Source organism: Vipera berus (assembly GCF_964194415.1).
Source record: "Vipera berus genome assembly, chromosome: 1".
Lineage (NCBI taxonomy): Eukaryota > Metazoa > Chordata > Lepidosauria > Squamata > Viperidae > Vipera > Vipera berus.
The window spans coordinates 270,565,927-270,691,855 of record NC_138202.1 but is presented as its reverse complement, the minus strand read 5'-3'; the positions used below and the strand labels follow the sequence as shown (position 1 = coordinate 270,691,855).

General features: G+C 39.8%; 2 protein-coding genes across 3 annotated transcripts; one reads left to right on the top strand and one right to left on the bottom strand.

Moving 5' to 3' along the window:
• Positions 1-36,736: 36,736 nt before the first annotated feature.
• VTA1 (vesicle trafficking 1) lies at positions 36,737-62,303 on the bottom strand. 2 transcript variants are annotated; one of them, XM_081318699.1, is made up of 8 exons: positions 62,088-62,303; positions 55,727-55,821; positions 51,616-51,743; positions 51,038-51,113; positions 47,195-47,303; positions 44,686-44,853; positions 43,213-43,293; positions 36,737-37,731 (listed from the first exon to the last, which is right to left on the bottom strand). In XM_081318699.1, the coding sequence occupies exons 1-8, from the start codon at positions 62,194-62,196 to the stop codon at positions 37,586-37,588; spliced, it is 912 nt and encodes a 303-aa protein (XP_081174825.1). In that variant the 5' UTR covers positions 62,197-62,303; the 3' UTR covers positions 36,737-37,585. The 2 variants fall into 2 exon arrangements, with proteins under 2 accessions (XP_081174825.1, XP_081174826.1); XM_081318700.1 differs by lacking the exon at positions 36,737-37,731 and adding an exon at positions 43,433-43,540 and having other exon boundaries at positions 43,215-43,293.
• Positions 62,304-76,633: 14,330 nt separating this feature from the next.
• Positions 76,634-90,906, top strand: NMBR (neuromedin B receptor; the record flags this gene model as incomplete). Its single annotated transcript, XM_081346758.1, has 3 exons — positions 76,634-77,043; positions 86,088-86,436; positions 90,505-90,906. The coding sequence occupies 3 exons, from the start codon at positions 76,634-76,636 to the stop codon at positions 90,904-90,906; spliced, it is 1,161 nt and encodes a 386-aa protein (XP_081202884.1).
• Positions 90,907-125,929: the final 35,023 nt, after the last annotated feature.

The following is a 125,929-nucleotide window of genomic DNA, read 5'->3' as shown; positions in this document are numbered from 1 at the left end:
TTATGTAATAGCATAAAATTAAAACTACAGAAACCCTTTAGCTTCTTCCTCATGCAAAGGGCTTGTAGCATAAACGCAAATGCACAATATGAGTCAACAGTTCAGAGACCTCTTTTAAACTTATTTTCCATATTGGTGTTCATAGAATAGGCACTGTATATATTGTAAATTATATTTTCTACTCCCATATTTTCTTCTAATTTTTTGAATCAAGCTAGGGCGATCAACCTTTTTTAAAAAAATGAAAGACTTTTTTTAAAAAAAAAAGATCACACAATTAAATGTATAGCTAAAAGGTTATTAGAGTCCATTTTTTGTATTGACTTTTATATTTTACATTTTCTGAACAGATGTGGAAGTTTAGAAATATGCAAGGAAGGCTAACCTCAAACTGTTTCCATCAGGGATATATTAGCTGGAAACTTCATGAGGAAAAATTTTCTCAGCTCTCTGTTTGCAGCCCAACTTAGCAGGCTTGAAAAGTTTGGAAAATCTGGAAGTTTTAAATAAACATCTTCGAATTTGGATGAAATCAAATCTACACTCTAAAATCTTTGAAGCTGATTGCTACATTTTTGTTGTATTATTTTAAAATGTTAAAAGCTTACAAGTGCTACGTAGGAAAATTTTAATTTCAGACTAATTTGAAGACATGGCATAAGACAGCTAATAATTCTGTAAAAAATGGGAAATAAAATGCCACATGATAACAAAGAAAAAGGAAGTAATGAAATTATCTGATTCATTTTGTCCTGAAGGATAAAGAAGTGGATAGTTGGTTCCTATTCATTAATTTTATACTTCCAATTTAACATATTGTTAGAAATTATTTTTTTATGAAACAAAGATAACATTGAAAATAATAATTTTTTATTTCCCATTGGTATCAGAAAATAATACTTTGCAGCCTTTGGTCATTTTATTACTATGTATCTTAACTAGGTATATTTTACTTCTGTGAATCATTATAATTATTTTAATTGGGACAATCTTGCCTGATGAACTAGACAGATGATCAATTCAAGCCCCTCCAGACGTTAATTCCAGGCTGCATGTATTCAGTAACTGCAGATCCTAGTTCATGTGGCTATCAGCATGCAGCTATATGTTGTACATTTTACATAGTATACTGATTAGATGTATGGAAACAAAACTCAGCATGGCAAAGAAAATATTTGCTAGCATACTCAAGAAGTGAATCCTGTGAATAATAATATTTGCATTGGCTGAAAAGCAGTTGAATGTGGTGACTGGATGGAAGCCATTTTCCCCTTTAGCAACATAAATATGTTCTGTGTTTCCACAGAGAGGCCACAAAATAATAAAATAATAGTAGGAAACTAACAAAGCTGATCTTATCTCAATGTATAAAACTTTGCTTATTAGGAGGTTGTTAACTGAGTTGGCCACCCATGCAAAACCTCAAGAAAGTAGGAAGTTGTGGCATAACATTTTGATTTCAATATAAAAATCATGCTGTAGTGTAACATGAGATCAAGGTTCTGAGGAAGGATAAGCTCACACATGGAGCTGTTTCTTTCTTTGTAATGTTTAATACATCTTGTCTTGAAGCATGCACTTTCTCATCTCCAGTTCACATTGCTGGCGTTACTGAATAAAAAAAGGGAAGCCTAAAAAATATCTAATAAGAAACATACATTATAATGACATTGAAGATGCACAATAAATTGTAAAACACCATTCAAAAAATGAGAATTCAGTGCAGATGTTCTGTTTTGAATACAGCTTCATGTGCATTCTGTTAGCAGGAAATATTCATCTGAGATCAAAGGACAATTACATAATGATAGATTAAGTTATAAAGAATAAATTACAAAGATAAAAGTATACATAACAGAATAATGTTACTTATTAATTTAGGTAAGTTCCAGTTATAACTTTGGTTGGTCCAAACAACATGATATTCTGAAACTCGTATTCTAAAACATAACTGCTATATTTATATAACATGCAGTGTCCAAATAAAGAGATTACAGATTAATGTATAGTCTTACTTCAGAAAACAAAAATGGCTGGTTTCCCATAATATGTCATTTATATTCACTTTGAATGTTAAGAGAACTTAACATAGGTTAGGTTAGGTTCTAATTTAGTGTGGAATTTTTAATGTTTTAATGTTTTTATATTCATGTTTTTATCATGTAAGCTGCCCAGAGTCGCTTGATAGTGAGACGAGCAGCATATGGCTGGGCAGGGGCAGGGGCCGTCAACACAAATTTAATAGGAGGCCCCTGATTACTTTTTTATCGAAATTTTTTATGGGGTTAGGGAGAGGGGTGGGAGACAGGGGTTGTCTGGCTATGGGGGGTGGCTAATCAACCATGGCTCAGGCCAGACTTGGGTCTGACCGCGTGGGGGGAGAACAGGGTGTGGTTGTCTCCGGGGCTCATGAGCGGGTCGTGGGATTACCAATTCCCACGACGGGGAATGGCAGCAGGTGGATAGACAGAGGGCCGTATCGTTACCGGGAGGGCCGTCTCCGCTCTTTGCAAGCGGTGAGGCGCTCCGACCCTCTGCCTCTTCCCCGAGGTTCCGGGAGCGAGGATGTGCAGCCTCCTGAGCTCCGGCTGGTGTACCTGAATGCCAGGTCCGTGGTTAACAAAGCTCCCCTCGTTAGGGATTTAGTTGAGGGTGAGCACGCGGACCTGGCTTGCATCACGGAGACTTGGTTGGGCCCAGAGGGTGGGGTCCCTTTGGTTGACCTTTGCCCACCAGGCTTCCGGGTGCTACACCGGCCACGAGCTCAAGGTAGAGGTGGGGGTGTGGCGGTGACTATTAGGGAGACCTTATGTCCGCGGGAGACCACCGTTCCTCAGATAGTCGGGTGTGAGTCTCTCTTTGTGAGATTTGGTTCTGGGGCGCAGTTGCGCTTGCTGCTGGTGTACATTTCGCCTAGTCGCGCAGCGGCAGCCCTGCCCGAGCTGCTCGATATCCTCTCGGGGTTGGTGGTTGAGTTCCCCAAACTTATAGTTTTGGGAGACTTCAATCTACCATCCCTGGGAGGCTCATCTGAGCTAGCTCGGGAGTTCATGGCTTCCATGACGGCCATGGACCTGACACAAGTAATTTCTGAACCAACTCATGAGGGAGGCCACACCCTTGACCTGATTTTCTTATCTGGACGGTGGTTGGATGATCTTGGTGGGGGCTCTCCATTTATTATGCCCCTGTCATGGACCGATCATCACCTCCTGCGGCTGGTCTTCCGTTTTGCCACCCCCCGCCGTGGGGGTACGGAGCCAATTAGATGGTACCGCCCCAGACGCTTAATCAATCCTGATAGATTCCAAGCGGCGCTGGGGTCCCCACCTGCCTCCATTGCTCACAACTCGGCGGATGCCTTAGTGGAAGCCTGGGAAAGGGCAGCCACTGAGGCACTTGACCGGGTTGTACCCTTGCGGCCCCTGACCCGGTGCAGATCCCAGCGAGCTCCATGGTTCTCCGCGGAGCTCCGGGAGATGAAGCGTCGGAAACGGGGCCTAGAGAGCTGCTGGAGGTCTAGCCGATCTGAATCCGACCGGTTGCGGTTAAGAACCTATATTAGGTCTTATCTCGCAGCGATGAGGGTGGCGAGGTGTAATTACTTCTCTACCCTCATCGCGTCCGCAGATAATCGCCTGGCCGCCCTGTTTAGGGTGACTCTCTCCCTTCTTAATCAGGAGGTGAGGGAGGATCCCTTGCAGGGTCGTGCCGAGGAATTTAGTCAACATCTGTCGGATAAAATCGCTTGGATTCGGACCGGTTTGGACTCCAGCTGGGCAGAGTCTGGCGATCAGGACACGGGCGGTCTTGTCAATGTTATTTGGGAGGAGTTTGATTCTGTGACCCCTGATGAAGTGGACAGGATTATGGGGAGGCTGAGCTCCACCACATGTTTATTGGATCCGTGCCCTTCCTGGCTGGTCTATGCAGCTAGGGAGAGGACACGAGGCTGGCTCCAGGCGGTTATATCTGCTTCTTTGAGTGAGGGTTATTTCCCCACCGTCTTGAAGGAGGCGGTGGTGAGACCTCTCCTCAAGAAGCCTGCCTTGGACCCAGCTGTATTGAACAACTTTCGTCCAGTCTCCAACCTTCGCTTTCTTGCGAAGGTTGTTGAGAGTGTGGTGGCGCATCAGCTCCCTCTGGTCCTGGATGAAGCGGATTATTTGGACCCTTACCAATCGGGTTTCAGGCCCGGGTACAGCACGGAGACGGCATTGGTCGCTTTGGTGAATGATCTCTGGAGGGCCCGGGATAGGGGATATTCCTTTGTCCTGGTCCTATTAGACCTCTCGGCGGCTTTCGATACCATCGACCATGGTATCTTGCTGCGGCGTCTCAGGGGATTGGGAGTGGGAGGCACGGTTCTTCAGTGGTTCTCCTCCTATCTCCTGGGACGCTCGCAGTCGGTGTTGGCAGGGGGGCAGAGATCGGCCCCTAGGTCTCTCGTTTGTGGAGTTCCTCAGGGGTTGGTTCTCTCGCCTCTCCTGTTCAACATCTACATGAAACCGCTGGGTGAGATCATTCGTGGTTTTGGAGTTGGGTATCATCGATACGCCGATGATACCCAACTTTTCATTTCAACCCCAAACCACCCCAGTGATGCCCTCGCTGTGATGTCCCGTTGCCTGGAGGCGGTTCGGGTCTGGATGGGGAGGAACAGACTTCAACTCAACCCTGACAAGACTGAGTGGCTGTACATTCCGGCATCCCGGGACATTCAAAATGTTCCATCGCTTTCTATGGGGGGTGAGCTCTTACCCCCCGTGGATAGGGCTCACAACTTGGGAGTCCTCCTAGATTCACGACTTACCCTGGAAGACCATATAGTGGCCGTGACTAGGGGGGCTTTCGCCCAGGTTCGCCTGGTGCGCCAGTTGCGGCCCTATCTGGACCGGGATGCCCTGTGTACGGTCACTCATGCGCTCGTGACCTCTCGCCTAGACTATTGTAATGCTCTCTACATGGGGCTTCCCTTGAAGACCACTCGGAGGCTCCAACTGGTACAGAATGCGGCCGTGAGAGTTGTCTTGGGAGTTTCCTGGTACTCCCATGTTACACCTTTGCTCTGCTAGCTGCATTGGTTACCAGTTGTCTTCCGGGTGAGGTTCAAGGTCTTGGTTATGATCTTTAAGTCCTTACATGGCATGGGTCCGGGATACCTCGAGGACCACCTGCTGCCGGCGTCAACTCCCCTCCGCCCTGTGCGTGCCCACAGAGAGGGCCTCCTCAGGGTGCCTCCGGTCAGGGAATGTCGACTGGTGGCCCCCAGGGGGAGGGCCTTCTCTGTGGGTGCTCTGGCATTATGGAACCAACTGCCGGTTGAGCTCCGGATGGCATCGGACATCCGATCCTTCCGTCGTGGGTTGAAGACCCACTTGTTTGAGTTAGCTGGTCTGGCCTGATGGGGAATATGGGTTTTTTAATTGGTTTTTTATTATTCTATTATTGTATTTTAATTGGTCATGGTTTAATTCTCTTTTAATTTTTGTATAGCTATTTATATATGCCCTGTGAACCGCCCTGAGTCCCTAGGGAGAAGGGCGGTATAGAAATCAAATAAATGAAAATGAAATGAAATGAAATGAAATAAATTTAATAAATAAATAAATAAGGTAAAATCTTACCATTTAAATAATAAAAAAATAATTATTTCCTTCCCCATCAATTTCATGTCCCCAGAATTCTTTTAATCCAACTGAAGATGTGCAATGAAGTTGGGAGAAAGAATAAGAGGAGGAAAAAGTTATGAATCCATCTATAATTGTCCTGTGTGTGAACTTGTTACTTTACAATATACTTTAGTCTTGGTAAATGTGAAGGCATTTCTTTATGTTATGAAAATAATAAAATACAATGAAAAGACTGGTCGTAGAAAACTATTATGCTTCAAGATAAGATAAGATAAGATAAGATAAGATAAGATAAGATAAGATCTTTATTGTCATTTTTTACTGTGGACCCAACGACACACATCAAAAATGAAATTTAGTTGCCCGCTCTCAAAAGTGAAACACATACATGACACATACCTAAAACATACTATATACAACATATGTATAGACCGACAATAAAATATTAAATACTGTCCATCTTGAATATATAATGGAAGGAGGAAGCCTGAGAGTTCATAAGGTTAATGCTGTATGGAATGAAATTATGGCTGAATCTTGATGTTCTGCTACGGATACCACGAAGCCTCCTCCCAGAAGGTAACAAGGAAAACAGGTCGTGAAGAGGATGTGTAGTGTACCAAATAATCTTACAGACCCTGCTCAAACAATACTTCTGTGCTATGTCCTGGATGGGAGGGAGGGAACAACCAATGATCTTTTCAGCCATCCTCACCAATCTCTGCACTACCTTCTTGTCTGAAGCAGTGATGCTTCCAAACCAGACTGTGATGCTGTATGACAGGATGCTCTCAATCGTCCCCCTGTAGAAAGTGGTCAGGACAGGAGAAGGAAGATGAACCCCAGTAGAACTCAATATAAAAGAATATTTATAGCTCAGAACTGAATTCTGGGATCCTTAATGTTTCTGAGCTTGGTAGTTTTCTTGCAGATGTTTCATTACCAAACTAGGTAGCATCATCAGCCCTGATAAGGTTACCTAGTTTGGTAATGAAACATCTGCAAGACAACCACCAACCTCAGAGAGCATTAAGGACTCTGCAGTCCATGTCTGTTAAAATGCTGATAAAATATATGGGTTAAATGGCCTTCTTATTTTCACATATACATTCATGTGATATCACTCCTGCAAACCTGTGAATAGCAAACCCAAATATTCTCCCCCATTTTCCATTCTCAATTAAAATAATTTTTGTCTACTCCCAAGCAGCAAAAATGCTAATTCTGTAAGCATGTATTCACTGCATTTGGTGACATTTGTGAATAAAAAAGTTTTTGCTAGTCAGTTAACTAAGGTATGTAGAAAGGGGAACTTTAATTACCCTGACATCAACTGGGAGACAAACTGCACATCAAGTGGAAGATCAAACACGTTCCTGACAAACCGAGCAGACAAGTTTGTCTCCCAAAAAGTAGAAAAGGGATCTAGGGGGTACAGCCATGTTAGACTTAATTCTCACTAACAGAGATAAAGTGATAGAAGGTGTTGAACTAAGAGGTACCTTGAGTGGGAATGATCATGCAATATTGGAATTCAACATTATGCAAGCACAAGCAATAGAACATAGTCAAACTAGAGTCTTGGACTTTAAATGAACATAGTCAAACTAGAGTCTTGGACTTTAAATGAGCTAATTTCAATAAACTTAGAGCTTGGGAAGAATTCCATGGATGAGAATCCTCAAGCAGAAAACAATTCAAGAAGCTTGGGAAATTTTGAAAAGTGAGATTATAAAAACCCAGTGTAGCACAATACCAATGAAGAAGAAAAATAACAGTTCTCAAAAGAAACCAGCATGGCTACATAAAGACCTCTCCGATAAATTGAAAGACAAAAAGGACAAGTATAAAAAAATGGAAAGAGAGGCACATAACTAAGGCAGAATATCAGTAAATAGCCCAAACTTGCAAAGATGAAGTGAGGAAAGCTACAGTAAGGCTCAAAATGAACTAAGGCTTGCAACAAAAGTAAAAAATAACAAAAAAGAGAGCTTCTTTCAACATGTAAAAAACAAGAAAAAAGTTAAGGAAATGATTGGTCTATTAGTGGGAGAAAATGACAAGAAGGTGACAAGCAACAGGGAGAAAGCAGAACTACTTAACTACTTAACTTGTTTTTTGCATCCGTCTTTACGCAAAGAGAAAAAACAGTCCAACCTATCAAAAACAGTACCGTAAAAACAGATTAGAAACACAAGTTAAGATAAGCAAGAAAATAATAAGAGAGCACCTGTCCACTCTAGATGAGTTCAAACCACCAGGACAAGATGGGTTACACCCCAAGGTTCTAAAGGAACTGGTAGATGTGATCTCAGCACCAGTGAACTATATCTTTCAAAGATCCTGCCCGCTCTGCCCCTGCCCACCCCAGGACGGGGCGGGCAGGGATGGGGTGGGAGCAGTTTTGGGGCACTTGGTTTGCCATCACTGGTTTATTTTAATAAAAAGAAGGACTAGGGGTGACATGAGAGCAGTGTTTCAATATCTCAGGGGTTGCCACAAAGAAGAGGGAGTCAAGCTATTCTCCAAAGCACCTGAAGGTAGGAGAAGAAGCAATGGATGGAAACTAATCAAGGAGAGAAGCAACCTAGAATTTCCTGATAGTTAGAACAATTAATCAGTGGAACAACCTGCCTCCAAAAGTTGTCAATGCTCCAACACTGGAAGTTTTTAAGAAGAGACTGGACAACCATAGGGTTTCCTGCCTGAGCAGGGGGTTGGACTAGAAGACTTCCAAGATCCCTTCCAACTCTGTTATTCTATTCTATTCTATTCTATTCTATTCTATTCTATTCTATTCTATTCTATTCTATTCTATTCTATTCTATTCTATTCTATTCTATTCTATTCTATTCTATTCTATTCTATTCATTATTGAATTAGAAATTAAGTGGAGGAAATACATAAAGCCATCATTCTACCCAAAGTAATATAATATAATATAAATTAACAAAAATAAGCGCTATTTATTGTATCTTTGGCTTGTTTTCACAATACGTACGTGCAGACTAGAGGCCAGGCATATATATCTGTGGAGCAAGTGCTCAATAAAATTAAGCAACTTGTGGAACTCGACAGGAAGTCATAAGGATGAAATATTTACTGGGGTGAAAATGTCACAATGTTCTAAGTGATGATGCAGAGCTTTGCATTGCATGCGGATGCTGTTTTTTTCTTTTTTTTTTGAACATGCTCTTTTGTTGAGCAAACCTTTAAAGGCTGCAGTAATAAAACATCAGGCTATATATACTGTATTACAGACAAGAATGGAGATTGGATTTTGAATTCTTCGTTTAGTGAAAACATCTTTGCCCTTATTCTTGTGCAAGAAAAAAAAGGATTTTGAATAATACAAAAATGAAGAAAAATGTATATATGGTTCCTAGAATGTCAACAATTAAGGCTCTTTTGACTGGAAGAATTTATTATCCTACCTATTTTTTTCCAGAGCTCACTCTATTATACCCCTGGTGGTTGTTTCCATTTATTAATGAAGGCTGAAATTGAAGAATTGTAACATCCTGAGTTTAGTTTTTATGTTTACTCAGAAGGTGTACTTAAAATATTTAAGAGCTGTGAATTTTATCACTTACTATTCTTATACTTACTTAGAATTATGTAATCATTTTTATTTGTCTGCCATACACTAAATAAATATTTTTTTATTTGTACATATATCACATTCATAATTTAAGGAAAAAATCTAGATGGTTTAAATGCCTGTTTGATTTTGAAATTAAATATTTCATGATGAAGTACAGAGAGGAAATAATGCTATACAGTATCATTTACCCTATCATCAGTGGTGGGATTCAGTCAGTTCTCACCACTTCTGCAGAACTGGTAGCTAATTTTTTGTTGCCAAAGGCCTATAGAACAGTGTTCCAGAAGCGGCATTCACACAGAGAACCGGTTCTTCACATATTTGAATCCCACCACTGCCTATCATGATTCAAAATTTACAAGGAGTTAAAATCTATTCTGTATACTCTTTCAAATCTCTAAGAATTTGTATTGTTAACAGTTTGCATAGTTTTTTTTGAATTCCAAACTCTGAACAAATGGCAGATTATGATTAGTAAATGTATGTATAGTACCAAAATGCAGGAATAAACAATGATCTATACAAGCACACATGAAAGAGACATTAATGTTCCATAATTAAACCTTATTATAATACTAACTAATCAACAGCATTTTGGCTTGATAAGTAAGAAGAATTTATACCTTGATTAAAGAAGAATAAGAGTAAATATGCCACTAGCAAAAAATTAGCACATTTTTTGTCCAACACATTAATAAAGAATGGGAACTTATTCAAAATTGATTTGTTTTTTGTGAATATGTTCAAAATTGGGAAGAGTTGCCCCCATACTTAACTTCACAGTCATACCCTCTTCAGCCTTTTGTATTTTGTTTTTACTTTTAGGATGAAGGTAAAATTGAACAATGTCAGAGCTGAATAATGAAAGGACTTTATTACTAAAATATCTGTATACTGGGGGCATTCCTAAAATGAAAGAAAAATTACAAATAATTTTAAGAAATGTGGATCATTCATGGTTTCAAATACATAAAATTCTGCATTTCATGGTACTTTTGTCCAGTTAGAACACAAGCAGCTGGAACCATAATTAAATTTGAAATTAAGCTAAATCAGCTCCTAATAGGAAGACAAGGAGAGTTTAAAAAATGTACCAGTTTAAAAAATGTACCGGGAAAGGGCGGTATAGAAATGTAATAAAATAAAATAAATAAAATAAATAATGCATGGGTTTGCATGTCATTTCCTAACAGGAAGGTCTGTGGCTCTTTCTATGAATGAGGCTGTGCACAGTTGAAGATGCATTTAGTAATGCAAGATTTTCCATAAAATGTTCACCATATCACTTCAAACCAGAAAAGATTAGTAACATTCCTTTCATACTTTCACTTCTGTGCATGATAAACAAATCTGATCAAGGGTAAAAGAGGAAGATGTTTGTGTAGTGTAATGCACATTGCTTCCTTAAAAGTCCCTAAGAACATTTAGTTACATTGTTTCTTGTAATTGTTTTGTCTTTTTTTTATGTGCCTTTGAATCAGTATTTCACTCCTGGCAACTGTGTGGTAAGGGTTTTCAGAAGTCATTTTCCATGGCCTTCTTCCTAGGAGTGAGGGTGACTGGTCCAAAGTCACCCAGATGGCTTTGTGCCTAAAATGGGACTAGAACGTATAGTCTCCTGGTTCCTTGCCTGGTGGCTTTAACTTTTACACCAGACTGGCTTTCTCCTTGTATCTTACTTGTCCATGATACTTTTCTCAAGTAGCACTGCTATTAGGACCAAGTAATTTGCCTAAAAGGTGGGCTCCTGGCACTAACAGCTAAATCTCCCATGCAACTAGTTGAGCTGTGTGGAATGAGCCAGGACCAATGAATTAACAATCATGCTGCTTTTCTACATAGATAAATGCAACTCGCTGATCCTATACTCTCACTATCTTCAAGGCAAGACACCAGAGAAGCGAAGTAGTTTGGAATTGAGGAGGTTAAAATAGCTAAGCCACTATTCTACCCTAAATTATTTAGGTTGGTAGAAACAAGGTGTTTATCTTAGCTGCAAATAACAAATAATTGTGTAGAGTTAAAGGTCCCACAGGTGAGATGGGCTGTGTAAAAATTTGATAAATAAAAAAAAATAGGCTTCTCCTTAATTGTTAGGGACAATCTTCCTATGTCAAGACAGGAAGAGGAGTTGGGGGGAGGCTGTGAAACCAATGTTGCAACACCATGATAAACCTCTGCCCCCCCTTTTTTTACATGTGTTGAGATATTACACACCCACATGAAAAGGATAAAAGCAGCAAGCTCCTACAAGTGCTTGTATCAATAGACAAATCTTCAAGTGACACATAAATAAAGCATAAAAGAAAAAAATGTCACTACATGACATTTGATTTATTTGTGCCTTTGCATCAGTCTGGACTCCTGGAAGGTGCCTGGAGAATTCAATGCAGTTTTAAAAATATTTTCAGAAGTGGTTTGTGATTACTACTCCTGGGGCTGAGACAGAATACATAGTCCAAAATCACCCAGCTGGCTTCATGCCCAAGGTAAAACTAAAACTCAGTTCTTAGCCCAGTCCTTTAAACATTACACCAAACTGGTGCTAATTTTACATATATAAGATGTAAACATTAACATATTTTAATAGCTTTCAATATTTTCTAAACAAAGTAATTAGAAAAAAATAAAGCAATTAGAAATAGCTTATATAGGTAGCATATTTTTGTTCATATTTAACATCAGACATTAGTAAAGGGATAATACAGTGAGCTCCATATTAGGACTTCTAATGTTGAATACATACAGTAAAATAGGCTTGCTGTTCAGTCAGACTAGAGTCTTGGACTTTAAGAGAGCTAATTCCAACAAACTTAGAGAGGGCTTGGGAAGGATTCCATGGATGAGAATCCTCAAGGGGAAAACAACTCAAGAAGCTTGGGAAATTTTGAAAAGTGAGATAATAAAAGCCCAGTCTAGCACAATACCAATGAAGAGGAAAAATAACAGCTCTCAAAAGAAACCAGCATGGCTGTCTAAAGAACTTTCTGACAAATTGAAAGATAAAAAGGACAAGTATAGAAAGTGGAAAAGGGGCACATAACTAAGTCAGAATATCAGCAAATAGCCCGAGCCTGCAAAGTTGAAGTGAGGAAAGCTAAGGCTCAAAATGAACTAAGGCTTGCGACCAAAGTCAACAATAACAAAAAAAGCTTTTTTCAACATGTAAAAAACAAGAAAAAAGTAAAGGAAATGATTGGTCCATTAGTGGGGGAAAGTGGCAAGAAGGTGACAAGCAACAGGGAGAAAGCAGAACTATTTAACTCGTTTTTTGCATCTGTCTTTATACAAAGGGAAAAAACAGACCAACCTATTAAAAATAGTGCCATAAAAAACAGAATAGAAACACAAGTTAAGATAAGCAAGAAAATGGTAAGTGAGCACCTGTCTAGTCTAGACAAGTTCAAATCACCAGGACCAGATGGATTACACCCCAAGATTCTCAAGGAACTGGTAGATGTGATCTCAGAACCACTGAACTATATTTTTCAAAGATCCTGGAGCACTGGGGAACTACCAGAGGATTGGAAAAGAGCTGATGTAGTTCCCATCTTCAAAAAAGGAAAAAAAATGGATCCAGGAAATTACAGACCTATCAGCCTGACCTCAATACCTGGGAAGATTCTGGAAAAGATAATCAAACAACAAATCAGCGAGCACCTAGAGGCAAACAAAGTCATTACTAAAAGCCAACATGGGTTTGTCAAAAAGAGATCATGCCAGACAACTCTTATTGCATTCTTTGACCAAGTGACAAAATTATGGATCAGAGGAATGCTGTGGATATAATTTACTTGGACTTCAGTAGGGCATTTGATAAAGTAGATCACAACCTTCTATTTGATAAGATAGAAAAATGCAGGTTAGACAGAATCACCACCAGATGGATTCGTAGCTGGCTGACAGGCCGTACTCAGTGTGTGGTCCTCAATTGAACTGCATCTACATGGAGGGAAGTGTGTAGTGGGGTGTCCCAGGGCTCTTTTCTGGGCCCAGTGCTCTTCAACATCTTCATCAACGATTTGGACAAAGAGATAAATGGGGAACTCATCAAATTTGCAGACGACACCAAGCTGGCAGGAATAGCCACACTCCAGAAGATAGGCTTAAGATACAGGAGGATCTGGACAGACTTGAACACTGGGTGCTATATAACAAAATGAAATTCAAAGGTGAAAAAAGTAAGGTTCTACATTTAGGCAAGAAAAAGCAAATGTACAGGTATAGTATAGTTGGTACCTTGCTCAATAGTAGTAACTGTGAGAGGGATCTCAGAGTTCTAGTGGACAATCACTTAAATATGAGCCAGCAGTGTGCTGCAGCTGCCCAAAAAGCCAACACAGTGCTAGGCTGCATAAACAGAGGGATAGAATCAAGATCACGTGAAGTATTAATACCATTTTACAATGCCTTGGTAAGTCCACATTTGGAATACTGCATCCAGTTTTGGTCACCACGATGTAAAAAAGATGTTGAGACTCTAGAAAGAGTACAGAGAAGAGCAACAAAGATGATTAGGGGACTAGAGACTAAAACATATAAGGAACGGTTGCTGGAATTGGGTATGTCTAGTTTAATGAAATAAGGGATGAGGTGGCTCAGTGGGTTAGGATGCTGAGCTTGTAAATCAAATGGTCAGCAGTTTGGCGGGTCGAATCCTGAGTGCCACATAACAGAGTGAGTGCCTGTTACTCATCCCAGCTTCTGTCAACCTAGCAATTCGAAAGCATGTAAAAAATGCAAGTAGAAAAATAGGGACCACTACGGTGGGAAGGTAACAGCATTCCGTGCACCTTTGGTGTCTAGTCATGCCGGCCACATGACCACAGAGACGTCCTCGGACAAGCGCTGGCTCTTCGGCTTTGAAACAGAGATGAGCACTGGCCCCTAGAGTTGGAAACAACTAGTACACATGTGCGGGGGAACCTTTACCTTTACCTTTAGTTTAATGAAGAGAAGGACGAGGGGGGACATGATAGCAGTGTTCCAATATCTCAGGGGCTGCCACAAAGAGGAGGGACTCAAGCTATTCTCCAAAACGCCCAAAGGCAGGACAAGAAGCAATGGATGGAAACTAATCAAGGAAAGAAGCAACCTAGAACTAAGGAGAAACTTCCTGACAGTTAGAACAATTAATCAGTGGAACAACCTGCCTCCAGAAGCTGTGAATGCTCCAACACTGGAAGTTTTTAGGAAGAGACTGGACAGCCATTTGTCCGAAATGGTATAGGGTTTCCTACCTGAGCAGGGGGTTGGACTAGATGACCTCCAAGGTCCCTTCCAACATTATAATTATAATTATAATTATAATTATAATTATTATTATTATTATTATTATTATTATTATTATTATTATTATTATTATTATTATTATTATTATTATTATTATTACATCCGCTGAAGATTAGAGGAAGCATTTAACATATTTTATAATCCATCTAATGTGGTGAAGTAAGTGTGACCTATGAGTCATTGCAGAGGAAACAATTATATTCTGGGTGTCAAATTTTGCTCCAAATGTAACTTTTAAATGTTTTTCATTGGGTAGTCCCACAGAGAACTTACTACCTACTAGGCAAAGTTACAGACATGATCTATTTCACTAAGCAAGGAGTATAGGAAATGAACAAGCATGTACTTGTAAAAACCCTGTTACTAACCATCTGTACATCCTGGAGCAAGGGTGGGACCACTATAATTTCCAAATATCAGTTCTGATCTTTCCTTTCAAGGAAAAATCTCATCCAGAAGCAGTTGTAACTCCACTGAACTGAACTCTGTTCTTCCACTGAACAACAGTGCTACTGTATTTCTTATTCATACCTCAGTTTATTAACCCATGCCTAGTTTTTCATTGAACTCAGAGACCAATTTGAAGCCTGCACAACTTTCTCAGCCATCAGATGAAAGATGGAAGAAAAATTGGGTACTACTGATAAACTAAACGCTTTCTGGTGTTCTTATCACTCCCAGTAATTCAGATAGACGTTAAGATACATGGACACAGAACTGAATTCTTAGGAACTCTAAGTAGTCAAATAATACTGAGAAAACATAAGGAAAATGCCACCACAACAAATAATATTGGAAAGGTCAAGCATGACAATACAGGCAATAAGCTCTTCAAGTTTATTTGGGAGTATAAATAGATAGATATATCATATTAATTTAATCTTCAAATCATTGGGGGCTGATCTCTGCCTTGAAGAAAAAAACCTGAAATACAGTATAAAATAGCGTAGGGAAAAAAAGCTTGTGTTATTTTACAGGTTACATTTATTTGATAATTAGGGTTCGGTTATGATTCCAAGAATATAAGACACCATCAAAAGTTACAGCTCTGTAAACATTATCTGAATTCAAGTGCAAGATAATAGTAGCTCAGGAGCAAAGTTTGCTATCTCATTGGAATTGTCTTAAAGTGTGTGTGTGTGTGTGTGTGTGTGTGTGTGGTGTGTGGTGTGTGTGTGTATGTGTATGTGTACCCTCTTTGGTGAATATGGAGAAACCAATATTCGAAATGGTTACAGTCACAATAAGGCTTTCATTCACTGGGATTCTGAGTACATTTAAGAAATTTAAATCAAGTCCTTTCCTCCACCTTAGGCTATGCTAAAAAGGAAAAAAAAACATTTGGTTCATTAGTGTTATTGAACAATATTATATCAGTTGAATTTTAAAATGCTTTTTATAAGGCTGGCCATCTACACTAAGGGTTTATGGGGCAGCTCCAGAGATTTATTTTATTCCCAGGAATGTGAGACAAAGATTCCTTAACTTCAGAAACACTGAGTGCTTATTATCATTTACTTCTCCTCCAGATCATCTGGAAATGGAACATTAAACCAACATCTAGAGGTCTATTATAAAAATAGAGAAGTAAAATGTACCCCATCTTCTAACTGAACTGTAAATGCAGCCATTTTTAAACCAATCAGATGTTAAATAGTAATTTCTAATGGAATAATTGGGGCCTCTCATAAGAGAGGATTTGACAGTTTACTCTCCTGAACAAGCCAAGAGCAATATTTGCCATTTTTTACAGGGGCGTAAAATACATCTCTTGGTGATGGAAGTTAGCACAGTAACCATTAAAGTCTTGTGTCAGAACTTGAAGTTCAAAAGAGCTGGTGAAAACATCACATTTTCTGCACCTGTGGATGCCTGATTTTAATTCTCTTCCTCTCCCTCCCCTTTTTCCTAAGATAGGACTGGTTTTGGCAACACAGAGAAAACTCACATTGCTTTTCTATTTGTTGTGAAGAAAGAAGAAAGTACAGAGAAGGTTGGTCAGCTCAAAAGGTCCCTCTCCGTGGAAACATCAACTAATGGGAAGCATCCTTGTAGAAAATGTCACCATCCACATCACAAGATCTTGAGAAACCTCCAACTCTCAACTTTCCATCTGGGCTGGAACACTGAAAGATTTGTGAAAGTTCACAGAGGTATAGCACTGCAGGGCTGGGAATGAAATAGGTTATCATTGTTGTTGAAATATAAAACTGTGTTTGTTTCAATTTTTTTTTAAAAAAATCATTGGGGAATGAATGTATATAATTTATGTGAATAAAAATGTGTTCACATATTTCAACCACAGAGTTTGTGGTATGTATAAGGGAGAAAAGGGCACTGACTCTAGGAAATTTTGAGTGCAAATTATGTGGTGTTTTAGAAGATCCGGGTTCAGGCCCTTGAAAGTTGGTGCTGGATATACAATATCAATGAAATTAATTAATTGCCTGCTTGTTATCTTTCACATCATGAAACTCTACACAAGAAGTCCTTGACGTACGGTCACAATTGAGCCCAAAATTTCTGTTGCTAAGTGAGACATTTGTTAAGTGAGTTTTACCCCATTTTTCTTGCCACAATTGTTAAGTGAACCATTGCAGTTAAGTTAGTAACATGGTTGTTAAGTGAATCTGGCTTTCGCATTGACTTTGCTTGTTGGACGGTTGCAAAAAGTGATCATAGGCAGTGGTGGGATTCAAATATGTGAACATATTTGTGTGGATGCTGCTTCCAGAGGTCCATTCTGGGTCTGGGCAACAAAAAATTAGCTACTGGTTCTGCTGAACTGGTGCGAACTGGCTGAATTCCACCACTGATCACATGACCTCAGGACATTGCAACTGTCATAAATATGAACCAGTTGCCAAGCATCTGAATTTTGATCACGGGGATGATGCAACATTTGTAAGTATGAAAAATGGTCATAAGTCCCTTTTTCAGTGCCATTGTAACTATGAACACTCACTAAACAAACGGTTGTAAGTGGAGGACTAGCTGTATCGGGGTGGACAACAAGCAACCTGTATAAGTCGGAAGGAGTTGAAAAGTGAAAGGAACTGATTTTGGGTTTTTTTAAAAAACCAACCAACTAAAATACCAAGCCAGGTTTTTCTTAGTAACTTTTTTTCATGCCACCATTTTAATTTGTGGCCAGGTTTTTTATTTCTTTCTACTCCTTATATCAAAAGAAATTTGCACAGCTTAAAGACATCACTAACTTGGGGATTGGAACAAGGTGATTATGGTACCCTCTTTTGTTATGGGCAATTTATAGCTGGCTCTTAATAAGTATTACTGATTGCCTGAACCAATTTGCATTTGGGGTGCATTTTCTTGACTGCATGGTATCTAGAATATGATGAAGATGGAAGACCCATTTTTTGTTCTCAGCTAGATAAAAACAGTTAGCTAGATTTCCACATTGCACTATTCTGGTTTTTTACTTTCCCAATCTTGTTTTGCTGACTTAATTCACATATTTAGTGTGAATTAGTGTACAAACTACAGGGTCTGGGTTCACAAACTGCCCTTAAACCCACACCAAATAAGTTGCATTAGAACTTATGGTAGCAACTTCAGCAGATGGCAACATCTAGCTAGCCTTAGCTGATCTTGGAAACAGTACTTAACAACAGATTAATACTTGGATGAGGGACTGCCTGGGAATTCCAAGGTTATTGGCTAGAGTGAGAAATTGAAAGGCAACAAAGAAGTAAGCAGTGCCAAGCTATGTAGCTCAGCTCACTCGTCTGCATTAAATAGTTGAACACTGACTAGGATTTCAGATGGATTTTTTATCTTATCCTCTTCTATTCAGTTTGCTTTGAAAACATTTGCTGAGTCGACACATTTTAATGTCTAATGTTGTTTTGATTATATTTTGAAAACTTCATGTCTTCACTCGCAAAGTTGGAGATGTCTTATTAGATTGTATTTCCTTCTGCATTCTTTCTTTCTTTCTTCTTCTTCTTCTTAAAGCAAGTTTTAGCAAACAGAAAAAACTTGAAGTTAATGGAAAATGCTTGGAAAGGCTTTTGTTTTAATGAGAAACTAGAAGTGCTCTCTCCAGGCAGATGATTTCTCATATCACCAGTCCAAAAACACATTATTTGAGACAGTCTGTTCTAGTGGTTAAGGCACCAGTCTAAAAACCAGGGAGACCGTGAGTTCTAGCCCCACGTTAGAGGTATGAAAACAGGCTAGGTGACTTTGAGCTATTCTCAGTCCAATTCACAGGTTTGTTGGTGTGAGGAAAATATGAGGAGGAAGGAATATTAGGTATGTTTGCCACTTTGTCATTTGTCATTTATAAAAAATAATAAAGACAACATAATAAATTCCTAAATAAATTTAAGAATTTTAAATATTTAATATTTAATAATATTTAATGATAGATCATAAACAATAGAGTAGTGTGAAACCCAAGTTACAGCTAGAAGATTATTTTCATCTTACATGTAATATTTACTTAATGAAACATAGCAATTATAATATAAAAGTGTTGTCTGGAAACACCTTGAAAATGAAATCTCATGAAACTTTATTTGATTGAATTCGTTGAAGATAAAGGACATACTTCTTGTAACCATACAGAGAATGAACCATTTAAGCTTCTAGTAATATTGAAGGACTTATGTTTTAACTATCCCAAATGAACTAGCTATTAATTTTGGCAAAGAAAAAGGAAACAACGACAGTAAAATGATTCATTCAGATTTAGAACTATCTCTTCCAAAATTATGAATCAGCTCCATTTGCCTCCTGCAAACGGAGTCACAACTTCATAGGCTTTTGACTCCATTTTTTAAAAAAGGGGGGAAGGGGGTTATTCGCAATCCTTCCTGGCATGGATTTGCATTTTCATTTTACAATTTTAGCTTGCATTTTCCCCAGACTGCCCAAGTCAATATGTGGGATTTCTACATTTTCTAATCACAACAGCTGTCCTGAAAAATAAACTGGATTATGAATTAGTAGAGAACCAGTGTGGTATAGCAATTAAGGCATCAGAGTAGAAACCAGGAAACCATGAACTCTCATTCTGTCTTGAGCACAAAGCTAGTTGGGTGACCTTTGGAAGCCCCCCTCTCTTAGCCTTAAGAAGGAGGCAAAGGAAAACCATTAAAAAAAACTTGCCAAGAAAACTGTAAGGACTAGTACAAGCTGCCACTAGGAGTCGGCACCGACACAAAGGCATAAACAAAATGAATTAGTAACCAACCCAGGTTCATCAAATGAACTTCATGATCAAGAGGAAGTATTGATTCTGGTCTTATGTGCAATTCATTTGTACTGCTGACCTCTATAGATCCTAGCCTTGCTTCATGTATTCATCTCTAGTGAAATGTACAATTCTTTCCATGACTGTTTATGGTGGAGCACTCAATGGGGCTTATCTAGAGCCCTGGTGGCTCAGTGGTTAGAGTGCAGTACTGCAGGCTACTTCTGCTGACTGCCAGCTGCCAGCAGTTTGGCAGTTTGATTCTCACCGGCTCAAGGTTGACTCAGGGTCAGTAAAATGAGGACCCAGATTGTTGGGGGCAATATGCTGACTCTATAAACCACTTAGAGAGGGCTGTAAAGCATTGTGAAGCAGTATATAAGTCTAAGTGCTATTGCTAAGTGCTATCTATGAACAAGTGTGGTAAAACTTGGGTGAAAATGTGCATGTTGAGAAAACTGTATCCAGAAATATATGCTCTTTTCTTAAAAAAAAAATTACTATGCTTTTTAATGTACAAAAGTGATAAAATGGACTGTTAATATAGCAAAACCTAGAAATAAATTAAATAATTAATTTAATAATTAATTAAATAAATTAAATTAGAATGGGCAAGTGCCATTGATGCAGTAAGTCAGATGAAATGTAGAAGGGGGACTGCCTGGACTGTCCTCTCATGACAATTAAACAGTTCTCTGAATAAAATTGAAGCCCACTTTTTCTATAAGACAGGCGTCCCCAACCCCCGGTCCATGGACTGGCACTGGGCTGTGCAAACAAGCAAAGCTCCATCCGCGGGTTGCAAGCAGCACATGAAACCAGGCACCCGCCAGCCCGTGGAAAAGCCTCTCTCCATGAAACCAGTCCCAGGTGCCCAAAAGGTTGGGGGCTGCTGCTGTAAGAGGTAGAACTGATTGCTCACTAAATCTAAAAAAAGTGTAGACATCATTAAGCAACTAAAATATTATTTTAAAATACCAAAGTTTGCAGAAACCAACAGTGTCCCTCCCAATGTTTTAAATTATGAGTCCCCACCAATATGACTGACAAAACCTGGTAAGATCCCCTGAGATAGATGTCTGTCAAGGAAATGAGGAATCAAAACCTTAATAGAATGATTAATTCAGCATGCAGGATAAAATCAGCAGGATGGCAGATGCAACACTGCAGTGTAAAACCCATCCCATTTGAACATGTATGCAGTGTCCTAGTACAGGGGTCCTTAGCCCTTGGTCCAGGGACCAGCAGCGATCCACAGCATGCCAGCAACTGGGCCGTGCAAACAAGTGAAGCCCCATCCGTGGGATGCAGGCAGCGTGTAAAACCATGCCGCCTTTGGTTCACGGAAAAACCATTCTCCACAGAACTGGTTCCTGGTGCCCCAAAGGTTGATGGCCGCTGTCCTAGTGGGTAAGAAGGATGGGCTTTCTTCAAAACTCTCCCATCTGCTGATTTTTAACCCCTGCCCACAGACACTATTGATAATTACTGAGATTCCCTAAGATTGTGAACTAGGAGTTGTAGCCCTTTACCCAATTGAGGCAAGTTGGGATCAGTCTCCAATTACTTGTAGGAAGTCCTCTTATAAAAGAGGCTTCTGTGATTAGTTGCCCCTTCTTCTATTCAAGCCTCCCTGTTTCCCCTCTCCCTGGTTCTTTTTACAACTCCTTCTTTGCTACATATCTGACAGCCCATTTGGTTTAACACTCCAAGATCAACTAGATTCTGTTTCTTGAAAGCATTGGTATGGGAGGCATTACTTTCCTAAATGTAGAGATGTCAGGCTCCTACCTATACATTTAATATCTGCATATTATAATTTTAGTATGGTACCATACAACTGGGGTATAATGGACCGCGAGTAAATTATAGCTGGGAGAGTGGGAAAATGTACCCTCTTCTCCAGCCTAAAGAAAACAGAGTTCGTGGGTGATATGGATCCATCTTCTATTATGAGTGAATGAGATGATACTTAATTATTTGCTGGATTTATAAACTGTGTTTCTCCATTATCCTTTTCAAAAAGCTACGTATATTCTCCAAAGTGTTTTATAAGACATCTTGGTTTAATATTCATCTTTGATAGGAAATAATGGTTTGCCATTTGTTCTCTTCTCTCCATGGTATTTTAAATCAAAGCTTTCATTCTGAGAAAAAAATAAAAGGTTGTGAATTAATTACAAAGCCAAAGAGGTTGTGGAACACTTTTATAAATCCTAATATGGAAGTGTCCATATGTCTGAGAATAAGTGGTTATATGTCTTTGTGTGTATGCATGTATATGTTTGTATTTGTACTGATGTGTTATTCAAAGAATGGAAGGAAGAATATAGAAGGCAACTCCTATTAGTCCAGTTCCTATATATCTGCACCACTGATGATCCTGGCCACATGTTTAATAACAGAAATTTCCTCTGTAAATATTGTGCCTATTATAGGTCACTGCTGCTTCTCTATTCTTAGATCCATTTGATTCATAGTTGTCCCTTGCCAGCACACATAGAGCTGGCCACTCCTCTGTCCCAAGAATAAGAATGTCTGGTTGCAATTTATTCTGTTATTAATTTTTCTTGTAGAATTTCAAATGTTCCATCCTATTGGCAAGAGTTTTATTATAGAATTTGAATGCTTTAATTATATTCAGAGCAAAATTACATTCTTTCAGTCCATTGTAACTTAGGAGCAGAAAGCCATTACAACTCTCTGGGACAAACTTTTCCATAAATACAGTTAGGGCTGGGAAGCAATTTCTATTGTTCTCAATTGTAGAACATGTACAAAACTGACTCCAGTTCAGTTCAGATTCGGCAGTTCTATCTATGGAGTGATGTCCCTTTGTTGATTTTTAGGCCAGATTTGGAACACAACACTTTCCATTTCTTTTCTCTACTGGGGCTATCTATTTCTGAAAAATGTTAAGGGCAACCTTTGACCCCCAAATGGTTATCTATCTTTGCCATATGCATGTACCACACCTAAATTCTTTTGCTTTACATTGACCTTACTTCTGAATGAACAACAGTATATAACTGAATGGCAGAGCATATGGATTGCCTATAGATGTTCTTATTGAACCCATGGCATTTCCAGGAAGATGGAAAAATGTTTCCAAAAATCTGGAGAATCATTGTCAAGAATCTAGTCTGTCTGAACCAACCTGGGCCACACTGAGATGATGTTCTGATATAGAGCTATAAGACATTATACTTAGCTGGCACAGAAAGCCAGTTAGATCACCCCTAAGAGGGTAGGAAGCCCCACAGACAAATATTCCAAAGGTGATTATTCAAGAGACAGCTGGACTTTTTTTGTTTTTCTTTGAAGATGTTTTGCTTCTCATCCAAGAGTGAGAGGTACTATGTGGGGCAGGGTGAGTGCACGATGGTGTGAGGTCGAGGGACATGGTGCAGGTCATGGAGGATGCATAGGGATGCATGAAGACACCAGGCACATTGGACATGTGCATATAGGTCTGGTGTGCAAGAGATATTGAGCGAGTTGGGGAAGGTGTGCAAAGATATGAGAGGAAACACAAGAGGCACTGAATGTTCGGGAAAGTACATAGAGAGTATGGTTTGGGGAAAGGGTGTGGGGTACATGAATGGGTGGCACGACATGAGGGAGGGAGTATGCAGGTAGGGGACACTTACCCCAGCAACTAGTGATTTTCCCTGCCTGCCCCCTCACTGACTTTCTGGAGAAACTGACAGGGAAGGTTGCAAATGACAATCACATGATTGTGGGGTACTTGGCAACTGGATGTAAGTGGGAGCAGGTTATCAAGCACCCAGATTTCAGTCCCGTGATCACAGGGATGCTGGCATGGCTGGAATTCCAAGGACTGGCCATAACCACCATTCATTCATTCAGTGTTATCATAACTCTGAACAGTCTTTGACTGTTTATAGGTTATAGGCTGAGAAAAATTTGCCTTTGACATTGGGATGTAAATATGATTGACAGGAGGTAGACCAGACAGGAAATATAACCAGATGAGCTAATTCAACTTTATTGTATTAATAGAAACTTGTAAGTCTGAAAGTACTTCTTGCTTTAACATTTCCTAGGAAGGGTCTTCTGAGCCATATTCCAGCTACAGGTTGCAATCTTTTTAACTGACTGTTCCCTTTTTTGTGTATTGCTGCCCTGTCTCCCACTCTCATTTTCATATATCATTACAGAGGGATTTGGGTGGGGATGTGGCAATACCCATTTTATCATGTTTGCCTCTTTGTACCACATGTCTGTGCTAACCAGGTCATATGCAGATTGGCTTTCCGTGTACAATACTATGCAGGTAATATGTTAACTTAGGACTCTAAAAGGGACGCGGTGGCTCAGTGGGTTAGGACGCTGAGCTTGTCAATCAGATGGTCGGCAGTTTGGTGGGTTGAATCCTGAGTGCCGCATAACAGAGTGAGCGCCTGTTACTCGTCCCAACTTCTGCCAACCTAGCAGTTCGAAAGCACGTAAAAAATGCAAGTATAAAAATAGGGACCACTACGGTGGGAAGGTAACAGCGTTCCGTGTGCCTTTGGCATCTAGTCATGCTGGCCACATGACCACGGAGACATCCTCGGACAAATGCTGACTCTTTGGCTTTGAAACGGAGATGAGCACCGGCCCCTAGAGTTGGAAACGACTAGCACGCATGTGTGGGGGAAACTTTACCTTTACCTTAGGACTCTAAATACTAAAATTAAGATTATAAAAGTGTAAAATAGCTGTAAATTAAGCTGCTGTTAGGGACGTGGTGGCTCAGTGGGTTAGGACGCTGAGCTTGTCGATCAGATGGTCGGCAGTTTGGTGGGTCGAATCCTGAGTGCCGCATAACAGAGTGAGCGCCTGTTACTCGTCCCAGCTTCTGCCAACCTAGCAGTTTGAAACCATGTAAAAATGCAAGTAGAAAAATAGGGACTACTACGGTGGGAAGGTAACAGCGTTCTGTGCGCCTTTGGCATCTAGTCATACCAGCCACATGACCACGGAGACGTCCTCAGACAAGCGCTGGCTCTTCGGCTTTGAAACGGAGATGAGCACTGCCCCCTAGAGTTGGAAATGACTAGCACACATGTGCGGGGGAACCTTTACCTTTACCTTTTAAGCTGCTGTTGACCATATGTCTAAATAAAAAAAATATCAAGGTCAGTGATATAAATTGTGTATAATATTTTTAGGGTGTTGAAAGGTAAGGGATTAGGAGGTGCAAACAGTCAATGGGACATGCATACTTTACAATAGGCAAACCTCTATTTGAGGAAAAGCAGGAAATCTTGATATTATTCATCAATCTATTAGCATCTGGATAACAGACTGAGCAGGAAGAAACACAGGAACAGGAAGAGCTGAAAACACAGGAGGACAAATATGATGTCATAAGCATCACTGACTTTGGTGGGATGACACATAATTGGAATATTGTCCTGGAAGGCTCCAATTGATTTAAATGGGACAGACGCAATAGAAAGAGAAGGGATGCTGCACTGTACATAAAGCATATGCCTGCACAGATGTTAAAGAAATGGAGCATGAAAATCCTGTTGAAAGTGTTTGGGTAAGAATAAAAGAGTGTCTTTATTAAAGACTGCCAGGCTAGATTAGAAAACAGAAATGTTACTATCTCTGATGAGCAAACTTTCAAAAAGGGTTGTGATAGTGACAATAGAGGACTTAGTAGTCTTGGATGAGAATCTGACTCTTCCAGGAATCAGAGGTCCAACAAATTCTTGTACCTTTTATTGGCAATTTCATTTAACAGAAGATGGAGAAAAAAGAATAAAGAGATCTACTACCCTGGATCTAATCCCTATCAACATGGAGGAAACATTTCAAGGTGTAATTAAATAACAACAACAACAACAACAACAACTGGATGACAGATTAAGTAGATGGAAAACCAAAGCTCTGCATGGACAGCATTTTAAAAACATTGAAGGAAAATGTGATAACAACTTGACATGGGCATGGCTTAAGATGGGAACCATCAAGAAAGGAACGGAAGGCTTAATACTGGCTGCTCAAGAACAAGCACTACAAACTAATGCCATGAAAGCGAAGATTCAAAAATCCACTGACAATCCAAATTGCTGACTTTGCAACGATAAAGTTGAAACTATTTGACATCTAATATGTGAGTGCAGCAAAATCGTGCAAACTGATAACAAAGCTAGACATGATCGAGTTGCTAAACTAATCCACTGGGCATTGTGTAAAATATACAACTTGCCTGTGTCCGAAAAATCGTGGGAACATAGGGTGGAAAAAGTTGTCAAGAATGAGAGGGTGAAAATTTGTGGGACTTTTGAATACAGACAGATCGCCTTTTGGAACATAACATGCCAAATATCACAGTAGTACAGAACCAAAGCATACAGCTCATTGATATCACTGTACCAGGAGATGCCAGAGTCGAAGAAAAAGAACTGAAAAAAATTATGAAATATCATGACCTGGCCATCGAAACTGCGCGATTATGGATGAAACATGTAACAGTGATACCTATTGTCATCGGGGCACTGGGAACTATGTCCCAAAACTTTGCAAAATACATCAAGAAACTACAGCTTCCTGCAATAACTCCAGCAATGCTACAAAAAACTGCATTACTCGGAACATCTTACATTTTAAGGAGGGACCTGGTTGATACCTAGGATGCTGGCAGCAACCTGTGTCAACCATCAGCGCCAGTCAATTTGAATGTTCAGTTGACTGAGGTTCATGTTTAATGAAATAATAATAATAATAATAATAATAATAATAATAATAATAATAATAATAATAATAATAATAATAATTAGTAGTAGTAGTAGTAGTAGTTGGAAGGTCATCTAGTCCAACCCCCTGCTCAGCCAGGAAACCCTATACCATTTCAGAAAAATGGTTGTCTAGTCTCTTCTTAAAAACTTCCAGTGTTGGAGCATTCACAGCTTCTGGAGGCAGGTTGTTCCACCGATTAATTGTTCTAACTGTCAGGAAATTTCTCCTTAGTTGCTTCTCTTTTTGGTTAGTTTCTACCCATTGCTTCTTATCCTGCCTTCAGGTACTTTGGAGAATAGCTTGACTCCCTCTTTGTGGCAAACCCTGAGATACTGGTACACTGCTATCACGTCACCCCTAGTCCTTCTCTTCATTAAACTAGATGTACCCAATTCCAGCAACTGTTCCTTATATGTTTTAGCCTCCAGTCCCCTAATCATCCTTGTTGCTCTTCTCTGTACTTTTTCTAGAGTCTCAACATCTTTTTTACATTGTGGTGACCAAAACTGGATGCAGTATTCCAAATGTGGACTTACCAAGGCATTGTAAAGTGGTATTAATACTTCATGTGATCTTGATTCTATCCCTCTGTTTATGCAGCCTAGCACTGTGTTGGCTTTTTGGGCAGCTGCAGCACACTGCTGGCTCATATTTAAGTGATTGTCCACTAGGACTCTGAGATCCCTCTCACAGTTAGTGCTATAGAGCAAGGCACCCCTTATACTGTACCTGTGCATTTGATTTTTCTTGCCTAAATGTAGAACCTTGCTTTTTTCACCATTGAATTTCATTTTGTTATGGGTAGAAATGGTGTGTAATCCATCTATTAAGAGGGAACATTCTGAAAAATGAGATACTGAAAACACGATTGCAAACAATTTCTATTTGAAGGAAAACCAGAAGTCCATATGTGGAAGAATAAAAAATAAAAATAAAATAAAAAGATCCTTACTGGAATCAAACTGATCAGTTTGCAGCATAGTGTTATTTAATGTTGGCTTTGCATCATAGGTGAATCTGGGCACTCTGTGCCTTAGTCCGTGGTGCAACCCTATTAAAATAAACCCAAATTAGGTACTTATTTGTTTTAACTAAGAACAATTGATAAATAGTTGAAACAGGGACCGATGGTTCAGAAATTGCAAAGTTCAACCTCCACCATTCTTCCTTTTTTCTACTTCCCGAAGCTGCTGAGAATTGTAGTTTGATAGCATCTGCATGATTAATTGTAGTTTGATAGCATCTGCATGATTAATCTGCATGATTAAGCCTTATTTAAGACAATTGTTCTAAGAGATCCTCAAGATGAAACGAGCAAAGCTCTACTAGAACAATTGCTCTAGGGTTAGAACATTTCTGCTTCCCATACAGGATCAAGGCAGCTAAACCATTAGTGAGTTACTTAAGAAAGCAGGATTGCAGCTTCATCCAGTGGAAAATGGGATTCCTGTGATAGAAGATGCAGAAGGTAGGTTGGGATAACATCTTCCTGCTGTGTTCTTAAGTTGGTTGATTCTCCCTCTCAGTATTATAAATACAAAGCTAATTATAGCAACATATGGACACAAAATTAAGGGTTGGTTTTTTTTGAATTCATAAAATATAAATTAGTTCCAGTTATTACCATTACTAAATCCAATGGTTTTTACTCCAGATGAGGCAAGCAATGGAGGAAACAATTTGGTAGAAAGAATATGGATTAACCTTTTGAGTCTTTCCCCTACTTGTCCTCTTCATGTTAATGAGCACTGCCTGTGTATTTTTATGGAAAAGCTCCCCTACTGCTTGGTATCCCTCATCTTAACCGGTTCTAAAGAAGCCAACAACATTTCAGAGTCATGTCTCAAATGTATTTGGCTTTTAATTATCTGTCTATCAAGCCCCCTCCTTCATGTCATTTTTCATGTTGACTTTTCAAAGGGGAGAGCCTCTGTTTCCTATTACTTCCAGTGAGTCAGTACATTGAGGGGAACTGTAATTTAGCTGACACTTAAACAATGACAGTACATCTTCATCTTATTACAGCATTCACATGGCAGAAAATAAATAGAGCATCCCAGAGCAACCAGTAAACAAGGAATAAGCAAGATCCTGTTTTTTTAGAAGAGTCACAACATGTAGTAGGTAGGAGAAATCTGAATTACAGAGCTGGGATCTCTTTTGGTGATTACTCCTCTTTGTTTGGAGAAATTCTGGACATTATTTATGGGACAAAGAACATTTTCACTGTAAATTATATGCTTCAGGTAGCCATAAAATGTAATGTTATTGTATCAACAATGTCAGCAGAGCACACAAGGAAATGTAGTTTGGAGCGTTCAAGATTTTAACCAGCCAGTTGCACTCTTTTCCTGGACTTTTAAAGTCTTATGATACCATATTCACCCTAAAGGAAGTTCATATTAATTAAAGCAACCAGCCATCTTCACAGAAGATTATAAACAAAAATAAAACCCATTTATTGCATTGGCCTAGCTTCAATGAAAAAAAAAGGGAATGCCTTCTATTTCGGTGCCTACGGGGCCCCGGAGCGGGGTGTGGGATTGCCTATGGGTCCATGGGTCCGGATTACATACGGCAATACCTGCGGCCAGCGTCAACTTCCCTCTGTCCAGTGCGCTCCCACAGAGAGGGCCTCCTCAGGGTGCCTCCGATCAAAGAATGTCGACTGGTGGCCCCCAGGGGGAGAGCGTTCTCTGTGGGCGCGCCAGACCTGTGGAACCGCTTGCTGGTTGAGCTCCGGATGGTCCCCGACCTTCGCTCCTTCCGGCGGGATCTAAAAACTTATTTATTTGAGCAATCTGGCCTGGTTTGATGGGTTTGGGGTTGGGGTTTAAACATGGTTTTTAATTATTGTATATATCGGGCATAACATTTAATTGTTTTTTAACTTTTGTATTTTGTCTTTTAATACTTATTGCCTTGTACACCGCCCTGAGTCCTTCGGGAGAAAGGCGGTATAAAAATGTAATTAATAAATAAATAAATAAATAAATTTTGAAGGTGAATTATTTGAGAGGGGGAAAAATCCCCTAGTCTTACTTTCAAGTTAACTTCTAATGCACAGATGGTGCCTTTTGGCTGCCTAGTATTTGTATTTATAGAACTGTATTCTATATACTGCTAGTGCTTAGGATATTTTTTTGAAATGGCAGAAATTCATAATTTTCCTATGCTGAATCTTTAGTGATAACAATGAAATATGATGGCTTTAATTATTCTAGCCCTTCCTAGTTCAGCTCATGAATTGGGGTTTTTGAAATTTGTCAACTAGCAATAGCACTTAGACTTATATATCATTCCCTAGTGCTTTACAGCCCTCTCTAAGTGGTTTACAGGGTCGGCATATTGCCCCCAACCAACCGGGTCCTCATTTTACCAACCTCGGAAGGATGGAAGGCTTGAGCCCCATCAGGATCAAACTCCTGGAGTGAGCAGTGAATTAGCCTGCTGTGCTGCATTCTAACCACTGCATCACCATGGCTCTAGAGTTGATATATCATCATACATGACAAGAAAGCTACTTCTCAAAGTTTACACTTGCTGATTGTGTATACAGTCCATGAAATACGTATCAAAGAATGAATCCAGTTGGATCATCTAAGAGGGTTCCTTCTCATGCCAATTTTTATATGTAATACAGGACAAGAAACCTGCACAGAGAGAAGTATTCTCTACTGGGAAATCCTAAACTCTGAAGAGCAAATGATTGAGGATAAAGTAGGAATGGATGCACAAGCTATCCATACCTGAGGTGTATCCTTGGGGCTTAATCCAAAAAAAATCTAGGACAAAGAAGTGGGGCTGGCACATACACTTTGTCGAGCCCCGCCGGCCTCCCGTCTGCTCGGGCCTCGACAATGCGTGTGCCGCCGCAGCCGCAGCCGCGCCGAGCAACCGGCCGGTCCCCGGCTGATCGGCGCGCCCGAGCGGCACCCCCCTCCTTCCCTGGAGGGCGTGGCCTCGTCCTCCGCCGCATCGAGCCGCCGCAGCCCCGCCGAGCAGCTGGCCGGTCCCCAGCTGATCGGCGCGCCCGGGCGGCACCTTTCCCGGACCTCGGACGCTTGCTTGGAGGGCGTGGCTTCGCCCGGGCTTCGCGGAGCGCGCTGCCGCGATTCCGCCGAGCAACTGCCCGGCGCTCAGCTGTTTGGCGCGCCCGCCCCCGGACGGTCGGCAGGCGCGCGTTCGCCTCGTCACCGGGGACGACGCCGGGCGCCCACCGGTCCGGCGCCAACGTTTGCTACTCGGCGGCTGGACCCTGGACTGTGGATGGCGCCCGGGCGGCAACGGGCTGCACCCAGCGAACAGTTGGACTCGCCCCAGCAGTTGGACACGCCCCAGCTAACTGTGGAGGGGGGTGCGGCTGTGCCTGTTTTGCCACGCTCTGTTACTGGACTTGGGGGAAGCTTAACGTCCGCAACGCCAGCACGGACTGGGGCTCGCGAGGGAGCGGAAGGACAATACTTACCTGGGAGGGGGCTTGACAGGCTGCAGCAGTGCACACGGTGGGTGGTGGCTATGCACGGTGATGGGTGGGGTCTTTATGGGGAGGCGGGCGGATGCCGGTTTGCTTTGAAGGGGTGGGGTTAGGGTGTGGTAACATGATAAAAGAGCGTTGAGGCTAGGTGCCTCAACGCTGACTTTACCGCGGTTTGCTTTGGAGAAGAAATAAACCTGGTCACCCGTTCCTTTTGGAGTGCTTTTGTTTCCTGGCAGAGGACGTCGTGACACACTTAATTTCATTTAATTTATTATTTAAATATTATTTTTCATATTGTTAATTAATTTCTTCTCCTGACAACCACATTTACTATTCACCATTAACTTTTGGAGGGTCTGTTGCCAAAATGTTTCAGGATCATCCTTATAAAAATCTAAAATGACGCTCTCCTTGGGGGGAAAGATGGGGTACAATTAAAAGAATTAAAGTATATCTGAAAGACTTTCTCTCTCTTATAAACCTGTCTATAAAATGTGATCATCTTTGCAAGTTTTGTTTTATGTTTCCCAATCAAATCATACTTGTCTCAATAGAAAATTACTTTTCAGTGACAGTACCCATTATCGACTACTGTCCCCCACCCCAAACATTAGTCTACCCTTGAGGTCTTTCAGAGTAAATAAATAAATTAAATTATTCTACTTTTAATAGTTTCAAACTGAAATGGAGATTTTAGCTAACTGGTTATAAGGCTTTAGGACCTGCTGAATCAATTCCCCCATCTTGGCCAGCCCTCAAATGGCTGGGCTCAAGCTGCTAAAGCTCTGTCCACATTCTCAGTCTTCAAAATTGAAAACCCTGCAAGATCCCACTTATCCCATTGATTCTACCATATGATGTTTAATTCCAAGCAAATATTCTTTTGCTTCCTCAGCAAAATATCTTATTAAACTATTTGTTCAAAGGGAGGTCCATCAACCTGTGAGGGTCACCTTTAACAAGGTTTCTGGATGGCATTCCACTGATGCCACGTGGATGGAGAAATACTGGTATTTCATTGTCCCGATTGCCAAAGGGTAGGACTGTATTTGATTATATTCAGTTTTGTTTTGTTCTTTGCTTTCCACCAGAAGTACTTCAAACATCTTTTTCTTGCTTTATTTCCTGGTTTACCAAGGACCTACCAGAATTTGTAGTCAAGAAGGCCCCACAAAGATACTATGCTGTTTAATACTATGCTGTTGTAAAAGTAAAGGCAAAGGTTTCCCTGGCCAGTTATGTCTGACTCTAGGTGAAGATGCTCATCTCTATAACTTAGCTGAGGGAGCCAGCATTGTCCGAAGAACTTTCTGTGGTCATGCAGCCAGCATGACAATATGCCAAGGTGCGTGAAATGCTGTTACCTGCCTATCAAAGTGGTACCTATTTATCTACTTGCATCTGCATGCTTTCAAACTGCAAGGTGAGCAGGAGCTGGGGCAGGAATGGGAACTCATCCCCATTGTGCAGCGCTCAGGGCTCAAACTCGGGCTGTCAGCTTTCCAGCTGACAAGCTCAGCATCTTTAACCACTGAGCCATCATACCCCAAATATACTTGTAGTCTCCCTATTCTGGAGGCTAATCAGGTTTGTGAAAGGACTCCTCATCATATTGCAATGAAATTCCCCAAGCATCTGTTGAAAGTTGAGCAGATCACCATTCATTCATACACACACTTGCAGACAACATAGGGAAGCTCTGAAAGCAGTCACACCAAATCTTCCGGAGGCTACTGTAGCCTCAGTGTTTTGAGGAGGAGCTTTTTGTATAAGCCTACTTGTTAAACGTCACATCCATTTTGATGGTAGAAAGTAAAATTAGAAGACTAGAGGGTACTGATTTCATCAGAGCTGTTTCATGATCAGCCAATGAATGCTGTGGTTGAGTTAAATATTCTCCTAGTTACATGGATAAATGGCTTCCATATGGTAGAAAGTCTAAAAGGCAACATTGTGCTCTCATGATACAAAGCCATTACTCTTTTGGAAACTCTGAAGGAAGATCTAAACTACTATGCATTGTCAGCACATGTTCCAGCAGTGGAAATACTAGAAGTTCAGGTATGTTTTAGTAAGTGTAGAACTAGTTACAGATTGGAATTTCCATCTTGGAAGCTTTAGGAAAATACTGCTTCAGGTATACAGTAAATTAGTTTTTCATAGTCTGCCAAAGAAAATGTGGGAGTGTTAAAAACAAACCCCTGACATGGCTTAAAAGAGAAACACCTTCTGTAAATGCAACTGTTTGTGAGTAGGAGCTTCTACAAAGGGAACAAACGTTTAGGACCCACATTGTAGCCTTCAGTATTCCCAAATAAGAGCTTCTATTTCTTTCTTGTGAAATAGTTGAATCACTGGATGAAAAAAAATAAAACACTCTACTTTCTACCAATGCCAGGAAAATTTGGAGAATGCAGTAATTTTAATTTTTGGAATTTGCAAATACTCCCAAGATTTATTTGGATGAAAGATACTATATAGATTTCTCCTGGCTTTGCAAAGCTAAGCAAACTGAAACCCGCATTTATGAATACAGTGGAGAATTCTAAAATGAGAACTTGGAAAGTAGCAAGGGGCAAAACATTTAAACCTGATACAGTATTATCTTGAAACTCATTTTGAGGAGGAAAGAAGATGTATTTTGACTTTGGAGTGTTTTGCTGTTTGGTTTCAAGCATGAAACAAACATTGGCTGGTATCAGTTGTTCTGGGCGCTGTGATTGGGAGTGTTGTTTTTTTGGCTTGCGAGTCAGTGCCTTCTTCAAACTTTTTCCCAGGCTATACAATGCATGTCTTTGCTGCTAATATTTTAATCTAACCAAGGGGATGGCTGAAAGGAATGTAAAAGACATGAAACAGTTAGGCATGTGCTAAAACAGAAGAAAACGACTAACATCTTGTACTTGCTATCTTTTAAACATTTTTTTTTTCTTCTGAAGAATTGAAGTGGAATGTATTGGTAAGTTTGCATCAAGTGTTCGCTCGTTTGATACTGCAAGTAAGTACAGTAGAGCAAATAAAACATTACCGCCGTTCATGTATAAAGGGTACTAATTATGCTCAAATGTAAATACAAAGACTAGTGGTGCGGGGTTGAGGTGCAAACTCTGTTGATGTTAGTCCTTTTTATTTGGGGTAGTTTGCGGAGTACAGCATTTTGTGCACTCTATATGTATTTTCTTATTGTGAATATATTAATTATCCAATGAAGCAGCATTGGCAATTTTTTTTTTGCAACTGGCAGCCCCTATCTCCCCCTCCCCACTGCCAAAATATGATACATTGTAATAAGGAACAGGCCCCACGGCGGAAAAATCCCTTCTCCGAAGTGACCAGGGCCTCTATTGAGTAGTGATTGAAAAAAATAGGCCCTTTGCTGCAACCACCATCTCTTCATTACAAAACAGTTTCTTCCTTTTGCTACAGCTCTCTGAGGAACCAGGAAAGGGTTGAAGGGGAAATCCCCTTCCTGCCCCAGGGTTTGGGCTGAAGTACAGGAAGGGAAACCAAACAAAACTTTTGGAAGTCTGTACCTCAGCCAAGCTAAGGCGGGTCTTAAAAGGCCACCGGTCAACTCCAAGATTTAAACAAAAATCAACTGTATGAAAGCTGCCAAAAGAAGATAAGGTTTTACATACCCAGCATATGGTTGAAAAGAGGTAAAACACAAAAAACCCAACACAATTCTAGTTACAGCCAAGCAACTCATTTTCAGCCTTCTTCTTCCAGAATTCAAGGCAACTATCTCAAAACCCCAAATTTCTCCTGCATCCAAATCTGATCTAACTCCCTTCATTTTGTTTATTGGTTCTCAGGGGTCAGGTGACCCCTGCTGGAGGAATCAGCTGGGTTATGATTTAAAAAGCCAGTTGCTCCCCAATACACACTTTTATTGTATAAGTGGAATATTATTCTCTACAGGAAAATTGGCCAAAATAATCTATTGTTTTAGTAAGGAAATCTCATAACTGTATCGAATTGATGTAAGTGATAAAAGGATTACAGGGAGAAAAAAAAGAACAGCTAATCTCTTGGCTGACAAACCAGGGTGTTTATTTGAAGAAACTGATACAAATGGCTTTCCCCTGTTGAAAAGCAGGAGAGGGAACATTTTAATAGCAGATCCTAAACCAACCAGAATTTTCAATAATGGCAGCCCAGCTTATTTCCATTGTATCCTATTTAGGTTTTAAAATTTTCATCTTGAACCAGTTCAAAACAAAATGTATTTCACGCATACTACTTGAAAGCTGTTTATACTATCCAGGCAAAGCAAAACAAGAAAAAGTGTAAGGCACGTCTTAGAAACATTCATTTTTGCTGTAGTCACACTGCAACAAAATCAATAATATAGCTTGAAGGAATATGCTATTTTATGAAATGAATGCCTTAAAGATTAATTAGGCAATGCCTGCTGAAAATCTTGCTGAATGAATAGAAAATTGTCCAGCTTCCATAAGGGGAGTCATTGACTTTCCTTATCCACAGCTCTCTGCTTCTAAAGCTGCTCTGAAATGCTTCATGGTTTTAGGGAGATGGGGTGGGAGAAAGCTGCACAAATACTGGAGGGCAACTCAGTATTTGTTTGTTTCTATTCACATACAATTGTGCATCTTGCTTGTGCATGGTACTGGTGACCCAACTAGTCTCAGTAGAACTGGAAAGTTTAACTGAAGTACCTGAATACAAGCAGACTAACATGGGGGAACCTTACTATTGCCCCTTTCCAAAGTTCATGTTCAGATGTTTATAATACACGACTTACAATAGAATCCATTAAGCTTTTAAAGTGAGGTAAAAAAAAAGTTCTGTTAAAATCATGAAGATCAATAAAGGCAGGTAAATCCTCAAATCCATATTCACAATATTTTAAAATGACTTAAGAGCAGCAAACTTGAAATGTCCTGCTATTGATTTCCAATAATTTTGAATCCCATTGCAAATAACAGAAGCACCAGTTTTTAAGAATGCTTTTTTAAAAAAATCTCTGAAAAGCAAGAATTCATAGAAGCCCCGCAGTGAGAAATACATTTAAGGTAGCCCTTGAACAATATAGTAACATAAAACCAAAAGATTTTTGGTTTTTTTGGTATTTTTATTGCTATTACAAGGGTTTTTCTTTTTTAATGTGCAAGTGTGTACTTCTGTACTAGGCAGTTTGGTAGCAAAGGAAAAGATCACAGTATTTGCATTTAGCATGTAGTGTGAAAATTCAAAAGGAGTGCGCAAAGTGTTCACTGAACAAAAGAGTTCAGTGAAGAAAAGAGTTTTTTTGCCAAACGTAGCACCTGGAATGGTAGAAATGAGAGTTTTGTTTTAAGCTTAGTATAAACCTAACTTTTGGATTTGGACAACATTGCCCAAAGATAGGTTTTATTCTGAACTCAAAACAGCAGAATGTGTTCCTCATTCCATTAATTTATACAGGAAAAGTTAGGAAAGTCAGTGATTCAAACTTTGAAATAACCACTGTTTTTCAATCTGCCAAATTTGGGACCTAAAATAAATCTTGATATCTGAAAGACTATACCTTTATCTTAACATTGAACAACTTTTGTTACTTGTAGAACAAATGTTTTTGACATTTAAACAGTTTCTTCCACCTCCACCCAATTGAGTTGGTGGTGCACACTGTAAGGCAGAACTAAACTATTGTTTAAAAAAGAAAAGCAGAGGAAAAAAGGGAGGCATATCATATTTTGTACAAAATAACCATTTAAACTAAATCTATCAACAAAAACATATTTAATACTAAAATATTTTTATTTGTTAAAACATTTATGCATTTTAACATTAATAATTCAAACGCATACTTAAAGATTCCACAATATTTAATTAATAGTCTACAGTACAGCAGGAGTCAAACATTTTTATTTTTTTTAAATGATGGCAATAAATATCTAATTCCAGATATTTCTAATTTTGGTTATTTTATTAGTGTTAGAATGAATTGGGGGTGCTTTCAAAGTTCAAGGTATCTAGAGCTAGGCTTTACATTTCTGATGTACAGTTCCTTTATCCTCAAAACTGAAATGAAGCACGCAATAAAAAAAAAATTCACACACAAAATTACATTGCTTTAATGAGTACTGGAACCAGGAAACTTTACAATGGCTCTCCAGCAATATCATTAAAGCTAGCTATACCTTTCTAATTTAATTTGAAAGTTTCTCAGAAAATCCTTTCTGCCTTATTTGCTGCATTAGTTTTACTATATAGTGTCCCTCACCCCAATTGTCTGGACATTTCAATCGGAAGCATGTTGCATTTCAAACAATCTTCTAATAAATTCTAAAGACATATGCCATCAGAAGGCATTTCCCCCCTTTCCCTACCCCATCTTGTAAAAAGGACAGCACAGCCATGGGGGCTTTCTATAGTTCTGAGCACGGAGTGCCAGAATTGGTGTGTGCTGCATGCAAACCTGTCCCCAGATAGTTCTTATTCCTCTGTCAAAAAGAACGAGACAGACATAGAGGCTGTATTCTTATCAAAGAAATCAAAAGCTTTTGTGCAAATGCATTTTCCTGACAAGAGTTAAGAGTAACTGCCTGTTAAGTTTTTTTAGGTACAAATGATGAAGACAGCAGACAAAGGCATCATTCTCTGCCTGTCGTCAGTAACTTGAGGGCTTTCTCTAGATTCTGCACAGCAGTGCTCACATCTTCATACTGCAAAGCACTGCCAGCAAATTTGCAGTATTTCTGGGCCCTGGCAAAATCTTCGGGAGTCAAACGAATTTCCCCTATGAAAACAAAGACAAGTGACTAAGGTTCAGTTTCCATATATTACACACACATATTTATTTAACCACCTGAAATGGTTTGCTAAGATCAGTGAACAGAAAAGCTGTCTGAAGCTTAAAGTGTAACCCAATACTTTGAGAGAGATTTGCCCTTTATCTAAAGTCTTTAGAAGCTTCAGTAATCACGTTACAATCTGCACAAAAACAATCTGTATAAAAACAAAGACAATATCCTGTGTGTTAACCTTAGATTCTCCCTTTTTCCCCTCAATTCCGGAACGCAACTGAGGCCATTCATTGATTCTGCCTCTGTATAATTTGTTGAGATATGGGATCATCTCGTTACAAATTAATACCCATTCCCTAGTGGAAGAATCGAGCACTGTGACATTATATTTTTCCTGTCAGGTGAAAGAAAGGGCCAAACATGCATAAGATACCAATGCACTAGGAACTTAAAAACAGTAACTTTTAAAAACCCACATTTTGACTAAAATAGAATGAATAATGTCCTCATTTGTAATAAAACTATACAAGAGTATAGTTGTTAACCGTTATTTCAAATTTAATATACTCATACTATAGAAGTTAAAACAAATGATAGAAAAGTTCACGTTAAGTCTTTTTTACATGGCAATTCAATGGAAAGTACTGTCTGTATAATATTAATGAAATGAATAGTGCAGTTTCTGTTACAATCTTATTATCAACAAAAGCAAACAAATGCTGGTTACTATACAGCTAATATCGACTTCTTCATATGATCTGTTATTTTAAACACTGGGGATAGACAGAAATATGTTTACCATTCATGCTGATCAATCTGTATCTAACAAAGCCTGAGAGACATACTGTATTTATGCATTATTTAAAATAAAGTTTGTTTTGTTTTGCTATATTTCAAAGGAATGAGCCATATCATGTCAAAGTACATTATAAACACAAAAATCTAGTGTCCTATGTCAGAAGTTTTAGCTTTTTAAAATTTGAGTTTTGGTAACTCTCCAAGAAAAAGTCCATCTTCTGTTGATGGACTGACACTGCAAACAGCTCTGAACCAGGATAGCCTAGTACAGTGATAGCGAACCTTTTAGAGACTGAGTACCCCCAAACCGGCCTTGCCCCCATCCCACCCCACCTTATTCCTTTCCCCTGCCCACCCCGCCACCCGCCTGCCACAGATCGCCCAAGTAGCCTAGCATCGCCATGGCGGCCATGCCCTCTGCCTGTGCCCTGCAGCATCATCTGTGCATGACGGGGTGAGAGGGCAGAGTCTTGTCCCCACTGCCCAGCTGCTATGTCCTTGGCTGTGCTGCTCTACACGGGCCGTGCTCAGGGGTGACTCTCCTCCGGGGGGGCTGCTGGTGAGGAGTGGGCTGCGGGGGAGCCAACCGGGGTAACAGCGTGCATGCCCACAGAGAGGGCTCTGAGTGCCGCCTCTGGCACACGTGCCATAGGTTCACCACCACTGACTTAGTATTTCCATTTCAACAAAGCCTTAGGAGCCACAACACAGCATAATACATGCTTCAGAGGCAAGAATTTAATACTGTATATGGTAGGATTTTATACATATTTCTATATGCATTTATACATAATCTTTTCCTCATTTACAGTTATCATTGCAATGTTATCACAATTATGTATATGTGAAATTATATCCACTATAACATAACATTGATAAAGATAATTAATCATGTTTTTAATTTGTTTTATCTTTAACTAATTATTTCTTTTATTCATATCTCAAATTTATAACATAAAATTATCTTTTCTTTCTTTTAAATATTAGATGGTTTCCTTTAGCATCCTTTCCTTTTCCTTTCCTTTTCACACAGAGGATAAGGATAGGCTGTTTGTCACATGTCTTTTGGATGAAATTTTTAATCTAGTCCAATATTTTTTCCCCAATATTGTTAATCAATTGGCTAAATCTAATTTTAATCAATGTAGCCCTACCTAGAGGTTTTTTTTTAAAAAAAAACCTTGCAGCAAGTATCTTATTATTTATGAATTCACTTTGCATGTTCTATAAAAACACACACACTTCAAATAGATTTATTTCAACAGGAGTCAAGTGTGTATTTGCATAGAGCAGCAATTTCTTCAAAGAACATACCATGTCACAAAACTAGTTCCAATACAGTTGCTTAAATTTTCAATCTGTAACCTAACTTCCGTGACCTGATAAATGTATAAATCCACAAATAATTTTTAAGGTTTGGTAAATGGTGGCCTCCCTCTCTTTGAAAAACACAGCGTGAACATGTTACCTCAAAGACTGTCTCAAGGACATTTTGTTTTCTCATATTATGATGCCAAAAGAAACTTGAAAATCATTCTTTTAGAAAACAGCCAAGGCATCAGTCCAGTATTCAACTGATTTTCTGGAACAAAGCCTAAATTAACCAATCTAATCTTATTTTTACAGTATCTACTCTATTACATGCTCTGTTGGCAAAAAGCCTTATTTATTATTATTGAGGCCTACATCAAATATTATTAATGTGTATCAGGCAAAATTTTAGTAGTATACACTGTAGATATTTTTAATTACAACATTGGACAGAACTAAAATTCTGAAATGCCAAAAAAATTGACACACAGCCATGGCTTATGCTGCCTACAAGAAGCCGGACCTTTTTCAAGTAGAAAAATAATATTCATATAATGTTTATATTCATTTTAGTCAAGCTTTTATCAAATACACCTTTGTAATTAATGTTAAGTCACTTAACATTAAATAAATTTGTCTACAGAGCCATAAAATTGAAGTACCTTTGAAGTTCTATGTGAAATTTATTTGAAATTCTATGTAAAATTCTGTGTAGAAAGCATTTGCTTTGGTATCAATTTCCAGCTTAATATAATGAGTTTAATTTGAATATGTTGCCTGAGATTGTTAAATCTTTATGGATTTTTTTAAAAGAAAGAATCACTATCCTTTCTAAATGCAAAATTAACATATGTAAAATCTTTCTCAAAACACAAAAAGTTAACATACAGTGAGGGAAAAAATTATTTGATCCCTTGCTGATTTTGTACATTTGCCCACTGACAGTATATGTCCAATGATCAGTCTATAATTTTAATGATAGGTATATTTTAATAGTGAGACGCAGAATAACAGCAAATAAAGTTATAAATTGATTTGCATTTTAATGAATGAAAGAAGTATTTGACCCTTTCGCAAAACATGACTTAGTACTTGGTGGCAAAACCCTTGTTTGCAATCACAGAGGTCAAACGTTTCTTGTACTTGGCACCAGGTTTGCATACATCTCAGGAGGGATGTATGCAAACCTGGTCATTAAAGTTTCGAGACTCACATTTGGCAGCCCGAACCTTCAGCTCCTTTCACAGATTTTCTATGGGATTAAGGTCTGAAGACTGGCTAGCCCACAAGACCTTAATGTGCTTCTTCTTGAGCCACTCGTTTGTTGCCTTGGCCGTGTGTTTTGGGCTACCGTCATGCTGGAATACCCATCCACAACCCATTTTCAATGCCCTGGCTGAGGGAAGGAGGTTTCACCCAAGATTTGATGGAACATGGCTCTGTCCATCGTCCCTTTGATGCGGTGAAGTTGTCCTGACCCCTTAACAGAAAAAACACCCCCAAAGCATAATGTTTCCACCTCCATGTTTAACGGTGGGGATGGTGTTCTTGGGGTTACAGGCAACATTCCTCCTCCTCCAAACACGGTGAGTTGAGTTGATGCCAAAGAGGTTGATTTTGGTCTCATCTGACGACAACACTTTCACCCAGTTCACCTTTGAATCATTCAGATGTTCATTGGCAAACTTCAGATGGGCCTGTACATGTGCTTTCTTGAGCAGGGGGATTTTGCAGGTGCTGCAGGATTTCAGTCCTTCCCGGAGTAGTGTGTTACCAATTGTTTTCTTGTTGACTATGGTCCCAGTTGGCTTGAGATCATTGACAAGATCCTCCTGTGTAATTCTGGGCCGATTCCTCACCGTTCTCATGATCATTGAAATTCCACAAGGTGAGATCTTGCATGGAGCCCCAGACCGAGGAAATTGACAGTTATTATGTGTTTCTTCCATCTGTGAATAATCGCACCAACTGTTGTCACCTTATAACCAAGCTGTTTGGCAATAGACTTGTAGCTCATTCCAGCCTCGTGTAGGTCTACAATCTTGTCCCTGACATCCTTGGACAGCTCTTTGGTCTTGGCCATGCTGGAAAGTTTTTGATCTGATTGCTTCTGTGGACAGGTGCCTTTTATACAGGTAACAAGCTGAGATTAGAAGCACTCTCTTTAAGACAGTGCTCCTAATCTCAGCTTGTTATCTGTATAAAAGACACCCGAGAGCCAGAAATCTTGCTGACTGATATGGGATCAAATATTTATTTCACTCATTAAAATGCAATTCAATTTATAACTTTTTTGAAATGCATTTTTTTGGTTTTTTTATGCTGTTATTCTGTCTCTCACTGTTAAAATAAACATACCATTAAAATTATAGACTGATCATTTGTCAGTGGACAAATGTATAAAATTAGCAGGGGACCAAATAATTTTTCCCCTGACTGTAATTTATAGAGAAGACCACTTAGGAATTATTGCTCCTTGACCACTCAAATATACTACAGTGAGGTCTTTCTGAATTCTAGTGCTAGTATGTAGTAATGAAAAAATGGTAGTCACCCACTTGGAATCCTAGATTATCATTCTTTGGCCTAGATGATAAGTTCCTAGGGTGATTTATAGGTTATAATAATAAATATATGAAATGTTGAGATCACAATAGTCTGTGTTATATCTGCTACATGTTTTGATACCAATTGGCACTCAAGATGGCTGACAATATATTGCCTCAACATACTAATGGAACTCTTTTTCCAGCAATTATCAATTACAATCCTCTGTTAGAGACACCCAATTTCTATATTTTCCCCTTACTTTGGAATTATTGCTTCTGCACAGGTTCATATAATGTTATTCCTTATATACAAATACAGGACTACACTTTAAGTATTGTTTTAAATAGTACCAAAAGTGTGGTTTTTCTTTGTGGTCAGTATTAGAGGTGTGCAGAACATTTCCAAAGGGAACAATTTTTACTAAAAAATATTATGTGTGTTCAGACTGGGTTATTTCAGCTATTTTGGAAGTGTTTTCTGCTTGAAACAGAATGCTGAAATGGTGGAAAAAATCTGTTTTGAACTCAAAACACTTAGAATCATTGAAACAGTCCACTTTTAATAAACCTAACCTAATATTTTAAATGCAAAATGACAGCTTTGAACTTTATATACTTCACGTTTGACATGCTTTGAATCCAAATGTCTTGTGAATTCTGAAATATGTTTCTTGAATCTATGATTGTAAACATAGGTATGTTTTTCTTGGAGTACCTCCGTGGAATTCAGCAAGGATTATTTCAAACAAATTTATGGTTGTGTGCTGTAGCCAATTCTTTTCAATGATGCAAACTGTAGCAGGAAAACAAAGTTACCTGCAGGTTGGATATTATAAAGTGAAGGATCAACCAGGGAAACATTCTGAGGTGTGGGTTGAATTGTATTACTTGTTACTCCTATAAATAATAAAAAGAGAAAAAGAAATGTGCATATTTAAAAACATCGTATGTTTACCTTAAATAGAATGGAATCTTATGATTTCAGAATAATTTTTGAGAACTTTTAAACAGAAATTGGGAAGAATGTAATACTTACAGTATATAGCATTAATGTTTCATATCCATCAGCAATTTAGTTTCTAATAGTACAAAAACATGCCTAACTTGGTGCTTAATAGAATTTTCTGGTAACTGCATGCTAATTCTATTAAGAACAAAATGAGAGAAGAAATGATCTAGTAAGCAGGGTACTTTTATTCTCCCAAGAATGTAGCATCCCTCTCTCTGTTACTTAACTATGTTGAAAAAACACAAGAAGGAAATAATCAGAATCTTTATTTGATATGGCTTATGTTGATTTTTAAGCTATATATTTTGGGTTTTTTCTGTGTAAAGTTAATGCCACAATCCAAAATATAATGGAACTACTTAATTTTTTTAATATAGTGTCTTTCACTGCTTATTTGGACAACCTAATTTTACAGTGAATAAATGAGTGAAAAATAAGCAGAGTGTTTAATAGGCAAGTGAGCAAATTGTGATTTTAGAGAGAAAGATACTTAACATAACTTAATTGAATAGTATTTTAAGTTAAAAGTATTTATACTTTGTTGGTCACAGAGTTATACACAGGTGGTTGTTTAGTAACCATTCATTTAACCTATGAGTTCAAACCTATGACAGCACTGAATGGATGGTGGTTACAATTGTAATTATTGCTGGCGCATCATCCCTGCAGTCACGTGATAACAATGTGCAACTTTCCCTTCTGGCTTCCCATAAACAAAGTCAATGGAGAAATTGGTAGGATATCAGAAATTGTGATCAGATGAAGCCTTTGCTTAGCGACCTGCACGGCCTTTATTCAACAACAGTAAATGGGACTAATAGAACTGCCATCACTAAATGTTGCAGTCATATAGGTTTTTTTTTTACCTATGAACATGTCACTTGATGATGGAGCTTCCAGTCCCAAAAAGCACCATTAAATAAGGACTACCTGTAATGGAAGTAGTAGATCTCTTAATATGAATTGCTGAGGAGCACAAATGGGCGTACTGTAGGTTACATACCTTGCCATAGATTTCATACTATTGTATTTGCTTTTGATTATTCAGTATGAGAACACAGCAATTATCCCTCTATGGGCCTTTTGGTATAATTGGGCATCATTTTTTTCTTATCTTTTTAAACCAGCATGAATTTATAATAAATATTGCGGCCCTATTTCGGGTAGCTTCCTTTCACTGAAAAAATTCTAAGGAATAGTTTTCAATGTCTTATTACATAGGTTAACAAATCTAGGAAATGACAAACATGCACTACTAAATATATATATAGATGACTCACCTGTGCTATGGGGCACCTCTGCAGGAGTATTAGCAGGGGCATGAGCACCTGGTGGGATATGTATGCCACTGTAATTGCTATTGGGAATATTACTTGATTGAAAGGTAGATGATGGTTCTGATTCTTGGCTGGTTGGTGTTGGAGAACTGGTTTGTTCATTTTCATCATCTTGCAAATAAAAAACCAGAGACATGCTAATTTAAAAAAAAAATCAAAATTCAATGCACAAATAGCCTTTGTTTAGCAACTGCTTTATTTAATGACCATTTGTAGTTACAATAGTGATGATTAAGTAACTTTATGACCAATTCTTTAATTTATCAGCTTTACAGGTTTGTAAAGCAAGGGAAAGCTGAAATAAGATCATAAGAACAGCTGTGGTTTCATTTAGCGACTGTTTTGCTTAATGAGTGATCTGATCTGTGGTTGCTAAACAAGGACTACTTATAGCATTAATATCTGTGGATTAGCGTCTTCCAGCTTCACCTATTTTGGATAAGCACTGTGACGGTAACTAAAAGCGTCTTGGAATATTAGCTATTATGCTATAAGAATGTAGTAAATGTTTAGGATAAATTAACACTAAGACATACAGGATCAATGTTCAGTAGCTGTACTGACAACATCTAAAATTGACTATGGAAGAGCAACATTTTTAGAGTCATCTCTGATGAAATGGATGGCACATAAATTTAATGAAAATAAATAAATAAATTGCTCTGTTGGCACAATAATGCTAAGATTTGAACGGAAAATGTCCATGCTCTGATTTCAGCACAAGAAAACTGCTTGTTCCTTTTACCCCTATGTGTATTCGCTTCAGAAATTACTTTTCTGCATAACAGCTTCTCCTATTATTCTCCATTATAATTCTCACGACCTTGTTACTCAATCATGAATATCAGTGGGTCTAATATTGTAAGTCTTACTGATTTTCAAGAATAATACTTTCAGAAAACACAGTGATGTCTAAAAGTTAGCTCATTCTAGTTTCTTTTTAGTTTCAAGAGAAGGAAGAAACTGAGCAAGCTGAAAGGAATGGGGGAAGTCTTCCAGTACATTTAAACAATACTGCTTTTCTTTCTGAAAAGCACAAAGCAAGAACTATGAATTCTTCAGATATTCTGGAATACAAATATTTCCATATGAAATTTGGCACGATAACACCCTAAACTTTGTGGGTCACATATCACATAAAATAGATCTTTAAGAACATAATTTAAAACCATGTACTTATTTTTAAGCTACAAAATTAGTATAGTAAATATACCATGAGCTAGATATTCATTCTACCCAATCAATAAATTTATTATGTATTATCTTATTTATTTTTTAATTATGAAATAAAGCAAATATTTTAAAATATTGGTTTCTAAGCAATGATATATGATAAACCATATTGCTATAACTGGTGATTTCTCAAATCACTACTATGCATTTAACACATAAACAGACGCACAATATGTTTTGTTGTTATTGTTGAATGTCAAATTTTATTTCAAGCCGACTCAAGCAAAGAACTCTCTCTCCCCCAAGCTCACTCACCCAGCAAAACACAGCTAGGACTAACTGGAGGAAAAAATTTATTAGCATAAAAATAATGGATGCATAAAATGCTATCCTCCTCAATGCTAACGTTGTAAAAATTACTTGTAATTGCTTTTATTCATATCAATGCCTTTATATTTATTAGCCACAATTGGAACATGGCTGCAATGTTATTTTGAAACCTCTCCAAGGTAAGACGAACTTAAAACAGATGATAATACAGTTGAGGGAAGTTCATAGAAGAAATTCTGAATATCTCTTATATGACATACATACCCAATGGCAAGAATTTGTAACAGATTTTGACAGCCTAAGTCTATAAATTGTTGCAACCAAATGTTAAGTAATGACCATGCCACTGGGGTTAAATGTCAGGCACTTAAGATGTAAATAAATAAATCCCCCATAGCTTCTATGAGAGTAAAAAATATACTTTTACCCATATTTCATTTTGCCCCAGAAAGCTGTTTTTTATTCACCAATAAAGTTTCAACCACAGATCTAAAAAGTGCCCAGAAAAAATAAATTCTTAAGTAATATTCACATATTTGTTTCAGTGTCCTTAAGATATACAATAAATATGGAAATTTGAACTGTTACATAAAATATTTATTTATGGATGAGTATGGTTTCACGCTCATTCATAAATAAGAACTTATTTGAAAACCAGCTGACAAATTACATATGCTAACCCAATGTTGTAAGCAGAGATATATTCACCCAAGGAGTAGTGTTTTCTGAATTTCAAAAAGTAGAAAAAGAAAGCTGAGTTGGTTGATTAATATATGCTAATATAACTGTGTGAGGGACAATTACCATTTCAACTTTTTAGAGTACCTTGACAAAATGAGTCTGACAGATTGAGAAATGATGAGAAAAAATTATAAAAGACAGACTTCTATCACATTAAATATATTTTGTATACTATTTAGTTTTTTGAAAACATTAACTGTAATGTTACCATCTTCTTCTTCCATTCCAACAGGTCCAGATTGTGGAGTTTCTCCATTTTTTAGACAGTTATGAATATATGCTGCCTTCCACCGGGCATATTTCCTGTGCTGCACATTCTAGAAAGTTAATGGAGAATTTATAATTTAAATTTGTTCATGTCTTAGATTGGGTAAGTTCAAAATTGAAAAGCAAAATAGAAGAGTTTTATACAAATTTAATAATTACATAAATATTTTTTAAAAATTAAATTGCATATATTTTTACTTAATTCTGCTATGTTTGTTCCCTGGAAAATAAGAACTGCAATATGAACTTTTACTGGTCTTCTAATTCACTTTTTTACAAGTTTATAGTGTGAGTAGGAAACCTAGCCCAATGGATAGATACAGCCATCTTAGATGAATTTTTTGTCTACCACTGTATCTATTTCCTGATGATCCATGTACTATATATCTGCCTCAATTGAAAAAGTTGTAAAATGGATAAAATGCTCAGGGAACTTCTTCATGTGGGGAATGGGGGATATGGGCAAAGTACAGCTGATGGTTTGCCTAGCACATCCTGGAAGCCATCCTAATCAAGAAGGCATACAGTGAAATGCTGTTCTGTCAACAATAAGGGAATAATGACTTTTGCCTCTATTCTGCATAGGGATAGAAATACATGGGGAGCTACTGCTTCATATCTCCTCCTGCATAGAAAAATGATGACAAGAGAGTAGGGCATCCACTGTATCATCTGGCCCATTAGGGAAGGTATTTATGAGGTAACTTTAGTATCATTAATTTCTAGGCCTACAGTTTCAGCCTACAACCCTAAAATTCCAACATGGGCATTATTAAAAACAATTTCAAAATCTGCATAATAGAATAGAAAGTATTCCATCACATTTGCTTTGAACAACCCTTCAAATCTATACACTCTGACTTATTCCTTGAAGAGAGACTGTTAGCCCTCAAAACATGTTCGTTGCAGAGGGAGTACAAAAAGCATACTGAAGGGTTATTTGCACTTCTTTCAGCAGAAGCTTTTTAAATCAATTTTTACTTAAATAAAAATGGGATGGTGTCAAGAGTTAGCTACAGGCTGGATTTTCGTCTTTACTAAATATTTGGGAAAAAGATAATTGATAGAAGTATTGTGAATTTTATAGGAGAAAGCCTTGAAGCAAGCAATTTTTTAGTCAGTCCTTAGTAATATGCAATTCCTTTTGGCTCAATAATTTCTTTCAGATCATTTCAGGCTTCCAACAATAAAACTATTGTGAAGCTATTATTTTTCTTTCGTGCAGTTTTTTTTTTAACCAGGTAGCAACCCAACTGCTTTATAGTTTTCTATAATTTTTTACTATTCAGAAAGTGGTACTTTCCTAAGTAAATTTTCAACAGGAAACAGTCACAATAACAGGAATGCAGCCCAGTTCTTACGGATGCTAGGTTATTTATTCTTTGGAACATTTGTGATTGCTGAGGAGAGAAGGTCATAACTTTGAATCTCAACAGGAATAATCTGTCTTGCCTCAAGAGTGGCATTCAATAAAAAAATCTAGCATGTCTATACAATATTTTTTAAATGCCAAGAATATAGTGTAGTATAGTTTCAAAAAAAAGTTAAGATATATCCTCATTCCTTTGTCTACCAGAGAAATATAATGAGCCTGGACAGACCATTCAATTTCTGTGGTTTTTGTCAAGTACATGATATGTGAACTGAAAATGAACTTATCAAATCTTACAAGCTGTGTTTTTATTCTAAATTTCAAGGAATTTATGTTTCTTGCTTCTGGGAGATGAGTTTAATATACGTATCATTTTTGTATGTTTTTATTCTAAAATTATTTTTGAAATCTGCCTATATTAGCTTCATGAATTTTTGAGATGGCTTTTCATCTTATACAGTTCCTTCAGTTTTAATCACCAACAGCTAAGTGCAAAAGAATGGAACTCCTTGTTAAAATTTGTTCTTTAGCATATCCAGTCAAATCTCCTGCATACTTAAGCAAAATAAATTGACAGGCAAGCTGGCATGCAAAATTTGAAGTAGTTTTTTTTATAATAGTTTCTACTTTCTTCTTTTGTTTGGCATATCTAATTCTAATCCAATGCAGCCAAAACCTAATATCTGTATAAATAATTTCTTAATATTTATTTTATTTATTTATTTTATTTTATTAAATTTATATACCGCCCTATTCCCGGAGGACTCAGGGCGGTGTACAGGGAAAATTAAAACAAACAGACAAAAATTAAGATCAGATTAAAACAATTAATTAAATAAAGTCCCCGAAATTTAAAACTAAAACCCAATAAAAATATAATAAATATATAATATAATAAACTATATCTCTTTTATTTAAAAAGAGAGATGGTTTAACAGGTGACTATTGCATAATTTCTTTGTAGCCAATGTAATCTCCCAACCATAATGCTACTTATTTTTTTAAAAAATCAAGTTAAAAAGGCATATGGGGTATGCTTTGATACATTTTTAGGTTGTCCTCAATTTATGATTGTTTAATGATGGTTTGAAATTACAAAGACTATGGAATATGTGCTTTAAGGGATGTAAAGCATTTGTGGCCATTGAAAAACATCTCACACATACAACCCCCACAGATACAAAATCATGATCTAGGTCAGGCATGTCAAATTGCTGGCCCACGGGCCGGAGGCGTCATCCTAAAACCACGCGTACCCCATTGCCGGCAATGGGAAAAAAGTCACGATATGTCGTGCGATGTCATGAGTTTAACATGCCTGATCTAGGTGCTTGGGATAGCTGGTTGCGAAATGCCCTGTGATCTCACGAAATCCATTTGCAATCTTCTCTGCTTATTTCCCAAGAAAGTTGGTGGGATTATAGTCATTGGGCAAAGCAGTCACATGATGTCTCATTTAGAATAGAATAGAGCTGGAAGGGACCTTGGAGGTCTTCTAGTCCAGCCCCTTGCTCAAGCAAGAGAACCTATACCATTTCAGAAAAATGGCTGTCTAGTCTCTTCTTAAAAACCTTCAGCGTTCACCACTTCTGGAGGCAGGTTGTTCCACTGATTAATTGTTCTAACTGTCAGGAAATTTCTCCTTAGTTCTAGGTTGCTTCTTTCTTTGATTAATTTCCGTCCATTGCTTCTTGTCCTGCTTTCAGGTACTTTGGAGAATAGCTTGACTCCCTCTTCTTTGTGGTAGCCCCTGAGATATTGGAACACTGCTATCATGTCACCCCTCACCCTTCTCTTCATTAAACTACACATACCCAATTCCAGCAACTGTTCCTTTATATGTTTTAGCCTCCAGTCCCCTAATCATCTTTGTTGCTCTTTAATGACTGCTTTGCTCAACAACCAAGCTGTGGTCATACATTGAAGATTACCTGTAGTAATCATAATAAAAAGGATGTGTCTATTTGTACTGTCCAGTTTTCCTTTTTTGATTCTACTGTAATAATTATTTGTCAGTGTATTCTTATTTAGAAGTTGGAATAGGATCATACACTGTCGGTGAGTCACTCTCTTCTTGCAGGGAAATCTCCCATCATGTTTTGTTCTATTCTGTGATTTCCGTTGCCCCTTTTTGGAGTATACTAATTCTGGTTAGACATTTAAAAACTGGCCATACTGTAATATTCCATAGCTTTGTTCTAATCTATATAAACAATGATAATGTATTTCATTGACAATGCCTCTTCATAGAGGATTCCTGAAATTGATTTTTCCAAAGCCCAAAGAAAAGTTTTCTTATAATTAATATGTAACACTTGTAACAGGATAGTTAAATACAAATTTAAGATAATTAAAATGTTAAACATTGTTTTCTTTGTCCATGTTTTATGATATATAACACCTTTTACTTACCTCGTCTGTTAGTTCTCCAAATACCGTCAGGACATCTATTAGAAGACTTGCAGTATAAAAGGATTTAATCATATTTCTGAGAAAAAATATTTTTTTTAGAATGGGAATAAAAATTAAAAAATAAACATAACTAGACAAGCAAAAAAACTGTTACATTAAACTCACACCCAAGGTCAGAACTGAGAACATTTCCAAGTTACATTATTGTTTAACCATTCATTCTAGTAGTTTTTCAGAGTTTTATGCAACATGCAAATTTTTATATATTTATTTGCATCCCACCTTTATTATATTTACAACTTACTCAAGACAGCGAACATATCCAATATGCCTTCCTCCTCATATTTTCCCAACCACAATAACCCTGTGAGGTGGATTGGGCTAAGAGAAAGTGACTGGTTCAAAGTCACCCAGTTGGTTTTCCTGGCTAAGGTGAGATTTGTACTCACACCCTCCTGCTTTCTAGTCTGGTGCTTTAACCACTAGCCAAGCTGGCTCTTTATTTAGATCACATTTAGGCTGCACTGCTTCAATAGCTCAATTATTATGTGCAATATGTATTTTCCTTTGCTACTTACTTGTGAAACTGACCAGCACGATCTTCATTATCAGCATAAAGAAACATTTTCAATGCATAATTCTCCACATGGGCACAACCAACTATTTCCTGAGTAATTGCTTCATTATCGCCAAACTCTTTCTTCATCTAAAAAATAAATAAATACACAATTTAGCTGGTTATTTATCAGGCCCCATATTGTAACCACAGGAGCAAATCGGGATTTCTGCTTCTCAAGTTGGGTTGTAAACTTTACTTTTGTCAACAGGGAGAATACATTTTGTTCTTGACAGTGCAACTTGACAAGTTAGATTTTACTTCTTCTTATGCTTTAGAAACAGAGGTTATAAATTATAGTAATTATAAAAAAAATTCCAAGTCTTTTGTTTTCCAAATTCTTCATACTGTAATTAAAACAAACTGAAGATCTCAAACTGGCTTCTTGTCTTCTCACTGACACGGGTGAATAACATGCATGTAGGATGAGCAAGGGAAATAACTAACTCAAGCAAACTTGTATGAGCATGTTGAAAATAACTTTTAAAAGTACATTTTTACATAAGGTCATTTCCTTCCTCTGTCCACTTTTTCAATCTTAAATAGCAATAACTCTTAGACTTATATACTACTTCATAGTGTTTTACAGTCCTCTCTAAGTGGTTTACAATGTTAACAAATTGCTCCCAAACAATCTGGGTCCTCATTTCACTGACTTTGGAAGGATGCAAGGCTGAGTTGACCTTTTTTTTTAATTTTTTTTTCTTTTTTATATTTTTAATTTTTTATTTAAAGAGTTTTACAGAATTACAATACATCCCCAAATTCCCCCCTCCCCAAACCACCCCACTTCCCCCCCCCCACTTCCCAGAGCTAAATACAGGGTTATAGTTATAATAATCATATTCTAAATAAGGATTATCCATAATATAAAATTAACCAAGTTCATAATGTGCCTTAACTCCCCTTTAACATAGATACATACAAAATACTAAGACTAAAATCAATAACAATATCCCTCTAAAATCTACTCATAAGCTAAATGGAACTTTTTAGTCCCATATTTATTCTGAATATAATCTATCCATCTCCTCCAAACTGAAATATATCTTTCCTGTGAATGATCTTTCAAATAAGCAGAAATCTTAGACATTTCTGCAAGATTCGAAACTTTAAACACCCATTCTTCTATAGTAGGCAAACTATCCTTCTTCCAATATTGTCCCACCAGTAACCGTGCTGCTGTTATCATATTCAACATCAAATTGGTTTCTTTAACATCACAATCTACAACAATACCCAATAAAAACAATTGCAGAGAAAACTTTATCTTTCTCTTAAAAATCTTTTGAATGTTCCACCAAATTTTAATCCAAAAAGCTTTTATATTTCTACAAGTCCACCACATATGAAAATAGGTGGCTTCTAAACTACCACATCTCCAACATTTAGACTGTAAGTTAGGATACATGTTAGACAACTTCTTGGGATCCAGATGCCATCTATAAAACATTTTATAAAAATTTTCTCTTAAATTTTGAGCCTGAGTAAATTTAATATTTCTGACCCAAATTATCTCCCAAGTATCCAGAGGAATTGGTTCCTGAATATTTTGTGCCCACTTTATCATACAATCTTTAACTAATTCCATTTCCGAGTCCAATTCAATTAAAACATTATATATCCTCTTTATATGTGCACAATTTAAATCTCTAATTTGTTTTACTAAATTTTGATCTGTAATTGTGATGCCAACCTTTTGATCTGACTTCCACCTAGCTTTCAATTGAGTATATTGAAACCAAGAGTAACTTATATTTTCTTGTCTTAACTCATCTAATGAATTAAGTTGACAATCATTCCCTTCCAATCTAAGTAATTGCTTATAGGAGACCATATCCAAACTCACTCCCATAGATATGCCCTCTATCGCGTGTCCAGGAATTCCCCAGATCGGTATTTTATAATTTAACTTATAATAATACTTTTTCCAGACATGCAACAAAGCACTTCTAAGGATATGAGATTTAAAAGCCCTATCCACCTTATCATAAAGCAAATATGCATGCCATCCATATACCAAATCCCAACCCTCAAGATGAAGTATTCTCTTATTAGTTAAATTAAGCCAGTCACTAATCCACGTCAAGGCCACCGCACCATAATACAATTTCAAATTCGGCGCCTTAAGTCCCCCTCTTTCCCTAGCATCTTGTAAAATCTTAAATTTAACTCTTGGTTTTTTCCCCGCCCAAATAAATTTATTAATACCCTTCTGCCATTGATCAAGGTTGGCATCCTTTTTCAATATAGGTATCATTTGAAACAAAAAAAGAAACTTTGGCAGAACATTCATTTTAACAACTGCAATTCTTCCCAATAAAGATAATTGTAGTTTTTTTCCAATTATTTAAATCCCTTTGCATCTTCAACCATAGTGTTTCATAATTATTCTTATATAATTTTACATTTGAGGCTGCAATATACACTCCTAAATATTTAACCTTTTTCACTATTTCAAAACCTGTTAATTTAGTTAACATATCCCTCTCACTCAGAGAGGCTGAGTTGACCTTGAGCTGCTCAGAGTGAGCAGTGAGTTAGCCTGCAGCATTGCATTCTAACCACTGAGTCACCACGGCATGACAACTTACCTTCCCACTCTGCCCTAATAAGATAAGTATGAAGATTCAACAATATTTAATTCATAACCTAATTCATGCCAATGAATGCAATAGAACTATATAGTTACCTCTTGTAGAGCAGCATGAAACATTTAATATAAATAAATGTTTAATTAAACGGAGAGTTGATTGCTAATTTAATTGGGCCAAAGACCTGAAGAATTACAGGAATGCTTAGTCAAGCAGTCTAATACAATTCAAAGAGCTGTTTTCAAAGATGTTACAGAATACAGGGAGCTTCAGGTTTCTTGATGAAATCAGTAAAATAGATAATACTATACAGTTACAACAGGTGGATGCTAGGTTGCTGAATAGTGCCACTATTGGGATTTGGGAAAGCCGCAGTTTATCCTTACAAAATAATATCATGAACATATATGCTCCCTTCACATTTGTTATGATGCCAAAAAGATTGCAAAAAAAAAAGAGGGGAGATGACTTAGTTCAGCTTTTAAAAATGTAGAAGTCAGAAAGCTGTATAACACTGATGGTGCTGGTAGCATATGAAAGTCCAATTTAAATCACACTCTACTGCTCCTAATTAATAGATCAGGAATGTCTATACACACACCTACACCCACACCCACTCTACTCTTCAATTTTATAACTCAAACAATTGTAAAAAAAATACGGACATCAAAATCAACAATGTTATTGGATTGTGTAGGCAGCAAAATCCACAGGAGGGCAGAATGTTGCTGGAAGGACAGAAATGTAACTGCTAGACTCAAGTCTGCAAAAAGATGTTGAAATCCATGTTATCAATGCCTTGTTAAACTCCAAAACCAAAAATGTTACTTATTTGCCTGTCATCTGAGAGTAGGCCTTCAGTTTCCTTATTTATCCCATAAATATCAAATCCAGAATACGTAAGAAATTCTAAACACAAAATTGGTCAATTCCTTAAGATTGGTAATGTTTTGCATAGAACTTGCAACTGGTAAAGATTTTATATTTGGCCCAAACTCACACATGTACACTTCCAAAACTGATCATGAAAAACTTTTATAATTAACACAGCTCAGATTTTATAATTCTGAAGGTAATTCCACATAAAAAACATTGCTAGATTCAATTCCAGATATAATGTGTTATACATTCAGCTATTCCTTCAATGCAATGGGAATTAGTGATGCACACAAGTATGTTATGATTTCAAATGTTTAGCCAGTATCACCATGGTGAGATGGGTAGATATATAAATCTAACAAAAAATAAATAAATATTCATTAGACCAATTTACACATATTTTTCTGGAATGGGAAGTTTCCAAATACTGTAGGAAATTGCTTTCACTGGCAAATCACAAACTCATTTCATTTTCATCCATATGAAGTAGCAAGGGATGGAAATGGTTCTTTTCAAAATAAATACTATGTAATTAAGAACAAATATATTGCAACTTCAGTCATGTTTTTATTATTACCAATAACATAACAAGGAACTTACAGCTTCAAGCTGATCCATTAGTTTGCATAAGAATTTACGACATTCTGGGTTTTTACTGTCAATCTTCATACCTGTCTGCATAGCATACAAACGACCTGTAAAAATAAAAAGAGTCAATGAAGACTTCAGGGAATTTCCTATTGACCTTAGGTTACATACTGTCCAAACTACTGCCAATGAAGTCAAGTCCTTTGAGATAGGCAAAGTCTAAGAACCACTTGAATTTCTGGAAGAGTCTTTGTTGCTATTATGTTACACCATAAAGCCTGTAAAGAGTGCTATAATAATTCTCCAGGTGTCTCTTTTGTAATAGCCTTATTGTCTACCCCAAGAGTAGGCAACCTTGGCTCTTTTATGATTCGTGGACTTCAACTCCCAGAATTCCTGAGCCAGCCATGTTGGCTTAGGAATTCTGGGAGTTGAAGTCCACGAGTCATAAAAGAGCCAAGGTTGCCTACCCCTGGTATGTTGCCAGGGCTTGCTAGATATTTCATCACAACTGTTGAAAAACACTGCTAGATACAATGTGCAGAATTTATTAATACCAAAGCCTTGTTTGCATTTAAATCTGACATAAAGCCTATAAACATGGAAGAATTTGAAAGCAGTATTTTTAACTCTTGAATTATAACTTGTTTCCACAACCGATTCCTGTACTGTATTACAAACAGCTTTGGAAGGACAAGATTTTAAAAACTTTCCATGTTATAGGAAGGTATATACAGCATATGGACAAATATAGTCTTAAACCCCCTAGTTTTTTATGGCAGAGAGACTTGCACTCTTCCTACATTTACCCATGGTCTTCTTGGCCATGTTTCCATGCTATATTAAAGGTTACACTATTTATTTTTTTATTTCTATTTTAATCCCATTTATATCCCGCCCTTCTCCGAAGACTCAGGGCGGCTTACAATTTAAGCACAAATCAATGTGCTTAGCAATAGCCTTCATTCTATGCATATTTTATTTATTTTATTTTAATTCCATTTATATCCCGCCCTTCTCCGAAGACTCAGGGCAGCTTGCAAGCTTAGCAGTAGCCTTCATATGCCTGCTTATTAGGGCTTTCGCCCCCCCCTAAGCGGCATTATTACAAAGTCAGCTTATTGCCCCCAACAATCTGGGTCCTCATAACATAACATAACTCAATTATGTTTTGTTTCTGACAACAGCATGTCCATAAAATGACTATGCCCAAATCCAAACAATATGTATTTTAATTAATTAAACACTTTATTATGTTTGTTTATCCTGCCTTTTTCATAGATAATTCAAGGCAACAAACAGACCTAATATCCTGCCTCCTATTGTTTCTCACAACAACAACCCTTTGAGGTGGGCTGGGCTGGGAAAAAATGACTGGCCTCAACTCTCTCAGCTGGTTTCCCTGCCTATGTGAGTCCATGAAATCACAATCTCTGAGTTTCTAGACCAGCAATTTATCTGACTAAACAAAATTAATCAGTTGAACTGTATTAGTAATAAACCCCTAAGCACGGATGTGTTAAAAGAAATTGTGAAGTGGCGTACATTGTCATACCATGTGTTATCCCTGACTCATGTTTTTAAATTTTTGAATATAATACAGCTTTCACTACAGCTTCATTTGACGAACATCTCAAAACAAGTAGTATAAAAGCTGTGATTGATATAAAAACTAGGTCTAAGGTAATAATTGTATTTTTAAGGATGTAACAAATTATCATTTTTAGTAATATGAACTATTGATAGCACTTAAGTGTGAAAACTTGTTCCAATGTGAATATTGCTGTCTTAGAACATCTTCAATAATTTAAATAGTACCTTTCAAAAATTGACTGAAGATCACACATTTCAATTTTCTTGAGAATAAATTGAAAATAAAAATCTATTGGAATCACACTGGTAAATGAAAGTCTAAATTGGATTTAATCCAAAAAACAGAATACAATCTACAATTTTGCTTGGAATATTTATAGATTTGCCACTATGTGTGCAAAAGCTGAGAGATTTAATTTACAATTAAACTTTAACTGAACCATTTTTATTCTGTAGCAGGAAAAGAATACAATTCTCAGATACAAACCAATCCATAAAAAGAGATAAAAATTATAAACATATACAAAAATCATATGAAATACTTAAGATTCTTTAGCTTCTGTTGGATTGCAAGTTCATCTAAAACCAGCTCTGTGTATTTTTTCCCCTCCCAAATAGTTGTGTGCAGCTCAATTGTATATGACTGCAAATTTTTAATACATATTGGCCACAGGCTAAATTCTAAAAAAAGTTCAGTATCACGAGAATTAAAATGTCTTTAATATGAGACAACTCATTTGTGAAACTGATAGGTTTTATGTGAGGGAAATAAAGGAGAAATGAAAGAGAAGACAGGTGTTTGTGCTGGGATCAAAAAGCATAAATCTATGAATTTTATTTTACTAAATATAAATGAGAATAATGACTCCTATTTCACTTTTAACCACATTCAAAATACTCTAATTGCAAAGTCTTTCTATTCAGTTTATAAAAAAATGTGCCCATTTTATTTTTAAATTGAACCAGTGTAAGTATTTCACTGAAAAATCTTGGGAGTTCTGAAACACATAAACAAGGAGTTGGCAACTGCACACAACCACAAGCTATTCATCTTTGCTTATATTTTATTGGATGCTCACAAGGGTGTTTGCTTTATTTTCACTTATTTCATTTATTCTTTCACCAGCTGTCTCTTACTTGCCAATAAAATAAGAAATGTGTGATATAATCAGAAAGTAGAAAATAAAATTCCCCACAGTCCTACATTCATTTATTTCCTATTAAAGGTAAAGGTAAAGGTTCCCCCGCACATGCGTGCTAGTCGTTTCTGACTCTAGGGGCCGGTGCTCATCTCCGTTTCAAAGCCGAAGAGCCAGCGCTTGTCCGAGGATGTCTCCCTGGTCATGTGGCCGGCATGACTAGACGCCAAAGGCGCACGGAACGCTGTTACCTTCCCACCGGCTGCAAGAAATTGCAGCTTCCTGCAATAACTCCAGCAAAGCTGCAAAAAACTGCGCTACTCGGAACATCTTACATTTTAAGGAGACACCTGGTTGATACCTAGGATGCTGGCAGCAACCCATGTCAACCATTAGTGCCAGTCAATTTGAATGTTCAGTTGACTGAGTTTCATGTTTAATGAATAAAAGTTATATAATAATAATAATGTAGTTTTAATAAACAGCAGAGCAGTGTTGCACTGATGCAAGACCTGAAGTATATCTTCCAAATAATTGTTGAAGTGTATAGCTCTAAAATAAATATTAGAAATTATAAAGTACAGAAAAACAAGCTGTTCTCTAAAAGCAAAAGATTACTTTATGAATCAGCTCTTTCCGAGTTAGACCTTTCACAAAATATATGTAATCAAAATTTTGAAAGCTTAAAATATATCAGGAAAAATGGTCAGAACTTAACAGCGTAAGAGTTATTGTTTTCATCCTGCCTTTATGTGTTATTCTTTCTATTTGATTTGTTCAGAGAATGCACAGTAAAACACTATACAAGAGACAAAACCAAAAACCTGTTATTACACAGGCTCAGTCAGAAGGCCTACCATCTTGAACACTTTTATTTATTCAACTTATATGACACCCCACCCCCCCCCCCCATCTCAAAAATTGTATCTGGGCAGCTAACAGAAAATAAAAGTAAGATTAAACATAATAAAAACAACAAATAGCACATATAAGATCCAAAGATAAAGCCAACGAACGTCATCAATATAGCCAAGATATGGGTTCAACCACACAACCCAGTTCCCAAGCTCAGCAATCAACCCAGGTCTTCAAAGCCTTATGAAAAACCAATAGAATTAAGGAAAGGATAATCTCTGGGGCAATAATATTCCAGAAGGCAAGTGCTATTACATAAAAGGCTCTCCTCCAGGTACCCACCAGAGCCAGCACTTGGCTCTCCTGATGGATCTCCCAGAACAGGTAGTCAAAGCTGGGGAGAGATGGTCCCACTAGTAATCTAGTCCCCATTCTATGAAGGCTTATAGGCCACTAACAGCATCTTGAATTGAACTTGGAAGCCTACTGGCAACTAATGCAGCTTATGGAGTAGAGGTGTTACATGCACTGAATGAAAGGTGCCCATAACTGCCTGTGCCACTGTATTCTGAACCACTGACGATGCTTTTAGATGCTCTTGAAAGGCAGCCCCATGTAGAATGTATTGGAAGATGATCAAGGCATGAGTCACAGTGAGCACAATAGCATTTCTGTTTAGGCATTTCCCTGAGGTAACAGATTCACCATAATTGCTTAAACAGTATGTAAACATCTGACTATTAGCAAAGAAAATTTTTGTTTACTGTTTTAGAAAAAAAAAAGGAAAGAAACTTTCTTCTGACAAGAACAATATAACATGCCACACTCAAGAAGGCTTTAGGGAACAATCTTCTGGAATGAAAAAAAATGACAGTAAAGAATGTTTTTAAAGTAGACCACAAGGAAAGAGATAAAAAAAGAGAAACTAATTTGATTTTTCAGATTGAATCATTAACTTGTCCTCGCATGCATATCACCAAAGTCCAGAATGCATTTATTTAGGACAAATGTTTAGAATTCTATAACCCTTGATTCTGGGTGCAATAAGGTTCTATTTAAAAGTCAAGTCCCTTGTGAGCCGAGCTCGACTTCTGATGGCTGCACAAACATGTTATTCAAACCAAAACAATAAATAAGCTTCCAAGAATATGCTTAGCCATCTAAATATGCATAACATAGCCAGGCCTAAATTGTATCAATAGATTTGAATAGTCAAATAGATTTTACTATAGGTTGACTTTTCCTGTTCACTCCTCTTTCAGGCAATCTTATTTAACAATGGACACTTAGGAAAGATTTTGGAGAGGATGGTTGAAGGCTGCAAACTGGTGACTATCCAGTTCTAATACATTTTTTTCAGATCGAATCAGTGATATATTTTTTTGGTCATCATATGCACATCACCAAAATAGAATACATTTTATTTAGAAATGTTTAGAATTAATAGCCTTTGGTTCTAGATACAATATGGAAGTACTTTTAAGTCAAGTCTCCCATGAGCTGATTTTGACTTCTGATGGCTACACAGACATGCCCATATTATTTTCTTGGTGGAAATATGAAAGGGTTTGCCACTGCCTTCTTCAGATTTGTTTTTAGTTCTTAATCTAGTCTATAGCCTTGATATTCCTGGAGGGTCTTTCGCCCAAATATTATCGTTATAACTTTGCTTAACTCTCAAGTCTAGAATCCTACCCACTATCTATTTATACTTTTGTGGGGGTGAACTTATTGAGCCCAGTAGTAGTTTCAAAGTGACTCTTAATTTTTAAAAACCTGTTTTATTATAAATATAATAATTTATTGGAGTCTACACAGGGCAATTGAAGTCAAATAAGCTCACTATACTCTCTTACATGCTATCTTCTCAGATTTCATCTTTTTGATGATAAAAAAACAAGGGAATGCGAGATAAATAAGAATTATTTTTGGCAGGTTCACACTATATACTCTTTGACCAAGTAACTATAGCTATTTAGTCATCTGCAACATTTAAGTGTTTGGCAAAGCTTATTTAAGGCAGGGAATCAATAGTGATGCTTCTAAATATGGTGCAACATCTGCAATAACATGGACTACTTTTAGCATTAATTTTCAGAGTCCAAGCACAGAAAATGGAAAGTAGTGCTAAAGAACAGCACTAAGACAGCTGAACAAAGAGGAACATGGTTAATATCATACATGTATGCTCTTTTTTAAAAAACCAACATTTGCATTTGACTACACTTCCTGCCAAATTACTTATTTTGTGTTCACCAACTTTTTACTGGGAAACCTTGTTAAATTCATGCCATGCTTTGGAGAGTTCGAAATGCTTCATTCACACACACACACACACACCCCCGAGTGTCAAGCCTGCCCTTCTCTGCATTCAGCCCCCAAAGAAGGATCACTCAGACCTAATTAGTTTTGGGTGTGTGTGTGTCGAAGACCTCCAGGGAACACCAAGGCCATTGCCTCAACTTTCCAGAAGAAGCCCTACGGAGAACCATGCCCTGCACTGTCACCAAGAGAACTTCATAGACTCCATGAAGTTACCAAGGGTCAAAAGTAGGTTTTAGTCAAACACCTTGGGGGGGGGGGTCTGGGATCCCCTCACCCATGGAATCGAAGATCTCTTGTCCCCCAGCTAAGGCTTCTCTTCCCGCCCTAAAGATAGTAGGTCTGCGCAATAATGACAAGGGGAAGGGTCGTTCCCGGGTTTTTTTTGGGGGGGGGAAATAAGACTCTCACGGAGAACGTCAGCGGGGGCTTCGCCGACTGTCATCCCCTCTCCCCTAACTTACAATAATAAGCTACCACAGGTTCACGCTTGTCCAGCTCCTGCGCGGTTCTCAGGAAGTGTTGGATGGGCTTGAATTGTGGCGGTAACGGTGGGAGTCCCACGGCAGCCATGGCTCTATAGATTCACTTCGAGGAAGGCAGGCAACTCAGTAAAGGAAACAGCCGCCCCTACCCCTGGTTCCTTCTGCTATTAGACTACTACTGTTCAAGCACTTCCGCTTCCGGGGCGAGAAGCGAAGAAACGGGCTCCGACCGACTCCTTTTAAGCGCGCATGCGTGGTAGGGCGCGAGTAGTGGCGTCTGGATGCGCGGATGGGGAGTCGATTGGACAAAGATGTGGTGCTTTCTGTGGTTTTTGTAATTGAACGTCCGGGTTCTTTTCTGGAAATGGGAACACCCCGGCCCCCCCCCCCCATTTGCAGGTAAAGAGAGGTAGAAAGAGAGGAGCATGGACATAAAATCAAGCGATCTTTTAGAAGAAAAACGGTTTGGTAGAAAAGATAGAAAGGGATTCTTATTTTATTTTCAGGCAGGCATTGCTCACAACTTTTTCTAGCAGAAATAAACTCTTCTGCTTAGGGATGAGTCGACGAAAAGGCTCCTTTCCCCCCCTCTATATGTTCTTCTGTCTTGATTGCTTTGTTTGTTTCCATAACGGGAATTTTTTTTTAGTTAAGCTATTGTTGCAGCCTCTTCCTGGCAAGAATTTCTGTTATTCGCAAATAGAGCAACCTTCCTCTATGTCGGTGTTTCTCAACTTCAGCAGTTTTTAAATTGTGTGTATGCAGCATGTTGGCATGCTGACTGAGGGATTTTTAGAAATCAAGTCCACACAATCTAAAGTTGCTGAGATTTAGAAATACTGGTCTATATAATAGAAATGCTTTGTTTCTTAATACAAACTTCCAGAAAGGGGTTGGCACTTGAATTGATAGTTTTTTTTAAAAAAAGTTTCATTTTTTTCTGTATAGAAAAAAGGTTGCTTGCAAGTAAAAAGGAGTAAAAAGCTGAGAGTCAAGGTTCTCTTAGCTCAGGGGTCTTCAAACTTGGCCCTTTCATGACTTGTGGACTTCAACTCCCAGAATTCCTCAGCCAGCATGCCTGGCTGATGAATTCTGGGAGTTGAAGTCCACAAGTCATAAAAGGGCCAAGTTTGAAGACCCCTGTCTTACCTTGTCCAAATACAGTCCAATAATCATTTTAATCCTACCATCCACCCCTCCTCCTCCGGAACTTCTGATTGATGATCATGTGAACTTTTAGTATTTAGGCTTGCAGGTCTTTTGCATTTTTGGTTATCAGGATATTGGGTTACTTGATGTTTCTTCCTTCAGTTTTAAAACCCAGCTCATCCTCATCTAGTCCACTTTCCTTTAATAGATATTCAGCCTATAAGTTGAATAAATAAAGGGGAGTGTATGCAGCTTTGTCACAATCCTTTGCCAACCTAGAACCTGTCTCTCTGTACTTTTTGACTTGAATATAAGTTTCTCCTGAGGAGAATGAGGTGTTCTTGGATTCCCATTTTTCTGACCACTTTCCACAGCTTATGTGATAAAGACAATCAAAATCATTTCTAGAATTGATGAAGCAGATATTGACACCTTTTTTATATTCTTTGGCTTTCTCAATTATCCAGCATGCATTAGCAATAACGCATTCTTACACCGTGCAGTATTTGGCACAAGGGAACAATAAAAATCCTTTTGTAATATCCTTCTGTATTCTAAATCACTTTTTTCCACTCCAAATTCAGTTCTTACAATAGCCTATTTTTCACTGTAAAGATTTCCCAAACCAGGGATCAAGCAATCTGGTTTTCTCAATTACCTTAATATATTCCATATTCTTGAATGCTCTTGTGTCCCTTTGCCTTATCAAAAAATTCTGCCTGGTATCTTCGTATTTCTTAATGTACAATGCTATTTTAATATGCAAAATCTTAAGCTGGCCAGAGTTCTCTTGCAGTAAGACGTGCAGCAAACAAATAAATAAGCATTTTTTTTTGCTTTTGTAAGGAACTAGTGTTGTTAATTTGCTTTTTCTCATCTTCAGTATGAGCCTATACATCTAACTTTCCTAATGTGTAGATCATAGACCTTGTTCCAAATTTATGGACATATAACGTTGAGTATTTTAGTTGAATTTTCTCTTATAGCATTATGCAGCTGAAGAGATATTTCATCTGATTTGTCATCTACACCTGGGGCTTTTCTATTTGATAGCTGATCTATTGCCTGTTATTCCTCAATATTCTGTAAATAAGTTTCATTTTATAAAGCTGGTTGCAACAGTGTTTAACAGTTATTTCTGCCATTCTTTAACCTTATTTATTGTTATTGTGTTTCCTTAATTATTACTCTTCAGTAGGCTTAGATACAAAGTTACCTATGATTTTTTCTGAATATCTTGAAAGTATATACCAAAAAATCTTGGATGGCACTTAAAAAAATCTATGCACTAGCAAAATATCCATCTGCCAATTGCAAAAGCCCACACTGCATGGATCCACACATAAACTGTTGTATTGTGGGTTAAGTCAATAGGCAAGGAACAACACAGCATCAGAACATCTCTTTATTATTACAGAAAACTAACTGCTGGCTACAGGTAATGGCCGGTACTTATCACATAAGCCCTCAGGTGTTCCTCCAATTACCTGCCTGAAATCTCCCACCCAAAATACGAATGTTCCTGCCAAAACTGTTGGGACTGACCGTTGAGCTAGTCCTCTGAGGGCCAGCCTTGGCTTGGCAGGAAATGCCTACTTGGCTTCTCCACAATAAGCGAGGGCCAGTGGCTTGAATCATTGCATTCCAGTACATAACACCCCTCCCCCTTTAGATATCCGTTATCCACAATCTGTTCAGCACTCGTAGTCCTTGAGGTAGGCTGGGGGACATTGCGTCTATTGGAGCGGTGCAGTATCTGGGAATCCCCCGTTCTGGATGGTGTATGCTCCTGCCCCGGTCCACTAGACTCGCACTATCCGTTCACGTTGGCTGCAGCTGCCGACGCCTCTCCCAGCTCTCGTGTTTCCATTTCACCGGAGGCGGTTACAGTAGATTGGGGCAGACTTTGGGAAGCATCATCCACTGCATCCCCCCTTCCTGAGTGGTCTCCGTTTGCCGCCGACGTAACTGATCGATGTGGTGTCTAACCACATGCTCATCCCCCAACATGACCTCGTACGACAATGGCCCCTTTATTTTGGTCACCCTGGTCACCACCCAAAGTGCCCCACTCCCATAGTTCCTGGCCCAGACCAAGTCACCCAGCTGCAAGTCCTTGGGTGGCTTAGGTTGAGCCGTCTCTGCCGCTGCTCTATCTGGGTGAAGTCAGTCGAGCTTCGTCGTGAGCTGGTGACCCCACCTCAGCTCCGCTGGACTGTGACCTGTTGCGGTACAGGGGGGGTTGTGTTGACACAGGAGGAAGTTCGGCAGGCACTGATTCCAATCCACCGTGGTTATCCGCTTGAGTGACTCCTTAGTCATCCTGACCATCCGTTCTGCCTGGCCGTTGGAAGCAGGGTGGAATGGAGCGGACGTTGCATGCTGGATCATGTTGGCACTTAGGAAAGCCTCGAACTGTCCTGTGAATTGTGCCCCTTTGTCAGACACAATCACATCTGGCAGACCGTGTGTGGTGAACAGTCAGCGTAACTCATGGATGACTCTGGTCATTGTCATCGATGAGACAGGTACCACTTCTAGCCACTTTGAGTAGCTGTCCACTACAATGAGGAATACTTGCCCTTGGAATGGCCCCGCGAAGTCAATGTGCACGGGAGACCATGGTGTGTGTGTGGTCCAGCGATGCACTGGCATGTGTGGCATCTCCGGCCAGGTTTCTTGGCACACCTGGCAACTCCTACCTCAGTCCTCAATGTTCTTGTCTAAGCCTGGCCACCACAAGTAGCTCCTTACTAACACTTTCATCCTCACAATTCCGGGGTATACTTCGTGTAAGGAATCTAGCAACTTGGAGCGCAGGCTGGGTGGGACAATGACCCTGTTCCCCCACAGTACGCAACCCTTGTGGGCTGATAGTTCATTTTTCCTGCACGCATAGTGCTGGAACTCGGGGCCTGGCCTGGTTTCTGGCCACCCCCTCAACACCTAGTTGAGAGCGCGACTGAGTGTTTTGTCTGTAGCGGTTTCAACTGCTACATCCCCTGCATGTAAAGGAGTTTCTGGCAAAACTTGGATTGCCAGGATACGGGATGCCGGAGCTGAGTCCGGATCCGTCTGCGGTAGGGGCAGTCTGCTGAACGCATCGGTGTGGCCCATTTCCCTCCCTGGCTTGTGGACTAAACTGTATGAGTAGGCAGCCATGAAGATTGACCAGCGCAGCATCCGTGGTGACAGGATCTGCGGAGTCTGCTTGTCAGCGGTAAAAAGACCAAGCAGCGATTTGTGATTGTGTAAATGGTGAAGGGTCAGCTGTATAAGAAGCCATGGTTGGTTAATGCTGCCACTTAATTAACTGTGTATCAGATCAAAGAAGTGGCTGGGATTTAAACCTGTCTGAAAAGCCCTTACCTTTCTGATACAGGATAGCTGACACAGTATTGAACACATACTTGAAAAAAGGCAACCATGGTGCCTACTGCAATTATACAGAGACAGTACTAAAACATACTCATGGAGGAAGAGAGAAAATGCCCTTTTTATTATAGCAAATATAATAAAGGTGATTCTGTTACTGCTTTACAAAAAGTTCTAGAACTTTGTCAGAAGGGACTGGTTTGCACCTGTACTTCCTCATTCCCCCTCTAATTTGAGACTGTGCAGTCTCTTAATCTGGGCCTCTTTCTGATGAGATTTACTGAGTCCTCCCTGGGAAAGCTCTGTGTTGCCAACATCCCCCTCCAGGTGCACATTCCATCACAAAGAGACTCACAAAAGCTGCAGATGTATTAGACCACGGGTCAGCAACCCACAGCTCTGGAGCCGCATGCGGCTCTTTCAGCCTTCTCCTGCAGCTCCCAGTCGTCCTCCGCCATTTGCAGAGAGAGAGAGAAAGAGAGAGAGAGAGGCACTTGCACTTCCCTCTCTCTCTCTCTCTCTCTCTCTCTCTCTCTCTCTCTCTCTCTCTCTCTCTCTCTCTCTCTCTCTCTCTCTCTCTCTCTGTGTGTAAAAAAGAGAGTGGCCTCACACTGTTCTCCGAGAAGCTGACAAGCTTATTGGGTGGGGCTGCTGCCTTTGCTGCGTCTCCACAGGAAGCAGCAGAAAGCAGGGTAGGAGAGCAGCCCAATAAGAATGTGTGTCAGCTTGTCCAGAACAGTGTGAAGCCAGCTTGCCAGGTGAGCAGAAGATCGAGAGAGGGGGGAAGAGAGAGGGAGGGAGAGAAAGAGAGGGAGAGAAAGAGAGAAAAAACATGCACAGCAGCCTCTATTTCTTTTTAATTAAACTCTTCAATCAAGCTCTACCCCTTGTGTGTGTGCATGTGTGCACAAGTTTTGCGGCTCCTAGTGGTTTTTTTTCTCTGGGAAATGGGTCCAAGTGGCTCTGAGTGTTTAAGGTTCCCAACCCTTGTATTAGACCAATATAAATAAACTTCTATCATTTAATGCAGAAGAAACAGTTTATCAGCAGATATTTTCAGTAGCAAAATGGTCTCTGTGCTGATGATTCCATAGCAGTGCTGTCACGATAACGAATAATAAATTTACAACAATAATATCTGATCTAACAGCAATTACAACACACAGACCAAGAATCCCCTGTCAAGAATTAAAAACAGCTGCTTGGTGTTCCAGTTAAAAACAGACAGATGTTTTATTACAGAGAAAGAAGATTTATTTTCCTTACAGAAGATGAACTACCCACCTAACAAGTGTTCTTACTGCTATAATGAATAAGACAGTGGCATTCTGGACAATTTTGTTCTAATGTGTTCACAAGTTCCTGAAAAAGTACTTTCAATAAAAAGATGTAAGCAGTGATTAAGTAGTGTGTGAGTATAAAATTCTTTATTGATGAAGAAAATGTCACATCAAAAATGTCTCTGGCCCAGATCGTTAATAGTAAGTTGGATACTTCAAAAAAAATGTGCAGCTTGAAGTATTATATCATGGACTTCCACTCTCTTTTTTCTCAAGATGTTCTTTGCTCAGTTGGGTGATATGGTAGAAGAAACAGAAGGTACATTGATCATTTCCTACTAGTGGTAGAAACAAAGCTTGGTTTTTGATTCTATGTTGCAGTTTAGTCCTGTTTATGTTAGTGGGGTTCTATTTGGAATAGAACAGTACAAGGGATTTTTTTTCACCATATACTATGAATATCTAATGTCCACCCACATACCTTTTTGGGAGGAGACAGTGATGAAAACTAGCATTTTGCCATGCCAATGTAAATTTCCTTACATACTTGTTGGACATAAGTATAAGAGAACTGGGCTTGTACCATAGCATTATTTTTCTGTCATGGCTAGCTATCAAATGGCCATGTCTACATATCTGAAATCCAGAAAGAGACCTAATAGGTTACAGAACATGCCTGTGATTAGATTTATATTTTGTACTAAGATGTTAACTTGTTTCCTCCTTGATTTAATTAATAAATAACAAGTTTATGTTGTATATATTACATATTAAAATAATGACTTGAGTTCACACAATACAGTATACTCAAACTCACCAAACCATTTTATAGCTTGGTGTTGGGTAAACCTAGCCTTTGAACAGAATGCAAGTTGTGATCTTTCTTTTTCCTATTACAAAAACAGTAGTGAGAATCAGTAACAATGAAACAATAGCAACATGGCCTTTCTTAGCATTATACACTGGATAGTTGGGTTTCCTCTCAACTTTTTGCTTGGTGCCTAATGATTCTATACAATATATAGAATGGTGTCAGAACGACATCAACTCAATTTTCTTCAGTGAATAAATAAATACATTGATTTTGAATATGCTTCTCTCATCTATTGCTGGTACCAAGCCCTTAAATCAGTGGACCATTAAAACAAAAAGATGATACTCTGATATCTCATAAAAAAACTTTCTGAATTCAGATCAGCAGTCTGGTCTTTACCAAGTCAGAAGTCTACAAGAATGTATGATTTATTTCAATCGAGAACAGCACAGTGGCCAACAGATGGGAAGAATTCAGTCTGCATGCCAATACTAAAGAAAGGAGAGTTAGCAGAGAATCCAAACCATTATACAATATCCTTAATTTTTCATGCTAATAAAATACCACTTAGAATTATCCAATACAGATTAGAACCATACATGGATGTTTAAGATTGCTTTAGAAAAGACTGAAGAATACAATATGTTATTGGTAATGCATGATAGATAATTCAGAAAAATAGCAAAAAGAAGTCAAGTCAAATAAAATATTTTATTGTACTCCAAGACCAGCCACAAAAATGAAAAAAAAAATATAGGGGAGAAAAGATTAAGCTACAGCTGTAATAAGACTAGAGCAAAGTCTGTTTGATTGTAAAATAGAGATTAACATTTAGAGGTTAAAATTTAGAGTTAAAAAGGTTGGGGGATAAAATTGCCATTTCAGATTATATACTTAAAATGTTTATGAGCCTGTGGACAGATATACTTGTTTACATCCCACCCTAGTGGGGTGGTCATGGATAAATACACAGGGCTGTAAAGCCAGGACTCCATAGACATCCTGGATAAAGTACAGACTGCTAAGATCAAGTGTAGTACCAAAAATAAGTGAAGATATGCTGCATTAATTATAGAATGGCCTTCAAGTGTTTTGATTATGTCAAGCTATGGAATGTCCATAGGAAGTTGAGGATCTTCCTTGGAGCAAGGAAAGATGTAATTTGAAAAAAATTACATTAAATGATCTCTATAGGCAATAGTTTCCCCTAGGATACTCTTTGTAACTGAAAGTTGGACTTTGAAGAAATAAGATAGAAAACTACTGATCCTTTGAATTTCAGTATTGGAAAACCTGCTGAGAATACTGTGACTATTCAAGAAAAGAAAGAAATGAATCAGAAAATAAATCATTCCAGAGTTCTCATTTATTATTATTATTATTATTATTATTATTATTATTATTATTATTATTATTATTATTATTATTATTCTTAAGAATAATAATAATAATAATTTTATTTGTATACCGCCCTTCTCCCGAAGGACTCAGGGCGGTGAACAGGGCAATACATGTTAAAAGACAAAATACAAAAATTAAAAGAGATTAAACAATTGCCCACAACTCTTACAATAGATTAAAACACATTAAAAATAATAAAAACCCAACCCCATCCCATCAGGCCAGGCCCGAAATTATGATACCTAGACACATTAACATGAAGACCCAGCTCTGTTAAGAATGCTAAATTGCTGGGAAAGTTGGAAGGAAAGAGAAGAAGAGAATGACTAGGAATAAGATGGAAAGATTCAATTACAGCAGTATAGCTGCAGCGTTGGAAGAACCAAAGGACTCTGTTGGAGATACCAGGCTGGAGAAGAAAATCTATCCATATGGTTGTTAAGAGTTAACACTGACTTGATGAGGTAATTGTTTTTGCCAGTATACTAGCTATACTAATATTGGATAGTAGCAATTCTGAGTTTACTTTAATCTCTGAGAGTGTATCCTGGATAATTCAGGTTTTGATCTGTGATTATATGAAGACCGTATGAGGATTTAGTACTAGATAGTTGATAACATTTGAGAGTAAACATACCTTGTGCTTATTGTGTCCTTATGTTTCAGTGAATGATTGCTGTTACTAATCAAAATCTGGTACTATTAATGATACTTAAATCTGAACAATTCCACCTTATCTGAGATGGTTTGTTGGCAAGGGATATGTCACACTGAAGGGAGAGATAGAGAGAAGGTTTGTCAAATGCCTACGCAGAAAACTGTCTTCTTATCCTATCCCAAGGCAGAGTATTAGTCCAATCTATGCATCAGTGTGGTGTGGTCATTAAAATATTGGAATACTAATTCCAGCTTTAGTTATCAAAGCTCACTGGGTGAATCTGGCCAATCATTAGCTTAATTTATATCCCACAATTGCTATTACAGAGAGAAAAATAGAAGAAGGGACGATGTAACTTCTGTTTCAGAATCTTGGAAAAAAGATGGGATGTAAATCTTAATGAATGATGGTTGGCTGATTTTCCACAGAAGCAGCCATCTTAGTCCTTACAAGAGAATACGAAGAGTCTTCTGGCAGTGTAAACATTTTTTTTTTAAAAAAAATCCTAAACCTGGATTTCTAAAGACTCCTTATTTGGCACTTGCCAGTTATTTTTGATTATTTAATTCATATAATTATTTAAAGAATTGATGTGGCTGCAACTCACACATTGCAACTCTGGGTAGCTAACATAAAATTAAATCCAAACACAAAACCCAACAAAAATAAAAATAACAAAATCAAACAAATATAATTGATTTCAGTCCACAATTATTTCATAATCACTAGTGTGGCATAAAAGGGACCTTACCCTAGCTGCTGTAAAAATATTAAAAGAAAATTAAATGGGAAGTTGGCATGCTGAAACAGAAGGCACTGTCTTCTGTCAGACTTTATTGCCAAGGATATTGGTGGGATTTGCAGATGGCCCATCAAGAAACAAAGTGAGTCCCCAGTGCTTTATTGGGTGTACTTCCATCTGATTAAAAACAGTTGCTAAAATCCATCTTCAGGCTTTAAAAGTGACAGACCAACTCACAAAATTGCCTTTTTATCTATGAGTGTTTTCTGTCTGACTACAGTTTTTCATGGCAGCCATTTTGGGAATAAACAGGTCCCACTCATCCCTTAGCCTCCAAGCAGGCAATTGGTGAAAGTGTCCATGATCTGTCTTTAAATGCTCAATTATTCCTCTCAGGACAAAAATGTCAAGACTCTTGCATAAGCTTTTGTTGATTTCAGCTTTTTTCTTCAGATGTATCAATTGTTATTTTGAATTAAGAACATACATACATACATAGCTAGATTATAAAGACTGAAATGGGTAGGATGAAATCAGTGATGTAGTGATTCTGGCAATAATCTTATTAATAATAACTGTTATTTACAAAAGTGCAGCACATCTTTGTTACAGTGGTAAACTGATAAATGCATGTAGAAAATTTACAGGACACGTAGAAAACTCAGCTGCTTTAGTCCATGATTTAGGTAAACAGACCCAACTGATCCTTTATAAACCACCCAGAAAAAAAACCCCAATTGAACTGAAGACACAGAACAAAGTTGGAAATATTTCAGCTGCTGTTACAAGTAAGACAGAAATTCCAGGAATTACTATATAACTTCAAGATTTCCTATTTCAGCTTCATTTTGTTTCTTTCATAATTTCTTCTGGATAGATAATCATCCAGGAGCATTGTCTCTCCAAAAGTTTAATCTCAGAAAGTCTGAGAGCTAAGTGATACAATAAGAGTTATAGATTCAGTGCTGAATAAAAAGCTGTTTTACTCAAGATAGCTAACAAAATTAGAAAACAACAACCATAAAATCATATGTCAAAAGCTAAAAATTTAAATGAGAAGAAATGCAAGCATTAATATATTAAAGGACCGGAGACACAAATCTTTATTGATCTTCTGAATGCAAAAGGCAGGAGTGGGGGTCGGGACAATGCATCTCCTGAGAGTGTATTTTTTAGCCTGGGAGCAATGCAGAATAATTTGTGTCAGAAAAACAAGCTCTTGATAGCAAGGCAAGGGGATACGTATTCAGAAGGCCTTCTGCATTCTTAAAATATAGGCAGTGTCCGGCACAAGTAACCACAAACAGGTGTTGAGTTCAAAGTACTAAAGCGGGCGTGTCAAACTGCTGGCCCATGGGCCAGATGCACCATGCCGAAACCGTGCCCACCCCTTTGCTGGCAATGGAAAAAAAGTCACGATATGTCATGACACATCATGTGACATTGCGAGTTTGACACCCCTGTGCTAAAGATTTATTACATGCTACCCACATACAAGAATCTGATCTATAAATGGTCAAGCCAAATTGGCACTAGATGGAATTCACAGGGGGAATGGACTTGGGTCTCATGTGGGAGCACAGTAACTCCAATCTGATTCCACCCTTAGGTTAAGTGTTTTAAATCTCACCCTCCAGGCAAGTTTGCAACAGAAAAGTTGTTCCCTTAGACAGCCAGGCCTTAAGTCATTTAGAGCTTATGGTCAATATCAACATCATGAATTTGTGGTCACTAAACACTTGGTTGCTAGTTCAGATTTTCCAATAAAGGCCTATAGTTTGCATCATGCAGCGACTTCATGTGGTATTGCACATAACATGATTTCCCTGCTTTGTTCTGCTGTATTTCTCTTTCCATCTCAACATAACTCCCTTAATTCTGTTTGGATTCTCACTGGACTATTTTGTGAACTTCTGGATTTTGCTGTCATCTCATTTTTCTCAGAAGTGCTAAATGACTCATTTGAGCCTTCTAGATTAATAGACTGGATCAACTGTCAAGAATATTTGTCAAGGCAACTTTAATCTGTGGGTTACTTTTAAAAATGCCACAGCATCTAGATTTTTGATCACCTTCAGGATAAAAGAATGTTAACACCTGAAGCTTCATCTGCTGTGCCCATCTATGTTGATACTCATTGCCAAGGAACATGCTCTCCAGGAAGTGGTTTATTGTCACACCAAAATGTTTTCTCTCTTAATGTAATCTCTGCTGTCTGAAGTATGGTATAAACTAAATGAATGGATGAATGAATGAATGGAATTGTAGTTCAGTACATCTGGAGAGCAACAATTTGGAGAAAGAGAACCTCATCTCAGATCCTCGAGACTCTTAGACCTCTTTCCCATCTCTTTTAACAAGAAACATAGAGAGGGCAGTCTAGAAAAGTCAGTGCCCTCCTAACCATATCCAAGCACTCCAAATTTGTTGACGATGTCCACTTTGCTCTATGAGTTCATGGTGACCTAACCCTAACCCTAAGTGGAATTTTCCTCCAATGGGATTTTCCCATGTATTTTACCAGGAAACTTTGTTAGCGCAGCCTAGAAAAGTCAGTCTCCTCCTAATCATACCCAAGCACTCCGAATTTGTTAGTGATGTCCATTGTGCTCTATGAGTTCATGGTGACCTAACCCTAACCCTAAGTGGAATTTTCCTATGATGGGATTTTCCAATGTATTTTTCCAGGAAACATAAATGGGGCAGTCTACAAAAGTCAGTGCTCTCCTAGTTATACCCTAGGACTTCGAGTTTGTTGGTGATGTCCATTTTGCCCTACAGGTTCATGGTGACATAACCCTAACTCTAAGTTGAATTTTCCTCCAATGGGATTTTCCCATGTATATTAGCAGGAAACATGATTAGGGCAGGCTGGAAAAGTCAGTGCCCCCCTAACGATATGCAAGAACCCAAGTTTGTTGGTGATGTCCATTTTGCTCTATGAGTTAATGGTGACCTAACCCTAACCCTGAGTGCAATTTTCCTTCAATGAGATTTTCCCATGTATTTTACCAGGAAACATAGATAGGGTAGCCTAGAAAAAATCAGTGCACTCCTATCCATACCCAACAACTCCGAGTTTGTTGGTGATGTCCATTTTGCTCTATGAGTTCATGGTGACCTAACCCTAACTCTCAGTGAAATTTTCTTCCAATGGGGTTTTCCAATGTATTTTACAAGGAAACAAATAGCCCAATATACAAATACCTGAAAATAATGCCTATTGAAAGTAAATATGCTGAGGTTTTCCCATTAACGTCTAAGATGTATTATCTTTTCCGGTTTTCTTTTTCTATTTCAGTCTAGAGAGAGGAAAATGAGAAAAAAACCCATCTTTGTAGTTGCAACTAACCCTAGTATAAACATGTGCTGCTAATATCATTTTTTTGTTCTCCTCTGTTGCATGACCTTGCCTTTATCTCTCCTTCTGAGGATGAATGAGACTGGTTTTTAGTTATCATTAACTGTACTACTATTAAAGATACACTTGTCCTTTATCATAACACCACACAAGCACATGTTTTTTATTCACTGACATCACTGGAGGGAAATCAAATGACTAATGTTATGTGAAATAGAGGTCGTAGATGCAGGATAGGGATTGGCACCAGGGACAGTAAATCTCCTGCTGTCCTTTAGCTCTCTGACAACTAAAGGGTGCTGAGCTTACACTAGGGAGCCACAGAAAGACAGTGATGGGGTTATGCTATTCTGAAAAAAAAACAACCTATAGACTAAATAAGAGGGAATCAACAATGAATATCTTTCATTACATTAGATGCAATACTCTGTCTCTTTCTTGCACATTTAAATGATCAAATATATACAATATTTTAAGCAGAGATACATATATTTGCATATTCCTGCTTTAAATTATTTATTTCATAGCTGCAAGGCTTTTTTTATCATAGAATACCCAGAACGGAGTTCTGGCACCTTTTTTGGATGGAACCTTGTAGGGGAGGCAAGGCGGGTTGTATGATGCGTGTGAGTTCCGGCACCTTTTTTTTTTTTTTACAAAAAAAGCACTGCATAGCTGTATTCATATTTAAAAAATTAAATATCATATACAAGATCCTGAAGATCAAAAACTACAAGGTAATAGCATTTGTTGCTCATTTGATGCAGATTGGGCTGCAAATGTAATTTATTTCAATGGGTAGTAGTTCCCAAAAAAGCATAATTACTGTGAGCTCTACCCCAAAGCTAAACAAACGAGAGATTGGTATCAGCAAGCTTTTCAGCACCAAAGCGTTGGACAGTTCCAATGTATCTCCATTTTCCCGTTTACACATCGAACCATAAACCATTTGTTAGGCTGGGTTCCCATAAGCCACAATTAAAACCCTAATCGTGTTTAACCCTACTCAGGCATGTTTATGTGGATGTAGCCATCGGGGTTGTAACTGACTCCATGATATATTGTGAAGAGTCTGTATTGCCTTAAAAAAAATAAAGACACCTAGCTTTAGATCAGCTGCTACTTGCGCTGCCGCCTCGTTGATACTCAAGAGTAACTATAACACAGGGGTCAACCCCTTACAGTTCGTAGGGAGGACTTTGAAAGGGACTCGTGGTCCCTCAAAACCGAAGAGCGTATATAGACGTTCTCTTGGACCTTGATGCGGGGAAAACCCTTTTTCCTCATCCTACCTCAACTCGGGGGTCCTCAACTTCCTGCTGTTCCTCCTTGTGGAGGCGGACCCACTCGCCTTTAAAGGAAAGCCGTCTCCCCCCCCTCCCTCCTAAGAAGGGCAAAGCGAACTCGGCTGGAGAGAGTCGCGTTCCAGACAGAGGAAGAAGAGGAGAGGAGGCTGCAAGCCAGGCGATTTCTCACACCCCAACGCTACGCTTCGCAGAAGACGGAACAGCCCGGCGGACCGACAGCCCCCCAAAAGCTTTCCCGAGAATCTTTCAGGCAGCGGACGAGCAGCGTCTCGCCTCTTCTTCGTTCACCCCATTTCTTCGGAAGCAAAGAGGACAATTTGACTCTGATGAGACTTTTTTCCCTCTTGAGGTCTTTGGGGAGAGAGAGCTTGTTTTGGGGGCTCCTAGACCGAGAACTCGGGAGAAGGCCGTCGAGAGAGTCCCCGCTGCCAAGGAGCGATGCCACCGAGGTCAACAGAGTCCACGTGGCTCTACGGGACGGCAGCTGGCAACGAGAGCGAGGCGGCTGCTCCAGGAACATCATCCCCGCAGGCTGGGGCGGCTTTCGCCATCCGCTGCGTGATCCCTTCGCTCTACCTGCTAATCATGGCCGTGGGCTTGCTGGGCAACTTCACCTTGCTGAAGATCTTCGCCGCCCGGAGCGCCGCCCAGAGCGTGCCCAACATCTTCATCTCCAGCCTGGCCGCCGGCGACCTGCTGCTGCTGCTCACCTGCGTCCCGGTCGACGCCTCCCGCTTCTTCCTCGAGGACTGGCTCTTCGGCGAGGTGGGCTGCAAGCTGCTGCCGGCCATTCAGCTTACTTCGGTGGGTGTTTCCGTCTTCACCCTCACCGCCCTCAGCGCCGACAGGTGAGTATAGGAGCGACCGAGGAAAGTCCTCCAGAGGTGGGAGGCGGAAGGCAGCGGATCGGTGGGGAGAAAACAAGCGCCAAGCTTTCCTGCCCACTGGCGATCTCTTGGCTGCCTTCCATGCCCTTAGCGAGATGCCCACTTTTAACAGAGTCCGCAATAGTTGGGACGCCAATACATTTAAATGAATGAATAACCGACTAACCGGATGAAAAATGTTCCAGCAACAAGCTTTGTTGTTGAAGCTGCTGCTGCTGCTGCTGCTGCTTCTTCCTCTTCCTCTTCCTCCTCTTCTTCCTCTTCCTCTTCTTCCTCCTCTTCCTCTTCCTCTTCTGATTGGATTGGCCCTTCAGGAGTATTTATCTCATGTTATGCTAACCTCACCCACAAGTAAATGAGGAGATCCATGCTCTTCCTGGAGTGCATCTATTGATTTTCTTTAATGACTTCAGCTGGGAGCAAATGAGTTCTCTGGACACACAGAAGTACACTTAGCATTACCCTAAGTAGTGTTATAAGGGAGGTTCTAGGAATACATAAAAAACCCTGTCCATCAGCTCTGATAGATAAACTGAACAATTTCTATTTAGATGCAGTTTTTCCCTAAATGCTAATTCCAGGGAACAAGTAGGAGCATCCTTGGCTTTGTTTTCACTTGAGCAGTTTCCAGAGGCATCTCCTACAGCTGGCCATATTTGTAACATATATCTGAATAAGACAAATGATCAGTCTCGTTCAGGAAAAATCTTATGTTCTTCTTAGCAATATTTGGCTCTTTATTAAACTGGGAGATAACTCTTCTACTCTGTTCCTAAGTAAACATAATGTAAGCTGAAATTAAGAAGGAGAAATTTATTTCCACACAATATTTATGGAACTGAAATGTCAAGCAGCAGAGAACAAAGAACCAAGCAAAGTATGATTAAAGATTGCCCATTTAAGGATAATTGTTTTACTTTAATACAAAGTTGGAAAAATAGAAAATGATGGCGATTAACATCAAGATTAGAGGATTCTTACCAAAATCATCAACAAAAGAATATGTCTTTCCCCCCTTTGTGCAAACTCATATAGTGATGATAAAAGGTGCTGGCATTACTTGTTTCCTTTGTCAATTTGCAGTTGAATTAAAGAACAAAAAAAAGTGGAAATAGCTTTTATTCAGAGAATGTGTGAAGCCACTTTCTTGCATGAACTTCCTGAAACAGACAAGTTAATATTTATCTATATACATTTCAAGATAGTCTGTTAACAGGATGTTGCCATCATTACTGGTCCTCTCTTCCCTCCTCAAGGGTAAATCATACAATCATATCTTTATTTTGAGGCTACATAATTTGAAAGCTCCCAAGCTGTTAGAAAAGCATTGGAAATTGTAACCAACTAAACCCCAAGCTTTGAGATAGATGTAATATTGGGAACACATAGGTGCAAACTTACACTCATTCATAAATGCACTTGATTTCACCAATAAGGAAAAAAAATGACAACTTGAATGACACTCAGTAAGTGGCATAGTAGCATTTATCTTAGGGAGAGTTGTTTGCAAAAATCAGGAGTGCTTTTTAATAATGTGATGTTTTGTCCTAGCACTCATTTCTATTTTGTGAGAAATGAAGATTGGTGTCACAATTACATCACAGGGTTAAATCAATTCAAGCAAGTTGAGAAATAAGTTCAGTAAATTCCTAGCGTAGATAAAATCTCTCTTTTTGTCAGTCTCAGGATGGCCTGTTCTTTGCCAAATTTGCTATTTGCATGCATGTATAAGGGATATAGTTGTGCTTTTTCTAGCAATGATTGTCAGTGATTAATATGCACATTGATATATCTGTGCAACAGCAGATAACAGCATGCAAGTGACTGCAGGCCACTGCTATCTGCTCTGGCATGAATGTTTATTTTATCAGAAGAAAAGTGATAATATTTGTGTGTGTGTGTGTGTGTGTGTGTGATTTTTAAGATGGATTCAAGAACAAAACGTTCATATGAGCTACCAACATCTTTTTCACTTTCTTTTTTTTTATACTAGTTTGATTCAGTTTTGAAGCTGGTGGTCTAAATAAATGGTAATGGAGAAATCCAGCATTTTGAAAGAATACAGCTGAGCAATTTTACTAGTTTGAATATAAAAACATGATCTCTCTTATTGTTTAAAAAATGAACAATTCTTTGACTAAGTCTCACACCATAGCTTTTGTTGCCCTAGCTAGAAAGATCCTGCTTGATATGTTTTTCATAAAATAATTATTTTAGGTAAGATAGAAAACAAACTTCATGTAAAAGAGAGGGTGTGATAGTAAACTGCATTCATCAGGGGTCAAGCCTAATTAGCTCTAACAGATGGCAACTTCACCGGACCATGTTAGATTCTGCAGTATTTTTTTCAATACGAGGATCCTACTTGTTGTGTTACATTCAATAGCATCTAAAAAGAGATGGTTAGTACTCATTAAAATGAGACAGTAAATGGGATAAGAGAGAGTAGATTACTCCATAAAGTAAACAAAGTAAATAAAGTATAATTTGGAATGTAATTTTAAGTAAAAGTTGACCAAACTTAATATGTATGTTGGACCACATTTAATTGAGACATGATATATGAATGCTTATGTGAATGAGGAACTGAAAGACATAGAGTTCTACAAAGAAACCAAATGTCTGTTAAATCAAAATACTTTTAGTTCCATCATTGGACTTTATCCAGATTAGCTATAGTTATGTATTCCTTATTCAAAGTGATAACATGTTCATACCACTTTCTACAAAATTCCTTTCTGAAAAAATGCTCTGGAAAAAATGTGCTTTTGGAAATATTGATAATGGAAAGACAAAGTAAAAGAAGCATCAGATTCTGGATGGTCTCATATAGCTTGAAAACTGCAGTTTTAGTAAACATTAAATTCCTTCTGACAAAATCATTGGGAAGAGATTTGTTGTTAAAGCCTTACCCAAGATAGCTCTCTAGAAGAATCTTATAAAGTGGGATGTGTTGCAAAATACTCCATTTGATAGCCAGCCAGCTGAGTTTGTCCTCTTCTAGGAGATTCCATTCTGCTTTTGTATTTTTCCAGATTTCAGCTAGCACTTCTTAAGCACTAAGAATATATATTAAGGAAAGTATTAAGGAAGCAGACCTAGGGCTAGGTTTAGATTTGCTCCTGAAAGGAACTGAGCCTTCTGACGATTAACAGATGTTAGTGCTTGTCACATTGTAGATAGTCCCAACTGTGCCTTGTTCCAGTCGCATCATATTGTGCTAATGGGAGTCTTTCACTGATAAATGCTGAGTGTCAGCACAGAAGCGGATCATGATGTGCACTATGTGAAAGGTGCCTGACTCCATTTTTCAGGTTCTGTTCTGTCAGCAGGGGAATGGCACATAGTTGTGTGTGTACAACCATCAGGTAAAGGATATGCCACTATGGTGGGATAAGAGGAGTGCAAAGCTCTTTTCTTGTCTGAGTGTGGGAAAAGGTGAAGAGATTTAAATTTTGGTATGAAAGGGAACAACTGGATGAGGCAGTTCTTTCTGGGTAGTTGATGAGGATCGACACATCTATTGACCAGAAAGGTCAAATTGGGATTGAATGTTGCAGAGCTTCAAACAAATAAAATATGTCCATTTCTGTTATATTTTGCTATCTTTAAAACCTTAGATCAGCTTATTTAAGCCCTGCACTGTTTTAAGTGTGAGATAAAGTATGAGGTAATGGAATGAATTCAGTTTTGGAATGTTTTTTTTAAAGGTATGGTCGATTGATTAACAATACTTGAATTCTCCTTCTTTCCATGAACTTAAGCATCCCTTAGAGCCATGGTGGTGAACCTATGGCACACGTGCCACAGGGGGCAGGCAGAGCCCTCTCTGCGGGCACGTGTGCTGTCGCCCCAATCCTAGGCCTTCAGCTGGGTTCTATAAAATCTTTTCATTTTAGGCCTCCACCGCCATGTGCAAAAAAAAAAAAGTTCAATCAATCAATTTCAACTTCTCGCTGGGAAAAAGAGATCTTGCAAAGCTGGAATTGAATGATTGAACTTTTTAGTCCTACCAAGTCTACTGTTGCCACTGCAGCCACGCCCACCCAATGGGCCACGCCCCCACCTGGCACCTGACGATACATAAGTAGGTTTTGTGTTGCAGTTTGGGCACTTGGTCTCTAAAAGGTTCGCCATCACTGCCTTAGAGTTTCCTCTCCTTTAGTCTGGGTGGTGCCATTGTGGTTTCACAGTGATACTTACCTTGAATAGATTTGCCATCAATACTTCTAATATGCCAGAGAAGAGGGGTTTGTATCTCAGCCCTAGTCAGATATAATTCACATTATCTGTTTTACAAAAGGTGTTTCAGGACATGATATAAAAGGATTGGGAATGGAAATGAAACAGGAAAGCTGTTTCCATATAAAATGATTAATTAAAATATGGAGGTAAAAAAATATCCCCAGAAAGTATTCCTTCTAAAGATTGTGATGTTTTGCATATTTAGTTACTTCTTGCATCTGAAAAATGAACTCAGATAAAAAGTGTACGCTTGCAAAACATACAGTGCAAATGCTTTATAGCTCTAGCCATTGCACTTTTCAAGATTAAATTTACTTTTTCTTTAATCACTCCTCTTTAATTTTTTCATCTCTCACTGCATATTCTGATATCTAGAGAGAAACTAGAGAGGATAACCCAAGCAGAGTAAGAGTTTTGTCTGGATAAATAGGAAATCAGCCCTTTCTGTAATCATTTTTATCACTTTTCCATTATTTGTGCTTGTAAGAAGAAACTATGTAGGTAAATCTTTTTCACTACATGCTGTGATTGCCTATCAGGTGATCCATTGATTTTGCTTATCAGAATATCTCTCTCATTTCTTTCATTCATTTCTGGTTCACTGAAAATGCTTGCAACTACAACCAACTCTATCAAACTGAAATCTTTTAAATGGTACCCACTAGAGGCATAACTCCAGACAAATCCTGAAATAGTTCTCAATTTTCTGCATGCAGCCACTATTCCTTGTTGCAGATGGGGGATGTGTTGGTTTTCACAATGCAGTGTTAGTAAGTCTGTAAATGTAGGGATGATGTGTCTTTCATATATTGCTACTCACTCTGCAAATTAGTTTGAATCTGCAATCTAATTCTTAACTTTTTCCATGGGCTGTTTGAGGGAGCATAGAAACAAATGCCAATACTTCATCAAGTAATGAAAAGAAAATGCTCAGGTGGAAGGATTTTAATAGCTTTTACTTAAACAGTTTTTACAGTATGGATTTTAGCTCTTGCCTGATCATAAGTTTCTATGAGATCCATAAGAATTCAGAAAGTTGTGATGGAGGGAGAGAATATCAGATCAAAAATACATCCTTGATTGCTTTTCATCTTTGAAAGCACAAAAAGAGAAGTATGTTTTCATACATTTGTGATGAGAATTATTTATTGCACTGTTATCCTCTTCTTTATTGAAGATGGACCAGTGCAGGAATAACCTCTTCAGTTCTCATGAACAAGAAGACTTAGATTAAGCTAAGAAATAGTGGCAAACCACTAAGTTTAATGTTTAAGCCAGAATTTGAACACTTTCCTCTTCAGTGATAACCCACATTAGTTTTTCTAAATACATGTCCTCCAGGATTGCTAAATTACAATCCCCATTATCTCCAGATAGTATGGCATGGGAAAAATGTGTTTCAGTCCATCAGGAAGACATCAGAATGGGCTTCCTTTTCCTAATCTGATGCTTATTTGTTAACACAATAGTTAATAATGGGAACAGTAATAGGTTATTTGGATAGATGATGATAGGATTACGTCCCTGGATACCAGCCAGCATTTAGCTTTGAAGACTCAGACAGACCTAATTATAATGGGAGGATAGCTCCTATTAGTGCCAAGACATATTATGCCTCCCTTGCTAACAGTGTGTACTGTAGTCTTTTTGTTGGAAGATATTCAGAATGGAGCACATGAGAGGGCCAAAGAGATTAAGTATCCTCATGTTGAGCTGTTAAGCCTATATATTGAAGATGCTAGAAGGTAAGATAACTTTAGTATACCTGCCCTTTGTGTCCTGATCAATGTATACTTGAGGACTTCATGGTAGCACAACAGAACATAATTAATGTTGCTAGTGTCTGGACAAGATTTGTTTAACTTGTACATATTTTAATCTTGTATTTTATATTTTAAATTTTATGTTGTATAGTATACCTTATTTTAACTGTGATGCTTCTGATACAAACAAACAAATAAACCACAGACTTAGCAATGGTCAAATACATAGAATAGAATAATAACTTTATTGTCACTTTGAATAGACACTAATCGGCATACATTAAAATGAAATTTCGTTGCATACAGCTCTCAAAGGGTCACCACCTCCAATATCACTACATAAATATGACAAAAATAAAAAATAAATAAATAAATAAATAAATAAATAAATAAATAAATAAAGAATTATGCATACATTATATGACAGAGAAACAACAGTTTAGTTTGGGTTATATATACATGTGCATGGTGAGAGAAACGAATCTTGCAAGTTTACCAGACGGATGGCATAGGGAACAAAGCTGTTACAGAATCTGGTAGTTCTGCTAGAAATACTTCAAAACCTTCTCCCAGAGGGGAGCAACAGAAGCAGACCGAAAAGTGGGTGTGTGGGGTCTCTAACAATGCTTTGAGCTCTAAGCACATAGCACTTATAAGCAGCATCCTGAATACCAAGAAGCGAGCTTCCTATGATCTTCTCAGCTGTCCTTACCACTCCCTGTATGGACTTTCTATCTGAGGCACTGCTGCCACCAAGGCAGACAGTGATGCAGTTTGTTAAAATGCTCTCAGTCATGCCTCTGTAAAAAGTGGCCAGGACAGAAGGAGAGAGATGTGCTCTTCTCATCCGACGCAGGAAATGAAGATGCTGGTTTGTATGCTTCACTAAGGATGATGCGTGGAGAGACCAATTCAGATTGTTAGTTATCTGCACCCCCAGATACTTAATACTGTTGACTACCTCTACAGCTGCATTCTTGATACTGAGTAGAGTATGTATAGTATATCATACATGGTTAACATGTGGTTTTCAGTATAAGTTGAGTTACTCATTGATGATCCAGGCTCTTTGGACAATTAAAATAAAAACCATTGTTCCAGAATGCCATTCATCCTTGTCTTGCTTCAAGAGAGCAATCCACATACAGCTGCACATATGTCAATAGCCCTGGATGCTCATCAACTGGGTATCTCTCCTATAAACCAGCAAGAGATTCCAAAACCTGTATTTTGGGTTCTTTTTCAGTGCTCTGCAGCCAACTACTTGGATTTACTAGGAACTTAGTTTTGCTCAGGGGATTTTCTAATCTAATCACCAGACTTGTTGGTTAACAAGGTAGTTAATAAAAGAAACACATTTTCCGCTTCAAATTCCTGAATGCCATTAATCATAGCTGTTTGCAGAAAGCTCAGAGGCACTTGTTCCTTGAAAGCAGAAGATGGATAGTTTTCATTACATTTGACAGGATGGAACTAAAAGAATATATATATATATATATATATATATATATATATATATATATATATATATATATATATATATATATATATATATATATATATATATATATGTATATGTATATATATATATATATATGTATATGTATATGTATATATATATATATATATAGCTATGCGTGTGTGGGGGTCATGCCTCTGTAATGGATATCATTAGCAACCAATTTAAAGATCACCTGGGCTTAGTCTTTCCTGCAATGATTTTTTTTTATGTACACTATAGCAGAGGTCCCCAACCTTTTGGACACCAGGGACTGGTTACGTGGAGGGAGGTTTTTTTGTGGCCCGGAGGGGGCGGGGTTTTGTGTGCTGCCTGCATTTCATGGATGGGGCTTTGCTTGTTTGTGTGGACCAGTTTCTGGCATGCCGCAGCCCGGTACTGGTCCATGGACTGGGGGTTGGGGACCCCTACACTATAGAAGAACTGTCACGATTGCAAGAAATGGATGTATATCAAATGCAAAGAGAATGAATGTTATCACCCACTTAAGAATATACATTTTTGAATCTAATTTAATTTAAAAGACTTAACGCTCACTGAAAGTCTTTATTTGCTTTCTCAGTACTAAGACCCATTGAATGAAAAAGCGTTCATTTTCAATTAGAAAAACTCCAATGGTTACATCTATGGTAAAGTCATATTTTGTAATGTCAAAGCTCTTTTTACCTTCAGGATGACAGTGTCAAAAAATAATGCCTGTGTGGAAATGGTTTTTTGCATATGCTTATAAATTTTTTATTATTATTATTATTATTATTATTATTATTATTATTATTATTATTATTATTATTAATAATAATAATAATAATAATAATAATATTAATAGATTAGATTAAACTAAGGCTTGTCCACTCCAGTGTTATGTTTGTAGTCAGTCATTTGCCTTTGGGCACTTGTAGGCAGGGTTTTGAAAGTGATTGTATTTACCGGTATCTTTGTTGAGGTGTAGGTCCTTATTTGTACACTGACATTTTCATTGCTCTAGTAATAGTAGATAGCACAATTAAAAGGAGAAGCCTTTGGACTTTTCTTCATTGTCCAGAAATTATAAAAAATGCCAAAAACTGATCTGATACCTTAAAGCAGAAAGGTAGTAAGCTAGTAAGAAATATGAATGGAAAATTATGTCGTATTAGCCCTCAAATGGTATGCAGTAATGTCAACATGTTTTTGAGCTATATTAAAAAGTAGCAGAATACATTATATAAACTCCCCCAGGCCAGAGAGAATTGCATTACATATTTATCTACCCTAATACAAATAAACATTTTATGCTTTACTTTCTTCCTTTCTGTTTCCCTCCCTCCCTAAATAGATCATTTCTGTTTAGTCTCTTGAACAAAAGTCAGATAACTCCCAGTAGCATATTTTCTGCCTTAACATTTCTCTCAGAATTGTGGGCCTCTTATTCTCTTTCAACAAAAAACCCCTAACCTACTGTCTGAACAATAACATTCATTTTCCTTTCTACATTTTAGGTACAAGGCCATTGTAAATCCAATGGATATTCAAGCATCCAATGCGGTCCGTTGGACATGTATTAAAGCAATCGGCATCTGGATAATTTCCATCTTGCTAGCAATCCCTGAAGCCGTTTTCTCTGAAGTGGCACATATTAATGATGCAGATAATGTCAGTTTCACAGAATGTATGCGCTATCCTTTGATGGATGATCTGCACCCAAAGATTCATTCAGTGATGATACTTTTGGTATACCTTCTTATCCCACTCACCATAATTAGTATTTATTACTACCATATTGCAAAGACTTTAATTAAGAGTGCACACAATCTGCCAGGAGAATACAGTGAACAATCTAAAAAACAGGTAAGTTTTCCAGATCCATGTGAGGAGATTTATTTTAAGAAAGTGTACGAGTTAAATGAAATCGTATGTTTAAATGAAATCGTACTGCTTCAGACAGGAAGGAGGTGCAGAAAGTGGTGAGGATGGCAGTTCACTCCCTTCTATCTAGGACAGTGATGGCGAACCTTTTAGAGACCGAGTGCCCAAATGACAACCCAAAACTCACTTATGTATCATTGGGTGCCGGGTGGGCATGGCCCATTGGGTGGGTGTGGCCCATTGGGTGGGCATGTCTGTGGTGGTAATGGCAGACTGGTTGGGACTAAAAAGTTCAATCAATTCCAACTTTGCGAGATCTTCTTTTTTCCTGTGAGAAGTTGAAATTGATTGATTGATTGAATCTTTTTTTTTTGCACACGGTGGTGGAGGCCTAAAGTGAAAAAGTTTTATAAAACCCAGCTGAAGGCCTAGGACTGGGGAGATGGTGTGCGTGCCCACAGAAATGGCTCTGTGTGCCACCTTTGGCACACGTGCCATAGGTTCGCCACCACAGATCTAGGACATAGCATATAGGCATTGCTTAAGCAGGATCCACAGGATTGTCTGGGACATTACACATCCTCTTCACGACCTGTTTTCCTTGCTATCTTCTGGAGGTGGTTTGTGGTATCCGAAGCAGAACATCCAGATTCAGTCACAGTTTTGTTCCATACAGTATTAACCTTGTGAACTCTCAAGCTTCCTCTTTCCGCTATGTATTCAAAATGGACAGTGATTAATATTCATATGTATTTATATGTAAGGGTGTAGGTATTATACATATGTTGTATATAGCATGTTTATATATGTGTTATGTATGTGTACACTTTTGAGAGCAGGCAACAGAATTTCATTTTTAATGTGTGCCAATGTGCCCACAGTAAAAAATAACAATACAGGTTATCATCCCATCCCATCCCATCCCATCCCATCCCATCCCATCCTATCCTATCCTCTTTAGCATACAGGTAGTTCTCAACTTAACAACCACAACTGGAAGCAGAATTTCTATTGCTAAGCAAGGTGATTGTTAAGTGAATCATACCTGATTTTACAACCTTTTTAGCCACAGTTGTTTAGCAAATCACTGCATTTGTTAAGTGAACCACATGGAATCCTGTCTCCTTCATTGACTTTGTTTGAAGGAAGTTGGCTGGGAAGGTCATATGGCGATCACATATCCCTGGGACATGGCAACCTTCAAAATAAACCCATGCCAGTTGCCAAGCATCCACATTTTGAAGTGGGAATGAAGTGAGGACTGGTTATAAATCACTTTTTCCAGTGCCATTGTAATTTTGAACGATCGCTAAACAAATGGTTATAAGTTGAGGACTACCTACTCATCACATACTTCTGTTTCTCAGTTATTATTAAACCTATAGCAAATGCTTGTGGTATGGTCTGGATCAAATCCATTCTGTGGACAATAAGGAATTCTTCATTATACAGGAGGGCAGGAGATGGATTGGGAAATGTATTTTTCCTGAAATGGGACATGTCTTTCTTTCTTTCTTTCTTTCTTTCTTTCTTTCTTTCTTTCTTTCTTTCTTTCTTTCTTTCTTTCTTTCTTTCTTTCTTTCTTTCTTTCTTTCTTTCTTTCTTTCCTTCTTTCTTTCTTCTTTTTTTTAAAAAAGCCCACTCTTGACACCAATGGATTTTTGAAAAATGAGTTTTAGGCCTAGTAGATAGAGCTAGCTCTACCATAGGCAGAATGGTTCCAAGTGAAATCAGGCCACTGTACATTTCAACTTTTTTAACTTTGTTAAAAAACAAAACTTCACAAGACAGAATTCTGATTACGTTTTGCAATTTCATTAGAATGTCCACAGAGCAGATGTTCTACTAGATCCCTGCAGGCTTTTCTTCTGGTTTTAATAGTCTCAAGAATTTGCAGTTATTGCAGGATCTCTACATGCTGCTGCTCACCCAGGACTTAAATCAGCTTGCATCAATGTAGATAATTTTCTGCAAAAAACCCCTGTTTTTTAACTGAATACTGATACATCTCCAGACTTTATACCTAATTCCTGTATCAGAGTTTTATATGCTTAACCAAAGATTAAATGTTTAACATGAACAATGTACAAAATGTCCCAAAATTTATAGGGCAATGATGGAAATAAATCTCCAGTTACTGTAACTTTATTAACATTTAAAATTTACCATCTCCTGCTCATACATAGTTATTGATTTTTTTTTAAAAAAAATCAATGCTCCTTATTTCTTTTTCTGGTTTGCTGCTAAATTTTAACTGCTGCATTAATTCTGGAATTCTCTGTATATTCCTTTTTTAAATATCCTTTAATTCTGCTTTTATTATTTTTATTATTTTATTATTATTTTTAGAAATAACGGCAGCAAACATATCTAGTACTCTGTCATCCTCTTATATTCCCACCAATAACCCAGTGAGATGGGTTGGGGTGAGAGAGAGAGTGACTGGCTCACAGCCATCCAGGCAGCTTTCATGCTGAAGTAGGACTAGAATTCACAGTCTCCTGGTTTCTACCCAGAATGAGAAAACAGTTTAAATAGCTTCCAAGCATTACTAGGAATAGATTACAACCCTGTGGTCCACAGACAATTTATGCCCAACTGTTAAAAGTTTGAGCCTTGAGCAAAGGCCCCTATTTTTAGAAAAATTGGTTCAGAATAATCTATTTTGGTAATTATAATTGATATATGCTTTATGAATGCCAGGTTATTAGATGAGAAAATGGTTTGTACTACTCTAAATTAATTTTCTATAATTGATTGCCCTCTGGATATGCTGGGATTGTTGCTTCAGAATTCTCCAGATAAACAATATGCTTTTAAAAAAAGTTTTATTAATTTTCCAACTTTACATAAAAATATCAAAGTGTTTAGAAAGCAAGTGGTGATTGGGTAAACAATAGTCCAGTAACAAAATCATTTGTGCCTATCTCAGGTTAAATCATCTAAAAATTCCCTCTCTGTTTCCCAAAATTACTATATCACAATCAAGTTAATACATTACTAGTTATAACACAATCAGTTAAGATATTTATCAATATATTTTTAGTTATAGTTATCATGTCCTGTTTTTAAGTTTTTACCCATTTTCAACTGGAGTGCTCCAATTAGATAAACAATATCCTTAGTGGGAAATTCTGGGAGCTGTAGTCCCAATACATCTGGAGAAAGGTGACATGCAGTGTCTTCCTGAGAAAACATATTGTATGAGTGTGAATGTGACTGATAGAATCATTTAGTACAGACATGTCAAGCACAAGGCCCGGGGGCCAGATCCAGCCCGTGAAGTGGTTTCATGTGGCCCGCGAAGCCATCCTGGAAACAGTGAGGGAACAGCCCCCACTGCCTTGGCCCTGGCCCAGAGACCCTCCTTCTGCCAGACCCTCAGATCTGTCCCACTCCTGCCCAGGCCCCCATAGGCACCCTTGATGTGAACGATGTAGAGCTGGCCATGCCCACCCAGTAGGCCATACGCACTCTAGCCACACCCACCCAGTAGGCCACGCCCACCCAGACCATACCCACCCGGCCCCCTGAGGGCAACCGCAATGCTGATGCGGCCCTCAATGAAATTGAGTTTGACACCCCTGATTTAGTATAAGATTGTGAATGACAATTCAACCCTTGATAAGACAGACTCAGGAAAAGAATATTCCCTATGCGCATCCCTCTTCATTCTGAGTTTTAGTCCATTATGTTCAGTTGTCAACGGTCCTGGTTAATAGCTGGCAAAACTTGCATTTTGTCCTCTCTAGGGAAGCTGGACAAATGGTGAACTTTGTCCCCTTTTTTCAGATGTCATTGGTAAAATGTCATCAGACTTGTCTGCAATAGTATGCTTAGTCTAATCCTGTGTGCATGATGATCTGAGAACATGTGCGGAATAATTGGCATTAAAAGGTTTGATTGGGAGTTAACTTTCCTGCTCATCCTGGAACAATGTATTGTGAAAATTGGGGGGGGGGGGAGAAAGCATATGGTCAAATCAGCTATTTGGTGGAACAGCTCCACTGACTTCAGATTGTTAATCTGTGTTTATTTGTTTCATTCTAGATGGAAACTCGAAAACGCCTGGCCAAGATTGTACTGGTTTTTGTTGGGCTGTTTGCTGTGTGCTGGCTGCCAAATCATGTACTATACATGTACCGGACTTTCAATTATCATAAGATTGACCCATCCGTTGGCCACATGGTTATTACCTTGTTGGCTAGAGTGCTGAGCTTCAGCAATTCATGTGTCAACCCATTTGCCCTGTATTTCCTCAGTGAGAGTTTTCGGAGACACTTCAATAGCCAACTTTGCTGCTGCAACGTGCATCCTCAATCAAGGCCTACTAGCTACCTGAACAATTCTTCAGCCATTCGAATGTCTTCACTGGAGAACCATGCAAGGCACACTGTTGCTATAACAACGCTGCTGAATGGGCATACCCCTAAACCAGAAATGTCATTGTGATTAACCAGTGCAACATCTGACCTCAAAAAGAGATTTTAATTATCTTTCTTGTGGCTGGTCTCAGTTCCTTTAAAAAGCCAATATATTCTAATCTAAGGAATATCATATTTTGCTCTAGGGATAAGTATTTATTAATCATCTTCCTATCACTGTTGTAAGAAATAAAGGATATTATGCTTTACTTACTCTCAACTAAAGAAATGCTTCTAAGCTTATTGTCTTAAAAAGTTGAACACAAATGAAGTATGAAAAGGGCATAAATGCTCAGCTGCCACTTCAAGGGAATTAGTCTCTGCTTATGTCATCTTTGCTGCGCTTAAACAATGGGCCTGGTAAAAAATAAAAATGTTACTTGGCTATTCCCTTTAAAATGATTTTATTTATATTGGCTGACATGCCTAAAAAAGAAGAGCTTGGGAAAGCACCATCCAATTTGATTGATTAGCTATTTGCAAGGCAGCATGACTGTAGCTGGATCAGGGTCATCTAGGTGCAAATGGCACACCAAGACATTGTGAACTGTACACTTGGAATTAAGTAACACTGAAATGAACATTAATTTCTACAAATTCTGGGAGATAGTGGAGGACATGCTATGGTCCATGAGAGCAAACAATTGGACATGACTTAGCCACTGAACAACAACACTGACAAACTGGACAGATTCATCTTTTCTTTTTGCTCTGTATTACATATTTTCAGTTCTAGGTTATTCAAGTTGACTGACCAGCAGCAAAGAACACAAAACAATGAATCTGTGTCTAAAACAAGACTTTGTTGACATCAAAAGAGCTGGCTTTACAGGCAGGAAAGCTAAGCACAACTTCTGTGAGACGTTTCACAGCTTCAGAGTGACAAAGGGAAAAGTGCAAGGCTCATTTGTTTTAAATTCTGATAATTATGCCTAACTTGGCTCTGCTAAAGGGTCACTCCCAACTCCCAAATATCAACAACAAAAAACCCACAATTGTTTACTATTTTTTTTTAAAAAAATGCAGTCTAAAAAATGTGCGTGATCCCCCAAAATTTGCTGCATGCCACTTACTTAGGAGCCACGGTGGCAAAGTGGTTAGAATGCAGTATTGCAGACTAACTTTGCTCACAGCCTGGACCTTGATCCTGATGGGGGTCAAGGTTGACTCAGCCTTCCATCCTTCCAAGGTTGGTAAAATGAGAACCCAGATTGTTGGGGACAATATGCTGACTCTACAGCCCACTTAAAGGGATGCGGTGGCTCAGTGGGTTAGGACGCTGAGCTTGTCGATCAGAAGGTCGGCAGTTTGGCGGGTCGAATCCCGAGTGTCGCGTAACAGAGTGAGCACCTGTTACTCGTCCCAGCTTCTGCCAACCTAGCAGTTCGAAAGCACGTAAAAATGCAAGTAGAAAAATAGGGACCACTACGGTGGGAAGGTAACAGTGTTCTGTGCGCCTTTGGCGTCTAGTCATGCCGGCCACATGACCACGGAGACGTCCTTGGACAAGCGCTGGCTCTTCAGCTTTGAAACGGAGATGAGCACCAGCCCTTAGAGTCGGAAACGACTAGCACGCATGTGCGGGGGAAACTTTACCTTTACCTTTACCTTACAGCCCACTTAGAGAGGGCTGAAAAGCACTGTGAATCGGTATGTAAATCTAAGTGCTATTGCTATTGCTACCTTCAGGCAGACTTCTCTTTCTGCTGAGAGGCCTCTCTGGGCTACCTGAGGCAGCTCCGGGTCACACAGGTCTTCATTTTTGTAGTGGCTTTGGAGAATGGTCTTCTATGACAAAGGTCCCCAACCTTTTGGGCACCAGGGACCGGTTCTGTGGAGAGAGGTTTTTCTGCAGACCGGAGGGGGTGTGGTTTTGTGTGCTGCTTACATCCCTTGGATGGGGTTTTCCTTGTTTGTGCAGACCGGTTACTGGCATGCCGCGGCCCAGTACTGGTCCACTGATCGGGGGTTGGGGTTGGCCTTGTTCTATGGCCTCTGCAGCTTTCAAAAACTCTGCAAAAGCATACTCTGCTCTTGCATGATATTTTTTTGAGGGTCCAGAGGTCACGTCCAAGCATAGTACTGTTGCACTACTTCTAGGGGGTCCAGAGGCTGCACAAGAGGACACTTCATTCCCACATCTATCCATAGCCTCTGAAAACTGTGTAAGAACAAAGCGTCCTTTTAGGAATAGTTGTTGGGTGTTGGTGAACGGTGGCATGTCGCCCAAAATATTTTGGCTTGTCACCTTTGACACACATGTTATAGGGTTCACCAACACTGAAATAGATCATGATTAGTCATGATCTCTGGCACCTGCAATCATGATCTAGTCACCAAATCCATATGCTGAGCAAGCATATTACAAAGGGAGAATCATGTGAGTCTCCCTGTCTGCCCCCCACACCCCCCAATTTTAATTTTTTTTATTTTTTATTTTAATCCCATTTATATCCCGCCCTTCTCCGAAGACTCAGGGCGGCTTACAATTTAAGCACAAACCAATGTGCTTAGCAATAGCCTTCATTCTATGTATATGCCTGCTTATTATGGCTTTCGCCCCCCCCAAGCGGCATTATTACAAAGTCAGCTTATTGCCCCCAAAAATCTGGGTCCTCATTTTACCTACCTCGGAAGGATGGAAGGCTGAGTCAACCTTGAGCCTAGTGGGATGCGAACCTGCACTAATTGCAGGCAGCTGGTGTTACTTAAGGAGGCATTAGCCCACTGCTCCACCAAGGCTCCAATTCCCCAAACTATGGGAGATTATATTTTTATCTCAGTCACAAGATTACCAGAGTTTGCACCAAAGCCCAAGAATGCCAAAATGTCAAAATGTCTGTGGTGAGGTCATTGTGTAAATCGTGCAATTACACACTCTCTTCCCAACATTTAATTAAGCACCTAAGTGGTATCATTTGCATGAAGAGTATATGTTTGCTTTGCCTTTGTATCGGGTGCGAAATTTCAAGGCCACATGTTAGGGTCCAATTAAAGTGATTTACTGCTCACACCTATGCATGACTTAGACCTCTTATGGGAACATAGAGACTCCAGGCTGATTCCTCTTTTAATTCTGCCCCTAGGCCCTGTCAGTCCTTCTCCTACATTCTGTATAAGAAAGGAAAGCTTAGCAATAAAAACAGGTGACAAAATTTAATAAACAATTAGAATGATTTAACACTGTTAGGACTTGACAAGGAAGGATGATCTTGTGGAAAGAAATGAAATTCAGTTTACCATCTTTTATTGTTGCTTTCTGTTCAGCATGCAGAAAAGGCTCATGGCTGCTTATGTGGGTAGAAAAAGAGTATCTTTGAAACTTTGGCTCTGCTGCCTTTCTTTTCAGGAGATCAATGGGAGCAAAAGTCAATGTGTTGTGTGACCTGTCATTGTAAAAATGGTGTCCCACATGGATCAATTTGAATGGATTATCTATAAATGTCAATATGCAGACTGATGTATGTAATAATCGTTAAACATGTTTAGAATAAAATATAGCATGTATGGCTTGTTGTCTGATTGAACAAAATGGTTAAAAAAATCTCCTGATAAGCCATGTAGGTGAATATAAAAGATTACCATGTGGAAGATTATATCAAATTTATTTTTATTTATTTATTTTAATTCCATTTATATCCCGCCCTTCTCCGAAGACTCAGGGCGGCTTACAAGCTTAGCAGTAGCCTTCATTTTATGTATATGCCTGCTTATTAGGGCTTTCACACACACCCCAAGCGGCATTACAGAGTGCTTTAATTTTGTGAATTCGATGTGTAACCTATTAAGAAGCAATACACCCCATCTTAGGAAGGAATAAGAATTTAGAAGAATGCAACTGTGCAACATATCACAACACATACTCAGAAATCGATAGGAAGTTACAAGATTTGACAACAAGAAGACAAGCAGTAGAAACTGCAAGTAGGAATGAAGGACATGTAGATATAATTCTATAGGGGCAAAATGACACATAAGCTCAGGCGAGGTGCAACTCCATAGACCAGGGCTTTTCAACCTTTTCACCCATTGTACCACTTTTAGGATATGGCAACATCCGAGTACCACCAGTTGCCTAGCAAGATGTCAAAAACTTGATGACCAAAAAAAAAAGGAAAAGGAAAAAAGTGATGAAGTACAGGTAGTCCTCGACTTACAACAGTTCACTTAGTGACTATTCAAAGTTACAATGGCACTGAAAAAAGTGCCCCCGAAGCCACAGCCGAGCAAGACAACTGCCTGTCCGCCCGGCGGTGCCCTTCCTCCTGCCCGAGGTTTTCATTGTTGTGAGCATTTCTGTTGAGATTGACAGCAGGGGTGGGGGGGTTGTTTGCTTTTTATTCCCCCCCTCCCACTGGGTGGTTGCAGCAGGTTTTGGTCACTTCACATGACCCTGGGACACTGTAACTGTCATAAATATGAATCAGTTGCCAAGCATCTGAATGTAAATCACAAGACCCTAGAGATGCTGCAACATTCCAGCTGATTCTTCTGGGCTCAGCAGAAGTGCCAGGATCAGTGCTGAGTTCCAGCTGGAGCCTGGCGTTGATCCTGGCACTTACCCTGAGCTCTGACAGCCCTGCAGCTCCAGCCATCTGTTGCTCAGGCTTGTGTGGTGCTGCCACTGGTTCAGCTCATTCCCCTCCCCCGCTACCACTTTTCTAGGGTGGTGGCGTGCCACCTGCTAGGTGCCAATTTACCACAGGTGGTACCCATATCACTGGTTGAAAAGCCCTGCCATAGACAAATGGACACATAGATTAAAAACAAGGTAGAACTCTTTAAAAAAGTAATGGCTTTGTGAAATTTTACTTCCCCATTTCTGGAAATTAATTGCATAAAATACTGTGCTTCAGCTCCCAAATTGGACTGGGACCCTTTTGCTGAAGTACTTCAATATAAGTTTTGCAAAAGTTCGTCTCTTGTGCCTGAATCTGATTGGCTTCTGTGCCAGGCTGAACCAATTTTGAGACAACAAATTAGATGCTCATTAAGCCTAGTTTATGGCACAGGATATTGTCTGACAAATTTTAAGTGCTATTAGGCTGAATCTGGCAGCTCTGTATGTTGTTATAGGTTGGTATCTGAAAGCAGCAGGAAGATGCAGAATCATCCTGTGCATGCTGGGTATTTATGTAGTAATGCTAAAATGAAAATAGTATAAATGCCTCTGTACTGTAGGCACTGGAGAAAAACATGCTCTGTTGTTTCTGTGTTTCTAGAATAGGAGAGCCATTCTTTCTCCTGGTAAGGAATTGTAGTCCTGTATTGTACATAGGAATTCCTGTATTAGCCTTCAAGGGCAATGAGGGGAGGACATGAAATCATGCCAGAGTAATGGCCCCTTCAATGTTTAGGGACTTTAGTTTGGTATGTCATAGGGAAATCAGAATACCTGTTTGAGTCATTTGTAATAAAGTTTGGATTCTTGGCTAGATCCAGTTGGTGTTCTGTGTCTGCTACACACTGTTTAATCAGTGCTTTGGCTCTGGGATCTACTGCAGAAAAAAAGCAATAGTTTAGAAATTTAGTTTTCTCAGATAGTACCATAAACGAGTGAAATATATCAGTTTCCAGATAATGTTTCATAGATGCAATTCCATCAACGCTAGTAGTCCTGGCTGGAGCTGCTAAGATATGCAGTTCAGAAATATCTGGAGAACCACAAGTTTTTAAACTCTAACAAAGAGTGGTAGGTAGCTATTTTAATTTCCAGCACAATGTAACTTAAGATGAAACAAACTTAAGTTCATTATTTAAATACTAGGGTGACTATAGGTTGCAAAAAGTCAGAAAATTATTGGATGGCAGAAAACTGATGTAGAAATTAGAAATTAGCCCTCTATTGATCATTCAGATTTTGCAGCCCCAGTCTGACAGTCTTGTTTAAAATACAACTTTTAAATTTTCTCTGTCCTAGGGCATATATTTTACGTGCTATCTTATTTTTAAATCACGAAACCTGGATTTCAGCCATGGAGATGTAACTTGTGAATAAAACATAAGTAGTTCCATGCAATGCCACAGTTGATATTGCAACATAGTACACTGCACTTACAATACCTTTTCTTATTTGATTAGTACATTTAATCTATATACCAACTTTGGATAACTGCAGAATTATGGACTTGACTCCCATGGGTCAAGCTGCAAAAAATAAGATGTTCCATGCAAGCAACCCCTTTGGGAGTGATTATTTTGTTCAAAATGTGGAAATGCAGTGCCGTTAATTGAGATGACAATGCATCATCAGCATTAGCAAAATCTCTATCAGCTATTGGAAAAGGCAGCTTTGCTTGCAACAGCTTGCATCCTGGGACAGTATCTTTAATATTATTAAGCAATAATATCTGCCTATCGCAGATCATTGGTAAGGATTCAGTAGGTGGACAAAAATGCCAAACTCAGTCTAAATTATTACAATCTGATTAACTGTATAGTCAACCACAATAATAATACTGGCTCTGTAAGTTTAGGAAAAGTGTGCTATCTCTGAAGATCTCAAGAGCAGTTCTAGAAGAGTTAATGTGAACTGTAAAATATAACCTTTAAAACCTCATTAAATGAGGTAATAAAAAAGCACAATGTTTGATGCGAAAATTCTTTTCTAAATAACCGCAGATTACTAAAAGTGCTATGAAAAAAAATGACCAATGCCACTATTATTTTATTGGAAATGAGGCTGGAGCTCAGTGGTAGGGGAAAAAAACATTAGGAAGCCAATTTTCATGCCTCTTTAGGGAACTGCCATAAAAGATTTTATGCAGTTTTTCTCTTTCTGCAATTCTCTATGTAAGATCTTGAAAAACAAAATGGCCCATAACTTCCGGGATGACATGAAGCAGCTGAATCAAGGGCAGAAATATGGTTTTGTTTCCTACTGCTGTGAAAATGCCTCTTTTTGTTCTCTTCAGATCCCTACATGGCTTTTTACACTATCAATTTGGGAAGATTAATCCACATTTCATATAAATGGAGAAAATGATCGCCTTTACTCTTAAGGGCTTAAGGCAATACACAGATACATCTGTTTATGAGCATAGTTTGGAGGTATTCTAGATGTTACTATTACAAGTAGTCCTCAACCTACGATCATAATTGAGCCCAAAACTTTTGTTGTTAAATGAGACATTTGTTAAGTGAGTTTGGTCCCATTTTACGACCTTTATTGCCACAGTTGTTAAGTGAATCACTGTAGTTGATAAGTTAGCAACCTGATTGTTAAGTGAATCTGGATTCTCCTTTGACTTTGCTTGTCAGAAGGCTGCAAAAAGGTGATCAGATGACCTTGGGACAGAGCAATGGTCATAAGTTTGAACCAGTTGAAAAGCTTCTGAATTTAGATCCCATGATCAGGGGGATGCTGCAAAGGTTGTAACTGTGAAAAACAGTCATAAGTCACTTTTTCCAGTGCTGCTGTAACTTTGAACAGTCACTACATGAACTGTTATAAGTTGAGGACTACCTGTACTACTTTACCTGTAAAGAGCAGCAAGGGCTCAGAAAAATGGACTCAATCTCATTTCCCCTGTCTCTAATATTAGTCTGAAATAGAAACCCTTCTCATTCCAGAGGTGCTTTTTGAAAGGCATCTGGACTTCCTTCAGTTACTGAAGAATCTTTTTGGATGAGAAGCAAAATGTCTTCAAAGAAAAAACCAAGAAAGTCCAGTTGCCTTTTGAAAAGAACCTTTGGGACAACCATGATGAATCTCCAGAGACACATAGAAACCCTTCTCATTTCTTACCAGGGTTAGGGGTCCCAAGAAGCCAACCTTGCTTTCCCTCAGATTGAGTGTCTAATGGGAGTAGTAGATCTTGAGCAAAGGACAATGTGGAGGTACAGTATCTGTCTGATCGTCTTCAAAGACTCCAATCAGTAAGGGCTGCAACAGGGCCACAAAACCTGGACTTGGTTAAGGGAATAGATTCAAATGAACATTTATCTTCTCCTTCTTCTGTATATTTGCATAAAGATAGATCATAAATTATTGGGTAGAGATTTCAACATTTGTTATTGACAAAAAAGGCCCTTGAAATTCATTCAAATGTTTAATGACTGCAACAGGTACATGAATGAATTCTGAGGGATAAAAACCAAAACAAGGTCAGAAAAGAACTATTTTACTAGTACTTAAGTTAAAATAAACTCAAGCTAATTAAGTCCTTACATTATCATATCAACAGTTGCTTTAAGTGTTCTATTTGTCTAGTTATCTTACTGTTGGAAGTCAGCACCTACCTACCCACCCTCCTAGAGAAAGAAATATTTTGGGGAATACTAAAAAAGGCAGAATATTACATTTCCCCAAAGGAATAATGGAGGAAAAAATTCTTAAAAGGCTTTTCTGCCCACGTTTCCCCAGGCAGAAAATGAGCAAGGCAACTCTGTAGAAATGCAGATTTGATCATCCTATTCAGAAAGACTGGGCCACCTATTCATAAGCAAAATGCCTTCAGCCACAGCCTCAGAGAAGCAGGATATGATGTTTAGGACATAATAGGATTAACCCACCACCATTAGAATAGCAAAAGCTCAGGTCAAAGTACATGACACAGGAACAGGAACAACCTCAAACAGGAACAATTCCAAACACAAAAACCCAAGAAGGTATAAAAACCCACCACTCCCAGCTCCATTTTGTCAACTACCTCAGAAACATGCTGTGTCACTGAAGTTTCTTCAACTCAATAAACAGAACCTTCTTCCCTAAGCAGTCTCCATTTTGTTTATTTCTGGCTTGGACTGAACCCTGATAAAGATTTTTCTTTCAACATTACCATCCATTCATCTGATAAGAGGTAAAATATAGATGATACCATTAAAATAGATTTGAAGCTCACTTTCCACCTTTTCTAAAGCATCATTAGAATGATTTGTATGATTTGCCAAGAGCCAAGGAAAGGTAGAGAAATGATCTAACCATTATCTAATTCCATTAAAATAACACCAGAATCCACAAATACAATGATGCCTGACAAATCTTTCAGTGGAGTCTGACTAACTCTAGTTAATTAAAAAAAACCCTATGCTGGAATTACGTTATTACAATTCCTGACATACTTAAATCCACCAAGCATGGAATTTCAGATTCAACACACTTTACCTTCCACTTGGACCTATGTGAATGAAGATTTTAATGTGGGGTGTTGAACCAGCCAATTGGAACCTGAGCTATATCAGCACATGACAATTATAGTATGCAGCTAAATTAATTAATCAGAACAGCTACTCAACAGGTGATCAAAAGTGTGCAGGAATCAGGAATATTTTTCATCAAATTGAGGCTAGATCTTCTCATTAATTTTCCTGATAGCGAAGAGACATCTTTCGAGTTGGTCAACACTGTTTGCAAAAAATATAATGGGTGAGTACAATAGAATACAGGTAGTCCTTGAGTTATAACCACAATTGAGCCCAAAATTTATGTTGCTAAGGGTAACATTTGTTAAGTGATTTTGCCCCATTTTAAGACTTTTCTTGCCACAGTGATAATGGAAGCAAAGAGATGTGGTTGATTCCAGGATTTCAAGATATCTGGGAGACATCAGTCATGAGCATCAGGGAATGAAGGATTAGAGGAAGAATTGGTTACGTTTTCAAAATAAGTGGTAAAGATTTTTTTTATTTCTAGGAGTTGGGTAAATTCTTACACTGGCGGCAATTTTCCTCCTTTTCGGATACCTGAATGAGAGACGTGGAATGGAGCTTTGTGTAAGTGTATCTCAATCTTGGCAACTATAAGATGTGTAGACCTCATGCTGACTGGGAAATTCTCCAGATACAATTCATTAGAATGGGAAAGAAAAAACCCCTCGAAATTAGCAAGTTTCCTATCATGCTGAAAATCTGCACTAAATAATTGATACCCTTTTTGGAGAAGTATTGGGAGATATACAAGATGGTGCAAAACAAGAAATGGTTATTATTCCACATACCTATAACAGCAATAAAAGATAATATTTGTAGCTCAAGGTCAAACTGTAGAATCTTTGGTGACATGGTCTTTGTCTTGGTCCTTCATTACTCAATGAGGTGACATCTTTAGTGTTGGGGACTGAGGGGACTGGGGACTAGATTAGGGCTAGCACTGAAGATGTCACCTAGTTGGGTAATGAAATGTATGCAAGAAAACAACCAAGCTCAGAAACCACCAGGGACTCCATACTCCTATGTTTCCTGAGTAGGCTTCTATTATAGGGTTATTAAATACTGCATAGGGTACAAAATTAAGACAATTGCTAGATTGTCAAAGAGATACAGCAAAATGAATTGCTCATATGTTATGATCATCTACAGCAGACATGTCAAACACAAGGCCCGGGGCCCAGATCCGGCCCGCGAAGTGGTTTCATGTGGCCCACGAAGCCATCCTGGAAACAGTGAGGGAATGGCCCCCACTGCCTTGGCCCTGGTCCAGAGACCCTCCTCCTGCCAGAGACCCTCAGATCTGTCCCACTTCTGCCCAGGCCCCCATAGGCACCCTTGATGTGAACTATGTAGAGCTGGCCATGCCCACCCAGTAGGCCATACGCACTCTAGCCACGCCCACTCAGTAGGCCACACCCACCCTGGCCATACCCACCCGGCCTCCTGAGGGCAATTGCAATGCTGATGCGGCCCTCAATGAAATTGAGTTTGACACCCCTGATCTACAGCTTTTCAGCTCATACATGGCATTCATAACTGTATTTAGGAAGTTTTCATGGTGGTGAGAAAAAAGCTCCCGATCTAATTGCATTAACATGAGCTAGTCCTCATATATGCTAGTCACAGAGAAAATCTAATCAAAGATTAGAACAATCTTTATGTTTGCAAGCAACATTAAGCCACAGACTAGCCAACCATATTTTGCCATGACATTATGTGAATTAGTTTTTATAGCTCAATGTCTACTGAAAAATAAAAAGGGTTAATTGCTTCAACAATAAATGGTGGGTTTTAATTGTCCAAATTACAATACAAATAGCTCCATGTTTTTAGCCAAAGTAATAAAAAAGGCAAATGGTTACATCATTCCTTTTTAAGTGCTGTCCAATTTTCCTTTAGTTACAAAGCCAAAATATTAAACAAGACGAATAACACGCCTATCAAAATATACAGCTGCAAATATTGCTTGTAGTATAGAATCCTTCATTTAGTTTGCCGTTGGCTTTTCTTTCTCTTTGTCTCAACCTCTGTGTCACTTTTAAGTAAAGTGTTTAATTATATTTGCTGAAAGGTTGGCTTTATGTTTTTTTTCCTATTGTGTTTGCATGAAAGGCAATAATTGTTTGTGGCATGAAGACAATAACACAGCAAGAAACTGAAATACTGCAATGTCTTCTAACAAAGAGAGAATGAGAATTCCAATTTTAAAGTTACAAACTGATTTTTTAAAATTATTATAATAAATAGTTTTTCTTTATGAATTTCAATATTTTTAAGATAGCTGAAAATCTCAAAACAAAACAAAACAACAACAGTTCTTGGGAGAGAGAAAATTGCTGCTAAAGAATAAAGGATCAGAAAACCCAAGACAAATTTGGTATCTTTCTTTCCTCCTTCACGTAAAAGATACAAATATGCATATTTTGTAATTGGAACTCTAGGTTTGAATTTTAGATGTTACTTGGTGCAGGTTCCATGTGAAAATCCTGATTCCAACTGTGGAACACCTATTTCTGTGCACAATTAGAATGTTGAAGGTCTGGGTTCAAATCTTCCACTGTGAAGCTCACTCAATGACCTTGCATCAATCACTTTCTTTCATTCTAATCTACCTGACAGGGTAATCCTGAGGGTAAAACAAGAAAGAGAATTGCATACACTGGAAGAGACATAAAATGGAAATATAATTAAAAAGCAGAGATGGAGTACCCCCAGGATGGAAATGTGGTTGATATGCTAGTATTTATTGTCTCAGAGTATGGTAAGTACGCATTGCTTTTCCTGTTTCTGCCCTTCAGCCATTGTGCTTCACACCCCCCCCAAAAAAAAGAAAAGAAAAAAAGAATATATCTAGATAAACCTATTTAGTTTTTATTTTATTTATTTGGTCAGTGTTCATCTCAATTCCATGTCTGCTCCAACTGGCATCCAATACCCTGATATAATGTACTGCCAGAAATTTGGCTGAGAATTGTATAACAGTGGTTGGGCCCAATCATGTAAAGAGAACTGTCAGAGATACAAGCTGATTTTGGAAGAGAAAGAGGCACTCAAAACCACATTACAAATGTTCGATGGATTGTGGAGCAAGCCCATGAATTTTGGGAGGATGTATATTTAGCTATAGCAAAGCCTTCAGTTGGACTAAGGATGAAAAATTATGGATGCATTTAAAAGATAAGTGCATTCCAGAACATTTGATTTAGTTAATAAAATCGATATATAGCAATGAAGAAAAACTTATACAGATACAGATTTAATATTGGAAAAGGTATGCAGCAGGGCAATAATCTGTCTTTACTTCTGTTCATTTTGTGCACAGAGGCAGTATTAAGGGATCTCAACTTATCAAAAATTATTGGCAGAAAAATTAAAAATCTAAGTCACAGAGAAATTTTCTGCTGGCAGAAAATGAAGAGGATGTAAAATAACTTATTCTAAAAATCAAGGCAGAAAGTGAAAAAGTTGGATTGCAGCTGAACATCAAGAAAATCAAGCCAATGAAACAGCTGGAAATGATGGCTTCAAGTTAAAATTTGACAACAAAGAAATTGAATCAGGATTTTCCTTATACTGTAATTCCCGATTCAACTGAACAGGAGGTCTATCTTTATGGTCACTAGGAGTTGAGCTTGACTTAATGACTCATTATCAACATCCCATCAAACAATGGCATCTGCCTATCCTTTGTCCTTGGGAAGGACTCAATAGTTGAATAAAAATGCCAAATCCAGTCTAAACATCTGGTTGACTATGCGACAACCATGATAAGAATAAAATTAGAAAGAACAGAACAAAGTGAATTTACAAAATCTCTGAAAGTTAAATGTGACTGAACAGATGAAGACAGAAGGAGATTTAGCATTTTTTTTTCATTCATCTTCTTCCCTTTTAGATGCAAGAATTAGCAACATCTCAGGCTATATAAGAATGGGGTTACAGTAGAATATATATATGTCTTTCTCCAAAAATAAGACTCACCCCCAAAATAAGCCTTAGCCTGATTTTTTTGGGATGGGCCTAATAGAAGCTCTACTCCAAAAATAAGTCCAGGGGGGTGAGCGTGGCCAGCACAAGTGGTGGTAAGTGCGCACGGGCCAGTGGTGTCCACCAGTAGCCACTGCCCATTGGCTCCTTGGCGCAGGTAAGTCCGAGCACAAAGGTAGAGTGGGGGGGGCAGGTGATCCAGATGCACCATTCACTTTTTGCCCAGAGGGAGACCGGAAACTTCATCTACTTGCAAATGGGATGCTTGGGAATGGAGCAATCAGCCCCATTTTCAAGTGCCCATTTGCAAGCAGATGAAGCTTCCAGTTTCTCCCTGGGCAAAAAGTGTTTGGGCACCTATGGGGCATTTGGAAACAGAGTACTCCATTTCCAAATGCCCGATAGGCACTCAAACACTTTTTGCCCAGATGGAGATTGGAAGATTCATCTGCTTGCAAATGGGGCATTCAGAGACAGAGCGAATCACTCGGTTTCCAAGCGCCCCATTTGCAAGCATATGAAGCTTCCAGTCTCCTTCTGGGCAAAAAGTGTTTGGGCACCTATGGGGCACTTGGGGCAGCTCCACCCCCTTCCCTATCTGTCTTGCCTTGTGGCGGTGGCCCGGCGCAGCAAGCCACATGGCCTTCTGTGCCATGTGACTGCAAGCATCTCCAGAAGTGGGCTGGCAGCCATGTGGGTTCCTGCTGGACAGGATTGTTGGTGCTCCTGCTGTGAGGTGAGGCAGGTGTCAGGAAAAAAAAAGTCATCCCCCCAAAGTAAGACCCACTGCGAATTATTCCTCATCTTTCAATTTCTGTGATATACAGAGTTAGAAATTATAAGTGGAAGATAATTAAGTGATGAACAAGGAAGCTAGAATTTTGAACCAATCCTAGTGTTTCCCTGAAAGTAAGACCCAGCCTGATAGTAAGCCCTAGCTTGATTTTTGGGGATGGGCCTAATATAAGCCCCCTAGAGGCGCACCCTTAAAAATCAAGATAAGGTGGGGGTAGGGGGGGTGAAGCTGCCCCACATGCCCCACACCCACTTACCTTACCAGTAGGACTACCACAACCAGGCCTCCTACACCCCGACACCTGATGTGCTGCTGCTTGACTTCTGCAGCCATTTGCCACCACTTGCGACTGGACACCATGTGGCGCATTGCACCACTGCTGCTTTTTGTGGCACATGGTGCTTCAGGCCACTTCTGCTGCTAGCGGCAAGAATCCGCACAGTGCTTCAGGCTGTTTTTGCTGCTCGTGCAGCACTTTGGGCTGGTTCTGCTGCTCGTGCAGTGCTTCAGGCCACTTCTGCTGCTCGTGGCAGAAGGCCACGTGGTGCTTCAGGCCATGTATGCTGCTCCTGCTGCGAGAATAGAATAGAATAGAACTGGAAGGAACCTTGGAGGTCTTCTAGTCCAGCCCCCTGGACCATCTCAGACAAGTGACTGTCTAGCCTCTTTTTAATAATCTTCAGTGACCGGGTCTTATTTTTTGGGGAAAATGGTATGTTTAGCAAAGCGGTGTAATCATTTTCTTTTAGCAATTCATATTAATTGCTGAATTAAAAATGTGGCATTTGAAATCAACAGAATGACACTGGATCACCCAAGTTGCTTACATCTAGTAATAGAGCCTTGGTGGAGCAGTGGGCTGATGCCTCCTTAAGTAACACCAGCTGCCTGCAATTAGTGCAGGTTCGCATCCCACCAGGCTCAAGGTTGACTCAGCCTTCCATCCTTCCGAGGTAGGTAAAATGAGGACCTAGATTGTTGGGGGCAATAAGCTGACTTTGTAATAATGCCGCTTGGGGTGTGTGTGAAAGCCCTAACAAGCAGGCATATACATAGAATGAAGGCTACTGCTAAGCTTGTAAGCCGCCCTGAGTCTTCGGAGAAGGGCGGGATATAAATGTAATTAAAAAAAAAATACATTCAAAACTAATTAATAAGAATATCTGTAGCTTACTTATGTTGGAAATCAAGCAAATAATGATGATGATAATGTCGGAATGGACCTTGGAGGTCATCTAGTCCAACCGCCTGCTGAGGCAGGAAACTCTATACCATTTCAGACAAATGGCTGTCCAGTCTTTTCTTAAAAATTTCCAGTGTTGGAGCATTCACAATTTCTGGAGGCAGGTTGTTCCACTGATTAATTGTTCTAACCAGGGCTTTTTTTCTCAAAGAACGCTCAGAACGATGTTCTGGCACCCTTTTTTTGCAAAAAAAAAAAAAAAAAAGCTGCCTCTATTGGCTTTGGAAAGCTTATTGCAGTCTTGGCTCTTTTTTATGACTCATGGACTTCAACTCCCAGAAATCCTGAGCCAGCCACGCTGAGGGGAAAGAGAGAGGTTTCCAAGCCGAGCCATGCTGGCTCAGGAATTCTGGGAGTTGAAGTCCTTGAGTCATAAAAGAGCCAAGTTTGAGGGCAAGAGAAGAAGGGGACGACAGAGAATGAGGTGGCTGGATGGAGTCACTGAAGCAGTAGGCGTGAGCTTAAATGGACTCCAGAAGATGGTAGAGGACAGGAAGGCCTGGAGGAACGTTGTCCATGGGGGCATGATGGGTTGGACATGACTTCACAACTAACAACAACAACAACTACAATATTGCAATATTATAAAAGATAGGATCTGTCGGTCTGCCTATCTATCTCCTTTCTATCCCATCCGTTTCACCTAACACATATTCATTTCTAGTGAAAAGCCTAAGTTAGCTTTCTATGTGATGCTAATTTGATGCTGCATATACACTAAAGCCTTTGCTACTGTCAGAACTCTAAGTTGATAAAAAATGTCTATTCCAAGAAGTTTGCATCATACCCTGAAATGTTTAGGATTGCTACTCTAAGATGTGTTAGAATAAAGCTTATTTATTTATTTGGATATATTACATGACTCCATTAATGCTGTGCCCTAAATCAGAGGTCCCCAACCTTTTGGGCACCAGGGACTGGTTCTGTGGAGAAAGGTTTTTCCGTGGACCGGAGAGTGTGAGGTTTTGTGTGCTGCCTGCATTTCATGGATGGGACTTTGCTTGTTTGTGCGGCCTGGTTGCTGGCATGCTGTGGCCTGGTACCGGTGCATGGACGGGGGCTGGGGACCCCTGCCCTAAATTTTTCAGATAAAACTACCATGTCAGAAAGAGTCTATATTACCTTGGAAAAGGTATTGATGGAGAAATGCATTATTTTTATCTTATGTAGTGTAAAAGTATATTTTTTTAAAAATAAGAACAAAGCATATTAAATGGACCATGCACACTTGAAATGCACAAATAGCATCAATTACAAAAGCCTAGTGGTAGATAGGTGATAAGGATTACGCGGAGACAGCAGGTTCAGCTTCTAGGTTTATTGAGGTACACCAAGGCAAAGGCAGTGGGGTTACAGCTCCCTTACATAGCCTGCTGATTGTTGGTTCTGCCAATCCCTGGACCCGCTGCTTTCCCGTTCGTTGGCTGGGCCAATCGTCTGCGATGGTTTCTGACAGCTCGGGTCCGCGTGTGGAGCTGTCAACGTTGCGCCTGCGTGTTAGCTGCCGGCAATTTGACAGCTGTCAAATTGCCGCGTGCTGAACTGTCAAGGGAGGTTTACCTCACGAAGCGTTCTGAAACCATTTCCAACTTGATGTAACATAACTAATTAATAATGTCATTAACATGTGAACACTTATTACAATTAACTGATGAATACATATCACCTAGACAAACTTTTTTCTATGTTTTAGAGGAAGAGCAGAGAGTTGTTTTACAAACATAGCCTCAGACTTTGTACAGTTAAATGGAATTTAGCCTACACCCTTTTCATGCTAAATAAATAAAAAGCATAAGTGCATACTCAAGAGTTCTTTTCCCTCCACAAAGGAAATTTATAGCAACACTGAACTTTTGTTCTCTATATCTTAGCTTTTGATTCTTGCCTCCTGTTGTGTATGTACATAGTTATTAACAAGGGAATTGCAGCCTGCAGTATTTGCTGGATTAGAGCGGGAGTTTCTGCTGCAATCATTGGCTGCAATGAGCAAGAAGCGGGAAAATAAACGCTGCTGATTGGTTACAGTTCAAACAGTTCCACTATAAAAGGTTGCAACATTTGACAGTTGCTAGTTGACTTATGTGTATTCAATAAACCAGTTATTACCAAACTGCTCTGAGTCCTCGTCTATCAGAACCAAACAAATTGGCGACGAAGGTGGGATAGACAGAAGACCAGAGAATCGTCGATTTGTTGCGCGAAGGCGGCAAATTCGAAAACGTGTCACAGTCAACCGAGTGGCCGCGGCGAAGAGAAATTCTCCGAATGGCGCAAATAGGGTCATTGAAGGAATTCGACCCAAACTTCCCCGAAGATTGGGAAGAGTACATAGGACAAGTAGAAGGGTTCCTGTTAGTGAACGGAATCACTGACGACAGGAAAAAGGCGGCAGCTTTATTAACGATTTGCGGCACACCGGTCTACAGAATCGCTGTCGGACTGTGTCAACCGCAACCAGTCTCTAGTGTGCCTTACGCCGACCTTTTAGCCAAATTAAAGGTCCACTTCACGCCTAGAAGATCGGAGCTGTTCTGGCGCCGCATCTTCGAGAAAAGGAACCAGAGACCGGGTGAATCCATCCAAAAATTTGTCGCTGCCGTCAGGGAGGCCGCAGTACGGTGCAAGTACGATAACTTAGAGATAAGAATTCGGGACCGAGTCGTACTGGGCTTACGAGATGAACAGCTACAAAACCGAATAATTGCCAAACCCACCGGCGATCTGCAGGAGGTGATAGACGAACTCCTAACGTATGAGTCTACCGGGTATCGCGACCCCCCCCGCAGTAGCATGGCAGCGGCGTCAGAAATCAATCAGGAAGGCTATGTGGACTGTGGGGAGGTGGATCAGCAGTGGGAGGACGAGATCGCCGAAGTCTCAAGGCGATTCGGTAAAATGGCGCCAAGACTGACCAGAACCGAGGGGCCCGAGCCTAACCGCCGGCAACAAACCGCAACGCCGCAGAGACAAGCGACCGGGGCACAACGACCTTGGAAGGACACCGCAACCCGACCAAGAGACAACGACAGCCAAAACCGGTGCGGCAGCTGTGGAGGCAACCATCCCCGCGCATCTTGCCGATTCCGGAACGCAAAGTGCAGGGCCTGCGGGAAGACCGGCCACATCCAGGCCATCTGCAGGAGCCGTGCTCGAGATAACCGCCTTAACGAAGTGGATGTGTGGCCCGAAGGTAAGGTGACCCCTTACTTAAGTGGCAAAGAGTTCCCTAGATTAAGGGCTAGAATTCCTAACCTAGGGGAGGTGGCAGGTGTCAGTCACAGGAGGACAGGGAAAAACAGCAATTTTCCAGATGGAAAATTAAAAATCATAGTCCATCTGCAAGGGGTTCCTTGCAGAATGGAGATAGATTCTGGAGCTTCAGTGTCAATAATCTCCAGTGAAACCCTGGAGAGAATTGAACAATTAAGTGGAAGAAAAATTCCACTGACTTCAACAAATATCCAATTAACAGATTTCCAGAAAAGCCCAATAAAAATAAAAGGGAAAATCAGTCCTAGAGTTCAATTTAAGAATTTTAAGGGGGTCTTAGATTTAATAGTTACTGAAGGGCATAGGACTAGTCTAATTGGCCTTAATTGGTTCCCTGCCCTGGGCATTTGGGTTGGGGGAATAAATTCAATAATTAAAAATAAGACCCTCGAATCAGTCTGCAACGAGTTCGCAGACGTATTCGACGGGTCTCTTGGTAAATACAAGGGCCCCCCAATTAAATTTAACCTAGACCCAGCCGTGAAACCCATCAGGCTTAAGGCCCGAAGGGTGCCTTTCGCGCTGAAGGAAAAAATCGAGGCCGAGCTCGACCAGCTTGTAGGCCAAGGGGTATTAGAACTCGTTGAGGGAGGCCTGTGGGAAACGCCGATTGTCACACCCCTCAAACCTAATGGGGATGTGAGAATCTGCGCTGACTACAAAGCCACCCTCAACATTGGAATGAAAAAACATGCTTACCCGGTCCCGACGGTGAAGCAGGTCCTCGCGACGATCCAGGACGGCGCCATGTTTGCCAAGTTAGACTTGGCGCATGCGTACTTACAATTGACTGTTTCTGAAGAGGCTGCAGAAGCACAGACGATCGTTACCCACAAGGGGGCGTTCCGGGTCCACAGACTGCAATTCGGTATTGCAGCAGCTCCAGGCATCTTTCAAGAAGTGATGGAGAGGACCTTAAAGGGCATACCTGGTGTATGCCCTTACTTTGATGATGTCCTGATAGCTGGAAAAGATGAAGGTATGTTAGTGGAACGACTGGAACAGGTATTGGGAAGGTTCAGAAGGGCTGGACTAAAACTAAAAAAAGAAAAGTGTAGCATTGGGGTTAAGTCCACTGAATTTTTAGGGTTTAAAATAGACAAGAATGGAATTCATCCTACCCCTGATAAAATCAAGGCAATTAAATTGGCACCAGAACCAAAAAACAAGGCAGAATTACAAGCCTTCCTTGGTTTAGTAAATTTTTACCACACATTTGTGCCTCACAAAGCTGCCATTGCAGAACCTCTCCATAGGCTCTTAGATAAAAAAACCCCATGGCAGTGGCTTAACAAACATAGGGTGAGTTTCCAAACATTAAAAGACATTCTTTCCAGCCAATCCACTGTAACCCATTTCCTTGAAAATAAACCCATTTACCTAGCATGTGATGCTTCACCTTATGGTGTGGGGGCCGTGATCAGCCATTTAGACAACCATGGAATACAAAGACCAATTGCATACTACTCTAGGACACTGACCAAAGCTGAGAGAAATTATGCACAGATTGACAGGGAAGCGTTGGCAATTGTGGCAGGAGTTAAAAAGTTCCATGACTACCTGTATGGTAGGAACTTTACCATACTAACTGACCACAAACCCCTGTTGGGACTATTCACCACGGATAAACAGACTCCCCAAATCATGTCACCCCGAATGCTGAGATGGTCCATCTTCCTCTCAGCATATTCGTTCTCTCTCCAATACAGACCTGGCAAGGACATGGGGCACGCGGACGCTCTGAGCAGGTTGCCCTTAAACATAACTGAGGATGACCCTGCCCCTGTGGGGCAAATAATGTCCCTACAAGACATCCCGGACTGGCCCTTAACAGCCAAGGATATTGCTGTGGCAACAAACTCCGACCCAATTCTAAGGAGGATATTGGCTTGGGTTCTAAGTGGGTGGCCTAGTACCAATCCGGATGCCAAATACATCCCATATGTCAGAAGGAAAAATGAACTATCAGTTCATTTGGGATGTTTACTGTGGGGAAACCGCGTGGTTATTCCTGAAATCCATAGGCCTGCTATCCTAGTAGAATTACACGAGGGTCACCCAGGTGTAGTACGCATGAAGGCGTTAGCTAGGAGCCACTTATGGTGGCCAGGTCTGGACAATAACATTGAGGAATGTGTTGCCAATTGCCATCAGTGTCAACGCTCTAGGCCTGAACAACAACACATCCGCACGCATAAATGGGAGTTAGCTAGGAATCCGTGGTCCAGGATTCATATTGATTTCGCTGGACCCTTCCAAGGGGTGACATTTTTGGTGGTTGTGGACAGTTTCTCCAGATGGTTAGAGGTAGTACCAGTCAGTTCCATGACTTCCGGTAAGACCATACAAATATTAAGGGGCCTCTTTGCCACTCATGGGTTACCTGATATACTTGTGTCTGACAACGGGCCACAATTCACATCTGTTGAATTCCAGGATTTCCTCAAGGCCAACTCGATTAAGCACAAGACATCAGCACCCTTCCACCCATCGTCCAATGGCTTGGCTGAACGTAACGTGAGGACCACGAAGGACGCATTAAAAAGAATCATCCGAGGTGACTGGCATCAAAGACTGGCCGAGTTCTTGCTGACCCAACACACGACCCCATGTACTGCCACCGGCAAAAGTCCAGCTGAAATGAGGTGGGGTAGAAGGCTAACCACCAAATTGGACAGATTACACCCAGACAGACTTCCACCAAGTGCTGAATCGGACATTCCTAACAGAACATTCAAAGTGGGGGATTTGATATGGGCCAGAAACTATGCATCTGGGGATAAATGGATCCCAGGGGTGATTACTGAAATTCTGGGGCCCCTGTCATACACTATTGAGGGGGAAGGGAATTGGAGCAGCAAGAGACACATAGATCAGTTAAGAAAGAGAACCAGTGGATGCGTACCAGAAGAAGGGGATCAAAACAGATTTGTGGGGAACAGTACATTCAGGGTCAGTGATAACAACACGCCGGGTAGTGGGGAAGCCGAATTGCAAGATAACTCAGCCTCTGATAACCAACAACAACAAGCTAGGCAGTTCAATTGGGTAACACCCTTGAGGAGTAGGCCAGCCACTACTGATCTTCAAACACAAACAAACACAAATTCACAAATTAGCAATCGGGAAACATCAGAGTCAGGCAACCAAGAGTCCAGATCCAACTCAGACAATCAGCCAAGCAGACTACCTGGTAAAGGTGTCCCCAGCTGCCAGGGCAATAGATACCCTTCTAGGATTCACAGGCCTCCAAAATACTTAAAAGACTTTGTTCACAAATAACAACAACTGGGGGGGTAAGGGGTGTTGTGTATGTACATAGTTATTAACAAGGGAATTGCAGCCTGCAGTATTTGCTGGATTAGAGCGGGAGTTTCTGCTGCAATCATTGGCTGCAATGAGCAAGAAGCGGGAAAATAAACGCTGCTGATTGGTTACAGTTCAAACAGTTCCACTATAAAAGGTTGCAACATTTGACAGTTGCTAGTTGACTTATGTGTATTCAATAAACCAGTTATTACCAAACTGCTCTGAGTCCTCGTCTATCAGAACCAAACACCTCCAACCTCAAACTAATTTGGCTTCTTTAAATTCAAGTAATTAAAAATTTCTTGGGTGGGAAAGCTTTCTTTGTGTATAGATCCCATCAGATTTCCAGGAATGGACTTACAGTGTTAAAAGAAGAAGCAATTTCCATTGCGTCAGAGTCCTTGCTAAGTCCAGCTCAATGCAAAGTACAGTTTATTTACTGTACAGTTTCCTTAGGGGTAGCTGTCTTAGTCTCTGAAAATAAAAACAAAAGAACCTTGTGGCATTTTAAAGACCACCAAATGCTTATGCTTCCAAGGATTATACTCCCCATCCTCAAGTCCATGGCACCCTATAGCACAAATGAATTTATTAGTTTATATGGTCTCCCAAGATTCTTTAATATGGAAAATACACAGCTCATAGTTGGCTCTCTGAAAAAAGGATATAGCTGTTTTCCCTCAGTTGCTCTGTCTTTAGGAGGAAATCCACATGGTATTTAGTGTGAAATGAAGGTGTGCCCCACTAAGAGATTGAATTCCCAGCTCTAGAGGCCTTCCATTTTATTAATCACTTCTACATCTCAAAGGGAAAAATGAAACCTCTGTTTGTTGGGAAATGCAATTAAGCAGGTGCAATGGCATCTGCAGTGCATTCTACCCTGGTAATCATTTGGCAAACAGCAAACCTGGAAGAGTTCATAACTGCATTGGTTGACAGAGAAGAAGCTCCCCACTGAGGATTAATTTTAGCCTTTCACGAAGGGAACCGAGAAGGACCTCCGCTCAGAACAAGTTCCTGCAGATGCTGGGACCATTGTGCAGAAAGATTGTGCAAGCAAGCAATACTTAATTTCCCCACGAAATATATAATTTAGTGCTTCCCTCAAACATATTATTTGTTTTTGATTTCTTTTTTTTTCTTAAGAGAGATTGGCTAAATATATTGCTGTAGTAAAATATGGACCACCCTCCTTTTTATCCTGTGTGACAGACTTGCAACACCTTTCATTTAATCTTCTCCAAACTGATACCTCCAGTTGGGTTAGACTTCAGCTCTCAACATTTATTTATTTATTTATTTGATTTTTATTTATTTATTTATTTATTTATTTATTTATTTATTTATTTATTTATTTGTTTGTTTGTTTGTTTGTTTGTTTTTATATACCGCCCTTCTCCCGAAGGACTCAGGGCGGTGTACAGGGCAATAAAAATAAGAATACAGGATACAAGATTTAAAGTTAAATGATTGTGCCCAATGTAGTAAGTTAGTTAAAAATAATGTTAAAACCCCAAAGCCATCAGGCCAGGCCGGCTTGTTCGAATAGATAAGAGAATAGATATTCTCAACCAGCAAGGAAGGACAATTCAAAAACAAATATTGACAATATTGTATTTCCCCTGGGGAGGATGAGTTCATCTTTGACAGACAGTCTGCTATAGCCTGACTCTGCAACTTTTAAGGTTCTTTATATACTGACAATTGCCTCAGATCTACATCAGACGGCTACTGTTTTTACCCCTGAAATGCGGTTAATAGATTTAGAGGCCATGTTTTTGTGCTACTAATATCCGGGATAGGCAAAATAGCTAAAGTTTGTTCTCATGCCACTGGGCTTTTCATTTTCGGTGTTTTTCTTTATAAGGGGATGTTGAAAGAAAAATCTTTGAATAAAATAGAGCTGGAAGGGACCTTGGATGTCTTCTAGTCCAGCCTCTTGAATGGTATAGATCAGACATGTCAAACACAAGGCCCGGGGGCCGAATCCGGCCCGCAAAGTGGTTTCATGTGGCCTGTGAAGCCATCCTGGAAACAGTGAGGGAATGGCCCCCACTGCCTTGGCCCTGGCCCAGAGACCCTCCTCCTGCCAGAGACCCTCAGATCTGTCCCACTCCTGCCTAGGCCCCCATAGGCACCCTTGATACGAACGATGTAGAGCTGGCTACGCCCACCCAGTAGGCCATACGCACTCTAGCCACGCCCACCCAGTAGGCCACGCCCACCCAGGCCATACCCACCCGGCCCCCTGAGGGCAACCGCAATGCTGATGTGACCCTCAATGAAATTGAGTTTGACACCCCTGGTATAGATTGATGGAATCATTTAATCAAAGTCATGACTGGGAGGAAAGTCATGCCAGATTTAATTAGGAGGCCAAATAATTACACTCTTTACACATTATTGCATGTTTTTATTTGTGTGATATATTTGCAGCCTCTTCTTCATTATATAATTATACAAACATCAGATGCTAAATGAGTCACTAGGGCAAGCAGATGGGATAGTACAACTGAATCCATTCTCCCATTCAACCTACCCTTTTCTCAACAATTTTTAGGATCTTGTGAATTATATAATATTGGCCAGACAAACACATCAACATGCTTTTATTCAAATGCCACAAGGCTTTCTGAAGTGCAGGTTTTTTTTAACCATTTGCACCTTCCTAGCACTTGTAAAGTAGAGCAGTAATTTCAAATTAAGACTTCTATTCTTGTATAGAAGTTAATATTATACAGCTTACCAGGATTATACTTTCACTTATGAAATCATCAAAATTGGCTACAAAATTCTACCTGTTAAAGTAGAGGGGAGACATCCAAAAAGGTGACAGGCACATATATATTTTGTGATCCCTTGGATATCTCTATCAATTTGATTTAATTCCACATATGAAAGCACAAGAATACAGTTATTTTATGGTATTTTTAACTGAATCTCAAAGGAAGTCTTAAATTAATCTTTTGTATTTTTTAAAAAAAATCTTGTTAAACTTTGTTTGTTATAAACACATTTTATTTGCTTTTTAAATGTTGAAGCAGTAACCATGAGTCCTTCAGGATTCCCAAGTCATAGATCCATTGATTCTTTTAAGGGCAGGGCCCACCCTCTCAAGAGACAATGCCAGAGTTGTCAGAACATCTTAATCAAGAAAGAGCAACTCTATTTTTGCTGGGATTCAACTTCAGTCTGTTTCTTTCCTTCCAGCCTCCTACAGCCTCCAGACATGGAGACATTTACATTATTCCCCGCCCAGCTTAGAATTCCCCTTAGAGTTGTAAGAAGGGATGGGTTCCAAGGCATTGGGAACCAAGAACATATTAAAGGGCACCCTATTCACTTCCACAGAATTCACATGTCAAAATGAAATCCAGATAGCATGGAAAGATATCGCTCCAGTTATTGCATCAGACTGCTCCTGAGAGTCAAGAAATTGGTGAATCTGAGTTATCTTATGGGCAAAATGCTATACAAGCTGGTTGATTATACTAGCAGAGAGTTAGCTATACTAAACAGTGCTGCTGGCTTGCAGCCTGCCAGTGCAATAAGAGAGAAGGAGCAATATTTTGCCTTTCCTATCATTCTGGAATAGGATTGAGACTAACTTTATACCATGTTCTGTCAGATTGACTTCTTGTTTGTCCTATATTAGTGCATCTCATAGAGTACTTGAGTAAATTAAAGTGCAATCTCGGATCAACAGGCAGAGAAAATCTTGTCAAGTGTCTATTGTCAGGAGGCAACTAAGCATTTACTGATCTTCAAGCACCACTGTTGATGAGCAAACTCCCTACAATATCAAAATTTGTCAGGATCTTGACAAACTGGAATATTAAGGAAAACTGAGCCATAGAACTTCAAGAGATATGTAATATAAAGATAATGTCAGGACCCACCCCAAACCATGTCTTAGGAAGACAAAATTCTTGGAGTCAAATCTATTCCAAAAAGAATCTTTACTATGACGTGCTTGGTTGTAGGAAATGAGACAGGACTTAATATTATTCCACGAACTAAACCCTTATATAGAGTTCCCGGTTTAACCCCCCCTTAGCCCCATTTGGTCAGTCCCCCATCCTTTATCTCGTATCATCCCTCTCGTGGGAAGAAGGAACTTAGGACCTTTCATGTTTATTGCTCTCTTCCGTGGCACAAGCCAGATGCTAGCCCTCCCTTTTGTTTCCCCAGTTCAAAAGGCTTCTCCTTTCCTTTGAAATGCCTAATACCGGTTCAATACACATCCATTCTCTTCTCTTCGGGAGATGGCAGAATCCATGGAATAATGTTTTAAACATACATTTATGAATATGATATAAATGGATTCTGACAGTTGATCATTCCTCTCTATTCTGTATTGGCTAGGTTTATTTATTTATTATTTATTTATTTATTATTGGGACTTATATGCCGCCCTATCTCCCGAAGGACTCAGGGCGGCTAACAACAATAAGATACAATAATACAGAAGTTAAAAGAAAATTAAATTAATGGCCCCTGTAGAATAAATTAAAATTAAAATAAGTTAACAATTAAAGTTAAAAATTAAAAACATAATTAAAATCCCTGTCAGTCCAGGTCAGCCTGGTGGAAAAGGAGTGTTTTGAGGCCGCGGCGAAAGGACTGGAGATCTGGGGCCATCCGAAGCTCAGGGGGGAGCTGGTTCCATAGGGCTGGTGCTCCCACAGAGAAGGCCCTCCCCCTGGGGGTCGCCAGCCGACATTGTCTAGCTGACGGTACCCTGAGGAGGCCTTCTCTGTGTGAGTGCACTGGGCGATGGGAAGTCATTCCCGGCAGCAGACGGTCCTGCAAGTATCCTGGGCCTAAGCCATGTAGGGCTTTAAAGGTAAGTACCAGCACCTTAAATCTCACCCGGAGGACAACCAGTAACCAATGCAGCTCACGCAGGAGGGGTGTAATATGGGAGTATCGGGGTGCTCCCATCACTACCCGCGCGGCTGCACTCTGCACCAGCTGAAGCCTCTGGGTGGTCTTCAAGGGCAGCCCCATGTAGAAAGCATTGCAGTAATCTATACGGGAGGTAACGAGTGCGTGGGTGACTGTACGTAGGGCATCTCGGTCCAGAAAGGGGCGCAACTGGTGTACCAGGCGAACCTGGGCAAATGCCCCCCTAGCCACGACTCCAATATGATTTTCAAAACTGAGTCGTGAATCCAGGAGGATGCCTAGATTGCGTGCTCTATCAACAGGAGGTAACATCTCTCCTCCCATAACCAAAGATGGAACCTCTTGGACTAAACGAGATGCCGGTACATAAAGCCACTCAGTCTTGGCTGGGTTGAGCCAGAGCCTGTTCTTCCCCATCCAAATCTGTACCACTTCCAGGCAATGGGACATCACATCGAGGGCATCACTGGGTTGGTTCGGGGTGGAGATGAAAAGCTGGGTATCATCAGCATATTGATGATACCTCACCCCGAAGCCATGGATGATCTCACCCAGCGGCCTCATATAGATGTTGAACAGGAGAGATGACCCCTGAGGCACCCCACAACTAAGGGGCCTAGGGGTTGACCTCTGCCCCCCTGCCAACACCGTCTGTGAACGGCCCGACAGGTAGGAGGAGAACCACTGTAAAACGGTGCCTCCCACTCCTAACCCCTCAAGATGTCGCAGCAAGATACCGTGGTCGATGGTATCAAAAGCTGCTGAGAGATCTAATAGGACCAGGACAGAGGAATAACCTCTATCTCAGGCCCGCCAGAGATCATTCACCAGCGCGACCAATGCCATCTCCATGCTATACCCGGGCCTGAAACCCGATTGGTACGGATCCAGATACTCAGTTTCCTCCAGGACCAAAGGGAGCTGCCGTGCCACCATGGTCTCAACAACCTTCACAAGAAAGCGAAGGTTGGAGACAGGACGAAAGTTATTTAAAATAGCTGGATCCAATGCAAGTTTCTTGAGGAGGGGCCTTACCACCGCCTCTTTCAAGGTGGCAGGGAAGTACCCCTCACTCAGTGAGGCATTGATAACTGCTAGGAGCCAGCCTCGTGTAACCTCCCGAGATGCATAGACCAGCCAGGAGGGACATGGGTCCAACAGACATGTGGCGGCACTTAATTTCCCCATGATCCTGTCCACTTCATCCGGAGTCACAGGGTCAAACTCTTCTCAAATGTTCTCGGCCAAACCCATCGTTTTCCCCTCGTCAGATACTGCCCAGTCAGAGTCCAGACCAGCTCGAATCTGAGCAATTTTGTCCACCAGATATTTACTAAATTTCTTGGCCTGTCCTCGTAAGGGGTCCTCTCCCGTCCCTTGATTTAAAAGGGAGCGGGTCACCCTAAACAGGGTGGCCGGGCGGTTATCTGCGGACACAATGAGGGTGGCAAAGTAAGCACGCTTTGCCACCTCCATTGCCACAAGATTAGATCTAGAAAAGGATCTTAACTGTGTTCGGTCAGACTCAGACCGACTGGTTCTCCAAATGCTCTCTAGGCCCCTTCTCTGGCGTTTCATCTCCCGCGGGTCCATGGAAAACCAGTGGCCTCCCGTGGATGGAGGGTATCTCTAATAATGACTGCCACACCACCTCCCCTACCCTGAGCCTGAGGTTGATGCAGCACATGGAAACCTGGAGGGCATAAATCAATCAGAGGCACCCCTCCCTCTGGGCCCAACCAAGTTTCTATGATGCATGCCAGGTCTGCGTCATCCTCCTCGATCAAATCACGGATGAGGGGAGCTTTATTCACAACAGACCTGGCATTCAAATAGATCAGCCTGAGCTCAGGTGTCTGCCCTCCCCCTTCCCCGGGAGAGCAGGTGAGAGCCAGAGGGTCGGAGCGCGCCACAGCTCGAAAATAGCGGGGGCGTGATCCCAGATTATGATATGGCCCTCTGTTCATCCATCTGCCACCATTCCCAATCACCGTGGGGATCGCTATCCCTACCCCATTCCCCTGGGTCCCAAGACTCTCCCCGGCCCCCTTATTGCTGCAGCCATCAGTCAACCTAGACTGAGAAAGGTCCGGTAGAATCTTCCCCTCATTCTGTCAGGCCTGACCCTCCCCCTCCCTAACCCTTTAAAATTTTTTAAAAGAAAACTCAAAAGCCTCTTTTTTGCGCCATGCCACCTCTCGGGGTCCCAAGACCCATTATTAAGGAAACGGCAGCACAGGTTGGATGCCACATCTGAGAGAGGGAGGAAGCTCTCAGGACAAGCAGCTCATTTCTGGTGTAAGCCATCAAAAGGTAAAAAGATAAGAGCAAAGGAACAAGTTGGCTGGAACAAACTGCATATTAAATCCACAGAGCTGAAACAGTGGCTCCCGAAAACATGGTCACCCTCTCACAGTGACCAAGATCTTCCAGACTCAAGGAATACCACTATCCAGCTCTGGGTAGGTCACAGAAGGAGAGAGAGTCCGATGGCTGGATGATGGTACAACAGTCTATTGGTGGTGGACTTCGCAGCTCTGGTGATGAACGGTGATAAGTCATCCATCTCCATGTCCTAGATATCATTGCGACCAAGGGGCTGTAGTAAGTCTCCAGATACAGAAAATGGAGGAGGGTCACCTCAGATTTCAAGTATGACCCCCGAGGAGATAACCACCATCTCGGGCACCATCCGGCATGCCCCACCTCCATCTTCAGCTTCAAGTGGTCCCAGATGTTCCCACCCTCCAAACCAGTCCAGGAGGTTTCCAAGGTTTTTAAAGGTATTTTAAAATATTCCATCTAGTTCTGAGCACTGCATAATAGGAAGGATATTGACAAACCGGATTGTGTCTGAAGAGCAGGAGCTAAGATGATAAAGGGCCTGGAATAAAAAAAAATCTTTGTTCAATTCTATTTAAGATATTACAATGGGAAAAATATATTTTCCCTGCATCAATGAAGTATTAATATAATAGAGCCAGATTCCTATTTATAGTCATATTGAAAATGTTATTTTCATCATCATTTCTTTCTCTTTAAGACTATAGCTCCCTAATGAAATATAGAATTGTAGAAAGTCACCCTCCCAGAGAAGGAAACATTTTGGGGAATATTAAAAAGGCAGAATATTATATTTCCCAAAGGAATAATGTGAGAAAATCTTAAAAGGCAGAAACTTCTCCCTCTCCCCAAAGCAGAAACTCATCAGGCCAGCTCTGTAGAAATGCAGATTTGATAATCCTATTCAGGAAGACTGGGCTACCTATTCATAAGTAAAATGTCTTCAGCCATAGCCCCAGATAAGGTTTGAGCTGATGGGATTAGAAAAAAAAAAGACTCCAAGAAACATGACCTTTAGGAGGATTAACCCACCACCATTAGAATACCAAAAGGCACACTAAACCCCAGGTCAAAGTACACTGCACAGGAACAGGAACAACTCCAAACAGAAAAGTCCAAGAAGGCATAAAAACCCACCACTCCCAGTTCCATTTTGTCAGCCACCCCAGAAACATGCTGCTGTCACTGAAGTTTCTGGCAACTAAATAAACAACAACCTTCTTTCCAAACAGCCTCCATTTTTATTTATTCCTGGCTTGGACTGGACCCTGAAGATTTTCCTTTCAACAGAATTTTATGAGTTCTGGGGAGTAAGTTAAGTTCAGGTTTCTGTTACTAATGAATGACTTAGCAAAATTGTCAAGCTAGCAGAGTAAATTTGAAATAAAGCTATTTTCTGTCCAAATGATTCTTAGCTCTGCTTTGAGCTTTTCCAGGGTCTTTGGATTATATCTTTAGAAGAGATAATAAAGAGCTGGTGTTTGCAATTTGTTTATTATTTCTAATGATACCATAAAGAATAGCTAGTGCTAATGTTAGCTTTAGCTTTGTAGAGAAAAATGAATCTCTTTTTGGCACATATAAGGGTAATCAGAGAATATGAATGGTATTGAGCTGAGCAGTCAGAAAGAAAGAATTGAACTGAATGATGCAACAGAATTTAAAGCATGATATACTATATATACTTTGCAGATATACTCTAGTAAGAAAGAATAAAATAATTTACAGAATCAAATAAGAATCTAACATTGCACAGATCCAACCACCTGTGACATTCTGGGAAGGTTCAATCAGCTGGGAATGACACAGATTTAAAACAAAGGTGACCAAACTCACAATCTTTGTCCATTTCATCAGCACTAACAAATTCAAATTCAAGCAAGAGTGGACTAAGTTAACGTCATAGTACTTGCACAGCTGGAGATCAATTTCAAGCAACATTAGATAACATAAAATAATCCTCACAGTGGCTATGTTACTGCTTTTGCAGTTCTTCTTTACCCAGAAGGGACCAGATCACCTTAACAGGACTGCTAATTGGCTTTCTATATTTGCAGTAAGAGAGGGAAAATAATTATACTTTGTGTCTCTTGTCACCATGAAGTAAAAATTAAGAACACTTCTAAGGCCATCATCATTCCAAGCAACAACTAAACCTCAGCCAAACCATTTAATAAAGTTTCAAGAACAACCTCAATTTGTTTTTGAAATCTTTGTGGGCTCATTTGGTGCCTGGGCCAAGTTATCTATATAGGCCCTTTTTTGTCTGCAGTACAGCTAAAGTATAGTACAGCTGCAGAGAATTACAAGGTTAACAGGGAGTGATATGACCATTACAAAGAACTGGTAAAAGTATCTCCCCCACAGATCATATCACTACTGACCCAAAATAAAAACCAGATCTAATGAATAATCACTGCTGGGAACTGAATGAGTGGTAACCTTGGTCAGATCCGTCCTTGCCAAGGTGGCTATGAATTCCCAAGCCTATAATTCAATATGAATATCTCAGTTGGCATAATCTGGTAAAGAATCAATGCATAATTTATTTATTTATTATTTATTTATTAATTTAATTTCTATACCGCCCTTCTCCCGAAGGACTCAGGGCGGTGTACAGGGCAATAAAATACAATAAAAATACAATATACAAAAGTTAAGATAAGAATTAAATAAAAAAGCCCAATTACAATAAAAGTTAATTAAATTACTATTAAAATACCCCAAACCCATCAGACCAGGCCAGCTTGTTCAAATATGTGAGTTTTCAGGTCACGGCGGAAGGAGCGAAGGTCAGGAGCCGTCCGGAGCTCAACCGGTAAATGATTCCAAAGGTCTGGAGCACCCACAGAGAACGCCCTCCCCCTGGGGGTCACCAGCCAACACTCTCTGACCGACGGCACCCTGAGGAGGCCCTCTCTGTGGGAGCGCACTGGACGAAGGGAAGTTGATGCCGGCAGCAGGTGCTCTCGTAAGTAATCCGGACCCATGCCATTTAGGGCTTTATAGGTCATCACCAGCACCTTGAATGTCACCCAGAGGGCCACTGGAAGCCAATGCAGCTCGTGGAGTAGAGGTGTTACATGGGAGTATCGGTAGACCCCCAACACAACTCGCGTGGCCGCGTTCTGCACCAGTTGAAGCCTCCGAGTGGTCCTCAAGGGCAGCCCCATGTACAGAGCATTGCAGTAGTCTAAACGAGAGGTCACAAGCACATGAGTGACTGTACGCAAGGCATCCCGGTCCAGATAGGGTTGCAACTGGCACACCAGGTGAACCTGGGCAAAGGCCCCCCTAGTCACCGCTCCTATATGATCTTCCAGGGAGAGTTGTGAATCCAGGAGGACACCCAAGTTGTGAGCCCTATCTACGGGGGGTAATACCTCACCCCCCATGGTTAAAGATGGAATAACCTGAATTTCCCGAGATGCCGGCACGTACAACCTCTCAGTCTTGTCGGGATTGAGCCAAAGCCTGTTCCTCCCCATCCAGACCCGAACCGCCTCCAGGCAACGGGACATCACATCGAGGGCATCACTGGGGTGGTTTGGGGTGGAGATGAAAAGCTGGGTATCATCAGCATACTTATGATACCCGACCCCAAAACCATGAATGATCTCACCCAGTGGCTTCATATAGATGTTGAACAGGAGGGGCGAGAGGACCGACCCCTGAGGAACTCCACAAACGAGAGGCCTCGAGGCCGACCTCTGCCCTCCTGCCAACACCGACTGCGAGCGTCCCAGGAGGTAGGAGGAGAACCACTGCAAAACAGTGCCTCCCACTCCCAACCCCGTGAGACGCCGCAGTAAGATACTATGGTCGATGGTATCGAAAGCCGCTGAGAGATCTAATAGGACTAGGACAGAGGAACAAAATTGAATAGAAATTGAATAAAACCTAAACCTAAACCTAAACCCTGTCCCGAGCCCACCAGAGATCATTCACCAGCGTGACCAATGCCGTCTCTGTGCTGTACCTGGGCCTGAAGCCCGATTGGTACGGGTCCAGATAATCAGCTTCCTCCAGAAACAAAGGGAGCCGATGCGCCACCACGCTCTCAACAACCTTTGCAAGAAAGCGAAGGTTGGAGACCGGACGAAAGTTGTTTAAAACAGCCGGGTCCAGGGCAGGCTTCTTGAGGAGGGGTCTCACCACCACCTCCTTCAAGGCAGCGGGAAAACTACCCTCACTCAAAGAGGCAGTTATCACTGCCTGGAGCCAGCCTCGTGTCCCCTCTCGAGCTGCATAAACCAGCGAGGAGGGGCACGGGTCCAATAAACACGTGGTGGAGCTCAGCCTCCCCATGATCCTGTCCACATCTTCCAGAGTCACAGGATCGAACTCTTCCCAGATAACATCACCAAGACCGCCCATGTCCTCACCGTCAGACTCTGCCCAGTCGGAATCCAAACCGGTCCAGATCCGAGCGATTTTGTCTGACAGATGTTGGCTAAACTCCTCGGCACGACCCTGCAAGGGCTCCTCCCTCACCTCCTGATTAAGGAGGGAGCGGGTCACCCTAAACAGGGCGGGCGGGCAATTATTTGCGGACGCGATGAGGGTAGCAAAGTAATTAGACCTTGGCGTCCTCATCGCCGCGAGATAAGACCTCATAGAGGACCTTAGTCACAATCGGTCGGATTCAGACCGGCTGGATCTCCAACAGCTCTCTAGGCCCCGTCTCCGACGCTTCATCTCCCGGAGCTCCGCAGAGAACCATGGAGCCCACTGGGATCTGCACCGGGTCAGGGGCCGCATGGGTACAACTCGGTCGAGTGCCTCCATGGCTGCCTTTTCCCAGGCTTCCACTAGGGCATCGGCTGAGCTGTGAGCGAAGGTGGCTGGTGGGGACCCAAGCACTGCCTGGAACCACTCAGGGTCCATTAAGCACCTAGGGCAGAACCATCTTATTGGTTCCGTAACCCCACGATGGGGAGTGGCGAAACGGAAGACCAGCCGCAGGAGATGATGATCGGTCCATGACAGGGGCATAATAATTGGAGAACCCCCACCCAGATCATCTAACCATCTTCCAGATAGAAAAACAAAATCGAGCGTGTGACCCCCCCCATGAGTCAGGCCCTGAAATACTTGCATCAGGTCAATGGCCGTCATGGAAGCCATGAACTCCCGAGCCAACTCAGATGATCCCCCCAGGGATGGCAGATTGAAGTCACCCAAAATCATAAATTTGGGGAACTCAATCACCAACCCCGAGAGGATGTCGAGAAGCTCAGGCAGGGCTGCTGCTACGTGACTAGGCGAAAGGTACACCAGCAGCAAGCCCAACTGAGCCCTAGGGCCACAATCTCAGGAGGAGAGACTCACACCTGGATATTTGGACAACGGTGGCCTCCCGCGGACATAAGGTCTCACTCACAACTACCGCCACACCCCCGCCCCTACCCTGAGCCTGAGGCCGGTGAAGCACCCAGAAACCTGGTGGGCAGAGATCAACCAGAGGGACACCACCCTCTGGGCCCAACCAGGTCTGCGTAATGCAAGCCAGGTCCGCACGCTCCTCCTCAACCAGATCTCGAATGAGAGGAGCCTTATTGACTACGGACCTGGCATTAAAATACACAAGCCTGAGCTCAGGTGGCTGCTCATCCTCGTTCCCGGAACCACGGGTTGAAACCAGAGGGTCGGAGCACATCACCGCTTGAAGGCAGCGGGGACGCACTCCTGGGTGTTGATATGGCCCTCTGTTCGGACACCTGCTGCCATTCCCTAATGTCATGGTGATAGATGATCCCACACCCCGCTCCGGGGCCCCGGAGGCACCCAGCCCAAGCCCCATCCCACCGTGATCTGTCCCAGGCCTGGCCTGAATACCGGTTGGTGGATACCCCCCAATTTCCGACCAAACCTGCAATCCCTCCCCCCTCCCTAACCCTTTAAAATGTTTGGATAAAAAACAAACCAGGGGCCTCTTATTGAATTTATAACAAATATATGATTACCTCAAACTTCTTTACTGTATTGCCAGAACTGGATGAAACGAAATGTGAAGGGAAACCTCATCTTCTGAGAGAATTCATT

Bases quoted from the DNA above. Each gene is read 5' to 3' on its own strand.
- VTA1 (XM_081318699.1), bottom strand. From the start codon at position 62,196: ATGGCTGCCGTGGGACTCCCACCGTTACCGCCACAATTCAAGCCCATC. The intron at 47,304-51,037 runs GTAAGTAAAAGG...TTAACTTTCTAG, and splicing joins TTGGAGAACTAACAGACGAG to AATGTGCAGCACAGGAAATA. The intron at 43,294-44,685 runs GTGAGTCATCTA...TATTATTTATAG, and splicing joins AGAGGTGCCCCATAGCACAG to GAGTAACAAGTAATACAATT.